The 143812-nt window shown below is 46.8% G+C and overlaps 2 protein-coding genes across 12 annotated transcripts; one reads left to right on the forward strand and one right to left on the reverse strand.

Annotated features, from left to right (window-relative positions):
- Positions 1 to 2116: 2116 nt before the first annotated feature.
- Positions 2117 to 89437, reverse strand: FAM131B (family with sequence similarity 131 member B). 9 transcript variants are annotated; one of them, XM_074934644.1, is made up of 8 exons: positions 88880 to 89437; positions 35352 to 35461; positions 21551 to 21586; positions 12226 to 12320; positions 11134 to 11312; positions 10658 to 10801; positions 8949 to 10157; positions 2117 to 8383 (listed from the first exon to the last, which is right to left on the reverse strand). In XM_074934644.1, the coding sequence occupies exons 1-7, from the start codon at positions 88905 to 88907 to the stop codon at positions 9613 to 9615; spliced, it is 1137 nt and encodes a 378-aa protein (XP_074790745.1). In that variant the 5' UTR covers positions 88908 to 89437; the 3' UTR covers positions 2117 to 8383; positions 8949 to 9612. The 9 variants fall into 9 exon arrangements, with proteins under 9 accessions (XP_074790745.1, XP_074790736.1, XP_074790727.1 ...); XM_074934635.1 differs by having other exon boundaries at positions 11107 to 11304; positions 12227 to 12320; positions 88880 to 89432; XM_074934626.1 differs by having other exon boundaries at positions 2117 to 7456; positions 11107 to 11312; positions 88880 to 89432.
- A 26239-nt stretch (positions 89438 to 115676) lies between these two features.
- On the forward strand, positions 115677 to 142373 carry ZYX (zyxin). Of its 3 annotated transcripts, none has more exons than XM_074934719.1 (10): positions 115677 to 115880; positions 123752 to 124038; positions 134225 to 134406; positions 134896 to 134988; positions 135489 to 136022; positions 136360 to 136504; positions 136609 to 136778; positions 137015 to 137193; positions 137428 to 137548; positions 141880 to 142373. In XM_074934719.1, the coding sequence occupies exons 2-10, from the start codon at positions 123774 to 123776 to the stop codon at positions 141913 to 141915; spliced, it is 1725 nt and encodes a 574-aa protein (XP_074790820.1). In that variant the 5' UTR covers positions 115677 to 115880; positions 123752 to 123773; the 3' UTR covers positions 141916 to 142373. The 3 variants fall into 3 exon arrangements, with proteins under 3 accessions (XP_074790820.1, XP_074790804.1, XP_074790811.1); XM_074934703.1 differs by lacking the exon at positions 141880 to 142373 and adding an exon at positions 137763 to 138588; XM_074934710.1 differs by lacking the exons at positions 115677 to 115880; positions 141880 to 142373 and adding exons at positions 122904 to 123115; positions 137763 to 138588.
- The last annotated feature ends 1439 nt before the right edge of the window (positions 142374 to 143812 follow it).

A 143812-nucleotide genomic window follows, 5' to 3' on the forward strand; every position in this document is an offset into this window, starting at 1 on the left:
AATGGCATGGCTAATGAAATTCACAGACGATAACTTGGGAAGAGCAGTGAATACCAGACAGGACAGAGAATAAGAAAGAGACCTACAGAGAGCAGAGATTGGGACAGAAAATAACAGGATAAGAAAATAATGGGATAAGAAAATAACAGGAAAACACAGCTAACTTGTCTGGGGAAAAGAATCGAAAACATACTCAGTGGGAGGAGAACCCTAGGACAGAGAGATGCTTAAAAAGACCTTGAAAAGCTACAACAGACAGCAAATTAAACATGTGTGTGTAGTGTAACAGGCAGTAAAAAGGCCCATACAGTTTTGGTATATGCAGAGGCATCACTTCAGGGGTCAGGGAAGTGATAGCCCTCTTCTGTGGCTCTGGTGCAAGCACACTTGGAGTATTTGAACTCTGAGCACCACATTTCAAGAACAACTACTGACAAACTGGAGGCAATTCAGAGAAAAGCACCAGAAATGGTTAGAAGGCTAGGGACTCACCGACAAGGAAAGACTAGAGGTGTTAACGATGTATGTTTTGTGAAAGCAACATCTAAGGTAAAGGCGCACAATAGTATAGACATATCTGCAGGGTATTCACACCAAGGAAGAGAGAAATTATATTTGGTGGCAAAGGGGGTACAACTAGGAGTTTTGGGATGAAACTAAGGTAAAAAAACATTTAGAATGGACAGCAGCAAACTCTTGCTGACAGTGAGATGTATTAGGCCATTAGTCTTTCAAGTGTTGGAAGCTACATTGGTTGGCAGATGTAAACCAGACTGGAAAAGCTGCAAGGAGATGGCAGCAATGTTGGCGACTCAATAGGGGCATCTCCCCTCTGAGTCAACATTAAACCACTACTCCAATACACTAGTAGGGACATCATGCAGCTAGAATTGCAGTTTTTTGGATTAGATGTACAGCCAAAGTCTGGATTATTCAAGGTCATTATAGATCTCATCCTGCTTAAACCTTCCCTGTGGTTTCATCTGGCTCTGGATTTTTCTCCATGTCCTGTCCTAACCTGCTGTCTAGCATGTTGTGTACCATCTGCTAGGCTCCATCTCAAAGATGGCAGCATTTCATTAGTGATTGAATGACTCTTATATGTACAGTCTGTAACATGCTTTGAGATGAAAGACTGGAGAAATATCAGCATGAAAATGCGTACCACAGCTAAATGAAAAGAGAAGGGAAGAGGAGGGCAGCAGTGTCAGGCCAGACACTGCTGGGCTCACACAGTGACCTCCATTCTGTGACACAATGGCTGCAGATGAAGTGTCATCTTTTTATTGTGGAGTGCAAAAAGCTCTCTTGCCTGCTCGGCATGAGATACTGCCCCTGTCCTTGTATACGTCTCCAGCATGCTCTGGCTTTACTCCTATCAATGATTTTGTGCCTCCACTCCTGCTAGGATACTGTTTCCTCAGACGCAAGTTCCTTGGATCCTCCCCGCAGAAATAAAACACTTCCACCAGCCAGAATGGCAAGACCACATTCTGTTTAATAATAACTCTATAAGGACTGTACATGCCATTTTGGCCTACATCGTCTCCTTTTTCAGTGGCTGCTGCCACACATAGGTATGGAGGTGTGTAGTGCCATATAGTTTCCTATGTCTGTATGTATAGTTTATATCTATATCTATATCTTTATATATATTTTTTCTCATAAGTCACATTATCAAAACATGCAAAGAATAACCAGCGAAAAAATTTCAGGCAAAGAAGTTTTGGACCGGGAAGACCAAAGGCAAATCAGTTTTGTTTTTGTTTATTTGGGGGTGGCAGGGGTAGGAGGGTTTCAATGACAGACCCCCTTCTCTTCCTGCTCTTTCTTTCCCCATGAAGAGCCATGGCCCTCCACAAAATGCATCCTTGAGGGATGAAAAGAATCTCTATTCAGTCCCACACAAAATCACACACAGGTGGGGAAGAGGGTCTTTACATTGCCCTGCTACAACCCCTCCTTGTCCTGTCCCCTTATGCAATAGCAGTTTCATATGTTGAGAATACAAAATCTTAAGCCCCAAACCTTTGGTTGCTTTTAAACGTGCTTCAAGACTCCACTCCCCATTCTCCCACCCACCCATAGACACCCACCCATACCACCCAGAGATCACTGTACCTCCCACTCCCCAGCCCTTACCCACTCAACCCCAAAAAGAGCTTTTTAAAAAAGTCCTGCTCATTGTAAAATGATTTTTGAGGCTCATTCTGTAGTTTGGAGGATCCCGGGGACCCATTGGTGACTACCCCAATCATGCAAGACACCCACAAAACCAGAGAAGATAAACAGAAATCAACAAACAAAATACATCTGCAAAGCTGTTTCTGCTTTTCACACTGCTCATCTGTGCACCACACAGGAACAGTGGATGGAGGTGGAGTGGATGCCTGTGCTTGCCTGGAATGGACTGGGCACAGCATCTAGGTCAAGAACCTGAATGGGATTTATGACCTCTAGAAAGGGAGCAGGGCAACAAGGGAAAATGCTTCTACTGGTTTTCTATCCCTCCTGCAAAGGGCTCTGGGGTTCAGGTGAACCTGGACTGGATGGCTGTGTTATCCTGGAATTAACTGTCAATGCATGACTTTTCTCCTGGGTGGAGAAGAACTTTGCCTGACAGGATGGACACTAGTTGTACTCTTGGGAGGAGCAGAACCAAGACTAGATTTCTGAAGACACTGAGCATTGACTCAGTGCAAGGTGGAAATGGAGGCTGAATTCCCACCCACCCAGTGATAAGATAGCAACTCTCCCTTCTTAAGAGTACCACTTAGCTTAACCAGGAGACCTTACCATCATTCTAGAACAGGCAGGTTCCTTGTTGACTGCCCTGGGGAGCAACATTCATGACTGAACAGATAACCTGTCAGTCCCTACATTTCCAGGAGAAATCCTATTGTCTGGGTGGAAATATTGTCCAAAACCGGGGCCTGGCCTGGTTACATTGCTTCTGAATCATTGTAATCATCATGATTACATTCGAATCCAGATCTGTCTGTGCTGGGGAAATACAATACACAACCCCAGCTGGTCCATATTACTCTTGTACAGACCTGTTCATATCCATACAAGGGAAGGACAAAAATGTCCAAGAAAGGTCTAACTGGTACACATCACACACAGCTGTACATATCTTGCACTGTCTGTGCTAGGAAGAGCCAGATATATAACAAAGACTCAGATGGTCCCTATGCTCCAATGCAGATCCTGCCATATCTGTGCTGGTAACACAGTGACCATGTGGTCTGTATCACTTCCCAACAAACCTAGAGAGCTGTCTGTGCTGGCAGGGGCCTGTGATCTCCAGCAAGGGGCCAGACATTCTGCATAGTGAGAAACACTGTGCTGGGGAGAGAGACAGAAAGATACTGATCTGGCACAGATGTCTATCACTCTCCTACAGATCCAGCCCTATCCATCTCACCTGGGGAGCGACTGTGATATGAAAGAGGGCCCCATCTGGCTCCATTCATAACTGGCACTGCCTCTGCTGTGCTATCTAATGGGTGCACACCAAATCCATATTCTGCATATTGCTCTGTTTATCCTTCCCTTCCCTGAGTTAAGGCACAGCACATCCCTGTCAGACTACCTCTTCTGTGCTCCAGCTAAACAGAGAATGTTAATTCCCCTCCACTTCTCGCAAGACAGCATTAAATATGCTGATTGCAGATCACTGGTGATTGCTGTATTTGGAAGGCTCTTCTGGTAACAGCAGTTTAAAATGACATTTCCCATTGTTTAGAAATGTCTGAAAATGAGGAAAATCCAAAGTGGGGTGAGATGGAGAAATTTTCCCTCATACCAGCTAGTGTGAGATAGATATTCTGGCTGTTCAGGGGAGACAAAGAAAGAAGTAGGTAACTTCTCGAGTGTGGAGAAATTGCCCTCTTCCTCCTTGTCTTCCAGAGGGGCAAGCTAGATGGCCTATGCATAGGCTTGGAAGGATTAGATTTTTATTGGTAATGGTGAGTAAACGCTGATTTCACTGTACACACACACAAAAACTAATGAAAAAATATTTCCATTGACAATAAATGAAATGTACAGCTAGGCAAGGTAAGAAAAATGCTGCTTGAGAACTTTGAGTTTGATCTAAAGATATTTACTTTGTATATTTTGACATGACATGTTGACAATTTGTGTTTTAACACTTATAAAGCTATATAACTTTTTGAATCTCAACATCTGTCATGAAATAATCATTGTCTGACCCACCCATAATTTCATGCAACTGTGAAAACTGAAATAGATAAAAGTAGAAAAAATGCTTAAAAATAATATTGATATTATCCATCAAAATTATATATTAAAAATCTAATTCTGCCAAGCCTATTTATTCAGTACCAAGCTCTGTAACAGCACTTGAGCTACACCAGATTGGAAGAATCTCTTTCTTATTCTGTGATTAACCCCTCCCCCCAACACACACACCTTTTCAGATTTAGAAAATAGTTTCCTTTCCCCTGGCTGTCCTGCCGGCTCCATAGACAATTTCCATTTGCTGGACACAGTAAGGATGGTCCAGGCTTTAGCCACACATGTGGCCAGTCTATAAATCTCAGGGCCATTCCAACTCTCAAGTCACCTTGGAACTGGCATGAAAACAGGCATGTTCCCTGGCTGCAGAAGCTGTCTCACCCCAGGAGCCCACCACAGTCCCCAGTCCTTCTCACAGACTTGCCCCTGCCCTACAATCACAGGACAGGACTTATCAGTGGTGCTTACCTTTCCCTGTCTGCTCTGAAGTCCCAGCGTAGTCAAAGAAAAGGGGTGGAATTGGCAAGGGTGACTAGCCACTGCCTGAGATCTGTCAGTTCACATGGAAACTGAAGAGCTGCCAGATGGGAATGACTGTCAGTCACTACAAAGTAGGAACAGATTGGAACCAGTCACCTAGGAGTGATAAGATCTGTGGCCCTTCCTTAACTCCCTGAGCCATTTCCCCAGACCTAAGGATGTATCAGAACTGATGCCCTACAGATGAATGGCCCCTTCCCCTTGTCTCATTCACCCAGCCAGTTCCCCCAACCTGAAGCCAAATTGAAAATTGTGCTTTAGAGATGAAAGACCCTATATCTCACTTCATGATTCCCCTGAGCCAGGCACTGGAACTGGTGCCCTAGAGGTAAAGACTCCAAACCCGCGAACAACTTTTAGGTTTAACAACAGTAATGTGAACTGGACAGATGGTGACAGTAGAGGGCACAGGAGTGAGAAAGAGCTCTGTCTGTCTGAGAGTTGATTCAACTACTAGAGTCACCCATATTTAAAGAAACACTTCTCTGTTCAGCAAAGAACAGAAGTCATGACTCCTGCTAAAGACTTAATGGCTTTACGGTGGAAAGCCAACAAAGGCAGGGAGCCCTCTAGCTACACAGCTTCAAGCAATTTCAGAAATATTTCATGAGTGCAGCTCTGTTCACAAGTGACGACTCCAGATCAAACTTACTTGACAAATAAAAAGATATTTGTTTCTATCAGCCCTGCAAACTCAGCCTGGGCTCTGAGAGTCAAGTTGGACTCTTTCCAGATCATCCCCTAGAATAAAGGATCTGCAATTCAAATTGTGCCCCCAATGACACCTGTGGCAACCCCATGGCCTTCAGGAGGTTTGCACAGGTGTGACTAATTAGAACATAGTAAACAATTCTGCAGATGCTGCACAAGAAGGAATAGGTTCCATTACCCTCTTTCTGAGCTAGGCTGGCTCTGCAGAGATAATTTGAATAAAAAGCAAGTCAAAATCTAGGGCCAAGATTTTCAAAAGGGACTAGTAACTTTGCATTCCTCTGTTTTTGGATACTTTCAGTAGACCTGATTTTCAGAAAGTGCCGAAAATCAGGGAGCCTTAAAGCATCTGAAATTGGGCCCCCAAAAACTGATGAATCCAGAACCATGTGTCACTTCTGAAAACCTTAGCAACGTGAGAAGATCTGATTCTGGATACAGGCAGGGTGCAGGCCTGTTGCATAAGGAAAGCCCATTTTTATACAGTCACTTTTTAAGGTAGAATCACATTTTGCAAGAGACTCAAAGTGACCTATCAGTTTGTTATTAATATTGTCCATTTGGGCCTCACTTAGGCAATAGTTGGAGGCCATGGGAATGCTGTGTCCAGTCAGGTTCCTGGCAACGAGAAAGGCATATGTGTTCTTGGATGGTGGGGACACCAGGGGAAAGTGTTGTTGTTTTTTAAAAAGGTAAGATCTTTATTTGCAAAAAAGCAAGATCTTTATGAAAAATCTTATAGAATTTAATAACGTGAAAATAATACGTTTCTGTAGAAATTACTTTAAACACCTGTAGGATTTAATAGACAATGAGATCCCATCTATAAGCTTTTTGAAACTGTGCTATAGAATTCTGTAGCAGAAGTATAATTCTCCAGAGGTCAGAAAACTCTGTGGGAAGGTTTTCACTTGCTATTACATTCTGTGGGATTTTCATAAGGTATATTTATTTTCTTTTTCTTTTTTAGTCTTTGTTTTCCATGTAATGTGTGTCCCTCTGTCACTTCTCTCCTATGGAGAAAATGCACCTCATACATTTGTCACACATCTTACCAAATGCACAACTTGTCTGCATTTAAAAAAATAGACCTAACCAAGATGACCCCCTTGTCCTGGTCCTGTGAATGACAAGGTGGGAGCAGGATACATTTGAAGATACACTGAAATATAATTACTGTAAACATCGGTTGGTCCTGGCTAGGACCTTGGAGGCAGAATGGTTGGGAAAAAATAAGAAGCAGGCTTATCGAACCTTCCCCCCGAAAGAAACACCCCAAAGAAACACACCTTCAGTTTTCCTGCCCATGCACTTTCCCAGTTTCTCTGTTCTTGCTAGTGAGACTTCCCCAATCCATGTCGCAGCCAAACCAAAGCAGTTCAGATAAACTGAGGATAATGAGTCCTCCCAGGATTTTGGGAGGTGCTTTAGCCAACCTTCTCAACCTTGGGAGGTTGGTACCAGAACGTGTAAACATATTTAAGTAGATATTGAAACCTCATCACCCAGGAAAGGAGCAACCTCCCCTGGGAAAGACAGGGAAGCTCCAAAGAAATGGGGACAAAGAGGTGGTAACAAATGCTTTTGTCTCATATCCACCCCCAAGCGTCAGCCTCACATAATCCTCCCAAACACTCCTCCCAGTGGCGTTTCCATTAGAGGTGCAGTGGAGCGGGAAGACAGATCCTCTTGAAATGGAGCTTTGCCAGAGAGATTCAGAAGTTCTCTGTGGAGTTCCCTATAATCCCAATTGCCGGTAGGAAAGGTGTGTGGGCGGAAATACCATCTCCATGTCTAATTCACCCTCCTCTTGACTCCTGGACATGATCCACTTCTGTTTTCCTGTGGCTGTCTCAGCTCCTAGCCTCCTGGATAATATTCCTGCCACATTCTCCTCTCCTGATACGTACTCCTTCCCTGCTACATGGGTTGGGTTCCAAACCTGGATCAGGAGAGGAACATGCCTCACTCTCCCATCCTGCAAGCAGCAATATCAATTCTACCATCAGGGAGGAGAAGACAGAGAGGAGACAAACGTCTGTATTGCAGTTGAAAAGAGTGGCTCTGGCTTGGAGCAAGTGGGGAAGAGATGCCTCCGGGGTAGTGCAGAAAGAGGGCAATCTCCAGCTTGGTTCATTTATCCAGTCCCCCACCCTTAACTCACTCTTTGGTGGGATTTCTTTGTTGGAGGGATGCAATTGCTCACACGTTGCCCACATTTCAGTGAAAACCCAACACTTCTACCATCCCCTGGTGGTCATGTTCTGCTATCTGAACAATGATTGCCCCCACACAATTTTTGTCTCCTGTTTATTCCCTAGCAAGAGCAGAGGGGAAACAATTGGTTAAATACCTATTTAAAGTCCCTTCTCCTTTAGTATGTCTGCAGCAACAAGAAGGGGAATTGCATGGAATCAAAACCCCATCAGTCCATGAATCATAAACTTTGTTAACAAAAATATAGAACCCGTACAAATGGGGAAAATCCCCCAAAACCCAGCCTTCCCCACCCCTGAAAGAGAGATGGGAGGAATGAGAAAAAAGAAAACAGTGCCAAGGAATATTTACATTGTCAAGAAAAAACAGAAAATGTAAAGCAGGAAAGAGAAATGAACAGGAGGGAGAGAAAAGTTTCCCTCCCACCCCCTTTCCTCCATCCACATTTGGCACCACAGAGGGATCGGGGATACTGAGAATGGTATGGCAGTTATGGTCAGTGGTGGCCAGCCCACAGGCCATTCCCTTTGTTAACCACTGTGTTTAGAACCAGTACTCGGCAATATAAACCTGTAGAAAAAGAAACAGCAACAAAAATCCAATATAAACTGGAAAATGGTGATACTGTTTGTTCCTGCTGTTCCTGGCCTCCCTGCAGAGGAAAAGAGGGAAGGATTCAGGCAGCAGCACAGAGGTGGACAAACTCCCAAATCCTCCTGGAAAGTCAGCTTTATGTTACAATGTCTATATAGTAGAAAATGGCAGGTGACCCCCTCCCCGTGCATCTAGTGCCCAACACCACCTGGAAATATCCCCATGCCCGCTCTCCCCCCACCCCCCACCCCCTGCCCTGTTCTCCTGCAGGTCCCAGGCAGACAGACATGTCAGCGGGAGCAAAAGAAAAATGTTTCAAAGAGACCGAAGCACAGCTGTTGCTGTATGGGTTGAGGTCTGTATCCACAGAGCCTCACCATCCGTACCAGAGCACAGCCTGTGTCCACAGAGCCACACCATCCATACCAGCACACACCTGTATCCACAGAGCCTCACCATCCGTATAGAGCACAGCCCGTGTCCACAGAGCCACACCATCCATACCAGAACACATCCTGTACCATAGAGCCTCACCATCCGTACTAGAGCACAGCCCATGTCCACAGAGCCACACCATCCGTACTAGAGCACAACCCTTGTCCACAGAGGTATGCCATCCTTACCAGAGCACATCCCGAATCCACAGAGCCACACCATCCATACCACAGTACAGTCTGTATCCACAGAGCCTTGGTTCTCGTATCAAAGAACTGTACAGTATTTATCCATATAGCTCATCCATCCTATTAGTGCAGTGGCTATATCCATACAGCCTTACCCTGTATATCAGCCACAATCCCTGTATCAGTGCAACCTATATCCGCACAGTCTTGTGCCCTGTTCAAAACAGACTATGTATTCACATATCCCATGGATCAAAGCAGATTGTAGCCCCAAAACAACATCCATTCTGCCAAGATAGATCCTATCCATACAGCCACATCCTTGTATCAAGCCACTGTTTGTATCTTGGAGCCACATCCCAGCATCTGAGCAGTCTGAATCCAGAGCCAAACCCTTGTATCAAAAAGATTTAAAGTCCAGAGTTCCCTGAGCCCGCAGCGTGCTGTCCAGAGCAGTGGGGCCAGGGGATCAGTCCACGATGGTGGGCAAGGAGGGCTCCGCCCCTGTCAAACACCTCCAGTCCTTTACTTCCCTTTTGTTAAAAATTAAACGTCTGAATGAAACGTGTGTCCGCCTGGGAACCTGGGGAGAGGTTTTCCTGTCATTTCATTCCCCCCTCCCCTCTCCCATTTGGTAATGGTGAAAGATTCCTCACTGGCAGCATCAATTGTTTGCTTCCCCCTCCTCCTCATCAAAGGATTGCACCCCAGATGAGGTGACATCTGAGACCTTGCGGCTGAGTGCGGCATGTTCCAGCTCCTCCCGAGGTGACAGTGACTCCAGGTCCCGGCATACAGCATCGTCCTCCTCTGGAGAGGTCTTCTTGTTTAGCAGCGGGGCCTTCTCCAGTAGTGGGTTCCCTTCCTCCTCTGTGTGCACCCCCATGTATGTGCTGGATTCAGCCCCTCCACCATCCCCTGCAGCAGTCTGAGGGGGCCACATGTCAACGAGCCCTGGGTTCTGGAGCAGGGCCTGTGGTTGCTGCTGCTGCATCTGATGCTGCTGGATGAGGCTACTCTGAATCAATGTGCTCTCCTGCAGGTTGGACTGGGTCTCCTCAAAGTTCTGGCCTAGGTAGGAGCCAGTAGCCGGGGAAGCAATGAGGGATTGGTCACTGGTCTCCCAAGCATCAGAGGAGCCCAGGCAATACATGCCCTGAGAAACATAGGAGTGGGGCCAGCTGTCATACTGTGTCTGGGCCATGTGATCTGCAGAAAGAGAAGGGGGAGAGTAAAAGGGGAAAAAAAAGAGTGCAAAGGGAGGAATTGGAGAGAGAGAATGAGAAAGAGAGTGAGACAGAGCAACAGAAACAGGGAGAGACAGAGGGGGGCAGTGGAGATAAGAGAGAGGTGTCAGGGAGGTCAGGAAAAGAGAGGGAGGGCAAGATGGGAGCCATTGGAATGGCAGACAGACAGATCTGCAGAACCTGGGTATACAGGTGATTGATTCCAGCAGATGCTGGCCTCCCCTGCTGTGCCCAGAGGCCTAGGAGAATGGGGTCTGGAGCTTATCTGCTGGGCCCTGACTCTACAGGGAGCTCCACGAGTGGGGAATATTCCTCTCTCTGCCAGATCTCAGTTCAAGAGAAAGGGTAACAGTGACTCCCTCAGAGGATAAAGAAACTAGTAGGGATGGAAAGGAGCCTGGCAGCAAGGATGGGGGAGGGCAGGGACGTCCCAGGACCAGCGGGAAGGGGGGTAGGGCTCACCCTGGTTCTCCATCAGCTCCTGGTAGTTCTCACTGTAGTTGCCTGCTGGGTTCTCCTGGTTGGAGTTGACACTCACATCCTCACCATCCATGGAGGACCAGGCCATGAGAGTGGCCTCAGAGATGGCGAACTGCTCCATCACCCCTACACCAGAGAGAGACAGGGAGAGGCAGTGGAGACATGAGGAGCTCCCCATGTACCCCCACCTCACTGACACCCCTGAAACACTGATCCTTCCTATTCCTGTCTCAATGATATCCCCTGCTCTGACCTGCCCCCCCCCCGCATATCCCCCAGTGAGTCCCTCCTGCCCCCATCTGAGCTGCACCTCCCCACCCGATCTGTGTGCATTCCCCAGCAATTTCCTTCTCTGGATCTCTCAGGCTCCCCTTTCTCTCTCTCTGCTCTCAGACACCCCAGATCCCTGGTGTGGGGGAAGTCAGGACTACCTGCAAGGAATCGGGCCTCCTTCTCACCGTCGCTCAGGTCTGAGTAGGCATCAGCATCCTTGCGCACCGCCTCATGTGTGTGCTGTTGTTGCTGGCTGTTACCTTTGCCCCAGCCTTGCCACTCAATCATGTGAGCTACACGACCCTGTCCCATAGCCGTTGGCTTTGTGACGTGATCCTTCATGCTGCGGGATATCCCTAAGGGGCCAGACATCAGAAAACAAGGAGGGGCTATTACACAGCTCCACGGCTGTTTGTCACTCTATTCACCCTTCCCTGGAAAGGGGCTCCCCCCATCGTCCCCTGGACTCCTTCCCTTAGATGGTGCCCCCTCCCTCCCTTGCTGTGGGGCTCAAAAGGCCTATTAAGCAACTCCAGGAGTTGTAATTGCTCTGTATACCCCTCCCTGATATGGTTTGCCATCATTTCATGGATAGGGTCCCATTATGGGTGCAGTAAGGAAAGGAGGAGAAACCCAGAAGTGAAAGACCCTGGAGAAAGAATTCTTTTTTTTGCCCAGCACAGAGTTCAGTGTTAGGGGAACAGTGGGTACAAGGGGAAAATCCCAGAACTGGATGAACTAGGAGACTGAAAAAGGGTCTCCTCCCAGGGCAGTCTTGAAGGAAAGTAGTTGAAGAGGTCTGAGCCTGGGGGCACAGTGAGAAGAGCCTGAGGGGTATGAGACAAACTTGAAGTTTTAGGAGGCAACAACTGGGATAGGCTTGAGGCTAAGCAGTTGTGGATTAGAGAGGTCTTTAGTTGGGCAGAGCAGTGAGGAGAGGACAAGGATTAAGGGGCAGCAATAAGAATAACAGTGAGGAGAGGCCTCAGATTAGGGGGCAGCAGTTAGGAGAGCAGCAAGTAGAAGAGGCCTCTGGTTACGGGGCAATGGTAAGGAGAAGTCTCAGGTTGAACAGAGAGTGGGAAGACACCAGGGAAACCCTGCTGCTGCCCCACAAACCCAGGTGTCTCCCCACTCTCTGTTCAACCTGAACAAATGGGGAGAGGCCCAAGGTCAAAGGGAGAGGAGCAGTGGCAAATAAACCCAAAACAATGGGGAGAGGCCCCAGGTCAAAGGGAGAGGAGCAGTGGCAAATAAACCCAGGTTTGAGGTTCTCACCAGAGAAAGACGACTTAGCCAGAGCCCCGATTCCATAAGCATTGGAGTTCCGCTTCAGCTTGGGGAGAATGGAGGTTGTGTCTTCCATGGAAAGCTGAAAAGAGAGAGAGCATGAAGGTGTGAAAGAGAGGGAAAGATGAAGGAAAAAGAAAACAAGAGAAGGAGAAGAAGGGGATGGAAATGAGAGATCAGTTGAAGAGTTCGGGAAGGATGGGAAGCAGAAGAAAATGACAAGAGAAGGAATACAAAGAGAAGGGGAAAAGGGGATGCAATATAATTTGCGACAAAGAATCTGCATGACTCCCTTTGCAGGGCTGCATGAGGTAAGAGCAGGGTTGAGGGGGAGGCCCCTCTCTGTGGGGATGTTGCCCTCCCTCCATCTCTCTTTTGATGACTGTGGTGAGTTTTTCTTTATGGTGACTGCTGGTTTGGGGTGCAAGGAGTAGGGGGTTGAGGGTGAGGAGGTGTGATGTTATTGACATGAACTGTGACCGTATAGACCATTGTTGCAACCAAGGTCCTATAGTGGCACCAAATCTTGTACAAAGGAGGTCACATAAGGTGTCCATTAAAAGGTTATGATTTTGCTATCTGTATGCATGTATCATTTTTGTATTTCAAGTTATAAATATTGGCTCTATACTGTCTGTATTTCAAACTTGTGCTATGATTCTGGGTGACACCCCAGACAATTTGGTGTCAGCACTGCCTAGCTTGCTTGATGGCCCATTAAGGACCATCAGGTATACAACTGACCCATTGAGAGAAAGCAGATACACCTTGTAACTCAGCAAGGCATGCAGGGACATACCTATGGACAGAACTCTAAGGTTTTTCCATGCCATGTGCTGGGTGGCTTGTGGTTGGAACAAAGAAAGCACAAGTCACATGGCAAAAGGACTATAAAAGGCATCATCATCATCTCCATTTTGTCTTCAATCCTGCTTCTGACCTCTGGAGGAACTGTGCTTGAAACTGAAGCTCTGAACAAAGGACTGAATGACCCATCCCAGATGTGGATGTACTCCAGAGACTTGATTTGAGCCTGCAGTTTATTCCATCACTGCTACAAGCCTGAACCAAGAACTTTGCCATTATTGTATGTAATTGATTCCATTTAACCAATTTTAGCTCTCATCTATATTTCTTTCTTCTTATGGATAAACCTTTAGATTTTAGATTCTAAAGGATTGGCAACAGCATGATTTGTGGGTAAGATCTGACTTGTATATTGACCTGGGTCTGGGGCTTAGTCCTTTGGGATCGGGAGAATCTTTTTTCTTTTACTGGGGCGTTGGTTTTCATAACCATTCGTCCCCATAACGAATGGCATTGGTGGTGATACTGGGAAACTGGAATGTCGAAGAGAATTGCTTATATGACTTAGGGTTAGCCAGTGGGGTGATACCGAAGTCCTCTCTGTTTGGCTGGTTTGGTGTGCCTTAGATATGGAGAACCACCAGCCTGGGGCTGTGACTGCCCTGCTCTAAGTAATTTGTCCTGAATTGATACTCTCAGTTGTGTCCCGCCAGAGGCCGCGTCGTTACAGGAGGTGACAGCACAACAGGGCAGGAGGCAAGAAGAAGTAATAACAGGGGAAGAATATGCTTTTGGCCATTGTTTTCTCTCACATTTTAAATAATCTGTAATGAAAAAAACAAAATGAAGAAGCATGTGTCAGCGATGATTCGCTCTTTATTCTGTCCATTCACAGCTACAAAAAAAATACACAAACAAACAATAATAATGGCCTCATCCTTGTAACTCCCAGCCATTCCCCTCTCTATACTCAGCCTCAAGTCTAGAGAGAGGGGGACACTAAACCACCACATGAGAGAGGGGTTAATTGGTGTTTGTTTCTCCTAGGAGTGCATTCGTCCCCTTCTTCCTTGAGAATGACAGGGTTTTGAACTCCACATGCTCCTCCACAAGAGCTAGTTTCTCCAGCTAAATCCATCAGGTTCCCTCATATATCCCAGCCAAAATCATCAGACTTTGGGGTTGCTTATAAAATTAGGCACCTATGGGCACCTATGGGCTGATTTTCACAGGAGCTGAGCAACCACTGCTCCCACTCCCAACAATTACAGGTGAAGATATAAGTGAACAGCCCTTCTGAAAATCATAAGAGCATAAGAATGATACTGGGTCAGATTACTGGTCCATCTAGCACAGTATCCTGGCTCTGACAGTGGCTGATGCCATATGTTTCAGAGGGAATTAACAGAACAGGACAATCATCAAGTGATCCATCTGTCGTCCACTTCCAGCATTTGACAGTCAGAGGCTTAGAGTTATAGTTTTTGCCTTCACAACATCCCCTGGCAACGAGTTCCACAGGTTGACTGTGCGTTGTGTGAAGAAGTACTTCCTTTTTGTTTGTCTTAAGCCTGATGCCTATTAATTTCATTGGGTGATCCCTTGTTCTTGTGTTATGTGAAGGGGTAAATAACACTTCCTTATACACTTTCTCCACAGCATTCGTGATTTTATCATCTCTTCTCCAAGTTGAAAAGTTCCAGTTTTTTTAATCCCTTCTCATATGGAATCTGTTCCATATCCCTGATATTTTTTGTTGCCCTTTTGTTTCCATTTCTAATACATCTAATAATCAGGCCCAGAGTGTTTCAAGCTGGCCACCCAAAAATGAAGGCACTCAAAATTAATGGCACTGTTTTGCTGGAAGGTGTTAATAGCTGCTATCAAGCAATTGTTTGATCTAGGGGCAATCACAGAACTTGCTAAGGCTGATGAGTGTGCCAGCTACCCTTCATTCAGGCTAAATGGAAGAAGCAATTAAGTGCCTTTATGGAATAAGATTTCTGGAGACAGTGGAAGCCACCGTCCAGGGCACTAAGCCACATGCAAGGCCAGTCAGAAGCTAAGCAATATGGCCAAGGGATTTCCCTGGAGATTGATCTGGGCCACTGATTAGTTGGAGTTCTGTATGTGTCTGCATGTGTCAAAGGCAGAAAGCAACAAGAAAGCCAGAGAGCAGTTATGAGCATGGCCATGAAAGGAAGCAGAGGGACAGAGCTCCTTGGGACACAGGATTGGCTGAAAAGGCAGGCTTTGGAACTGTGAGCAAGGAAACTGCCTGTTGCTGTTTGTTTCTATTACAATCAGGGAAACAGGACTTTGTACATTCTTTGTAAATAAACAGGTTTGCACCAAAGAAATACCTGACTGTATCATCAATTTCTCCTTCTCACAGAAATAATCCAGCAAGGCCCCAAATATTGGATAACCGCTCAAGAAAGTGGTCAACAGGAATTTTTGAAACAATGATCCTTGGAGTGTAAATAATTGTATACACAGGGAACGCATGCAGGTATTGTTTAGTGCAAGGATTTTATCAGCAGGAATTTGGGATGGTTCCATTACTCACTAGTGACAAAGCCACAAATCATCCAAGTGCCAAAAAAACCTTTTTCCTCCACCACACCACCATAGATTCTGTACATGCCACAGATTTTACAGGAATACTATTTTAGGAACATTTTAAAGAATTTTTACAAAATTTTATTGGGACTCTAATTAGTATATTTCTATCCTTGTATCCAGTCGCCCGGGTTACCTACTGTACAGGGCTCAGATGAAGCCATGGAAACCCCAAATAACGTCTTTATTAAATAGCATTTTGATATATGAACAAATAATGATTTTAAGATCTGATAATTCAGGCACTACCAGTCCTACTTGTTCACTGGAAGCTGGGAATTCCCTTTCAAGTGATACGAAGTTCCTATTTCTAGCTTAGCAGTGACATGAGATTTGAAATGTAAATCTGTCAGTGGCATGGGATTGAGTCTCATCTATCCTGGATCTCAGGCAGGTGCAGTTATGGGGAGAAATTCATATGTGTAGGAAGGAAACAGCTCTGTGCCTGGTTGATTTTGGAAAATGGTGATTGAGTGAGTACAGAGTGCTGGAAGGAGTCCCAAGGGAGTGGGCACAATGAGGGCTGAAAGATAGGGAAGCACAAAAAAATGCGAGCCATCTGATACATGTATTTATCCCCTGGAGACCAGCTCCACGTACTGTACATGGTGAGACACACAGAGTTATTGTTGGTACAGTTCTTCTGGGGCTTGTGGTAGAGATGAGTCTTCATTAAGGACCCGAATGTGCAGAGGAGGTGGCCTGAAGAACAGGGATAAGGTCAAGGAAAGCATTTCACACATAGGGGTGGAGTGGAAAAGGGCAAAGATGGAAGTGGACAAAGGAGGGGAATATGATTTCAAGGCTGATTGTCACTGGTGGAATAGAGGGCAATGTGATAAGACTCAAGGCCATTGTCCATTATCTTTGAAAACTCATGGCGATCGGGGGAGGTCCCGGACGACTGGAAAAAGGCTAATTTAGTGCCCATCTTTAAAAAAGGGAAGAAGGAGGATCTGGGGAACTACAGGCCAGTCAGCCTCACCTCAGTCCCTGGAAAAATCATGGAGCAGGTCCTCAAGGAATCAATTCTGAAGCACTTAGAGGAGAGGAAAGTGATCAGGAACAGTCAGCATGGATCCACCAAGGGCAAGTCATGCCTGACTAATCTAATTGCCTTCTATGACGAGATAACTTGGCTCTGTGGATGAGGGGAAAGCAGTGGACGTGTTATTCCTTGACTTTAGCAAAGCTTTTGACACAGTCTCCCACAGTATTCTCGCCAGGAAGTTAAAGAAGTATGGGCTGGATGAATGGACTATAAGGTGGATAGAAAGCTGGCTAGATCGTCGGGCTCAACGGGTAGTGATCAACGGCTCCATGTCTAGTTGGCAGCTGGTATCAAGAGGAATGCCCCAAGGGTCAGTCCTGGGGCCGGTTTTGTTCAATATCTTCATTAATGATCTGGAGGATGGCGTGGATTGCACCCTCATCGAGTTTTCAGATGACACTAAACTGGGAGGAGAGGTAGATATGCTGGAGGGTAGGGATAGGATACAGAGGGACCTAGACAAATTGGAGGACTGGGCCAAAAGAAATCTGATGAGGTTCAACAAGGACAAGTGCAGAGTCCTGCACTTAGGATGGAAGAATCCCATGCACTGCTACAGACGAGGGACCGAATGGCTCGGCATCAGTTCTGCAGAAAAGGACCTAGGGGTTACAGTGGACTAGAAGCTGGATATGAGTCAACAGTGTGCCTTTGTTGCCAAGAAGGCCAATGGCATTTTGGGCTGTATATGTAGGGGCATTGCCAGCAGATCGAGGTACGTGATTGTTCCCCTCTATTCGACATTGGTGAGGCCTCATCTGGAGTACTGTGTCCAGTTTTGGGCCCCACACTACAAGAAGGATGTGAAAAAATTGGAAAGCGTCCAGCGGAGGGCAACAGAAATGATTAGGGGACTGGAACACATGACTTATGAGGTTAGGCTGTGGGAACTGGGCTTGTTTAGTCTGCGGAAGAGAAGAATGAGGGGGGATTTGATAGCTGCTTTCAACTACCTGAAAGGGGTTTCCAGAGAGGATGGATCTAGACTGTTCTCAGTGGTGGCAGATGACAGAACGAGGAGTAATGGTCTCAAGTTGCAGTGGGGGAGGTTTAGATTGGATATTAGGAAAAACGTTTTCACTAGGAGGGTGGTGAAGCACTGGAATGCGTTACCTAGGGAGGTGGTGGAATCTTCTTCCTTTGAGGTTTTTAAGGTCAGGCTTTACAAAGCCCTGGCTGGGATGATTTAGTTGAGGATTGGACCTGCTTTGAGCAGGGGGTTGGACTAGATGACCTCCTGAGGTCCCTAAGGTCAAAGATTTAGGCCAGAGTAGAGTTGTGTAGGGTGTTGATAAAAAGTGTGGAAGCCAGTGTAGGGATTCAAGGTATGTGCGTGCATGTGTGTGTGCATGAGAGAGAGAGAGAGAGAGAGAGAGAGAGAGAGAGACAGTGTGTTCCTTATCCCCTGACAGTTGTTGCAAAACCTATATCTAGTACCTGGCTTCACTTGTATATTTTTCCCCTTGGGTATCAATTTATTTCAGCTGACCAACAAGAAAACATGTACTGTCTTTTGCATAAAAAAACCCCAAACCCAACTGTGGACAATCATATAAGTATGAACAGACTTGTGAAGAGTAGAGAATAAAATTATGTGATGGATCTGCAAAGCAGGAAACTACAACTCCCATCAGCTCTCTCCACATTGTACATTCCCTTTCCCCTGGCTAGTGGCTACGTATGGGGAAAGGCCCTGAACCAGGAAGTGTCTGGGATCAGTTGACGAGGAGTAGAGGTTGTGGGAAGGGGAGTGGAAGCAGTGGCCACATGGCGGCAGCGTGGAGCTGGAGAGAAGCTAGAGGCAGGAACAGTTGCAGAGCTGTTTGTGGATTGGGCTGTGACTGCCTGGCATCACAGCTGGGTGCAGGGCTGTGCAGAGTTTATGGTGGAGCAGCAGCGGCTGGACAGGGAGCCAGTACAGAGGGGCCCCAGTGAGACACTAACTGAGCCTGTCCTGGAACCATGCAAACTCCTATTTGCGTGAATAGAGACTGGGCTGGAGAGGACATCCTAGGCACTAGGCCTGAAGAGTCCTGACTCTCTATTGGACTGCCCCGTGGACCAAAACAGGAACCACTGTTGCTCCCTTTGAACTGTAACTATTTAATCCTCTGTACCTAGGGTATCTGTAATCTTTCCCCTTCCTGCCAGCCCTAGGAAAATATCTTTTCCCTTAGCCATGTGTCTGAGCGGTTAGTGGGACCCATCAGGGTTAAGCCTACAAGGCCTAGTTGCTGAAGCACTTATAGTGCTTGCCTTGGAGTCGCAGTATACCTGGCACTAGGGTTGCCAGGCATCCAGTTTTCGATTGGAACGCCCCGTCGAAAAGGGACTTTGGCAGCTCCGGTCACCACCACTGACTGGGCCATTAAAAGTCTGGTCGGTGGTGCAACGGGGCTAAGGCAGGCTCCAGGGCTGTCCTTAGGCAATAGCAGCATATGTGGCTGCAAAGGGCATTCGAAAATTTGGGGCATCGCTAGGTCTTAGTGTCCACCCTTCCGCCTCTTCCTATCCCTGTTCTGACCCTTCCTGCAGGTTCGCACCACAGCTGGCTGCTGCAGCCTGGTGAGTCTAGTACTTAAAAGCGAAAAAGCCTTCCAGCCTGCCAGACCTATTAGCACAACACTGAAACTGTTAAAGAGTCACTCAAGTGGTAATGAAGCCATTTAACAGGCATTTGCCAACCTCCAGGTATATACTGTCAGTTTCTGAGTTTACTACAAAAACACCTGTGCATTACTGTTTAAAATTTGCTTTAAAAATATTTCATTAGTGTGTTGCTGAAGATTATAAAATCACATCTCTAAAAAATCCTTGCATAGATTTTTAGGTGCACAATCTGAGTATTCATCTTTAGCTTTAAATGCTTGGATCTTCAGACATATAGTTTTTTAAATAAATCCTTCAAAAGACCACCCTTATCTAAAATACATGTGTGAGCCCGGGCTGCCGTCGGGCATAGGGGCACCAGTTTAATAATACTGCATAGGACACCATAAATCTTAAGGATGACCCTGGCAGGCTCCCTGCCTGCTCTGGCTCTGTGCGGCTCCGGGAAGCGGCCGGCATGAACCTGTGGCCCCTAGGTGCAGGGGCAATCAGGGAAGCTCTGTGCACTGTCCCTGCCCTGAGCGCCACCTCCGCATCTCCCATTGGCCAGAAACTGCAACCAAAGGGATCTGCGGGGGTGGTGCCTGCTGGCATGGAGGTACCTGGCTGCCCCTGTACCAAGGAGCTGGGCTGGACATGCCGGCTGCTTACGGGAGCAGCGCAGAGCCAGGGCAGGCATCCCTGCCTTAGCCCCCCTGCGCCGCTGCCCGGCTGGAGCCCACACACTGAACCCTCTGCCCCAGGTCAGAACCCCCTCCCACACCCCAAACTCCCTCCCTCTCCCTCAGGTTGGAACCCTGTCCCGTACCCTAACTCCCTCCCAGAGCCTGCATCCCAACCCCAGCCCTGAGCCCCCTCCCAGAGCCCACACCCCACGCCTCCTCCCACACCCCAAACCCCTGTCCCAGCCCTGAGCCCATTCCTGCATGCAAACTCCCTCCTGGAGCCCGCACCCCCTCTTGTACCCCATCCCCCTACCCCAGCCCTGAGCCCACTTCCGCACTCAAAACCCCTCGGCTCCAGCCCAGAACCCCCTCCTGCACCCCAAGCCCATCATCTGCACCCTCAGCTGGAGCCATCACCCCCTCCTGCACCCCAACCCTCTGCCCCAGCCCAGTGAAAGTGAGTGGTAGTGGGGGAAAGCGAGCAACAGAGGGAGGGGGGAATGGAGTGAGTGGGGGTGGGGACTTGGAGAAGGGGCGGAGCCTTGGGGAAGGGGCAGGGTAGGGGACAGGGCAAGAGTGTTTAGTTTTGTGCCATTAGAAAGCTGGCAACCCTACCGCACTACTTGCACCTTTAGGGTGTGGGTTACTCCATTTCTGAGCAGTCCCAATAATCACATGACATGAGCCCACATCTCATGAGCTGCCAGTGCTAGAAATACTTTTGGGGGAACCAGTACAAATGGCTTCAGCACCAGGAAACTTTCCCCTGCACTGATATTGCACTAGCGAGCAGAGAAAACAAACACAAATATGGTCATTGCAGGTTAAATATGACCTGCAAAAGGGGGAGAAGTGGGAGCAATGGCTTGTATCTTTTCTCTTTTCCTTACGGTGTATGGAAAAAGCTTTGTTTTTAATCTATGCCTTTGCCTGTTGTTTTTTTCCCTCCCTGTTGACAACAGTGGTCAGTGCTGGATACTCCAGAGAGAAGCATAAAACCCGAAACCTCATTGTATAATGCTGTCCTGTAAGGATACATTTCTTCCTAACCTCTGAAGGTGATATTATGCCCTGATCAAGAGTATTAATAGCCAGATAAGCTACAAATATACCTCAATAATCCAGCCATACCCAGAAACCCCAGGAAAGCACCCAGAATAATCTAGAAGCCTCAGAGACCACACATAGGCACCCAAAGATGGCTAGAGACAGATCAAGATCCAATGGCACCTACAGAGCCCACAGTTATCTCCACTAGCAAAACACCAGAGGACCTGGAGACAACCCAAATCCACCAGCATACAGATACTCCCCAAAATATTACTGCAAGGTCTATCAACAGCCAGACACCCCATAATGATGCCCAGAATTTCAGTGGCACTCCAGGCCCCCAGAGATATCTCCATAATTGTGTTCACTATTCATAGTGACAGAGTTAGACATATTCTGTTAATCCTGGGGTGCCACTCGGTGAAAACTTGAACATCCTCATCAGCTGTGCAAATGCTCCTTTGCTGTCTCTCATTAAAGGAGGAGGGCTTCAGGGTTTATACTCACATTAATACCATCCCAGGAGAAATCTGTCCGGGTTTGCTATGGAAGAAAGAGAACATGTTAATGTAACACATGGGTGTAGAGTGTGGGACCATGTATTTCTCTAGTGGCTGGTCCTAATGATTATAACAGCCTGCTACTTACTCACAGATAAAGGAGTTACTCCTTTAGCTCAGGTGGTATGGGCTTGTGCTTTTGGTTCTGAAGGTCCCTGTTTCATTCCCTCCTGATCACTGTGGTGTCTGTATGTATGCGGCCATGGTTTATGACATAAGGGAGTGGAAATATACAAAGAAACACAGAGGGAAAAAGAGAGAGAGACAGACAATATATAACCCTCTGATAGGAATCCCCTGCATTCACACTGCCTTCCTTCTCTGAACATTGTGCACTGGCAATGTCAGATATTTTCAAAGAGGATGAATTTGTCAGGTCCTTATTTCAGGGCAGTAACAAGTGCATAACCCTCTGTGGGAGCTGCACGGCCCTTGGACTCACTCAAAGGGGAGCTAGAAAACTGGAATATTTCAGACGAAAATGGTTCTATAACAGGGTACAAAACCATTCACTCCTGAAGTGGTTAAATGCATCCACAGAAAACCAATCTTCCTTCTGCAAACCAGTTCCAAGTGTCCCCTTCTGCCACTATAGTGCTAGTTCATTGAGGATCTCCTTGAGTTACTTATCTCCTGTTCATGGCACAACTCCCTAAAACAGGAGCTTCTGGGAGTTACACTCCACAGTTGAAGAAATGCTGAATCAAGATGCAATTCTTATATATTGTTATTTTGTAATGTGTAAAATTGTATGTGCTTTGTAAATTAACATGGCATGGCTATTGAATAAAAAGATCCGTGATCTTTTTTGTTTAATGTGAAAGGTCTTGTGATTGCATGCACTGGACATTACAAAACAGAAAACTCATATGTGTTAAATTACAGAAGCTGCATCATTCAAAGCATGAAATGAATCAGCACAGGAGATACTGCCCAATAATTTAACAGCAGAGATTTAACCGTGAATACCCCCTAAAAAACGTAACAAGAGACTAAAATGCTCTTTGTGTGGAAGAAAAATCTAATAGGCCTAAACTAATAGGCCTAAAACTTTGGTCAAGCTAACTGTGTGTTTAAAGCATAAGAAGAGGGTGAGGAAAATTCTATTAAGAGGCAGATAGCAACAGCTCAGCTTAAAAATGTAACCACAACCGCTAGAAGTTAGAAAAGACCGTTAACCACAAAGGAAGCACCTGTCAATAACAGGTAAAACTTGTTTTGCTATATTCCAAATAAGGCAAAGCTACCGTTAAGCTTGCACTATATGCCAAATAAGGAAAATGCTGTTGAAGGAAATGTGCTTAACAGATTGTGGTTTTCAGCTATATAAGCTCCTGTATTTTCTGTTCACGGCAGAGCAGCTCCGGCTGACTCTCTCTGTATGCGCATACTTAAATAAAGCGGGTCTCAGGCTTGGTTCTGATTCAAGCACAATGTGTGGTTAATTTTTCCACTACAATCTTGGTGCCGTGATTCGGATAGACAGCGACACCCGAGAGCCGGAGGACCGTGAGCTGTTTGCCACCAGACCCCGGGCCCATCAGAAAGGTAAGAGACCTTTTGAAATCTCTATATTGGGTTTCTGGTGGAGGACTGCCCGTAGGCTCTGGGCTTGGGTGAGTTGTACGCTCTATCCGGACTTTTTGCTGCCAGACACGCCTGATGCCCTTGTGGTGGGTTAGAGTCCAATCCAGCTTTGGTTTCCCCAGGAAGAGCCACTGGTTGTGGCTGGGCAGGTCGTGGATAGACCTGGGCAGGTTGTGGATAGACCTGGGTAGGTCGTGGATAGACCTGGGTCCGTGTGCCAGTGTGAAAGTGAAGGTTGGTAGACCGGTGTGAATGTGAGTCACAGGAAGACTCCCAGAGCGCCCTGCAAAGTCAGGTGTCTCTAAAGCAAGCCCTGTGACTCCATCTAGCGGGCATCGTGATAAATGCCCTGACCTCGGCAGTTTCCCTCTGCATGGCATGGCATGACCGGCGAGGGGCCTGTCTTGGTCTAGGAGTGTGTGATCCTATCCCTTCCATCCTTGGACAGTCTGTTTCCGTACCCTCTTTCCTCCCCTGTCTCTAGCTCCTGCCCAGAAGGTGGCTTAACAAGCCACTGACTGGTCTGATCACCTCGCCTGTAGCAACAGAGTATGTGGTGCCAGCCAATGCTCTTTGCTGAAGGCAGGCTGTAAGACAGTCGTGGAGACCCTAAACAAAACCTTCCCTGTGTGAGTGTGATGAGTGATTTGAGGTAAGTACTGGGGGCCGGGAAATCCAAAAAGGATTCCCCTCTCGCCAGGTGAAGTACTGGGGACCAGAGGAGCCAAGAGGATTCCCCTTTCGCTAGGTACAGATGGGGGCCGGTGAGTCAAAAAGGATCACCATCCCGCCAAAAGGCACACCGGCATGTACGCAAATTATAGCCCTTTCACTTGCAAGTTTTTAGAGAAATGGAATTGGTATACCAGGGATGATCCGAAATTACAGTTTCCCTTAGAGGGAAGTTTCGATCTTGACAAGATTGTGCACCTCCGAGGCGCACTTCTTACCAATAATGTCGGACAAGGTCAGTTTGATTCATATTTCGATTGGTATGGGGAAACAGAAAAATGGCGCCGTGAATCTCAAATGAGGAATCTGAAGGACTCACAGGAGAAACTTAAAACACAATTAAAAGAGGCAAAGGAGAAATTAACTCTTTCCCAAACCCCGGCTGGCCAGCAAATACCCCTTTACCCTTCAAGGCCCCTTCAGAAAAACCCTTCGGCCCCATTCACAGATCTTATAGATTTATACTTAGAATGTAGACAGCTGACTGCCCCACATCACCTAGACAGGCAAGTGCAGGTCCGTCCACTCAGGGCAGAACAAATGGAGAGGGCAGTGGACCCCACACACCTCCACCAGACTACAGTCTGGAGGCTGACTCCACTATCCAGGGACCCCTGCTCCAAGCAGTAACACCAATGTCAGCATCTACTTCACACCCTTCCCCTGAGTTGCCCTCATATCCCACAGGGAGACCAACCACTACCCTAGCAGACTCGGTCCAATACAAAGACAAACTACCGGAAAGTTCATCTGGACCGCTGGCAAGGAATACTAGACAACAGAAGTTACAATCCCAGGGGCCCCTCTCCCCGTCATGTAACAGTGTTCCCCTTGCACCAACTCCTAGGCCCAAGTGTTGATAATTCGGGTCAGGCAACCCTGGTGACTGTACACGCCCCTTGGTCTCCCACAGATCTGTATAATTTGATTGAAAAATTTCCTAAAATAAGGGAAGACCCCATCAAATTTCAAGAATAATTAAAAACAGTCATAAGCTGTTACAACCCTAACTGGGCAGATTTAAACTGACTCCTAAGAGGAGTCCTGCCCAGGGAAACATTAAATCACCTCCTACAAGAGGCCCAGTGGCCCAGCGATGACCAAGGCCATAATAGGAACTTAAACACAGACAGGAACAACCTGCTAGATGCAGTTCTCAAAATCTGCCCAAAAAGGCAGATTGGACTAAAATTAGTGCTTGTAAACAAAATAAAGGAGAAAACCCTGCTGATTATATGCAGCGCATTAAGCAGGTTTTCAAGAGATATTCTGGCATAAATAATGCAGAAGAAGATGCTAAACAAGACATAGTGGCCGCTTTTGTCCAAGGACTCAATCCACGATTGGGAGCCCAATTAAAAATTGGTACCATAGATTGGGAAGGAAAAAACCCAGACGAAATTCTAGCAGTTGCCCAGCATTACTACCGTCAGTTAGAAAAGAAAAAGGACGACATTGAAACTAAATTAATGACCCTCCAGATCCAGAATATACTGAAACCCCACAGCAACCACCCGTTAAGGGGAAGAGGAGGGAAACCCAACAGAGATCCCCACTGTCCCCCTACTCAGGGGCAAACCAATGATGCCTGTTACTGTTGCGGACAGGTGGGCCTTTGGAAAAGTAATTGTCCCAATCGCTTTAACTGACCAATCGACCCTGCCCTTGCACTGCAATATTCTTCCACAGTTCCTTTGTGCCCTCAAAACCGTTAGGATAGCCAGGAGATGGGTAACATCATTGCTCCGCTTGTCCCTTTAAACCAAACAGGACCATATGTAAACTGTATAATTAATGGCAGCCCTACCTCTTGCCTGCTAGATACAGGTGCCTTGTGGTCCACCCTCCGCGCGGGTGACTTCCCTTCCCTTCCAGTAACCTCAGAAATAGTAAATGCAGTAGGAGTGAGCAACACTCCTATTCCCCATCCCGTCTCCTCACCTCTGACTGTCTCTATCGGTCCTCTGTCTGAGCACCACGCTTTGCTCCTCAGCCCCTGCTCACCTGTAAACCTTTTGGGAAGAGACTTGCTGTGCAAATTAAATTGTATAATTTATTGTACCCCAGATGGTGTGTATTTGGATTGTTGGATCATATTAAAGAAGTTCTGTATTAAAATCACAAATGAGTTTGATTCCCCATAGTTTAAATTCCAGGGTATTACTAATTAAGAGGTCTCTTGGTTTTTGGTACTGTTTCTCTCCCTCTATGTGTGAAACTTGCAAGCTGCTAATTGTGTTAGTACATTCTCAGACAGAGTCTGTTCTCAAAGCAATTCACACAGAGAGAGACTCAAAGCAATACTCTGTAACAACAGAAACAGCACCCAGAGACTCCCCGCCCTTTTGTTGTATTAACAATTGTGATTAAAAAAGAGATAGAGGATGTTTGTGGATGGATGCTTGGTGTGGATAATAACTGAATGATCAGGGAGGTGCCAGCCTAAGAATCCAGTGTCCGTCGGCTGAAGAAGGCGTCAAGTGGAAATAACCAGAGGACCCCCGGAGGGCAGACTGGAATCCACCCAACAGCCTCAAGAATGGGAGAACCAAAGAACAAGATAACGTCTAGCAGCACGGAGCCATCAGCAATGTGCTATCCGCTGATTGATTCAGCAACAGCATGATGAAGCAATTCCCATAGACTGGCATAGGAAGAAATTCCTATAAAAATGGACTCTAGAAAGTGAGAACTTTGGGGTCTGATTCTGCAAACCAACTTCTAGGAGCATCAGATGAGCATCTGACAAGGCCCTGCTCCCTCCTCATGTCCAGGCCACCTGGCCAGTGGCTTGGCATGAGCAACTCTAAGGCTGGTAACTATGATAACAACCGTGCAGAACCTGTGTGTGTGTGTTTGTATGAATGAATGTGTGAATAAATATGAGATTGAAGGGAATGTTATAGCTATAACTAACTGCTTACTATGATTCTTTCTGTATTCACAATAAATGTGGTATTTTGCCTTTTCCTCTTTAATAAGATCCTACTGGTTTTTATTTTATTGGTATAACAGGATGTCCCTGACCCCCGTCAAAATGAGGTCCTGGCAGTCCTGCAATTGGGTGCTCCAGAGGAGGAGACCGACCCCAGCCCTTCCTTGTTGCGACAGGAATTGCTGGCCAAGGTTCCTCCCTGTTTGTGGGCCGAGCATGCCAACCAGGTAGGGTGCAATCAGGACTGCCCGACTGGTTCAAATTCACCTAGATCCGACAAAACCCCTTCCTAGAGTTCAGCAATACCCTCTTTCAAGGGAGGCCGAAGAGGGAATCCGCCCAGTGATTACCTCCCTAATTTGGCAAGGAGTTATTATTCCTACAGTCAGTAAATGTAACACCCCCATTTTACCTGTAAGGAAACCTGGCAAGCAGACTTGGTGCTTTATCCAGGATCTCCGGGCTGTCAATGCTGCTGTTCTCCCTACCTACCCAGTTGTCCAAAACCCTGCTATTATCCTCTCCTATATTCCTCCCTCTGCTGTTTATTTCACAGTTGTTGACCTCTGCTCGGCTTTCTTCTCTATCCCTGTCCACAGAGATAGTCAATATCTGTTTGCTTTCACCTACCAAGGGTGTCAGTACACTTGGACCAGGTTACCCCAGGGTTACACCGAATCGCCCACCTTGTTCTCGCAGATCCTCAAAAGGGATCTGGATGATATTGAATTCAAAATGGGTTCCACTCTAGTCCAGTATGTAGACGACCTGCTATTGGCATTGCCGTCTTTAGAGGCCTCTAAAACTGATTCCCTTACGCTATTGCAAGCTCTAGCGAGAAGGGTCATAAAGCCTCCAAGTCTAAACTGCAGCTCTGTCTGCCCAAAGTCCACTATTTGGGACATGATATTTCAGCTGGAGAGAGATGATTGTCCTCTGCGCAAATACAAGCCATCCTCCAGGTCCCTAAACCAACCACTAAGAAACAAATGCGCAGCTTCCTAGGTATGGCCGGGTATTGCCGACAGTGGATTCTTGGATATACAGCTATTGTTAGGCCCCTGCAAGAATTAACCCTTGACAAAGTCCCTGAACCCCTTCCTTGGACTCCAAAAGCTGAGGAAGCATTTACTAAGATTAAGGAAGCTCTTACCAGGTCCCCCGCCTTGGGCTTACCTGACTACCAGAAGCTTTTCACCCTCTACTGCCATAAGAAGGAGGGAATAGCCTTGGGGGTCCTTATTCAAACTCATGGTGACAAATGATGCCCCGTAGCATATTATAGCTCCTCTTTGGACCCTGTAGCAGCTGGACTCCGTCCTTGTCTTCGGGCGGTAGCTGCAGCCACTTCCCTTGTGGAGGCTTCTGCTACTCTCGTTTTCGGTTCCCCCTTATGTGTTGCTGTCCCGCATGCTGTGACCACCCTACTTCTAAAAAGCAAAACCCAACCCCTCTCTAACTCCAGACTAAGTATGAAATGCTGCTTTTAAATGCCTCAAATGTAACTCTTACTCGTTGCCCTGTTCTTAACCCCACTTCCCTACTTCCCATGGCAGCTGAGGGAGAACCTCATGACTGTTTAGCCAAGACAGCAGAACTCTCCACTCCTAGAATTGATTTGAAGGATACCCCACTTCATAATCCTGATCTATTATTCTATGTAGATGGGTCCTGCCTCAGAAATTCTGCAGGCCTGCTCGTGGCCGGCTATGCTGTTTGTTCCCAACACAAGCCTGTTGAGGCCCACTACCTTCCGGGAGCACACTCAGCCCAAGTCGCAGAGCTTGTCGCCCTTACCCGTGCTTGTACTTTAGCCAAGGACAAGTCTGTTACCATCTACACCAGGGGTCGGCAAATCTTTGAGAAGTGGTGTGCCGAGTCTTCATTTATTCACTTTAATTTAAGGTTTCGTGTGCCAGTAATACATTTTAATGTTTTTTTAGAAGGTCTCTCTCTATAAGTCTATATATTATATAACTAAACTATTGTCGTATGTAAAGTAAGCAAGGTTTTCAAAATGTTTAAGAAGCTTCATTTAAAATTAAATTAAAATGCTGATCTTACGCCACTGGCCTGCTCAGCCCGCTGCCAGCCTGGGGTTCTGTTCACCTAGGCCGGCAGCGGGGTGAGCGGGGCCGGTGGCCAGGACCCCAGACTGGCAGTGTGCTGAGTGGCTCAGCCCGCTGCCAGTCTGGGGTTCCGTCCGCCGGCTCCTGCCAGCCACGGTCCTGGCTGCTGACCCCGCTCAGCCTGCTGCTGGTCTGGGATCCTGGCCCTGCCCACATAGAGTGGGTACCTTCCTTCTCCCTGATTCTAGCCCATTCTCTTCCTCTCTCTCTGCACTGAGCTGAGGGTGGGAGTGCACTGAGCACAGGGCTGGGAGTGAAGGAGCAGGCTGGGGGGTGGGGTGTAGGGTCTGGCCAGGAGCTAGAATGAGGGAGGGGGCTCAGGGTTGGGGCAGGAGGTTTGGGGGTGGACTGCTTACCTGGGCAGCTCCCATTTGGTGCGAGGGGTGCAGGTGGGAATGTGGGGGGGTGCAAGAGTCAGGACATGGGGTGTGCGGGGGCTGGGGGCATGTGAGGAGGGTGCAGGAGTCAGGGCAGAGGGCTGGGGGCATGTGAGGAGGGTGCAGGAGTCAGGGAAGGGGTGTGGGGGAGCTGGGTATGTGTGGAGGGTGCTGGAGTCAGGGCTGAGTTCGTGGGGGGGTGTGGGCTGGGGTCATGGGGGTGCTCCCAGCCCCCTGCCCTGAGCAGCTCACGGCAGGGGGCTGGAGGGGATATGCCCTGATTCCACCCCCCTTCCCCAAGGCCTCGTCCCCTCCTCTTCTCTGCCTCCTCCCCAGAGCAGGAAGCATGCTGAGGCTCCGCTTCTCCCCCTCCCCGCTCCGCAAGGGCCATCAGCTGATCGGAGGCAGGGAGGGAGAGGAGGAGGGGCAGGAACCCAGCATGCTGGGGGAAGAGGCAGGGGAGGGGGGAGCTTGCCTGCTCTGCAGCAGCAGCCGGCAGGACCAAGCTTCTTCACCCTGCCCCGGGGGGGGGGCAGCGGCGGAGAAGAGCGAGCCGGGGCGGGAAGGAGTTTTAATGGCACGCTGCTGCCTGCCAGGGTCCTGGCCTGGGTTCGGCACCGGGCTGAGCGAGGCCGGTGGCTGGGATTTGGCAGGCAGCAGTGTGCCATTAAAAATCGGCTTGCGTGCCATCTTTGGCATGCGTGTCATAGGTTGCCATCCCCTGATCTACACAGACTCTCGATATGCCTTTGGGGTGGTTCATGATTATGGGCAACTATGGAAACACCAAGGATTTCTCACTTCGGGGGGGGGGGGGGAGCGGGGGCAAAAATTAGTAATGGGCCCTTTGTTGGTGCCCTTCTCTCTGCCCTTCAACTCCCTTCTGCCATTGCCAATGTAAAATGTACTGCTCAAAAACCTTATGATGATGTTACCAGAGGAAATGCACTGGCAGACGCTACTGCCAGACAGGCAGCCCTTTCCGGGTCTCTGGCTCCACTTGATTTTATTTTCCTCAGTTCATAGTCCCCCCCCCATGCCTGCCTCTCTCCAAGATTTATCTCTTATGCAAGATTCGTCCCCAGAACCAGAGAAGGACGGATGGAGGCGGGATGGGTGTACTTTGCAGCCGGATGCCTTGTGGTGCTCCCCTATCTTGTCCGTGTGTCCCATGGATTGGCGCATGTGAGCAAAGGGGGGATGATCGCTTCAGTACTGCGTCATTGGTATGCCCCAAATTTCTCCATTATGGCACAGCAGTACTGCAATTCTTGTCTGATCTGCCTAGCCCACAATAGTGGCAGACCAGTTCAGAAAAAACCCGCTGCACACCCCACTCCGTGGGGACCTTTTGTAAATATGCAAATCCATTTTATCAACATGCTGAAATGTTGTTCTTATGAATATGTTCTTGTTTGTGTCTGTATGTATTGTGGTTGGATAGAGGCCTACCCTTGTGCCAAGGCTGATTCCCTCACCGTAGCAAAAAAATTGTTGAGGGATTTTATTCCTCGGTTTGGTCTACCTCTCTCTATTAACAGTGAACGAGGTACCCATTTCACAGGCCAAATCATGCAACAGATTTGCAGGGCTCTTAACATCACCCAACACTTTCATTGTGCTCATCACCCCCAGAGTGCAGGGGCGGTTGAGCGCAAAAATGGGGAACTAAAGAACAAAATCTCTAAGATCTGTGCCGAAACCAGCCTTAAATGGCTTGATGCCCTACCCCTTGCTCTCATGTATATGAGAAGCACACCTGCATGCAAACATGGCCTATCCCCATATGAAATCCTTAGGGCCAGACCCATGCGTATGCCGGCATCCCCTCCCCCACTCCCTTGTCAATTGGACCTGCAACTGAACGATGATACTGTTATGACATACTGTCAAACGCTAATTCATTGCATTAGGTCTATCCACTCACAGGTCCAAAGTGCCCTGGTGGAACCAGCTGACACACCGTGCCACCCCCTTCAGCCTGGAGATTGGGTTTATATTAAGGTATATCAAAGAAAGACTTCTTTGGAACCCTGTTGGAAGGGCCCCTACCAGATCCTATTGACCACCCATACAGCGGTCAAGTGCAAGGGACTCGTCAACTGGATCCACACCTCCCAAGAAAATAAAGCCACCCTTGAACCCAGACGCTGAGGATTTCCAACCGCCAGACCCAGTTCCTGAAAGCAACGAGAGTGGCCGTGACGACAACCCCACTTCAGGCCCCAAAAGGGAACCTAGGTACTACCTCAAGAAGAGACAGTGATACCTCTAGTGATTTGCCCTTATAGCCAGTTAAGGCTTCAGGCCTGCTGGTAAAGGGGACAACAGAGATCAAAGGCCAAAACAAAGCCTTTAGAAGTCCAGTGGAGAGCCTAGCACCCACTGGCACCCGACTGCCATGACTGACCCCGCGGTCAGAGTAAAGGAATCAGCCATGATGCAAAAATGGCTGATGCCTTCTGTTTGGTTCGTATGTGTAACTATGTTCTTGCTACTATTGCTGAATTTTCATGATACTGTTATGTTTCTTTGGATGCACAAAGCCACCAGCAATTTACCAATAAACAACCCCTCCAAAGAACCGAATAAAGTGCCAGTAACCTCTCCCTTATATGATGCTAAACCATGGACATTCCAAGAAAGGAAAAGGAACATCCGCTCTGCTGAAGCCAAGGTACAAGAATTTCTGACCACAAAAGACAGTAAGAACTGGCCCTGGTGGAAAAGATGGAATGTTGTAAATTGGCAAGGAGGAACCTGTGGGTCCCATTCTTGGGAATGTGGTATTAATTGGGTATTGGGGTTTATTCCACAGGCTGCGCCCTGTGTTTTTGGACAAGTGCCTTCACCTTGCACTGCCCTCCCTAATTGGCTTCCAGACAATGAATATCAAAAACGCCTTGCTACCACAACCACCAAACCCACCATCCCTTCCTCCATTAACCTCACCACTGCCCCCACAACCTACCCAAATGTAGACGATACCATATATTCAAATGAAGCCCAATGGCCAAAACCTTCACATTTAGTGATTTATGGAAATTTTGCTCAGAGAAATTATTTTTCAAGGTTCAGGACCGTTCATATAAGCGAATGATTGAGTGGAGAACAGATGGGGTGGTGGAAATAGAAATATATGATATCACCGCCACTGAGCCCCAAAAGTCGAAAATTGAAATTGATGGGGCCCATCATGGGACAGATATGATGGCCATTCCCGGAGTTTGTAGCCTGATAAATCAAAAAGGCCCTTATTGTTATTTGGTTACCCAACTAGTAAATAATCAAACAAATACCCAAAAAGTTTGCTCCTCTGCTGAAAAAATTTCCTGTACTGAATATGTCCCAATAACTACTAATTTAAACTGCACCATATTGCAGTACACCCCGTCCTACGATATTGATGCTGAGGCCTCTCAAAAGTATATACAGGTGTTCAGCCTTCAAATGTGGTATAATACTTCATCAAAAAGAGATGGGTTGCAGTTTCGATGGACTGTAATTAATGCTACATTAGGGACTGTAAAATTTACACTACCCTTATCTAGTTTTCAGATTACCTGTATATATCCTAATTGTTCAAAAGAAGCTGCCATTCGACAGGCACAGCAACGGACCTGGATTTCCGCTAGAAAAAGGAGGGACTTAGCCGGACACCTATGGGATGGGGCAAATAGCGTAGCTGCAGTCTGGAATATCTATAAAGGTCAGCACCATGAGGAAAAATTGGGACAGCTGGAAAAAGCCATGGGCCTTATTACTGGAGCACAGCTAGCCCAGGTTCAGGCTGGTGTTGGCAAATTACACGTTATCGCTGCCCTTAGTTCAATGACCCAAAAGCTGTTAACAGAAATGGTACTGGGTATCACCAACGCTGGAAAGGTATTGCAGTGGGATCTGGCTTGTTTGGAGGTTCAGGATTTTCTGAATGACCAGCTTATGGCCATTCAAAGGGATCTTGAACATCAGGCATGGCCTACTGCCCTTACAAATACCTCAGGAGTTCCACCTAATCTGTGGCCGTGGAGACATACTTGGAGATTTTCTGAGTGGAAATGCAGACGTTCACAGTGCTCCTTCCAAGCCTACAGGCCAATCAAAGGGATATGGGCTCCCACCTACCGAATCCTGCTGGGTCCGTGGGGAGGATGCATGTGGGACTGGATAATTCATTTGGGAACTTAAACTACCTGGTCTGCCCAGTAGTCAGTGCTCCTGGAGTAACACCCGACATTTGGCTAGGGGTTGGAAGCCAATGGACACTTTGGCCGTTAGAACGCCCTCAACTTCAGTGTGTACGTAAACTAAAACCAGGAGAGGTTGTTACTATTCATGACAACATTTGTTGGGAGGGTATGGGACACAGAATTACCCTGATAGGACACTTACTTTTCCAAGCTAATAATAGCTGTGTGCATGTTGAGACCACCACCTTGAATGACATACATTTTAATCTCATCACAGCCCCAGGCAATCATGTCATTTATTGGCCTGAGGATAAAACTCTACAATTAGCCCTCAGGTTCCAGATACCCTTTAACTGGACTGCTTTAGTACCTGACCGTTTCCAAAATTTGCTTTCAATTTTACCTAAGGTTCAGAAAATTTCCGAATTACAGGGACAAATTCACGTGCTCCAAAATATATATCAAGCTGAAAAAAATGCCTTTTATACTGCCTATAGAATGTCTACTTTTTGTACCAAAACTGATGTATTGTGTTTTGTAACTAAAGCTATTCGACAATCCCAACCACATCATATTATCGCCATGGGAATGTTATTGCTTTTACTGCTGTTTAGCATAGGATTGTGTTATTGTTGTTATAAAAGATGTATTTACCATTGCCTGTCCAGCCCTAAACCTGACAGCCTCGGTGCAAGGAAGCAGGTGGCACTAATGATTATAAATGAAATGTATGACACTGCTTGGGCAAAAGAACATGAGAACGAAAAGGAGGAAATTAACAGGCTGATGGCTATGGAAGTTTAGGCCCAATTAGTGGTGCCAAAAAAAAAAATGGCACCAAAGGGGGGAATGTGGAAGAAAAATCTAATGGGCCTAAACTAATAGGCCTAAAACTTTGGTCAAGCTAACTGTGTGTATAAAGCAAAAGAAGAGGGTGAGGAAAATTCTATTAAGAGGCAGATAGCAACAGCTCAGCTTAAAAATGTAACCACAACCGCTTGAAGTTAGAAAAGACCGTTAACCACAAAGGAAGCACCTGTCAATAACAGGTAAAACTTGTTTTGCTTTTTTCCAAATAAGGCAAAGCTACCGTTGAAGCTTGCACTATTTGCCAAATAAGGAAAATGCTGTTGAAGGAAATATGCTTAACAGATTGTGGTTTTCAATCTGTGGTTATATAAACTCCCGTATTTTCTGTTCATGGCAGAGCAGCTCCGGCTGACTCTCTCTGTATGCGCATACTTAAATAAAGCAGGTCTCAGGCTTGGTTCTGATCCAAACACAATGCGTGGTTAATTTTTCCACTGCATTTGTTTCCCCACAACAGTGTAGATCTGTTCTATGCCAGGGCCTCCCAACGAAGCCGGCACTCAAGCAATTCAGACTGAAAGGGTTTTCAGACTCACCCTGAGCTACTTTTAATGTTCTACTCTAGGAACTGAAAATCAAAGCTTTCACTTCTGAAAATTAACAAGGAGTCCAGTGGCACCTTAAAGACTAACAGATTTATTTGGGCATAAGATTTCATGGGTAAAAAACTCACTTCTTCTACCCACGAAAGCTTATGCCCAAATTAATCTGTTAGTCTTTAAGGTGCCACAGGACTCCTTGTTGTTTTTGTGGATACTAACATGGCTATCCCCTGATACTTCCGAAAATTGATGCCCCAAAGTCTTTAGTGCAAGTAAGACTTTTGTGTCTTTCCCAGCTGAGGTTGGTGACCCCAGACTCTTTATATGTATTCAGTGGGGTTGAGACTTTCTAGTCTTCTCACCCTGAGCATAGGATGGGCACTCACCTCAGTGGAGGGTCGGTGGATGCTGCTCCCATGCAACGAGCTGGTGCTGTCCATATTGATCTGGTCCACATCTTTCAATCCCTTCCAGTCCACTGCAATCACCTCATTCCCTGCGGGGACACAACATCCAGTCAGGATTCCTTGCTTCCATCACTTTAAACAGTGCTATAAGGGGTTTTACATGAGAGTTCAGCAAAGGAAGGAGTGTGTGTCATAGATTCATAAAGCTTAAAGCCATAACAGGCCTTTAGATCATTTAGACTGACCTCTGTATAGAACAGACCATTCAGTTTCATCCACTGATCCCTGTATTGAGCCCAATAACTTGTGTTTGATTAAAGCATATCTTCTAGTCAGGTATTCAGCACTGATATGGGATGGAGAATCCACCGCTGGTAGTTTATTCCAGTGGTTAATCACCCTCACTGTTACAATTTTGTGTCTTATTTCTAATTTGAGTTTGTCTGGCTTCAACTTCCAGTTCTTGTTCTGTCTTTCTCTAGATTAAAGAGCCCTTCAGTACCCAACATTTTCTCCCACATGAAGGTTACTTATCCACCATAATCAAATCACCACTCAGTCTTCTTTTTGATAAGCTCTCTCACTGATAAATCTCTCACTGTAAGGCATTTTCTCCAGCTCTCAAATTTGTGGCTCTTCTCCACAGCCTTTCCAATTCTCCAACATCATTTTAAAAAATGTGGACACCAGAACTGGATATGGTATTCAAGTACTTATCTCAGCAATGCCATGTACAGAGGTAAAACCACCTCTCTACCAGGGTTGGCAATTTCCAGGGAAAAACTAGTTTAGGACAGGGTACATACTAGCTTAAACCTGGGTTAAACTGTGAAAAATAATGGCATCAGTGGCCAGCAAGTTCAGCAAGCACAGAACGAATCTTTTCAAACTTGGAATACATTCATTCAAAACTGAGGAATAGGTGCGGTCTATCCACTACCTCAAAGTTGGTCTTCTGCTACAGGATGCTGTATGGCCAGGTGGACCCAGACTAGTAGTTTGCAACTCTGCATGCTTCTGATTGCTTAATGCTTCAACTCTGCATTATTGTCATTTTCATATAATCAAATGTTTTTGACTTCTGTTTATATAATATGGAAAACTGAAATGAGTCATGACCTGTACAACTTCCTTGAGAAAATTCCGAACCAGAATGTATAGACAGTCCAATGTTCAGTATTATAATTATATATATTAGTATTACACTCACTGCAGGTTTACATTTTATTTGTACAACTCTAAATTAATCTACAAATCTACTGCTTTATGACACCACAACTTGAATATGTAACTAAAACTAAGTAGAATGTAGTGTGCATTAATGAAACCTTTTTAAAAACAGAAAATGCCTTAAACTGGGACTAACTAGTTTTCCCCATGATTTTACCAGGTAAAATGCACTTCTGGTAAATACCATGTCATCTCTACTCCCTACTCCTACTCACTACTTCCCTGTTTATACATCCAAGAATTGCATTAGTCTTTTTTTTCCCGCAGCATTACTGAAAGTTCATGTTCAGTTGCTTGTCCACTGTGATCCCTAAATCCTTTTCAGAGTCTCTACTTTCGAGGATATGGTCCCCCACTCTGCAGGTGTGACCAGCATTCCTTGTTCCTAGATGTATAATTTTGCATTTGGCTGTATTAAAACACACATTGCTTGAATTGGCCCAGTCTACCAAGTGATCCAGATTGCTTTGTATAATTGCCCAGCCCTCATCATTATTTACCACTCTGCTAATCATTGTATCATCTGCAAATTTTATCAGCAATGATTTTATATTTACTTCCAGATCATCAATGATGGGTTCTCATGGGAGACTTCAATCACCCTGATATCTGCTGGGAGAGCAATACAGCGGTGCACAGACAATCCGGGAAGTTTTTGGAAAGTGTAGGGGACAATTTCCTGGTGCAAGTGCTGGAGGAACCAACGAGGGGCAGAGCTCTTCTTGACCTGCTGCTCACAAACCAGGAAGAATTAGTAGGGGAAGCTAAAGTGGATGGGAACCTGGGAGGCAGTGACCATGAGATGGTCAAGTTCAGGATCCTGACACAGGGAAGAAAGGAGAGCAGCAGAATACGGACCCTGGACTTCAGAAAAGCAGACTTGGACTCCCTCAGGGAACTGATGGGCAGGATCCCCTGGGAGAATAACATGAGGGGGAAAGGAGCCCAGGAGAGCTGGCTATATTTTAATGGATCCTTATTGAGGTTACAGGGACAAACCATCCCGATGTGTAGAAAGAATAGTAAATATGGCAGGCGACCAGCTTGGCTTTACAGTGAAATCCTTGCTGATTTAAAACTCAAAAAAGAAGCTTACAAGAAGTGGAAGATTGGACAAATGACCAGGGAAGAATATAAAAATATTGCTCGGGCATGCAGGAGTGAAATCAGGAAGGCCAAATCACACCTGCAGTTGCAGCTAGCAAGAGATGTTAAGAGTAACAAGAAGGATTTCTTCAGGTATGTTAGCAACAAGAAGAAAGTCAAGGAAAGTGTGGGCCCCTTACTGAATGAGGGAGGCAACCTAGTGACAGAGGATGTGGAAAAAGCTAATGTACTCAAGGCTTTTTTTGCCTCTGTCTTCACGAACAAGGTCAGCTCCCAGACTACTGCACTGGGCAGCACAGCATGGGGAGGAGGTGACCAGCCCTCTGTGGGGGGACTGGAAAAAGAAAAGCTGGACGAGCACAAGTCCATGGGGCCGGATGCGCTGCATCCGAGAGTGCTAAAGGACTTGGCGGATGTGATTGTAGAGCCATTGGCCATTATCTTTGAAAACTCATGGCAATCGGGGGAAGTCCCGGATGACTGGAAAAAGGCTAATGTAGTGCCCATCTTTAAAAAAGGGAAGAAGGAGGATTCTGGGAACTACAGGCCAGTCAGCCTCACCTCAGTCCCTGGAAAAATCATGGAGCAGGTCCTCAAGGAATCAATTCTGAAGCACTTAGAGGAGAGGAAAGTGATCAGGAACAGTCAGCATGGATTCACCAAGGGCAAGTCATGCCTGACTAATCCAATTGCCTTCTATAACGAGATAACTGGCTCTGTGGATGAGGGGAAAGCAGTGGACATGTTGTTCCTTGACTTTAGCAAAGCTTTTGACACGGTGTCCCACAGTATTCTTGCCATCAAGTTAAAGAAGTATGGGCTGGATGAAAGGACTATAAGGTGGATAGAAAGTTGGCTAGATCGTCGGGCTTAACGGGTAGTGATCAATGGCTTCATATCTAGTTGGCAGCCGGTATCAAGTGGAGTGCCCTAAGGGTCAGTCCTGGGGCCGGTTTTGTTCAATATCTTCATAAATGATCTGGAGGATGGTGTGGATTGCACCCTCAGCAAGTTTGCAGATGACACTAAACTGGGAGGAGAGGTAGATACACTGGAGGGTAGGGATAGGATACAGAGGATTAGGCCAAAAGAAATCTGATGAGGTTCAACAAGGACAAGTGCAGAGTCCTGCACTTAGGACGGAAGAATCCCATGCACCGCTACAGACTAGGGACAGAATGGCTAGGCAGCAGTTCTGCAGAAAAGGACCTAGGGGTTACAGTGGACGAGAAGCTGGATAGGAGTCAACAGTGTGCCCTTGTTGCCAAGAAGGCCAATGGCATTTTGGGACGTATAAGTAGGAGCATTGCCAGCAGATCGAGGGACGTGATCGTTCCCCTCTTTTCGACATTGGTGAGGCCTCATCTGGAGTACTGTGTCCAGTTGTGGGCCCCACACTACAAGAAGGACGTGGAAAAATTGGAAAGAGTTCAGCGAAGGGTAATAAAAATGATTAGGGGACTGGAACACATGACTTATGAGGAGAGGCTGAGGGAACTGGGATTGTTTAGTCTGCAGAAGAGAAAAATGAGGGGGGATTTGATAGCTGCTTTCCACTACCTGAAATGGGGTTCCAAAGAGGATGGATCTAGACTGTTCTCAGTGGTAGCAGATGATAGAACGAGGAGTAATGGTCTCAAGGTGCAGTGGGGGAGGTTTAGGTTGGATATTAGGAAAAACTTTTTCACTAGGAGGGTGGTGAAACACTGGAATGCGTTACCTAGGGAGGTGGTGATATCTCCTTCCTTAGAAGTTTTTAAGGTCAGGCTTGACAAAGCCCTGGCTGGGATGATTTAGTTGGGGATTGGTCCTGCTTTGAGCAGGGGGTTGGATTAGATGACCTCCTGAGGTCCCTTCCAACCCTGATATTCTATGATTCTATGAAATACAAAATAGAAATATTTATTGAAGACTTCTGCCATTTCTACATCTTTATTAACATTTTTACCATCTCTGCATAGTAATGGATTTATTTTTACGGTTTCGAGGAGTTTGTTGGTTCCTAATGTACTTTAAAAACTCCGTCTTGTTATTCTTAGCCCTGTCAGCCATGGATTTTTCCCTGATGTCTTTATCTTTCCTTACACATTTTCTCCACTTTATAGCTTCTAATTTATACTGATTACTTTCTAATTCCCCTTTTTTCCATTTGTAATATATTGTTCTTTTATTTCTAAATGCTGCCATCACTTCACCACTGAACCCACCTGGGCTTTTAGCCAAAGTTGTCCTCTTCCTTGATTGTGGAATCATGTCTTTTTGGCCAGCTAAAAAAACTCTTCTTAAAAGCTACCAATTTTCAGGCATATTTTTCTGCCTAAATTTTTCCTCACAATCAGTTTTGTTCATGAAGGCAGCAAATGTAATTATATATATCACAATCAAGAAAGATATATATACTGATTGGGACTGTCCTCTATTTTTCATAGGTTCATAGATTCTAAGGCTGGAAGGGACCATTGTGATAATTTAGTCTGACCTCCTGTGTTACACAGGCCATAGAACTTCCTATGATGAGGTGTGTAGCCCACACAGGTGCTGACAGGGTTAATGTGGGCCTAGGAGGTCAATAATGGTACCTGGCTGCACCTGGAAGGGGAGCCAGGCTTAATGGAGCCCACCTAGGCAGGAGCAGGCTGGTTAGTGTAAAGGCAGGAAGTTGACAGCAGTAGAGGGCTGCAGAGAGGGAGTCTGCAGTCACTCTCTGGGAACAGAGAGGTGGTGAGGAGGAAACCCAGGGGAGAGGATCAGTCCTAGGATCCTAGCCCTAAAGGGTCAACCCAGAGAAGTTGCGGGGAAGAAAGGCTGGGTAGGAAGAAGCCCAAGGAAACAGCATCATGGAATGGAACTGGCAGAACTTGGCTGCTGGCTCCAGGGTGGGAACCCACTGTAGAGGGAGGGTTCCCCAGTCAGCCACTGGGAAAGTGGCACAGGACCTGGAGATCTGGAATGGAAGACCATCTAAGACAGTGTATGGTGGGACTTTGTTACTTCAGAAGAGGAGGATTATATAGTGACCTGGACAGATGGCTGAGTCATGAAGATGGAGCATTCTGAATCACAAAGAGAGAAGGGCCACAGTCTGAGCAACCAGCAAAAGGGGGTGCCAGACAGGGCGAGTGCTCATTCCAGATGTACCCAAAAGGAGGTGCACCTGCAGTGAGTGAACTCCTTTACACTTCCCCAGAATAATTCCTAGAGCAGATCTTTTTAAAAAAATCCAATCCTGATTTAAAAACTGTCAGTGATGGAGATCCACCACAACCCTTAGTAAATTGTTCAATGGTTAATTACACTCACTATTAAAAATTTACATCTTATTTCCAGTCTGAATTTGTCTAGCTTCAACTTCCAGCTATTGGCTCTGGTTATACCTTCCTCTGCTTGATTGAGCTCCTTGCCTCTATCACTGTAAGGCAGGTTTTCTAATCCTTTAATCATTCTTGTGGCTCTTCTCTGAACCCTCTCAAATTTACCAACATTCTTTTTGAATTGTGGACACCAGAACTGTACACAGTATTCCAGCAGTGATTGCACCAGTGCCCATTTTGAATGTAATCAGGTCATGATCACTGGTCCCCATGGCAACCACCCACTTCCAGTCCAGTGAGTAATTCATCTTTATCCATCATAATGAGGCCCAAAATAGTTACCTCATGTTGGGTGCAATACCTTTTGTGTTAGACAATTATCTATAACTTACAAAAGTACCCCCTGCTTGTTAGCACATTGATCCCTGTGCATTCGAGATACTGTGCCTCTGACTTATCAATATCTCTAAAACAGGTAAGGGTGTCTTTAATGTAGAGTGTCACTCCTCACCTTTTTCACCTACCCTGTCTTTCCTGAACAGGTTGTTGTTATGTTCATGGCATGCACACAGCAAAGTTAAATAGAAACATAAAATACTCTTGCCAGAGGGTTGCAAAGTAACACTACTTTATTGCTTAACATTCAGAACGATAACACAAAAGAACCACATAACTGAAGAGACAAAGCAGGCTGCTCCCTAAGGCAGAGAGGCACAACTCATCCCAACTTACTGGCTCTTTGCAGTGTTGCCAACTCCACATACCAAGAAGTCACCAGACAAACCCTGAAAAGTCACTAGATGTAGCTATTTAAGCACTCAAAAGGAGTAAAAATGTCACTAAAAAAAAATGTCCAGAGAATTCAACAGAGAATTATATATTAGGGCTGTCAAGCAATTAAAAAAATTAATTGTGATTAATCACGCTATTAAAAAAATAATAGAGTACCATTTATTTGCATATTTTTGGATGTTCTCTACTTTTTCAAATATATTGATTTCAGTTACAGCGCAAAATACAAAGCATACAGTGTTCACTTTATGCTTATTATTATTGCAAGTATTTGCACTGTAAAAAAACAAAAGAAATAGTATTTTTCAATTCACCTCATACAAGTACTGTAGTGCAATATCTTTATCATGAAAATTGAATTTACAAATGTAGTATTATGTACAAAAAAACTTCATTCAAAAATAAAACAATGTAAAACTTTAAAGCCTACAAGTCCATTCAGTCCTACTTCTTGTTCAGCCAGTTGCTCAGACAAACAAGTTTGTTTACATTTGCAGGAGATAATGCTGCCTGCTTCTTGTTTACAATGTCACCAGAAAGTGAGAACAGGAATGGCACTGTTGTAGCCGCGTCACAAAATATTTACATGTCAGATGCGCTAAAGATTCATATGTCCCTTCATGCTTCAACCACCATTCCAGGGGACATGCGTCCATGCTGATGACCGGTTCTGCCTGATAACAATTCAAAGCAGTGTGGACTGACACATGTTCATTTTCATCATCTGAGTCAGATGCCACAAGCAGAAGGTTGATTTTCTTTTTTGGTGGTTCGGGTTCTGTAGTTTCTGCGTAAGAGTGTTGCTCTTTTAAGACTTCTGAAAGCATGCTCCATATCTCTCCCGCTGAGATTTTGTAAGGCACTTCAGATTCTTAAACCTTGGGTCAAGTGCTGTAGCTATCTTTAGAAATCTCATATTGGTACTTTCTTTGTGTTTTGTCACACCTGCAGTGAAAGTATTCTTAAAATGAACAACATGTGCTGGGTCACCATCTGAGAGTGCTATAACATGAAATATATGGCATAATGAGGATAAAACAGAGCAGGACACATACAATTCTCCCCCAAGGAGTTCAGTCACAAATTTAATTAACACATTATTTTTTTAATGAGAGTCATCAATACGAAAGCATGTCTTCTGGAATGGTGGCCAAAGCATGAAGGGGCATATGAGTGTTTAGCATATCTGGCACGTAAATACCTTGCAGTGCCAACTAAAAAAGTGCCATGCAAATGCCTGTTCTCACTTTCAGGTGACACTGTAAATAAGAAGCGGGCAGCATTATCTCCCATAAATGTAAACAAACCTGTTTCTCTTTGTGATTGGCTGAAGAAGAAGTAGGACTGAATAGACTTGGAGGCTCTAAAGTTTTACATTGTGTTGTTTTTGAGTGCAGTTATATAACAAAAAAATTTACATTTTTAAGTTGCACTTTCATGACAAAGAGATTGCACTAGTGTGCTTGTATGAGGTGAACTGAAAAATACTATTTATTTTGTTTATCATTTTTTACAGTGCAAATATTTGTAATAAAAATAATAATATAAATGTACACTTTGTATTCTGTAATTGAAATCAATATATTTGAAAATGTAGGAAAACATCCAAAAATATTTAATAAATTTCAATTGGTATTCTATTGTTTAACAATGTGATTCATTAATCACTGTTAATTTTTGAGGTAATCACATGAATTAACTGCGATTAATCGACAGCCCTAATACACACACACACACACACACACACACGTGTGCCCAGGCAAGTATAGTAACAAAATCGTTCAGAAGCAGCTCAATAGTGTTAATAAAATCCATTCCATGCTCTTCTTACTACATTCTGTTGCACACCAGAAGCAACTACAACAGTACACTGTCATTATCAGGGGGGTGCCCTCTGCTCATTGAGAAGGAAACGGCAGCCCTCTGCTTATTGGGAATGGCGCTTTGTACACTGCAGCTCTTGCCAGCCTGGATTTGAGTCAACAGGTTAGTGAAAGGGAGAGCCCAGAGCCAGGGGGAAGAGGGCATTCGCCTCACCTGACCTCAGTGCTGCAGGGAGCCAAGAAAGTAGATTTAAAAACAAAAATCTGCTAGCCAGACCCCTTCCCCACCCCTGAGTTTGATTTCTGAAAACAGGTGGGCAGCTAACCCCAGGCCAAGGCAGGAGAAGGAGTAAAGGGGAGCCGAAATCAAGCTAGCTCCACGTTTGATCCTGGAGTAAGGGCTTCATCCCTGGAGGCATGATGCCCTTGCCCCATTGGGGCACACGGCCCTGTCTCATCCCACCCCATCTTCCATCTGTGCAGCTCTCCTCACTGGCTAACTTGCCTCTCCCACTCTGCCTACTTCATTAGCCATCTATCTTTGCATCACAAAGAACATATCTGGATAAAACAAGCCCTGGCTAATGTGCAGCTCTCTCCGAAGTGTATCTGGCTTTAGCAAAGTATTTAATTAGCCTCCAGAAACTACTTTTCTTCACCTGCAGATTATAGTAATCTTAGCCCAAGAAGCCCTGGAGTGTGATTCCTTCCAAGGACATGCTCAGTTGAGACATAATGACATTGACTTGGTGTGCAAAAGAATGTAGTAAGAAGAACATGGAATGGATTTTATTAACAGTATTGAGCTGCTTCTGAACGATTTTGTGATTATATATATTGGTGACTTCTTTCTCTGAATGTCACTGTAATTTACAGTGAAAGTCGCTAGATTTGTCACTGGTCACTTTGACACTTATTTTTTCACTAGGGAAACCAAAAAGTCACTAAACCTAATGACAAAGTAGCTACACACTTCCCTACAGGGCCCCATAGCCCACAAGCAGGACCAGGAAAAACCCTGAGCATTTAAAGTGATAGCTTACAATTTCAATTCAGTTTTCAATGCACTACAGTTGTAACTAGGGTGACCAGGTGTCTGGTTTTCAACCAGAACACCCAGCAGAAAAGGGACCCTGGTGGTTCCGGTCAGCACCATGGACTGGGCACATAAAAGTCTGGTCGGCAGTGCGGCGGCACTAAGGCAGGCTAGTCTCTACCTGTCCTGGCTCTGCGCTGCGCCCCGGAAGGGGCCAGCAGGTCTGGCTCCTAGGCGGGGGTGCTACCCAAGCACCAGCTGCGCACTCCCGCTGGCTGGGAACCTGCGGACGAGAGCCTGCCACGCCTCTGATTAGGAGCCAGACCTGCTGGCCACTTCCGGGGCACAGTGCGGAGCCAGGACAGGCAGAAAGCCTGCCTTAGCACCCCCTGCTGAGTTGCTGGCCAGGAGCTACCGGAGGTAAGTCTGTGCCCCAACCCCAAGCTCCAAACCCCTGCCCCAGCCCTGAGCCCCCCCAAACCCATGGCCCCCTCCTGCACCCCAGAGCCTGCAGCCCCAGATGGAGCCCTCACCCCCCTTCACCCCAACTCCTTGTCACAGCCCAGAGCCACCTCCCACACCCTGAACCCCGCTGCCCCACCGCACAGCCTGGAGCCCCCTCCTGCATCCCAAACCCCTCATCTCTGGCCCTACCCCAGAGCCTGCACCCCCAGACAGAGCCCTCACCCCCTCAGGCACCGAACCCCCTGCCCCAGCCTGGAGCCCCCTCACGCACCCTGAACCCCTCATTTCTGGCCCCACCCTGGAGGCCACACTCCCAATTAGAGCCTTCACCTCCTCACGCACCCCAACCCCCTGCCCCAGTCCAGTGAAAGTGAGTGAGGGTGGGGGAGAGCGAGCCACCAAGGGAGGGGGAATATAGTCAGCGGGGGGCAGGGTCTTGGGGAAGGGCCAGTGCAGGGGGCGTGGCCTCGGGGAAGGGCAACCCTAGTTGTAACTAGTGATTTTAATACTTTAATCATGTGAATTGTCCCAGCAGGTTTCAGCAATGCCAATTATATCAAATTTCTTTTAATCAATGAGAGTTTGCATTTCCTCTTGCCTGTTACCCAGACTCTTAGGATTGATGGGAGCCAGGGGTGGCTGGCTGTGACACATAGAGGAGCCTGAGGAAACTCCTCCAGGAGGAAATATGTGACAACGAAGGGAACCAGGGGGCACTCACCGGCTGACATTCACAGTAGAAAAAAATAATTCATTCCTTTTAGAAAGCTAAACTTTACTTAAGCTAAAACTAAAAGGAATCAAATGCCATCTGATGCAGAGCACATGTCATCCAGCAAACCACTGCTCTTCAGGTGGGAGGTAGAGACCCAGTAACTGTGCAGATATTCCATCTCACATTCAAAACATGCTTCCATCCAATAGCGTAATTGGGACCCGTTGTTTTAACAGTGTCCCCAAACCATGTTATTGCCTTGGATAGAGTAGAGCAGAAGCAGATTAGGGCACATGATTAAAAGACAAGTGAGGTTTCAGTATTGTATGATAACATGAACAGGCACGTTAGAGCTTAGACACAGACACATTTCCAAAGAGAAGAGTCAGGATGAGAGTATGATGAGTATAAGGAGGATTCTCTCTTGAGGCAGTGGTCCTCTCTGGTCCAGAATTTCTAACAGAACCTGGGAATTGCTTAGTGTTAACACAGGGTCTCCCTAAATCCTGGCCTGGCAACCACAGTTCACTGAAGGGTCTGCTGGCTACACTACATCTCTCAGTGCGCATATTGATTAAATAAAAACCTCAAAACAAAAAAACAAAAGCCACAGTTCCAAAGTGAAGGGTTCATGTTTAGTCCATCCACCTGGAAACAGTCAGGGCACACCCTGACCGTTGTGTAGGAGCAACACATTGCTCCATCCAAGGACGAGGACCAGATATGAACCCTGGGAAGTTAATTAAAGGACAGTAATCGTGGGAAGCTTCCTTGGCCTGGCCTCAAGGCCTGAGAATTAGGATTGTAGTAGATAGAGGCTGGAAAATAAGAATATTAATCAAAGTCATGTATTCCTTTGTTGTGTCTTTTTGCGGTGGAAGTAGGTAATGCGCAGGGGGGAGAAATATAATAAAAGGGAAGGTGGAAAGCTGACAGGGAGCAGCCCTTTTCAGCTAACCAGCTTGCTTGCTTGGATAAACCTGTGTTCTGTCTCATCATTGAACCGCCACAACTGGCGCCCAAACGTGGGGCCCTCAGCACTCACCTCGCCTGGCAAGGGTTTCAGACGCGTCACTCATCCGCTTCGCGGATCCCGGTGAGTATTTTTCATTGTGGTAAGTATGGGAAGCTCCCTCTCTGCTTTGCAAGTGCAACACCGCAATGAGCTACAGTATCTGCTGCGTAAGGCTCAGCATGACTGCCCCGCTCGAGAACTCACTCTCCTGCTACAGGAGGTGAGTGCCCAGTGCCCGTGGTACCCTGAAGCCGGAACCCTTAAGCTAGCGGACTGGGAGCGGTTGGGCCAGACATTGCACAAAGAGCCTCGGGCGCCCGTGCAGGCTTTACATGCCTGGCACCTCTGCCGCGATGCGATACAGCGTGTTGCCTCGGACAGGCCCTCCCTCGCGAGGCTGGTGATTTCGCCACCGCCGTCGGCTCCTGCAGCCACCCCCCCTCCTACCGATGCAACACAGTGTGTCGCTTCGGAAGAACCCTCTCCCGCACCAACAGAGGGGCTGCCGATTTCGCCACCGCCGTCGGCTCCTGCAGCCATCCCTCTCCCTGCTTTGCTCCCAGTGCCTTTATTACCACCGCCTCCCTTACCTTCCCCGCCAGAGCCGGTCTGTGATTACCATCCCCCCCTGAAACCCCATGCTTCGGGGCCCCCTAGGGGGTCGTCTGCATCTGCTCAGAGGCTTTCGCTGGTGCAACAAATGGTTCACGCAGCGAAGGCTCGCTCAGATCTTACAGCAGAGGAGCTGGCTGAGCTGGTCTCGGTTTGTCCGGTGACCTGGCAGAACGATGGCCAGGGCAACCCGGTTGGAACCTGGGTCAGTTTGCCTTACTCGGTGATTAGAGAGGTAAAGAAAGCAATTCGCGAGTTCGGTCTGACTAGCACGTTTGTGCGTGGTCTCATTGAAGGGCTAGGTAGTGGATACTCCCTGATCCCTGAAGATTGGAAGGCGCTGTTGCGCATGATGCTGTCACCCAGTCAATATGTTATTTGGATTAGTGAGTATCGGCAGGAGGCGGAACGCCAGGCCCAGATTCATAGAGCGGAAGGTATTATTTTTGAGCACTTGGCAGGGGAGGGACCGTTTGCTACCGTTGAGATGCAAACTCAACTCCCTCAGGCCCTCTTCCCCCTTATTTCCACCTGCGCCCAGCATGCTTTCCGGAAGGTCCCGGATTCAGGCAAGCCTACTAAAAGCTTTGTTAGTATCCGTCAGGGTGCATCAGAGTCCTTTCTGGATTTTACCAACAGATTGCAAGAGGCTATCCTCCGACAGGTGGATAACGCTGCGGCAGCTCAGGAGATCCTGTTAAAAATGGCAGTTGAAAATGCAAATGAGGATTGCCGCCGCGCTCTCCAGACGGCGCAAGCCTCTGGCATTTTAGAGCTCTCAGACATGCTACGGGCGTGCCAAAACATCGGAACCCAAGCACATAAAGCTGGAGTTCTGGCTGCCGCCCTAAAAAGAACCGGGAAAGAGGGGAAGCGTTGTTACCGCTGTGGCAAGGAGGGTCACTTCCAGCGGGAGTGCCGCTCATCAAAGGCACCCGCCCGACCCTCAAAAAAGTGCCCCAAGTGTCGGAAGGGCTATCACTGGGCTAATCAGTGTCGTAGCGGGCCGGGAAACCGCGCGGCGGGTCCTCCCCGAACCCAGGGCCAAACGGGGGTGTTTCCCACTCAGACAACCGTTCCTCTGCCTTAAAATCCATAGACTCTATGAGGGCGGCGACTGCTGGAAGTGCAGGGCTTGATTTGATCATGCAGGAGGACACTGATTTTCGGCTGCCAGGGGAGGTCTGCGCCATACCTACCCAGGTGACGGGACCTCTCCCTGCCGGCTTTGTGGGTCTCGTTCTCCCTCGCTCTCATGCTGGGAAACAGGGCTTTTTTGTCATCCCCGGGGTCATTGATGCCGATTACACCGGCATTATTAAGGTTCAGGTGTGGACTCATCTTCCACAGTCGCTCCCGCGTGGACGATCAATTGCACAATTGATTTTAGTCCCCTATCAGGTGCCAGCTGCCGAGGATCGAACTCGGGGCGGAGGCGGCTTTGGATCAACGTTGTCTCACTCGCCGTCTCACAGCACGTCCTCTCCACTTGTTGCTCTGACAATGTCAGTCCGCCCCTCGAAACCTCAGTTAACACTTCTCTTAAATGATGTTCCTTTCACAGGGCTGGTGGACACTGGAGCTGACGTTACGGTGATTCGTGATCCAGAGTGGCCGGTTAGTTGGCCTACGGTTCCTTCTAAAGAGTTGTGGGGGATCGGGGGTAGTAAACCCGGGCGACAGAGTTTGTCTTGGGTCACAGTCTCTAAACCGGGAGGCCGTACCCTTGCTACTATCCGCCCTTTTGTGCTCCCTGTCCACCTCAATATTTGGGGCCGTGATTTACTCGCAAAGCTGGACACCACCCTCGATATTAATATCTGATGGCTCAAAATCCTCCCTCACCCACATTGCCCTCCGCATTGCCCTTGGTATGGCAATCCTTAGAGCCCGTCTGGATTGACCAGTGGCCCCTCCCTCTAGAAAAGCTAAAAGCGCTTCAATCGCTTGTGCAGCAGCATTTGCTGGCACAGCGCTTGGAAAGCTCTACTAGTCCCTGGAACACCCCGGTGTTCGTTATTAAGAAAAAATCTGGTGCATGGCGGCTGTTGCATGACTTAAGGGAAATAAATAAATGCATCCAACCTATGGGCCCCTTGCAATATGGATTACCAAATCCAAATTTAATTCCTCAAACCGATCAGCTCTGTGTGTTAGATTTAAAAGATTGTTTTTTCACCATCCCCCTTTGCCCACAAGATCGCGAAAAATTCGCGTTCACGGTGCCACAATATAATAATCAGCAACCCTCTCAAAGGTATCAGTGGAAGGTCTTACCCCAGGGAATGCAAAATAGTCCAACCTTGTGTCAGCTTTTTGTGGATCGGGCCCTCACCCCTTTTCGTGCCCGGTACCCTACGCTAAAGGTCTACCATTATATGGATGACATTTTGCTTAGTGGTCCCCAGGTCACGGAACAACAGATTGAATCTTTGTCTCAAATCCTCGGCCAAAATGGCCTGTTGGTGGCACCAGAAAAAATCCAACGCTCTTATCCCTACCACTACCTCGGCCATAAGGTTTTACAAACCTATGCTGCTCCGGTTCGTCCGGCACTAACTCTACCTCAACCCCTAACCCTTGTTAAATTACAACAAATTTTGGGTCATTTAAATTGGATTCGGCCCTATTTTCGTCTCCCCACCTCAATGCTGCAGCCGTTGTTCGAGCTCCTACGTGGAGCCCGAGCACCGGGTGCAGTTATTGCCATCACTAAAGAGCACATTGCCTGCATTCGACAAATTAATGCAGCATTAAGTCAGCAGTTTGTGGACAGACCCCCTGAGGTCCGTCCCCTACGGCTGATTCTTCTTGCCACCCCTCATACGCCCACTGCGGCTCTGTTTGTACCCCGTACGAATACAGCCGTCTCTATCATAGAGTGGCTGTACCTCTCCTCCACTCCTCCTCGGAATATTTACCCATATCTAGATGCCCTGTCTGATCTTGTTCGTAAAGCCCGCCACCGTGCAGTGCAACTTACTGGCACTGATTTAGTTGATATTGTGTTCCCCTTGTCCCGTAGTGAATTTGATTCCTTGTGCCACACCTCTTTGGCTTGGCAGGTTGCTCTTTGTGATTATGTGGGAGAAATTTCTTATAATCCCCCAAAAGATCCTCGGTTGGTAATTACACAAAAGGTGCCTCTAATTGTTCATCGTCTTAGCCGCTCTCAACCCATTGTTTCTGCTGTTACTCTTTTTACTGATGGCTCTCCACATCGAGGTGTCATCACCTATCAATCAGGTGACCCCCCTCGTTGGCGTTCTCGTTTTACACTGCCTCAGCGTTCCGCGCAGCGTTCAGAACTGGCTGCTGTTATTTTAGCCTTTCAACTTTTCGCTGATTGTCCCTTTAATTTAATTGTGGACACCCATTATGTTTATCAAGTGATTGATCATTTACCCCTTGCCCTCATTACCCCTCAGGTCGATGCGGACCTCCTTCGCCTATTTTTGTCTTTGCAATATCTTATTTCCACTCGTAATTTCCCTTATTTTGTTGCTCATATTCGCAGTCATACCCCTCTGCCTGGGTCACTCACTGAGGGCAATGCACGCGCTGATCGCGCGTTACGTGGTCAGGTAAATTCCCTCTTTTCTGACCCCATTGAAAGCCATGCCTTTTTCCATCAGTCTGCCTCTGTTTTGGCCCGGCAGTTTCACATTCCTGCTGATCATGCACGTTCCATTGTTCGTTCCTGCCCCCACTGTGCCGCTGCTGCTCCTACTTTTTCTTATGCCGTTAACCCCAGAGGTACCGCAGCAAATCAGCTATGGCAAATGGATGTCACTCATGTGCCACAGTTCCGCCCCTATTCCTTTTTACATGTTTCTGTTGATACTTATTCGGGATTTCTGTGGGCAACCCCACAGCGTGGGGAAGCCACTGCTAAAGTTATTCACCATTTGCTAGCCTGTTTTTCTGTTATGGGTCGCCCAAGCCAAATTAAAATGGATAATGCCCCAGCTTACTGCTCCACAGCCCTCTCCACTTTTTGCGCCCAATGGAACGTCCGTCTTAAACACGGGATCCCTTATAATTCCACGGGCCAAGCCATTGTTGAACGTGCCAATCGCACGCTCAAAACCTTGCTTGATAAACAATTAAAACAAGGGGAGCTGCGTCTCCGAACCTTAGGAGACATTCAACAACAAATGCATATCCTTTTGTTTACTTTAAATAATTTAACGCTGAACGCAGATCAGCAGACCCCCGCGGATCGCCATTTTCACAAATCTGAGGTACTGGAAAGACCGCGTGTCTTTTACCGTCAGCTGCCCGATCCGCAGTGGCTGGGCCCAGTACCTCTAATCACTTGGGGTCGGGGATATGCTGCTGTGTCTCTCCCTGCAGGACCGTTGTGGGTTCCAGCCCGGTGTGTGCGACCGGCACTGAAACAGCATGGCATGGCGCCAGGGGCTGTCGAACCCCATACCGGAGTTTCAGCTGACCTTGGAGGAGAACGTGGTGCCTCCCGGGTCGACAGCGGCGGGACGGAAACGGAAGAGGCGTAGCGTCCCAAGCCAGCCCGTGACATGGGGAGCAGTAAAAGCATTGGTCGCGGCGGCTCAACGAAGACTGGCAGCAAATCAACAGCCAGAGACTCCTGAGACTTTGTTTGTGGCGATTCTCGCCCAAATCACTGCTAATTCTGTGCTGATTGTATGCCTTTTGTGTCTGCTATTTCCTGTAGGGGTTGGCTCGGGAGCGCTTCCCCCGTTACGGGCCCGAATGACATATAACATATGGGATAGATTGGCTTCAATAGCAAATGTTACCCACTTTTGTTTGTCTGATTCTGTAGCAGCCGGAGAATTGTTAGGTACATGCCTTATACCAGTATGTCATCACCCTGAGGAAATAGGGAATAAGACAATGCTCGCTGCTTACGCGAATCTCTCTTCCCAGTACTCTGGCATGGCTAATTGGGGCCCGGCCAACTATACCTTGCCTCACACGGCTATATCCCTCCACACACCGTACCCGGCCGGGGCCAACAATGTCACCTGTGCACGTGTGGTTAACTGCACTAGTACAAAGGTGCCCTTGGGCTGTCGGCAAATTCCTCAACCCCTTTTAAATTGTTCCCACGCCGTGAATGTCTCATACAATTATGGCCATATCATCCTACCATCAGGGTGGTTTTTTACCTGTGGCTCACGCACCTTTAGTTATATTCCTGCAAATTTAAGTGATGGCACCCTTTGCTGTCTTAGTAGAATGACGCTTATATTGCCTTTTGCCAGCCAAAGGCACAGTAAAAGAAGTGTACCCCTTTCAGATAATTGTGTTGCAGATGTTGAGCTTTTTAGTCGCGCTGAGTATACTGCTTTAGCGGCCTCCATTGTTGGGGTCCCCGGGCTTGCCACTTATACAGCCAGAACCTTAAATACCCTGGCGTGCTTTGCAGCGAAGGCAATTAATACAACATCCCAGGCAATTGCCCTACTTAATGCAGAGCAACATGAATTAAGGGATGCAATCTTGGATAACAGAGCAGCCATTGATTTTCTGCTCTTAAAACATCACCTAGGCTGTTCCACGTTTCGGCATATGTGTTGTTTTAATTTAACTGATAATAGTCGTTCCATAGAATCTAGACTGGCCGAGTTGGCCAATCTTACGGCACACATACGTCAAGATGTGGGGTTTGAGGGCTTTTGGAATTGGCTTACAGGTTGGCTGCCATCTCTAGGATGGCTGCGACAACTTTTTGGTTATGCTGTGTTTGTGATCATTGGGCTTATTTTTTGCTGCTGCTGTGTACAATGTATTTCCTCTTTGCTAAGGCTTTGTAGAGATTCGCCCTGGCAAGCTCCCCGAGTTATGTCCTTGTCAGTCTGGGAGTTAAATTGCTTGCAAAAGCAAATTGACGACTACCATGAGATGGCCGAGTATAATTAAACAAAAATCGGGGGAATGAAGGGTTCATGTTTAGTCCATCCACCTGGAAACAGTCAGGGCACACCCTGACCGTTGTGTAGGAGCAACACATTGCTCCATCCAAGGACGAGGACCAGATATGAACCCTGGGAAGTTAATTAAAGGACAGTAATCGTGGGAAGCTTCCTTGGCCTGGCCTCAAGGCCTGAGAATTAGGATTGTAGTAGATAGAGGCTGGAAAATAAGAATATTAATCAAAGTCATGTATTCCTTTGTTGTGTCTTTTTGCGGTGGAAGTAGGTAATGCGCAGGGGGGAGAAATATAATAAAAGGGAAGGTGGAAAGCTGACAGGGAGCAGCCCTTTTCAGCTAACCAGCTTGCTTGCTTGGATAAACCTGTGTTCTGTCTCATCATTGAACCGCCACACCAAAGGAGACAAATCACAGAAACACAAAAAAATTCAAACCCTCCACACCCCAGATTCCCTTCCCTCCCTCTACTCCTCTGGGTTATTTTCTAACAAGAATGCACCTCCCCAAGCAAACACAAACGTTTATTGCAGGGGTTCTCCAGCTGGGGGTTGGGACCCATCAGGGGGTCATGAAGTTATTACATGGGGGATCGCGAGCTGTCAGTCGCCACCGCCAAACCCCACTTTGCCTCCAGCATTTATAATAGTGTTAAATATAAAAAATGTGTTTTTAATTTATAAGCGGTTGTCACACTCAGAGGCTTGCTGTGTGAAAGGGGTCACCAATACAAAAGTTTGAGAGCCACCGCTTTATCGCTATGTAAAGCCTTCCATGTCATCCCAGGCCCCTTCCCAGCTTCCTCCCATTCTTTGCTTCTCCCATCTCAATTGAAGCAAGTACTTTTATATAGCCCTGTGTGGGGTAGGGCAGCCACCTGTCCAGGATTTCCCAGGATCGTACCTTTTTTGAGGTAGCTGCTCTGGGACATCTGCAAAAGGGTGCTCCAGACACTGCCAACTGGCTAGTTTTATGGAATCAGGCTCACCCCAAATGTCCCAGTTTTTTGAACCTCAGAGGTGGTAAACCTAGTGTGGGGTGGAGGGGGAATAACATGGTAAATGGGAGGTTGAGGACCCTATTATTTAATTGGGGCAACAGAGCAGTCTGTTGGAAATCTCCCTATGAGTGGGGAAAGCTGCAGCTTACTACAGAGCAGATTGTGTCCATTAAAGTGTTGCCATCTCTTGCAATTATATTTTAAGTCTCATGAATTTGGTGTTTTCCTTAAATCTTTAGCTCCTGGAGTCCTGAGAACACACAAGAATTTCAGCTTTCGTTTAAAAAAAAGTTTTCTTTTCTCATAGTTGCAAAGAAGGGCTTGAAAATGTGAACCCGAAAGGCTCAAACACCCAAAGAATCAGAATAAATTTCTTATTTATAAAACCTCATGGTTTTTTAAGCCACTTGGGAGCCTAACTTATGCTTTATTTGACAATACTGCTATTAGGCTCTGGTTCTCTTTGAAGGTGGTACAGACTCTACCATGCTCAGAGGAAGCTCTAGGAGGCACAATGTCTCTCAGAGGTCAGTTGTGCAGCACAGGGGAAACATGCCTGTTGTAAAGTTCTTTGGATGCAACAGTGTGCTCCTTTTCAGTGGTTGCCCTGTTTTGTCCATTAGGGGGTACTATCAGGGAGCAGTTGCTGCATTCAAAAGAGTGCAATAACTGCAAACATGCATGGCACCTGCATAAGCGGGTAAAAGAGGGAAAGACTCCATGCACCTTCCTCCATTTGTACAATAGTCATGAACAATCTGGTCCTGTGATGGCAGCAGCTGTAAATGGGAAAGGGCGCAATCAGTCTAGGTAAAGCCTCTGTTCTCACTTCATCAGGATGGCTTCAAATATTCTCCTCTAAGGCTGAAACTTCCTATGTTTTGTCTCAGTCCAAAGGTTAATTTTAATTGTTTTTTTTTTGTTTTTGTTTTTTTAGGTTTGAGCTTAATTCATTTTCAGATCAGACATGTAGGAAACAAGCAAACTTTCTTCACTAGGAAAAAAATGACTTTGCATGCAGAAAAACGTAGAAGTGACTAAACCATAAGATGGTGAGTTGTCCTCCTCGGGGAGGATAATGGCACATTAAAATCTGCTTATATATATAATAGTGAATAATTGAATTTCAATCAGAGTTGGGTTCCTACATACTTTCGGCTCCTTTAAAACTTGTTGCCTTAAAAGCCACACAAGTTACAAGGAATTAAAATTTTGTTTCACAAACAATTTGTACAAAATATTAATGTTAGATTGCTAGGTATCTGCAAAAATTCTTGGAAATCCCAAAAGCTTCTTGAATTTTAATATAATTATTTATCTGCAAATTCACACTAAAAAGTGCCTTATTTATCATTCATCATTCTCCTAATGAAATATTTCAGTCATGCAATCATGGAACAGAAACAATAATATGTAACCAATTGCAAACTAGAAATAGTGAATAGTCAAAGTGAAAAATTCATGAATGACCCACAAGCTGAAAATGATCTGTCCAAATTATTCAGTGAACACTTGGGAAAAATGAACACATTTGAAGGAAATCAGAAACAGTTTGTGAACATTTAAAGAACAGTAATTAAATGCAAAAAATAGGGTTGCCAATTTTGGTTGGACATATTCTTGGAGGTTTCATTACATGACATAATCATAGATTATCTTTAATTCCTGGAGACTCCAGGACAATCCTGGAGGGTTGGCAACCCTAAAATCTGTGTTAACAAACTGTCAATGCTAGGGAGGAAGCGAAGGTAACTTTTGTATCTAAATATGATCAGGCCTGGGAGGTACCCCTCCTGTCCAAAGTCAGGAATAGTTTCAGATTTGCTTTTGTGAGAAACAGTCAAAACAGCATTAAATCATAGACAAAGAGCCAACTTCTGATCTCAATCATTGAACATAATGGGGTTGCACCAAGGTAAATGGGAGGTACATTTATCACATGATGTTGGATAAAGTGAATTTTCTATAAAAAGAAATTAGTGTTTGCCTTACGGTTGTGTTCTTCTAACTTCTTTCCCTTTCCCCCTCAGTCTTCACATTTCCTTCTATATTTTCATGTATCTTTTCTTTCATCTCTTCCACCCTCAGTGTTAATTTTTTAAGTACATGATCTCTAACTTTTCCCTCTAAAACATTCTTCCCCTTCAAAATGTTTTTTTTTTCTGATTTTACCTTTTTTCAGATGTTCTCTCTCTGCCCTCCTTACCCACCTTTATCCCAATCTCTACTAATGATTATCTCTCTAACCCATTGCTCCTTCCAGCACCGGTCTTCTATTCTCTCCCAGAGCACAGGTCTTGCTCAACCTACATATAAAGCTGATGAGAGCGTATTAAAGGGTGAATGGGTGACATAGCTAATTTGAGGGTGTCACCTTCCAAATGTGAGCAAGTTGATTGCCCTGTTAAAATGATGAGCAACCAGAAAATGAAAAGAAAATTGAGTTTTTTGTTTTTGTATAATGTATAAGGAAGGGCTGAAAGGGGTTGTCTTTTTGTTTTTGGGGTTGTTTGTTTTTTGTTGTAGCTGTTGTTCTTTTTAGAGTCTTCTTGGGGGTTTTTTTATAGTAGTTTTTTACATTAGAAATTCCGATCTTCTCTTGGAACACCCTACAGATGACTGGCTAACTAGTAGGATGTAGCATCACAGGAAAGGAAATGAAACCTGAGCAACTGAGATAGGAAAGTATTTTTAGTCAGAATGTTTATTTAAAGCTCTTTTTTGGAGGGAAGGGTGGGTTCTGTTTTTGTTTAACACAAATTTAACTCAAACATCTGCCAACCAGTCTGGTAAAAAGATCTCTTTGTTAACAATTTAACACTACCATCCCTTCAACAACTAAAGGGCAGGAAAGCTTCAATTCAAGTCCTCTGGTCCATCAGATCAGGAAAAGCCAAAGTGGTTATCCCTAGTATTTCTAAGGTAAAGATCAAAGAGATTTAAAAAAAAATCAGACACCATAAAAAAGCAAAACATACAACAAAATAAAAATGGAGGTGGGGCATCACAAACACTTGTTTCCCTTTTGAACCCACTTTTAAAGTAAAAGTTAAAGTTCTCAAAGCAATGTGAACTCACCCACGTTGTGAAAAATGTCATGGAACATCCAAGGGCTAGATTGAATGAATCTATCTAAACCTTCTAAACCTAATCCATAGACACTCAGGTTTTTCATAATCTCAGGTTATGAAAAACCTGAGTGTCTATGGATTAGGTTTAGAAGTGTGAGCAACAAGAGTGATATAGTGGTGGGAGTCTGCTATAGACCACCGGACCAGAGGGATGAGGTGGATGAGGCTTTCTTCCGGCAACTCGCAGAAGCTACTAGATCGCACGCCCTGGTTCTCATGGGTGACTTTAATTTTCCTGATATCTGCTGGGAGAGCAATACAGCGGTGCATAGACAATCCAGGAAGTTTTTGGAAAGCGTAGGGGACAATTTCCTGGTGCAAGTGCTAGAGGAGCCAACTGGGGGGGAGCTTTTCTTGACCTGCTGCTCACAAACCGGGAAGAATTAGTGGGGGAAGCAAAAGTGGATGGGAATCTGGGGGGCAGTGACCATGAGTTGGTCGAGTTCAGGATCCTGACACAGGGAAGAAAGGTTCGCACCAGGATACGGACCCTGGACTTCAGGAAAGCAGACTTCGACTCCCTCAGGGAACGGATGGGTAGGATCCCCTGGGGGACTAACATGAAGGGGAAAGGAGTCCACGAGAGCTGGCTGTATTTCAAGGAATCCCTGTTGAGGTTACAGGGACAAACCATCCCGATGAGTCGAAAGAATAGTAAATATGGCAGGCGACCAGCTTGGCTTAACGGTGAAATCCTAGCGGATCTTAAACATAAAAAAGAAGCTTACAAGAAGTGGAAGGTTGGACATATGACCAGGGATGAGTATAAAAATATTGCTCGGACATGTAGGAATGAAATCAGGAGGGCCAAATCGCACCTGGAGCTGCAGCTAGCAAGAGATGTCAAGAGTAACAAGAAGGGTTTCTTCAGGTATGTTGGCAACAAGAAGAAAGCCAAGGAAAGTGTGGGCCCCTTACTGAATGAGGGAGGCAACCTAGTGACAGAGGATGTGGAAAAAGCTAATGTACTCAATGCTTTTTTTGCCTCTGTCTTCACGAACAAGGTCAGCTCCCAGACTGCTGCGCTGGGCATCACAACATGGGGAGTTAGATGGCCAGCCCCCAGTGGAGAAAGAGGTGGTTAGGGACTATTTAGAAAAGCTGGACGTGCACAAGTCTATGGGGCCGGACGAGTTGCATCCGAGAGTGCTAAAGGACTTGGCGGATGTGATTGCAGAGCCATTGGCCATTATCTTTGAATACTCGTGGTGAACGGGGGAAGTCCCAGATGACTGGAAAAAGGCTAATGTAGTGCCAATCTTTAAAAAAGGGAAGAAGGAGGATCCTGGGAACTACAGGCCAGTCAGCCTCACCTCAGTCCCCGGAAAAATCATGGAGCAGATCCTCAAGGAATCAATCCTGAAGCACTTACACGAGAGGAAAGTGATCAGGAACAGTCAGCATGGATTCACCAAGGGAAGGTCATGCCTGACTAATCTAATCGCCTTCTATGATGAGATTACTGATTCTGTGGATGAAGGGAAAGCAGTGGACGTATTGTTTCTTGACTTTAGCAAAGCTTTTGACACGGTCTCCCACAGTATTCTTGTCAGCAAGTTAAAGAAGTATGGGCTGGATGAATGCACTATAAGGTGGGTAGAAAGTTGGCTAGATTGTCGGGCTCAAGGGGTAGTGATCAATGGCTCCATGTCTAGTTGGCAGCCGGTGTCAAGTGGAGTGCCCCAGGGGTTGGTCCTGGGGCCGGTTTTGTTCAATATCTTCATAAATGATCTGGAGGATGGTGTGGATTGCACTCTTAGCAAATTTGCGGATGATACTAAACTGGGAGGAGTGGTAGATACGCTGGAGGGCAGGGATAGGATACAGAGGGACCTAGACAAATTGGAGGATTGGGCCAAAAGAAACCTGATGAGGTTCAATAAGGATAAGTGCAGGGTCCTGCACTTAGGACGGAAGAACCCAATGCACCGCTACAGACTAGGGACCGAATGGCTAGGCAGCAGTTCTGCGGAAAAGGACCTAGGGGTTACAGTGGACGAGAAGCTGGATATGAGTCAGCAGTGAGCCCTTGTTGCCAAGAAGGCCAATGGCATTTTGGGATGTATAAGTAGGGGCATAGCGAGCAGATCGAGGGACGTGATCGTTCCCCTCTATTCGACATTGGTGAGGCCTCATCTGGAGTACTTTGTCCAGTTTTGGGCCCCACACTACAAGAAGGATGTGGATAAATTGGAGAGAGTCCAGCGAAGGGCAACAAAAATGATTAGGGGTCTGGAACACATGACTTATGAGGAGAGGCTGAGAGAACTGGGATTGTTTAGTCTGCAGAAGAGAAGAATGAGGGGGGATTTGATAGCTGCTTCCAACTACCTGAGAGGTGGTTCCAGAGAGGATGGTTCTAGACTATTCTCAGTGGTAGAAGAGGACAGGACAAGGAGTAATGGTCTCAAGTTGCAGTGGGGGAGGTTTAGGTTGGATATTGGGAAAAACTTTTTCACTAGGAGGGTGGTGAAACACTGGAATGCATTACCTAGGGAGGTGGTAGAATCTCCTTCCTTGGAAGTTTTTAAGGTCAGGCTTGACAAAGTCCTGGCTGGGATGATTTGATTGGGGATTGGTCCTGCTTTGAGCAGGGGGTTGGACTAGATGACCTCCTGAGGTCCCTTCCAACCCTGATATTCTATGATTCTATCTCATTGTGTTCATTTTATATTACTGCCCATTTCTATTTCAGTGGCTCAGGCTGTCACATTCTGTCCCATATGTCCTGCATGTCTTTCAGTTCTCCCAGAGACATACAGGGATTTTCTTAGTGGGTCATTTTTTTCTTTTTCGAGTGACTTTCTTCTATTTCTGTCTCTTTCTTGTACCTTTTGTATTTTGTAGGAAGAGTGTCTTGTTTTAAATTTCTCTTCTGTCATAATGTTTACAAGTCCATTCTCCTTGGGTTTCCAATGGGCCGTATGTTTTCTCAGTTCCTATTTCCAATCTGTAATCACTGATACTGTATTTCATAAGTCTGCCTGTGTTTTGTTCATTTGACTATAATAAGGTCATCTGTACTGGGCCCGCTAACAATCTACTTTGTTGTAATCTTTCAACTGCTCATACAATAGGCCTGATGCTGTCTTTTTTCTTATTTGGTTTAGTGTGCAGTACAATTTTTAAATGTTGTTTTGTCTCTTGGCCCTGATTGTAAATGTCATTGGGAGCTGGAAGTGATGCTACTGTATACAGGTATGGAGTGTGTACCTATCACATTTGTAGGTGTTTTGTGATTAAAGCTGGTCAAATAATACAAGAAGTGATTTGTAAATAAACATAGTGATTTCCCTCCACTGCTACTGGTGGGGTCATATTATTAATTCTTTACAAATAATCTCCTGTTTCTAAAGTGTCCATCATTCCATCAGGGAGCAAAAACACTATAATGTAATTTAGCTGACCAATCACACCCCCTGAATAATGAAGTTCATTTATTTCTCCTCATAAACTATTAGGCAAACAATAAATACAGTCATGGAAGTTCAGATCAGTCGTTGAGTGATTAATGAATAGAAAAAAGTTAAAAAGATAAGATACTCTTGCGGTGACGGAGGAAATGTATGTTGCTTTGACTGCAAAGACACCAGAAACAGAATATTCTCTTTTAAAGAGTAACTAGTGGAGACAATCATCTCAGTGCTACATTTCAGTCATTGTTGGAAACAATCCTGTATTAAAAATGGGCCTGATTTTCCTCTTACTTGTATTGGTAGAACTGCATTTATTTCAGTGGTAATATTCCTGATCAAATATCAGGTCTGTAGCATTTATTTGCAGATCTTCAGATGCAGGTTTACTGGGGTTTGGTCCCATGTGTTATAGTCTTTGGTAAGTACAGGGCCCTGGGTATTTCAAACATATATTAAGTAAAATTGATTGAATGACATTATCTATTCACTTATAATCCTGTACTTCTCTGAAGAGTGAGTGTAAAAATGGCACCTTTGTTCCCTGGTAGTTATTCACTCCTCTGCAGAGGATCAGCACAAGCACTATTTAGTGACTATTTAGGGATTTAGTGAAACTGAAGTAGTACATACACACTTTGTGCTTACCTTCCTAACAGAGATGAATTTCAAGCCCCGTGTCTATTTAGAGTCTTAATTCATGTCTTGAATGACAAAAATAAGTTTTTACTGCTCTTTTCTACATTTTAGCCCTACAGAGATAGCACAGCTCTGAAAGTGCAAGCTAGGTACTTTTCCATTTTGGGCCTCATCAACAGAATTGTTTACCAAATGCCAATCAATGACCCCTGTGCAAACCCACTGAGGAAAAAAGAGACTGAACAGGAGCTACAGAGGCATCAAGTGAAGGCAATGAGGTTGCAGAGGAGTCAACACAGGCCTAATTTGGCCTGCATAACCTTGTTTACTTGTGATGATGTGGGAGGAAGAAAGAGCCCAGCTTGCCAATTAGCGCCCAGGCTGAGTCTGTTGGGCTGGTGGTTGGAGAGTATATCTATGTAAACTGAATAGGGCTTGTTGGAAAATATAATTAATTAACAGTAACAATACATTTCCATTCCAACAACAACATTTACCATTTTCTGTTCACAGATTCTAGATTTTGTTCATGGATTCTAAGGGCAGAAGGGACCATTAGATCATTTAGCCTGACCTCCTGTATAACATTCAGCCTGGCAGCTGAATCAGGAGCATGCAATGGAAATATTGTTGGGGGGGCTGATCTAGGTTTCTGCCCCCAGCACATCATTCTGTGTGCATTTGTGAGGAGGGGCCAGAGGAGGAAGTGGAGGCAAGAGTGGGATCCTCAGGGGCTGGAGAGGCCACTGCAGTGCCCAGGATCAGTCTGAGGATAGAGTGACCAGGTGTCTGGTTTTGGACCGGAACACCCAGTCAGAAAGGGATCCTGCCAGTTCTGGTCAGCACTGCTGACTGGGTCATTGACTGTCCGGTTTGCGGTGGCATATCCGGCTCCTAGCCTTAGGGGTGGCCAGGGAGGGCCACGTGCTGCCCCGCCCGCTGCCTGCAAGGGCAGCTCCCATTGGCTGGGTCAGGGCAGTGGAGGAACTAGCGTGAGCGTGACTCGCGAGCGTTCAGCAGGCAGCTGTTGAGGGGTCGCATGGTGTGCACCTCTTCTGCTACTGCCTGGTCCTCTTCTCACGCTCTTCATGTGGCTGGGCTCGAGCTGCGGCGCGTGCCCTGCAGTGAACCGCGGTCTGTCTGTTGCCCCATCACCAGCACCCACGAGTTTGAGGTATGTATATCCCCATCTCCAAATGCTGGGAATGGGGCTCCACCCCCATCCCCCTCACTGCATCTCTCCCCCGTCCCATGCTGTCCTTCACCCCACACCTTCCCATCCCAGCCCTGTACCCCTTATAGCGTTCTCCCACCCATCCTCTCCACCTTCCAGAGCCACCACCCCCATGTCCCTCACCCCCCCACAGCCCTACACCCCATTTAACTCCATACACTACTGCACTCCCATTATGTCCCTATACACTCCTGTGCCCCCCACATCCTCAAGCACCTGTAGCCTTCTGCCTCCCCCTGCATCCCCATCCACCCCACATACCCCCCACACCCACTCCTCTCTCCTTCACTGCTCCCTCTCATCCCCACCCTGCTCTCGTTCTTGCCCACTTTCCCTCCCCATCCTCTGTCCTCCACCGCCACCCATCTTTTCCCCTCCAGAACACCCTCCTCCTTTCCGGCTGGGTGATTTAGGCAAAAGTGGAATGAAAATTGTGGCACTGGAAAAGTGTATGAAAAAGTGTCTCTGTGTAGGCAAGAGTGTGCATGCATACTTTGTATGTGTTTAAGAGACTGTGTGTCTTTGTGTAGGGAGGTGTGTGTATTGCCGCATGTGTGTATACCTGTATGAATAAAATTTGCATCCTAACTCTTTAACTTCTATTAATTTTGCTGTCTTGCACACAAAAAAATTGATGATGTAAAATATGTGTGTATTCATTTCATAATAAGTTTTTAAAAGAGAAGGGAACTCTAAAAGAAATGTATTATTTCTTAAAAAGTGAATGTCGTTGACTAGTAATTGAAGAAGAGCCAATGTATCATACATTTCTCCCCACCTTTGTTTAGCTACATTATAAACTCTTTGTTGCAGACTCTCTCTTTTTATGTGTAAGTCCAGCACCTACCACCCTGGAGTCCTGATCCTAGTTGGGGTCTCTAAACACTAAACAACAATTGTAATATTAAATAATGTGGAAGTATATGCGTTAGTGCATGCTAGATGTGTACACATGAATACATATGTGTATCTGCATGTAGGTGTGGGAGTCAGTTTCTACAGATTTATTTATATGGGTATCTGGACAGGTGTGCATTTCTGTGGTTGTGCTCTATGGATTTGTATTTGGGCTCAGGAGTGGGCCTTTAATGGACCCAGTGCAGTTGTGATAATGTGTGGTCCTAATTCCACACATAAAATTACAATAACTTTAGTGAACAAAAAAGATGGAGCTGGTTACGAAAAATGGGAAGAGGGGAGGCAAAGAATCATGAAAACCTTTGTGAAATTTAATTTTTTTTTAAATTACCCTTTTTGACTATTTTGCTGCCAGCTCTAGCATCCTGTAACAAATAAAACCTGAACTTAGCATAGTACATCCATCAAAACTATAAATATGCCTGTTAGGACCTAGCAGTGAAAATGAGCACATGAGAGAGGACAGGGGAAAGCAAGCGATGGAGGGAGGGGAGAATGGAGTGAATGGAGGCGGGGCCTTGGGAAGGGGTGGGTCAGGGTCTCAGGGAAGGGGTGGGGCAGTGGGCAGGGCAAGGGTGTTTTCTGGAATTAGAAAGTTGGCAACCCTAGCTGAGGAGCAGGTAAGAAACACACTCCCCACTGCCAAGTCTCACTAGCTCCCATCACTCCCCTTGCAGAGCACCCACCCTGCTCCCCCTCCTATCTCTGAGACCCTGATCCCTCACCTCAACCTGCTGCCCTGATTCTACCCGCTGCCCATTCAGAGCACTTCCACTCCATCCACCCCCCATTCAAAGCGAGCCTCTGCCACCTCTGCTGCATAACACCGGCTATAACACTTCTCCAAAATAAATTCTTCCAACCAGCTATAAAACTGAGCACATTTGATGTTCTTTCACTAAGAAAGGTCAAACACAGTCAGAGCCCAAGAGCAGAGTGCAGATACACACTTTATTGGGAAGCAAAACACGTCTAGTGGACACAATTACTTTTTGAATTTAATCTTTTAATCTGGTGTTGATGAAAGGTGCCAGGGTGACAGTCTGAGACACTAAAGTCCTCCATTGGCCACAAGACAGATATTGGCTCAGCATAGACAGCAGCAGTGAGCTAATCATCATGCTGTCCCTGCGTCGGCTCGGATTAACCACTTGAACGTGTACCCACAGAATCAGGCAGTCTTAAATTCGGGCATCTAGCCCAAGCCATGCCCTGGGCCAGTGTGGCCACACTGCTATTTTTAGTGTGTTAGCTTGAGCAGAGCTAGCATGTTTCTGTTCGTCAGTACTGAGAAGCACCATCCCAGCTGGAATGTAGACATACCCTTTGATGCAACTACAGCTACAGACTTCATCCTTCTCCACTTAAATTAGTAGAAGTTTTGCCATTTAATCTTTCCCGAGAAGCCATCCCGCCTCCCCATACCACCTCCTTCCCAGACATTCAGGCCACAATCTAGGTGTTACCTTCGACTCAGCCCTCTCTGTAGACTAGACCAGTCATCCAAGCTGTGTCTAAATCTTGCCACTACTTTCTACACAACATCGCTAATATCTGACCTTTTCTTTTCGTCCACACAGCTAAACTCTGGTTCAGGCCCCTATCATCTTCCATCTTGACTACTGCAACATTCTCCCATTCTGCCCCTTATCCATGGGAGGCATGACCCATAAACATCCACAAAGCCTCCTTTGTCCATGGTCCTCCTTCAAATTCACCTCTCATGTGATGCCTACAAAACTCTTGACAATGGCCCCGCAGTTAGTGTAACCACTGCTTACTATATTGAATATGACCATTCCCATTGTGACCTGTCTCCTCCCTTTGTTGATCTGTTATATGCTAAGATCATAAGCACATGAGGACAGGGTCTATCTGTATGACATGTGTATATGGCCTAGAACAATGGTGCCTACTTTCCTGACTAGGGCTGCAATACAAACAATCAACAAATAATCATAATGATTACAGTAGGAGTGGAATCACACCCTAAGTGGCCCATTTGTGCCAAACGTGGAGATGGTCTTTGATGAAGATATCATTTCTTACATTCCACATCATGGTAAGCTGTGTCAAAAGCAAACAGATCTGGCATTTTCTAGAGGGTGCTAGGTTCCTGGTCCAAGTTCTGATGGATCATACAAAACTGCAGTAACTAAAACAGCCAGGCACCTGAACCAGCGACAGGCACCCTGATCCTTCCACTTGATATGATTCAAGTTTGTGGTCACCTATGAGCCAGGGACAAGGAATGGGAAGGAGGATGCATTGTCACAAAAGGATGAGTACTACAAACTGGGTGAGGAGACTATGTCCACGATTCTCAAGCCCTCCAAGGTCATTTCTGGCACTCTATCCTTCAGGATAGGTTGTAGATCCTTGATGAAGCATTCTTACAACTACTATACCCACCTGCTGAAGTGAAGAAACAGATTGACAGAGCCAGAAGAGTACCCAGAAGTCACCTACTACAGGACAGGCCTAACAAAGAAAATAACAGAACGCCACTAGCCATCACCTTCAGCCCCCAACTAAAACCTCTCCAATGCATCATCAAGGATCTACAACCTATCCTGAAGGACGACCCCTCACTCTCACAGATCTTGGGAGACAGGCCAGTCCTTGCTTACAGACAGCCCCCCAACCTGAAGCAAATACTCACCAGCAACCACACACCACACAACAGAACCACTAACCCAGGAACCTATCCTTGCAACAAACCCCATTGCCAACTGTGTCCACATATCTATTCAGGGGACACCATCATAGGGCCTAATCACATCAGCCACACTATCAGAGGCTCGTTCACCTGCACATCTACCAATGTGATATATGCCATTATGTGCCAGCAATGCCCCTCTGCCATGTACGTTGGTCAAACTGGACAGTCTCTACGTAAAAGAATAAATGGACACAAATCAGACGTCAAGAATTATAACATTCAAAAACCAGTTGGAGAACACTTCAATCTCTTTGGTCACTCGATTACAGACCTAAAAGTGGCAATTCTTCAACAAAAAAACTTCAGAAACGGACTCTAACGAGAGACTGCTGAATTGGAATTAATTTGCAAACTGGATACAATTCACTTAGGCTTGAATAGAGACTGGGAGTGGATGGGTCATTACACAAAGTAAAACTATTTCCCCATGTTTATTCCCCCACCCCCTACCATTCTTCAGACATTCTTGTCAACTGCTGGAAATGACCCACCTTGATTATCACTACAAAAGGTTCCCGCCCCCCCGCTCTCCTGCTGGTAATAGCTCACCTTAAGTGATCACTCTCCTTACAGTGCGTATGGTAACACCCATTGTTTCATGTTCTCTATGTATATAAATCTCCCCACTGTATTTTCCACTGAATGCATCCGATGAAATGAGCTGTAGCTCACGAAAGCTTATGCTCAAATAAATTTGTTATTCTCTAAGATGCCACAAGTACTCCTTTTCTTTTTGTGAATACAGACTAACATGGCTGCTACTCTGAAACTTAACCAAGATAGCGTATTTTGTTCCATTGCAGGTGCCTCCTCCCTCTGGTCAGGAGACAGCCTGCTCGTTTGTGAGCAACATCTTTCGTCTCCACTGCATGCCTGCAGGATAATGTCTGACTGAGGATCCCAATTTATCTCCTACTTCTGGTGAGAATTTCTATGCTGTCTGAGTATCAATGCCCTAATCTCAGTGGCCTATCACCCAAGCACCAATGGGCAGGCAGAGCAGGTCAGTCAAACCCTTGAGCTACATGGCTTCCTAAATCTATCATCAATATTACTGACTGTCCCTGATCCCTCATGCTGAGTTTGCTTATAGAAACCACCAAGCACACTCCCTTCTTTGCTCACTATGTTTTCTATCTTTGTGCTCATCCAGAAATCCCCTCTGAATCATCAATGCCCACTGCTACCAAACTCACAACTCACATCCAGCAAACTCTCCAAGAACTCCAGAGGCAATTAGAAGTCACCAGGGCAACTTACAAATGGCATGCTGACCTATCCCGCCAGTTGACACCTGGCTTTGGGGTAGAGAGCCAAGAAGAACATGTGCTTCAGCAGATTCTAGACTCTCATTGGGTCCAAGGGAAACTACAATATGTAATTGACTGGAATGGGTACATCCCAGACAAACATTCATGGGAATGTACAGAACACTTCCATGCCCCGGCTCTCCTGCGTGCCTTTCACCATGCTTACCCTTAGAAACCAGACCCCAGGGCCTGGATGGTGCCCTCCAGAGGAGAGTATTGTCTAGAATCAGGACCTGCAGCGGACTTAATCTCCAAGCAGTTTCATCACAACAGCTGGCCTGCAGCAGGTTGCCTGATTCACCATGCCACATGATTGGCTGCAGGGGCAGCAGGCCGGCTCTTAAGCCGGCAGCCGTAGCTCGCTGGCTGCTCAATGCTCATGCTCACCAGTGTGCATGCTCCTGTGTTACCTTGTTTCTGCTGTCTCTGCCTTGCACCCAGCCTTGCCTCTGTATTGTCCTCTCCTTGAGTGCTACCCTGCTCGCTCCAGTTCCTGGCCTCCGGCTTGGCTCTGGTATCCAGTTCCTGACCTCTGGTTTGACCCTTGACTTTGGCTTCTGACTGCTGACTTCAGCTCTGATCCTAGTCCTTGGTTCTTGATGCCTGCTCCAACCACTAGACTAAATCGCCCTCATCCTGGTTGGCTGAAAACAGTGTAAACAGGGTCTGAATGAGCTCTCCCCTGACATCTAGTGATGAGCTGTGGAAGAACACTTCAGGAGCTGACCTCATTTGCATCGGCACACCCACTCTGCCTCGGTGCTCAGCAGGATGGGATTGCTTGTCCAAATGATCACTTTTGGCTTGGGTTGGATCCCCAGTCTCCTTGTTATTGGGGCAGCAGTAATAAAGGGTTGTTATCCTTGGTATGTGCATCAAAGGCAGCAGAACTATGCTTGGCATACCCTGATTGAGGGACTGACCCTCGATGAAACAGCATTCACTAGGCAGGGGACATGGGTTCCAAAGCCCAGTGAGGGGAGAGAGGGTGGGGATGGGTACTTGTACCTGGTGGTGTGGGTACTGCTTAAGGGCTTTAGGTACCATTTGACCCTTCCTCTCTCCACTGTGTAATAAAAGAGATAATTTAGGATCAATTGAGAATCTTCTTACACACCACAGAGCTGAAATCATTGATACGTAGGTCTCAGCATTAGACCTGCTTTGGGACAGTATCTCTGATGCAAGGGACTACCCAGTGTGCACCAGCAGTGAGGATCCCCTACTAAAAGCTGTGATCCCTAAGAGCTGTGTTAAATGGTGGGACCTGAAGACATCCTGGCAAGTGGCCAGCAAGGTGGAGGGCGATGAGGAGCGGTGAGTGAATGCCTGGACAGTGGAGCGAGCATGGTGTCTTCTTACACCCCTCCTCCACCTAGGGTGGGAGGTGAACTCTGCAGATGCACTCTGAACTCTGGGCCTGCACTGATCCAGGACAAGAACTGTGAGTGGGGTGCGGAGATGGGATGGGCATGTTAAAGGGACTTTTGGTTGCTTAACTTAAGAACCTGAGGGAAAAGGACACTGCCCAACCTACTTAGGCAGGGTAGGGTGGGTCTTTTGCTCATGGTTTATGTTTATGAACCCTGTTTGCGGCATTTTCCCAAATTAATGCCCAGTTACTTCCCTCCTTTTATTAAAAGTTTCTTTGCTACACTCAGACTCTGTGCTTGCGAGAGGGGAAGTATTGCCTCTTAGAGGCGCCCAGTGAGTAGTATGTATTTGTTCCAGGTCACTGGGTAGGGGCTCTAACTGGTTTTGTGTTGTATTGTTGAACAGGAACCCCTAGATACTGAACCCGGCCCTTGTTGCTGCCAACTCTGAATGGCAGAAGGGTTACAACTGCACAGATAACTTGAGTTTTACCCCTAACTTGACTCATGTCCACACACAAAAATCGTTGTGCTTTTAACTCAGGCTAGCTGGCCTATCATGGTGGTGAGCTGAATCTTGAGAGATGCTGATGCTCAAGCTAGTGATGCAGTAGAAATGCAACATCTTGAGATACAATTCATCAGTAGCTAATCCAATCACTCTGCTAATCCAGTCACTCCATTCTGCTAATCATATTAGTTTGTACAAACTTTCGAGCCACACAGAGCTCTTCTTCAGAAGAACTCTGTGTGGCTCGAAAGCGTGTCTCTCTCACCAACAGAAGTGAGTCTAATAAAATATATTACCTCACCCACCTTGTCTCTCTAATATCCTGGGACCAACATGGCTATAAATACACGGCATATAACTCCAGTGTTGTTTTGCAGTGTGGTCACTCTCACCCGAGCAAAGCTAGTGTGAGTTCATTCGTTAAGACTCCCCTTTATACTCATTACAGCTGAGGCCAGTCTACACTATGGGGACTATAGCAGCATAGATACAGCACTACAGCTCTGCCAAGATAACCCCATAATGTAGATGCCGCCTACAGTGATGGGAAGGGGTTTTTCCATCGCTGTAGGAACTCCATCTTTCTGAGTGATAGTAACAGAAGCATTCTTCTGTTGACCTAGCTGTGTCAGCATATTTATGTCACTCAGGGACGTCGATTTTTTACATCCCTAAGCACTGTAGCTATGTCAACTTAAATATTAAGTGTAGACTAGACCTGAGTCCTGTCTCTTCTATATCATGGGGGGCACTACATATCTTTCAGGAAATTATGGTCCTACTCAGAGGTGGGCAAAATGTTTCAACCGAAACTTTTTTCTGTGAAAATTATAGTTCAGGCCACACCAAAAAAATTCATGAATTCCTGTCAATTTCACTGAATTGTTTCAATCAAAAAATCAAAATGTTTTGTTTAGACATTTTTGAAACAAAACAATTCAAATTTTTATTCAAAATAAATGTGTGAAATTTTCTTCAATTTTATCAAAACATAATTAAAAAGTGTTATGCTTGAAATATAAATGAAACATTTCAATAATTTTGGAAATTTTTTAGTCTTTTTTTTATTTTGAAAATGAAATTTCTTGTATTCTTCCATTTCCTAAAAAAAAGAAAACTTAAAATCATTTTCAATTCAACCTGAAATCACACACACACACATACTTTATTGTTAGGAATTGGCAGCAAATCAAAAAGTTCATCATTTGCCCAGCTCTAGTCCTGACTAGCAATATGCAGAACTGTCTTCCTTCAATCACTGTACATGCTACTGTCATCTCTGAGCCATTCCATGTCCTCATATAAGGTTGCAAGGTGTCTGTAGCGGGGTGAGCACCAGCTCCAGCCCTGAAGGGGTTGGAAAAGCCCTGCAGAGGGCTGGGGCTGGGGAAGGGAGCAAAATCCTGGCTGATTGGGGGAAGTGGCAGCAGCTGAGGGCCACGCCCCAATCAGGGCCCAGCTGGCTCTAGGAAGGCTTTGAGCCAGAAGTTTCAGTAGAGAGTCTCTGTAGCTTGGAGAGAGAGGGACCTGGCTGAGAAAGTACCTAGACTGGGAGCCGGGGAGCTTGGGCCTACGAAAGCCCCAGGCTGCAGGCCTGGGAAGGCCTGTTAGGTACAGAGGTTGCAGGGGCAGCCACGGGTAGGCAGAGGCAGCAGGTCCAAACCCCCTCGCCTATGATGAATGGCTCATACTGCAGTCGGCCCCGGGAGCGGGGGCTAGTTGGTGACTGGCAGTAGCTTAAGACTGAGGTGAGGTGGGGATAGTGGGTGGGGGTTCCCCTGGGAGGGGGAGACCCAGAACTGTGGGGGTACTGCCAGGGGGCAGCACTCAGTGAAAGGAACACCGGGGTCCTGGGAGGGACATGGGAGCCAGCAGCAAGGCAAGACACTGGCCTGAAGAGGGTGCTTCGGAGGCTGGAATGCTAATTCCCTGAGATGACCAGCAGGAGGCACCGCCGGTGAGTCTGTGTCCGGTTACAGTGTCATAAAATCACATTTCGTTTATATTCTTACTGAGCTGCTCAGTCATGAAGCTACTCAATCACTCTCCCTAGGGAAAGGGAACGTGTCACTCTGGTTAATAACTGGAAAGAACCACTCAGCATGCTTCAGCCAGGATGGCACCTCACCTTCCACCCAGAAGAGACTGGTTATACACCTCAGTCAATGGGAGATTGCATTGTCATTAGTTTTTACAAAACACATCATGCAGAGTAATTAACTACTTCCAAGATCTTACTGAGAAATCTTTACCTGCAACAAGGAGAGTGATCCAACTGGCTCAAGAGAGATTGGCTTTAACATGACTGATCTGACTTCCTAGTGAACTGTCAGGAATCAGGGCCTGCCGCAGAGCCAATCTCTGGACACCCTAACCAGCACAGCTGGCCTGTTTGCTGCCTGATTGGCTACACTGCCAGATTGGTGGGAAGAGTCATCAGACCAGCTGTTAAGCCCAGCAGCAGAAGTTTGGTGGCTGTTCAAAGCATTCACCCACAGCTGTGATAGCTCCTGCCTTCTTCCCAGCCCTGCTCTCACTTGAGCTTATTCCAGGTAACCTAGTTCTGATCCATGGTTCTGACTCCTGGCTTTGACTTCTGCTCTGACCTTGGGCTCCTATTCCTGGTGACTGACTCCTACTCCAACCAGCAGGCCTGACCATCCACATCATGGTCTCTGACATGAAGAAGCTGGAAAATTGATCACCAACAAGTCTGCTTCACAGGAGCGGGAGTCTGGATGAACACACTGAAAAGCTCTGCAGGGAAATGCTCTGCCACATCTAATCAAGGCAACTAACTTCTTTCATTGTCTGTACTATAGATCCAGTACAGGGTTCCTTGTACAATGTGATTATGCAGCTGCATAATAACCTTTTTTTCTTGAAGTTGGTACATAACTGTGCTCCAGAGTCCATGTTTTCATTTTAAAAAACTGAAATCTCTTGCAGCTGGCTGGCAGCAGTCTGGGAGACACTCTGTGGTCCATGTGTGTTGTGTCCTACCATTACAACCAATCCATACAGCATCTGAGTCCGTTATAGCCCCTCCTATGGAACCTGGTACTTTAGCTTAAGTTGGCTTTCTGTTCTGGGTCCCTGATGTCAGCCACGATAGAAGCCATCACACCGGCACAGCCACTGTCCATGAGGTACCAGATCAGTACAGATCTTCAGTTCCTAATGCTGTAAACGTGGCAGCTTTCACAGCCAATAAGTCAATTTTAATCTTTTGTTCAAAGTTTAAAAACAATGTGCTAGTGTTACCAGACTAAGGGCTTTTCTACATAGCAAGTTAGTGTGCAATAAGCTAGGGTGTGAATTTAAAGTGCACTAGCTACTCTGCACTAACTCCCTATTTGGGCATTCTTACTGAGCACTAAGGGTATATCTACACAGGGATAAAAGACCCGCAGCTGGCTCAGGTCAGCTGACTTGGGCTAGGGGCCTTGGGCTGTGGGGCTAAAAATTGCTGTGTAGATGCCCAGGCTCTAGGACCTTCTACCTCACAGGAGTCCAGAGCTTGAACTCCAACCCAGGCCCGAACATCTACAAAACAATTTTTCAGCCTCAAAGCCTGAGTCCCGTGAGCCAGCTGACCCAGGCCAGCCAAGGCTTTTTTATCCCTGTGTAGACATATCCTAAGTGTGCCATCAGGCAGTTTGACTTAGAACACTTCCAAAGAGCATTAAACTAATGTACACAAGGTTACTTTCCACGGTCAGTAAGCGTCTCCACATAGGCAGTTAGTGTAGAGGAGCTGCTGTGCACCGGCTCCTGTTGGCTTTTTCCCCATGTAGACAAGCCCTAATTCACTAAGATGGTCTGGAGAAAGACACTCTGATCATAGAATATCAGGGTTGGAAGGGACCTCAGGAGGTCATCTAGTCCAACGCCCCACTCAAAGCAGGACCAATCCCCAACTAAATCATCCCAGCCAGGGCTTTGTCAAGCCTGACCTTAAAAACCTCTAAGGAAGGAGATTCCATCACCTCCCATTTCCCTAGCTATACCATTCCAGTGCTTCACCACCCTCCTAGTGAAAAAGTTCTTCCTAATATCCAACCTAAACCTCCCCCACTGCAACTTGAGACCATTAGTCCTCGTTCTATCATCTGCTACCACTGAGAACAGTCTAGAGCCATCCTCTTTGGAACCCCATTTCAGGTAGTTGAAAGCAGCTATCAAATCCTCTCTCATTCTTCTTTTCTGCAGACTAGATAATCCCAGTTCCCTCAGCCTCTCCTCATAAATCATGTGCTCCAGCCCCCTAATCATTTTTCTTACCCTTCGCTGAACTCTTTCCAATTTTTCCACATCCTTCTTGTAGTGTGGGGCCCAAAACTGGACACAATACTCCAGATGAGGCCTCACCAATGCTGAATAGAGGGGAACGATCACGTCCCTCGATCTGCTGGCAATGCTCCTACTTATACAGCCCAAAATGCCAGTGGCCTTCTTGGCAACAAGGGCACACTGTTGACTCCTATCCAGCTTCTCGTCCACTGTAACCCCTAGGTCCTTTTCTGCAGAACTGTTGCCTAACCATTCGGTCCCTAGTCTGTAGCGGTGCATGGGATTCTTCTGTCCTAAGTGCAGGACTCTGCACTTGTCCTTGTTGAACCTCACCAGATTTCTTTTGGCCCAATCCTCTAATTTATCTAGGTCCCTCTGTATCCTATCCCTACCTTCCAGCATATCTGCAACTCCTCCCAGTTTAGTGTAATCTGCAAACTTGCTGAGGGTGCAATCCACGCCATCCTCCAGATCATTAATGAAGATATTGAACAAAACCAGCTCTAGGACCGACCCTTGGGGCACTCTACTTGATACCGGCTGCCAACTTGACATGGAGCCATTGATCACTACCTGTTGAGCCCGACAATCTAGCCTGTTTTTATCCACCTTATAGTCCATTCATCCAGCCCATACTCCTTTAACTTGCTGGCAAGAATACTGTGGGAGACCGTATCAAAAGCTTTGCTAAAGTCAAGGAATAGCATGTTCGCTGCTTTCCCCTCATTCACAAAGCCAGTTATCTCATCACAGAAGGCAATTAGATTAGTCAGGTATGACTTGCCATTGGTGAATCCATGCTGACTGTTCCTGATCACTTTGCTCTCCTCAAAGTGCTTCAGAATTGATTCCTTGAGGACCTGCTCCATGATTTTTCCAGGGACTGAGGTGAGGCTGACTGGCCTGTAGTTCCTCAGATCCTCCTCCTTCCCTTTTTTAAAGATAGGCACTACATTAGCCTTTTTCCAGTCATCCGGGACCTCACCCAATCGTCATGAGTTTTCAAAGATAATGGCCAATGGCTCTGCAATCACATCTGCCAACTCCTTTAGCACCCTCGGATGCAGCGCCGAAATTCAGATTAATTAAAAAGAGCAAGAGCTCCAACAGGACAATATTTTTTGTTCTGTGTCTATACAGTGCCTAGCACAATAGGATCTTGGTCCATGACTGGGGCGCCTGGGCAATACCACAGTACACATAAATATTATCACCATTATGTCTACTTGGCTGCAGAGCCTGAAAGAAAGAGAGAGACTCTCTAAATGACCAAATAGTGGATGCCATTATATCTGCAAAATCTCTGACAAACAAACAGAAGTTGTCCTCAGTATAGTGGCTGATACCCTCACAGCACCAAGGAATTCAAAAAGCAGGGAAGAGAGGTAGCTTAGTTAGCTCAGAGGTACCTGGCTACTGAGGCAGATGGCCCACCAAGGGGATTTTCAAAGAAGGTCTTTCCTGAGAGTAATAAATTGGGGCAAGGGGATATAACTAGGAGTCGTGAAATGAAATTCAATAAAGGAATATTTCAGGCTGCATATCAGCAAATATTTGCTAATGGTGAGATCTAATAGACCGTGGAATATTCTCCACGAGGGAGATTGTAAACCTCCTAAGACAGGAACCAGGGTGGATAAAAATCAATGATTTAAAAAATAAAATAAAAAAAAATCTGATTTTTTTTAAAATTTAAATTGGATTTTGATAAAATAGTTTTAGTGAAGACACACTGTAGCTCAAAGATTCCTCATCATGGAATAGGGATTATAAATTCTAATTCTATAGTATGAGACAATATATTCATGTAATGTTTAAGAAAAGGTTTGTAAATGAGTTCCAATAGTTCATGGATTAGGGACCCAAATTTATGGGATTCCAGGGGCTTCTGTATAGATTATTTAGGTTAACCTTTCTATCTACCCAATGGGACTCAGTGCTCAGTCTAGAAGATACCATCAGAGATGCTGAGTTTTGCAGTTCTCAAACTGGATTTGTGTCTCCAGAGATAACATGCTTGTTAACAGCAAAAATGTTTTTAAATAAATAAATATCGAGGTGAGAAATAACAGACCGCAATCCTACTGTCCCTCTGCAAATTTGTGTACACAGAGTCAATCCCTTACCTCTCTCTAAAAGTGCAAAGTTTCAAAAAAAAAATCAGTGAATAGAAGATTGTTGAGGGGGGAATAAATCTGGACAAGGAGCAGAAGCTTGGAGATAAATGTGAGAAGGGAGGGACAGGCAGTAGAAACAAAAGTGAAACTGTTTGAGCAGCATATTCCAGAAGTCTTGAGGTCTTTGAGTGTAGCCTTCATTGATTTGAGATCTGTTATACCATTCTCTCACTAGAAGGGAAAACCTATAATGGCAGCAGGCCCTAAAAGAGACCCAGTTTGGGAATATTTTAATGAAGTTCCTCTACCTGTGGGTAAGACAGGCATATGTGCAAAATGCAAACAGTGCAACAAAGAAATGCAAGAATGAAACAACATCATGAGAAATGTTCCTTCTCAGGAGGAAGCTGTGTTGAAGATGATGAAAGGAACATGTCTGAACATACAGGATCTTAAGGTTGGTAAACTTTTTTATTTCATATTTCTTTCTTAAGGACTGCCTGTCTTCCTTCTGGACTATTCTTGAATTCTCATGTTTCAGCAAAAAATATAGTTATTCTATGGTAGGGGTTCCCAAACTTGGTTCTTGGCTTGTTCAGGGTAAGTCCCTGGCAGGCTGTGAGACGCTTTGTTTATCTGAGCGTCCGCAGGTATGGCGTTCGCAGCTCCCAGTGGCCGCGGTTTGCCGTTTCTGGCCAATGGGAGCTGCAGGAAGTGGTGGCCCAGCCCGCGCTGGTTCCCGCAGCTCCCATTGGCTGGGAACGGCAAACCACAGCCACTGGGAGCAGCGAGTGGCTGTACCTGCAGATGCTCAGGTAAACAAAGCATCTCGCAGCCTGCCAGGGGCTTACCCTGAACAAGCCTGGAACCAAGTTTGGGAACCCCTGCTCTATGGTACTATCATTTTAGATGCAGTTGTGATAAAAAAATAAATAGTTGAAATAGGCAGATCATCCTTTTACAATTTCACCTTTAAAGTAGTACTGAGTGTCAGTGAATGCAATGAGTAATACTAAATGAGCAGTATGGTAATAATAATTAAATAACTGCATTGATTTCTTTTGTTTAGGAAAATCCATCCTCAACATATAGGATTCTGAAGACTATCCACCTTCAAGATCACTATCATTTTCTATAGTTTCAGAGTTATCTGCCAATGATAGTGTTTCAGTCACACCATGTATGTCACATAGTCACAGTATATCACCTGTAGTAAAAAAAATAAATAAAAATAAACAAATAAAAAATCTCCATCATCCAGAGACAACCATAGATAAATTTGTGATAAGAACCAGCAGATTACAAAAAGAGGTAATTGATGAAAAAATTGCCTGGTTTGTTTATGCAACAAACTCTCCTTTCCGTATCATTGAGAACTCACACTTCATTAACATGGTTCAGTCATTAAGACCAGGATAGAGTCCACCCAACAGAGCAGATGTTGCAGGCAAATTGCTGGATAAAGTGTATGAAAGAGAAATTGAACAGTGTGCAAAAGGTCTAGAGGGCAAAATTATTAACCTGAGTCTTGATGGATGGAGCAATGTCCACAATGATCCTGTTGTATGTGCTTGTGTGACAACAGAAGAAGGGAATGTCTTCCTTACAGAAATAATTGATACATCAGGAAATGTACACAAAGCAGAATACTTATAAGAAGTAGCAGTAAAAGCTATAACAAACTGTGGGGGGAAAAAAATTCAAATGTCTATTACGCAGTTTGGTCACAGACAATACACAGCTTGCAAATGTATCCCAAGATGAGAAGAAATTATTTAGAAGAGAGTCCCAAGCTAATAACATATGGTTGCAGTGCTCATTTGATGCACCTCCTAGTCAAAGACTTCAGTGTTCCATAAATAAAGGCTAATGTTGTTGAAATTGCTAAATTCTTCTGTAACAACCACTTTGCAGCAGCAGCTCTGGAAAAAAACAGTGGGAGGAGCCAAGCTAACTCTCCCACAAGACGTGTGATGGAACTCAGCAGTGGACTGTTTTGAGCACTATATCAAGAACTGGCGTAATCTGATGACAGTTTGTGAACAAAATCATGAAAAAATAGATGGCACTGTCACAGCCAAAGTTCTCAACACTGGGCTTAAGAGAAATGTTGACCACATTCTGAATATCCTGAAGCCTATTTCTGGAGCCTTGAACAAAATGCAGGGAAATAGCTGTTCTATTGCTGACACTGTTGAAATTTGGAAGGAACTGAGTGAGATCTTAAAAAGAGAAATATGTGAGGACAGAGTTACATTACAAGCATTAAAAAAACAAATGGGACAAGCACTATCCCCAGCTCATTTTCTTGCAAATATTCGCAATACTCCGTACCAGGGTCAAACCTTAACTGCTGAAGAAGAGGAGTTGGCTATGACATGGCCATCCAGCAATCATCCCTCCATAACGCCAACTATAATAAACTTCAGAGCTAAGGGTGAACCATTCAAGAAATATATGTTTGCTGCTGATGTTTTAAAGAAAGTCACACCAGTGAACTGGTGGAAGCCATTTAAGCACTTGGATTCAGAGACTGTTGAAGTGATCATCTCACTCTTAACAGCAGTAGCTTCTTCTGCCGGTGTAGAAAGAATATTTTCTTCCTTTTGGACTAATTCATTCCAAACTGAGAAATCATGGTTTTTCTTTTTCAAATTATGAACAAACAGGAAAATGAAGGTGAAGACAACTGAGTTAGCTGCAGAAGCCAATATTTTAAGTTTCTCATATTGACCTGGCTGACATAGTCTGTCTAATTTTTTTTTAAAAAATTTCATTTAACTATTTTAGTTAAAAATAATTTTAATAAAAACAAACCTGATTTTAAAAAACTTGAATGTTTAACTAAATTTAAAAAATCATGTTTGTTTTGTTATGTGATACAGCATGGCCAGAAGGCATCAGGATAGTGATATAGGAGAGATATGTAAGTCCCAGGATGAGGAGAAGCCTTATTCCCTGTAGAGGGAAAAAAGGTTTCTATAGATTAATTAAAAGCACCTGAAGCCAATTAGAGCACCTGAAGCTAGTCACCTGATAAAACCCCCCTGCTTCAATCAGCCAGGGAAAGGAGTTGGAGCAGAGTGCAGTTTGGAGGAGTTGGAGTAGAGGAGAGTTTGGAGAAGTGCCGTGGCTGGCTAGAAGACCAAGACCCTAGGTAAAGAGACACCCAGCTTGTGCAGAGAGAGAGAGAGAGGGCAGGAAGCCCCACAAGCTGAAGAGCAGGAGAGGGAAGTAGCACAGGGGAAGAAAGCACTAGTTCAAGTGGCTTACCACTATCCCTAGGGCCCCTGGGCTGGGACACGGAGTAGAGGGTGGACCCGGGTCCCTCCCTCTCCACTACCCTTCTCTAGGTTACTAGTGGGACAGTAAATATCCTAGTTCAGGGGCAGGAAACTGTGCCCGAACCCCCCCACCCCCAAGAAGAGGAAGTGCGGGACCCATCATAATTGTACCGGCAATTTGCCACATGTGGTGTTAGGAGTGGGATCTCCACGCTGGGGACTTAAACCAGGGTTAACCAAAACCATCCTGTCCCCAAGATGGACGACGTGGTCAAGGCTCTAATACAAGCCACTATGGCCCAGCAGGAGGCTACCCAAATCCAAGCAACTGCCCAACTGGAGGCGACTCGGGTGCAGCAGGAGATTAATCGGCTGTTGATGAATCAGGCTGCCCAGGACCGAGCTCTGCTACAGGAGCTGGCAAACCAGATGAAGGCCCTTATGGAGCAGAACCACAATTGTGGTGGAACCTGGACTGTACGGGCCAGCCACTGCCTACAGAAAATGACATGGGAGGATGATGTAGAGGCATACCTCCTGGCATTTGAGAGAACAGCCCTGCGGGAGGCCTGGCCCTGAGATCAGTGGTCTGGTATCCTCTCCCTGTTCCTGTGTGGAGAGGCCCAGAAGGTCTACTACGATATGGCTGCAGAGACTGCGGAGGATTACCCCCAGCTGAAGGGAGAGACCCTGGCCAGATCCAGAGTAACCACGGCACTGCGAGCCCAGAGGCTTCATGAATGGCAGTATACAGAGGACAAGACACCCCAATCGCAATTGTTTGACCTGATCCACCTGACCCGGAAATGGCTGCGCCCTGAGGCCCTCAGCTCTGAGAAGATGATGGAACTCCTGGTACTGGACCGGTATATCAGGGGGCCTTTGGGCTTGGGTTGGCCAGAATGACCCCTCTACCTATGATGAGTTGGTCTCCCTTGTGGAAAGACAGCTGGCAGCCTGTGAACTGTTCCAGACCCCAGGGGGTAAGACACGGCAAACCAGGAAGACAGCCCCAAACCCAAGGCCCTGGATTGTTGAGAACTACAGAAGAACCATAACTGGGAGGAAAGACACTGAGGAAGGGCCCGAGGCCAAGAAGGGACCTGGGGGTTTGGGAAGAGAGGGCTGGGGGGGCCAACCAAATAGCCCCAGGCAGAGGGCGGCAACCGGGATAAGGGGTCAGTGTTACGAGTGTGGGGAATTGGGGCATATAGCAGCCCAATGCCCCAACATGGAAGAGCCTATGCAGTGCAATCTGGGGGATCCTGGGGAACAATGTGGCCTAATCAGCCGGGTAGAGGTCACAATGACCTCACATGGGTATACAAGGTCAGTAAAGATGAATGGTATTGTGACCATAGCATTAGTAGATCTGGGAGTGCTGTCACGCTGGTCTTGGGGAAGTTGGTGGGGCAAGACAAACTAACCCGGGCCAAAACCACAGGGGTAAGGTGCGTTCATGGCACCGTACATTTCTACCCCACAATCCCAGTACGGATTGAGATCCAGGGAAACACTACCAGGGTAACTGCAGGACTGGTCCATAGGCTCCCCTACCCGGTCTTAATTGGTAGAGACTTCCCTGGGTTTGAGAGCTTACTCCCCACAGTAGAGCCAGGGGAGGGTAGCAACCCCTGGGCTGAGACGGAGGCACCTACAGATAGCCTCACCCCAATTTTTGCCGAATTTGCCCAGAGCTATTTTCATCCCCCGGGAAACCCTGAAAGTCTAGGCGGAAAAAGAGGGCAGATAAAAGGCTAGGGACCAGGATTCTAGCAGAGAACCAGAAAGCCTCCCTTGTTGGTAAGCGAACCCCTTCAGGAGGCCAGGAGACAATTCAGGCCAGTGAGGACTCAGAGGCGGTTCCTAGCCTAAGTAGGGGCAACCTAAGGGGCGAAGAAGAAATAGGTCCCATGGAGTTAGGTCAAAGCGGTACCGCACATGAGAATTTCGGGCAGGACCGAGCCAATGACCCACTATATGCAAATGTGAGGGAGGAGGTAGTGGAAGTAAATGGCGTACCCGTGGAAGGAAAGACCAAAGGCCCAAGGCCGTATTATGTGATCAAATGTGATCTGTTGTACCTAATAGTGCAAATTCGAGGGGAAGAAGTAGAGCAGCTCTTAGTCCCATGGAAACACACAAGGGCAGTACTAGAGTTAGCTCACAGTCATTTATTTGGGGGACATTTAGGAGTAGACAAGACACTTGATAGAGTCCTAAGAAGATTTTATTGGCCAGGAATACATGCGGAGGTCCAATGCTATTGTACCTCCTGCCCAGAATACCAGTTGCATAGCCCCCGACCTCACTTGCAGGCCCCATTAGTACCTTTGACTATTATTGAAGTCCCTTTCGAAAGGATAGCCATAGACCTAGTGGGCCCACTGGAAAGATCAGCACGGGGCCACCGAAATGTATTAGTCATCCTTGACTACGCCACACGGTATCCAGAAGCCATTCCTTTAAGAAACCCCACATCCAAGGCAATAGCAAAAGAACTACTTCAGATTTTTGCCAGAGTGGGCATCCCTAAGGAGATCCTGACTGACCAAGGAACCCCTTTCATGTCGAAATTAATGAAGGACTTATGTACCCTGCTCCGCATCCATGCCATATGGACCTCAGTCTACCATGCACAAACAGATGGACTGGTAGAGCGGTTTAACCGCACCCTTCATGGTATGATCCGGAAGGTGGTAGCACAGGACAGAAAAGACTGGGATACCCTTCTACCATACCTAATGTTTGTAATACGGGAAGTCCCGGTTTCTCTCCCTTTGAGCTACTGTACGGACATCACCCATGCGGAATATTAGATATCGCCAAGGAGGACTGGGAAGAACCCAACCCAGGAAAGAATGTCATTGAGCATGTGACACAGATGAAAGAGCGAATAGCTCAAGTAACCCCTGTAGTACAAGAACATTTGGAAAAAGCACAAGAGACCCAGCGGACATATAACTGCCGGGCGAAAGTACGGAAATTTCAGCCGGGAGAACGGGTGATGGTGCTAGTGCCGACAGCAGAAAGCAAACTCCTGGCCAGCTGGCATGAGCCGTATGAGATAGTGGAAGCCATTGGGGAAGTGGACTATAAGGTCAGACAACCAGACTGCCAAAGACCGGAGCAGATCTACCACGTAAACTTACTGAAGCCCTGGCCTGACCGAGACACATGCCTGGTCATTCGGAGAGCTCCACCTCAGATGGACGACCCACAGGAGCAGGTGAGGATATCTCACAAGTTAGTCCCAGAACAACGAACAGAGGTCATTGATATGATCCAACAGAACCAAGATGTGTTCTGTACACAGCCGGGCTGTACAACACTGATCCAACATCATATTGTCAACAGGCCCAGAATAAGGGTGACGATAAGACTACCAGATACTGGAAGCTAAAAGAGAGGAAATTAGGACAGAAGTGAAGAAGATGTTGGAACTTGGGGTTATTGAAGAATCCCACAGCCAGTGGTCCAGCCCTGTCGTCCTAGTACCCAAGCCTGACGGCACCCTGAGATTTTGCAACGACTTCCGGAAGTTGAATGAAGTATCCCAATTCGATGCCTATCCGATACCACGTGTCGACGAGCTAGTTGATCAGTTAGGCAAGGCCTGAAACCTAACCACTCTGGACCTGACCAAAGGATATTGGCAAATTCTCCTGGCCAAGAACGCCAAGGAGAAGACTGCTTTCTCTACACCTGATGGCCTGTTCCAATACACTGTCCTTCCTTTCGGACTCCATGGGGCCCCTGCAACATTCTAACGAGTTACGGATAAATTGCTGCGACCCCATGCCAGGTATGCCGCCGCCTATTTAGACGATATAGTCATCCATAGCCCTGACTGGGAAATGCACCTAGGGAAAGTAGAAGCGGTACTAGACACCCTGTGGAAGGCCGGCCTCGCTGCCAACCCTCTCAAGTGCGTGATAGGACTAGCTTAGGCGAGATACCTCGGGTATGTAGTAGGGAGAGGCTTGGTAAAACCCCAATGGAACAAAGTGGAGGCAATACAAGATTGGCCTCGGCCAGTCCGTAAAAGACAGGTCAGAGCGTTTCTCGGGTTAGTAGGGTACTATTGGAGATTCATCCCTCTTTTCGCCACAAGAGCAGGGCCATTGATGGACCTGATAAAGGCTCGGCGCCCCGAGATAGTAAAATGGTCTGATGCAGCAGAAGGAGCATTCGCAGATTTAAGGACAGCCCTTTGCTGCCATCCAGTACTCATAGCCCCAGGCTTCAAGAAAGAATTTGTCCTACAAACAGATGCCTCAGAAGTAGGGCTAGGAGCTGTCCTTTTGCAGATGGTAGGGGAGGAGGAACACCCAAACCTGTACCTCAGCCAGAAGCTCCTCCCCAGGGAACAAAAGTATGCTGTTGTTGAAAACGAATGTCTGGTGATAAAATGGGCCATGGAAATGCTCCGCTACTACCTACTGGGGCAGCGATTTACCCTGATGGCAGACCATGCCCCGCTCCACTGGATGCACAGAAACAAGAAGAATGAAGAGTGACTAGATGGTTCCTATCTCTGTAACTCTTTCATTTCCGAGTATAGCATAGGGCTGGAAGCCAACACGGCAATGCAGATGGCTTGTCACGAAAGCATTGCCTCTCATCCCAAGTAGCCCAACCCCATGGTGTTGAGAGGCGGGGAGGATATGTGATACAGCATGGCCAGAAGGCATCAGGATAGTGATATAGGAGAGATATGTAAGTCCCAGGATGAGGAGAAGCCTTATTCACTGTAGAGGGAAGAAAGGTTTCTATAGATTAATTAAAAGCACCTGAAGCTAGTCATCTGATAAACCCCCCTGCTTCAATCAGCCAGGGAAAGGAGTTGGAGCAGAGTGGTTTTGAGTTGGAGAGGAGAGCAGTTTGAAGGAGTTGGAGCAGAGTGCCGTTTGGAGGAGTTGGAGTAGAGGAGAGTTTGGGGAAGTGCCGTGGCTGGCTAGAAGACCAAGACCCTAGGTAAAGAGACACCCCGCTTGTGCAGAGAGAGAGGGCAGGAAGCCCCACAAGCTGAAGAGCAGGAGAGGGAAGTAGCACAGGGGAAGGAAGCACTAGTTCAAGTGGTTTACCACTATCCCTAGGGCCCCTGGGTTGGGACCTGGAATAGAAGCGGGCCCGGGTCCCTCCCTGTGCACTACTCTTCTCTGGGTTACTAGTGGGACAGTAAATACCCTAGTTCAGGAGCAGGAAACTGCGCCCTGAACCCCCCCACCCCCACCCCGAAGAAGAGGAAGCGCGGGACCCATCATAATTGTACCGGCAATTTGCCACAGTTAAAATATTATATGTTCGAAGGAAAAAAAATCCAGAATACATAATGTTGTTGTTTTAGTTAAATAATTTAAATGTCTGTCTGGTGATGTTCTCCTCCTAATACAGCATGGCAAGAAAATCTTCCAAATACTAATGATGAACCTGTTGAATTGGAGATAGTTCACTTCCCAATGACTTCATAAATATCTGCTTCAGTTACCTTTGGTAAATGAAATAACCAAACAATCATTCATTTTCTGATATAGCTGTAAAACTAATCTGAAAAGTTTTCAAAATAAATCACTTTTAAAATGTATAGTGTGTACCTTCTAAAAATGAAACTTACATCTCTGGGTTGTGAAGAATATGTATAAAGGTTATAACAATCAACAAGAATGCACTTTTATGTAGAAATCCATGATTAAATTGAGTCTTCCTGACTAGTGATTTAACTGATGATTTAAATCAAATTGATTTAAATCAAATCCACCCTGACAGGAACTGTTTTTTTTATTCAGGATTTGTACAGCACCTAGCACAAGGGGGCTCCTGATCCATGACTAAGGCTCTTAGGTGCTATGGTAATATGAATAAGAAATAATTAGGTGGGAGAAACCACTTAGATTGCTTAAAATTGGAATGGACAAAGCCCTGGAGCAATCCTAAGGAAAAATCCAGCAGTGGTGTATGAGGGACTAGATGTGATTTACTAGGTCTTTTCTATCACTAACTGCCATAATCCAAAATCCTGAGTTGAAAACTATTCCGATTCAGAGATACAACCAGTACAGTATCATTGCTCCCTCTTCTAGCCCCACAACCACTTGATCTGAGTGATGGAACATGTAGACCCCATATTAAATCAATTCTGCAAGAAACAGGGCAGCAAGATTCATAGATTCCAAGGCCAGAAGGGACCACTGAGATCATCTAGTCTGACCTCTGGTATAACATAGGTCATAGAACTTCCCTGAAAAAAAGAGGAGATCTTTTAGACAAACAATCCAATCCTGATTTAAAAATTCTAAGTGATGGAGAACCCACCATCACTCTTGTTAAATTGTACCACTTGATAATTGCTCTCACTTTTAAAAATGTATACCTTTTTTTCCAGTCTGAATATTTCTAGTTTCAACTTCCAACCACTGGATCATGTTATATCTTTCTATACTAGATTGAAGAGCCGATTGTCAAATATTTATTCCGCATATATATACTTGTAGATGGTAATCAATTCATCCCTTAACCTTCCCTTTGTTAAGCTAAATAGATTGAGCTCCTTGAGTCTGTCACTTGAAGGGATGTTGTCCAATCCTTTAATCATTCTCGTGGCTCTTCTCTGAACCCTCTACAATTTATCAACATTTTTCCTGAATTGTGGACACCAGAACTGGACACAATAGTCCAGCAACAGTCACTTCAGTGCCAAGTACAGAGGAAATACAACATCTCTACTCCTACTTGAGATTCCCCTGTTTATGCACTCCAGGATTGCATTAGCTCTTTTGACCATAGAGTAGCATTGAGAATGTATGTTTAGCTGATTATCCAACAGGACCCCCAAATCATTTTCAGAGTCAATGCTTCCCAAATTAGAGTCCTGAAACTATGGTCAACATATTTTGTTCCTCAATGTATACATTTACATTTAGCCATATCAAAATGCATATTGTTTGCTTGCAGGCAGCGTACCAAGTGAGCTAGTACCACTTCCCCAATTTTTGTGTCATCTGCAAACTTTTTCTGTGACGGTTTTCTGTTTTCTTCCAGGTCATTGATAAAAATGTTAAATAGCGTAGAACTGAGAACTATTCCCAGTGGGACCTCACTAGAAACACACACACACACACCACACACAATGATGATTCCTTGTTCACATTTGAGTCCTAACAGTTAGCCAGCTTTTAATCCATTTAATGTATGCCATGCTAATTTTATATAGTTCTAGTTTTTTTATCATGTCATGAGCTAAGTTCACAACCATGTCTTGGAGCTCAGAGGCCTATACCTGTCTGACCTGGTATTTAAAGGCATTAATTTCCTACACAGGCCATCTTCACAGTCCTGAGGAAGCCTCATAATGGGAGCCTATAAGATTGGATAACACAGATTCTCCACTCCCAGCAGAATTCCTCCAGACAAACTTCCCCACTTTTCCCACCACCTCTGTGCAGTCTTTAGCTCCCTGACCCAGCATTCCAGAGAGATATGGTCACTGATGAGCCAGAGCTGGGAACAGTGGGCACAGGTGGTAGGCATCAGACACAATTACTAGGCAGATCTCTCTCTCTCTCTCTCTCTCTCTCTCTCACGCACATACACACACACACGCACACACACACACACACGGTTCTACAGCTCCCAAAACACAGGTCTCTATCATATGAACTAAAAGCAAATTCCTTCAGCTAACTCTGTTAGTAGATCTCTTATTTTCTTTGTGGGCCCAGCAACTATGGGACAATGCCCCTCATACATATACAAAGCCAGTTTATTACAACAGGTCTAACAACACCTTGGGATGTTATGGACCATATTTTTAAAAGTTATGGTATAGGTGCACTTGCACATGCAAATTGCAATTAGTTATCATCAACAGGTGGCCAGATGGACATTTAGTCACCTAAACGACCATGTCCACACATTGTTACTTGCAAATGCAGGTGACCAGTTACACAGACTTTTTGCAATGCAGAATTCAGGCCTCCAGTCATAAAAACATAGTCCTATGTTTAAAAAAAAAAAAGTGTGGGTAAAGATGAGCAGCTCAGTACCGTTCTAGCCAACTGGGAGTGGGTGTCACTGAAAATGTTTGTTATTTTCTGACCGGGGGGCAAAATGGGGGGGTGGAAGGGGATCAAATATGTTTAGTTCAGAGACCACACTGATATGGCAACATGGCAGGATAGATAAATAATGTCCTTGGCACAGTGCTCACTCAGCCTGGGGGGAAGAGGGGTAGGGAGGGCAGTGTGGCTGACTTGCTACAGGGAAAGGGTCCAGGTGCCATCATGCTGGGTAAGAAGTATCCTAGAAAGTGTTTGGTGTTCTCTGATGTTGTGAGGTATTAGAGAGGAGAGTACCTTCTTGGTGGATGTGGTGGGAGAGGACGGGTGGATGTGGGGTAGAAACCTTTCTGTCATGGTGTACGCTTGTTACTCTGAGGGTACATTGGTGACACAGTGAGAAGATGTTCCCAGGAGTGTTCTCTTGATGTGTAGAGGGAGGGTGAGGTGCTCAGCAGCAGGGGAAAACTGGGTTTCTCGTCCTCCGATCAGGCACAGGTGTCACAGGATAGGAACACATCTTTTGAAAAGTCTTCCCTGGGTTTGCTTTTGGGGGAAGTGGTTCAATGACCCCCACAGCCCTAGTTGATTGGTTCTGGTCTCAGGGGGTTGTACAGGGTTTGTGTAGTTTGGGAAAGGTCTTGGGGTGGGAGATACTGGTGAGCTGGATGAGGTGGGTGTGTAACATATACCCCTTGGGGGGTGTTGTGTGAGAGTGTGGGCTGCAGAGGTAGATGGGTGGATAGTGTCCCCGGGGACCTGTGAGAGACAAGGTGCGTGAGGTCATATCTGTTAATAGACCCCCTTCTGTTGGTGAAAGAGACCAGCGTTTGAGCTGCACAGAGCTCTTCTTCAGGTCGTGTGAGGATGTTATTCTGAGGCGTTGTGCCTAAGCGTGCGTTTAGTGGGGGAGGGGGGGTCCCTTGGCAGGATGGGGGTTGTCACAGAGGCTACGAAGTGGGTGCACAGCAGAAGGGGGTGCCTTGGTATGCCTCTTGTGCGGTGGGAGGGACTCTCTGGGTGTTGTTATTCTCCGATGAGGCGTGGGTAGCAGAGAGGCGGGGGGGGGGGGAAGATGTGCAGCTCTCACTGCAGTGATATGGATAGTCCGATCATAACAATACCCCCCCCAGTAGGAGGAGAAGGTGCGGCTGGCCCCTAATCCAGGTCTCCCTCCTCTCAGGAGCATACCCGCACCTCGGGATCCCCTGAGCCGCACCGCGGGGGCTCGCCCCGCAGCAGGGAAAGCACGGCAAAGAACAGCAAAGAACAGGGAGCTGTAAAGCACCGTGCACACCCAATGGCGTTGAGAGACTGGGGGCAGGGATAGAGGGAGAGAGAGACCGGAGGAGAAAAGTCCTTTACCTGTCCATCCCCCTTCAGCCACAGAAGGATCGCTACATGCAAAGGGAAGGGCAGCCGGAGAGCTGAACAGCAGCAGCTCCTTGGAGCCTCCTTCCCCCCACCCTCCCCGGCTTCTTACCTACAGTCCTGGATCCTATGCAGCCCATCACTCTAGCAGGTCCCCGCGGAGGAGGCAGCAGCCGCAGCAGGGAGGAGGAGGGAAGTGGGCGAAGGTGTCGGAGGAGAGGATGGGGTGGGGGAGCTCCAGTTATGGTGAATGTCCAGTGTGGCCCAGCCTGTGCCGGCGGAGGGGCATGGTCCGGGGTGAGGGCGCCTTACCCGCCCCGGACAGACAGCCCGGAGAAGAGGCAGGGAGGGAGGCAGGAGATGCTCCGGGCCAGGCTCTCCGACCAAGATGCTCTAACCAGCCACACCTCGCCTGCCACAGCGCTGCCTCCTCTCCCTCTGCGTCCCTGTCTCTTTCCCTCGCTCCTCTCTCCCCCCTCGCTCGCTCTTCCAGGCTTGGATGCTACAAGGATCTTCAGAGGAGGAGGCGCAGGAGGAGGGCTGAGATTGGGTAAACAGCTCAGGTCCCGAGCGCGGGGCTACCATTGGCTGAGCCCGCGCCGCGGCTGCAGGAGGCAGGGAAGAGGGAGCAAGGAGCCCGCACGATGCTGGACGCGCCGTCCGCACACACCCACCCGCTGGCAGCCGGGCTGGAGAGGCTGCCTGGCCCTGGGACCGGGGGAGGGCGGGAAGCAGGCGAGGAGGTGATAAGCGCTGGAAGGAGAAATTCGCGTTCCCATCAGAAGACAAAGGGAGCAATGGAGAGGGAGAGCTCCCAGGGACGGGGCCATTTTGAGGCTGGCAGAGAGGGACAGACGGACAGAGGCAGGGAGGGGAGCAGGGCAGCTGGCCGGAGAGGCCAAGACGTCACGCATTAGGAGTAAATGTGGAGCGAGCAGTTACACTGAGAACATCCTGACAAGCTCAGTTCACATGGGGCTAAGAGGCGGTGGAGGAAGGGGAGAGAGGCAAAGGCCAGGGAGAGATACGGAGCAGGGGGAAAGGAAAAGAGAGAGGCACTGAAGAACAAGTGACACAGGGCGGGGCAAGTGGCCGGAGGTCAGAACCTGGACAATGCAGTCCCCTCCATACACACATAGTCACAAACAGCACACCAAGGGGAAGAGGGGGGCAGAGAAACGATTGCTGGGAGGCGGCCCAAGCTGCCGCACCGCCCGCCCCCTGTGGGAGGGAGGGAGATGCTGTTTGTCACACGCTTCCATCTGTCCAGAGCATCCCATCTCCAAAGCTCATTTGCTAATCTAGCTGCAGCACTGAGAGGGCTGGGCCCAGCCAACGCCGAGAGCTGCACTGCACAGCCGTGGTATGAATCACCAACGGGGGCAGGGAGAGAGACGGGGAGAGTGTGCAAGGGAGAGAGGAGGAAAGAGATGAGGTGAGAAGGCAGCAAAATGTGTGTGTGGGGGGGAGGGGGGGACAGAACAGGTGAGAAGGTCAGGGGAGACAGTGAAGAGGAAGGAGGAGGGCTGGAGAGAAAACTGAGAAAGAGGACAACCAGAGGAAAGGGATGGCCAAGGAGGAAGGAAAGAGGACGATCACTCCGGGTGACTGAAGGAGGATGGAGACTGGAGAGAGAGAGAATCAGAGAGCAGGGACAGGCAAGTGGATGGCATGGCAGTTGTCAGGAAACTGTCTCAGTAACTATACTTCTAAACTGGATCCAGTTAAAAGGAAAGACCCTCTGGTGGCCAGAGGTGGCAGCAGCAGCTGGATCCCATGGGGTGGGTCTGGCTCACTCACAGGTATTGGCTCTGAATTGAGCTACAGGTCCAGAAGCAGTTATTTCACGCAGAGAAAGGACAATCCCAAGTATCCCGGCCCTGCACTGCACTGCCTCACACACTGTACAGCCCACACATCCCCCTGATGCTCATGAACCAGGAGACAGCTTGCAACATTGGGCTCTTGCAGTGTGGTTTTACTCTAAAAAGAGACTAAAATATTGGTTGTTTTATGCTCACAGACCTGTCCCCTGTGTTATCCAGGGTCCTAGCTGCTGGTCTTGAGTTACAGCTTTACTATATTCTACATCTATTAGTTTAGCAGAGCCAATACTGCTCAGAGGCAGGAACCTGGTTCTTCTTATGCATCAAGAGAATTGTTTACCAAGTTCTTCTAATCAGTTACTACTGTGTAGGCCTTTTGAAGACAAATGGAGCTGCATAGTAGTCACTGAGAAATGAATTTGGCCTGTAGAACCATTATTACCAGTCACAGTGGGTTAGAGGGAAAGGTCCCAACTTGACTCTCAGATCCCCGGCTGAGCCTGCAGGACTGGAGCACTCCCTCCTTCCCCAACCATTTTTTTTTAGACAGAATACATGTGAACCTGAACATCAAATCTGGCCTCCTTGAGGAGTTTCCTTGCATACTCCTTGAAACAGCATTTGTGCCTTACCTTAGTCATGGTAGAGGTGTTGCAGGCACAGCTAAGGTTGAATTTCAGTTTTACACTCTCTTCTCTGAGCCCATTTCTCCTTTCAGACTTCTCATGCTCTCTAATCTCAAACTCTTTGTGGTTTATGTCTTCACACCTCAAATCTGACCCCTTTTCTCTCCCTGACTGGTGTCTTCTCTAGTTTTCTCTTCAAGTGATTTTAGAGCATGGGCTGATGAGGCCATTGAACCCTTTGCTCCATCTTCTTATTCTCCATCCTTGCCTCCCTCAGTCTTAGTTTATCATCTCACCCAACCCAACTCATGGCCATATTCTTGTTCTCATCATAAGCAACTTTCTCTTTCCCCTTTCATATTCCATCTGCAGTATAACTTGTACCAGTCTCTCCTTGGTTATGACAAAGCCTCTATCCTTCAACCTTCAGAGGATTATTTTCCTGCCTCATCACTATCTCAAATGTCTTGATATTATCAGGCCTTTCCATCTTTATCTGTAATAATGATCTCTCATTTCCTTCACTTCCAACAGTTCCTTGTTTTGTTATATACAACCCTGTCTTGTCCACTTCCCTTAACCTAATTAACTTCATCACAGAATCCATACTCTTCTCTTTACCTGTAGTTCTTCCTGATGGTCCATAACCAATTAGTCTCTCACATACATAAATTTAAGTTTTAAAAATCATCTCTGTAGTTATGAAAAGTTCTGGAGATCTCATCATATTCTCAGGGTTTCTCAAACTGTGGATTGGGCCCTATAGGTGGAGCATGGTGAGTCTTTAGGTACCTCATGATATGTAACTGATTAAAATTTTAAAATGTGGAAACTTTCCATTTTTCTAATAAATTGAAAACTAACAGATAATTCAACAGGACAGAAAATGGTTTCCAATATCAAGCAAGGATTTACCAACAGTTATACGCAGTGGCATCAGAAATACAACACTTAATCTAGTTGCATCTCAGACAGTAGCATGATAACTGCTAGTAAATACCGACTTAAAATGGCTACCACTATATCTCTTGTTTTCTGGAAGACAAAGGCCAACCATAATTGCATAATGACTTTGTAAAAGAAAGAGGGATCCCTGATTGTCAAGCTGATAGTCAAAATAAATGCGGAACATGGCCACATGAACACCATTAGGACTCTGCTAGGTTTATAACCACGACTTCTACTGCTACACTCCCAGCACCATATCTAATTTTCATTGTGTGCTTTTTCCTTCTGCTTTTTTCTCATCTGAAAATCCTACGACTTTCTAACCTGATAAATCTAGACTTGCCCTGTTTTGTTTTGTTCCAGAAGAAAAATAAACCAGGGAAATTAATATATAAGAACTTCAGTTAATATTATGTTAAGGACTATGAATTTAAATAAGCCCTCAACATTCAGGAAATACCAAAGTGAAGATTCAGCCAATAACCTTAAATCTTCACCCCTCTACAAATGCAATACAATTTTTTATTAGATGATCATGTTATAGTTCTCAAATAATACATTATACCATAGTTTTTTCTACAGCTTTAGATACATTGGTAAGAGCTTTTTCATGTTTGAATATTTACATTAATTTAGAGACTTTTTATATGATCAATTTTCTCAATCATCACAGAAGTTAGAGATGGAAAAAGCAAAATAGCTCATCAAATTCATCACACTATTAAAGCAGGATTAGAGAAATTTACAGACTGACAGATGTACTTTTTGCTTTGTAAACAAATACAATCAGAAAAGTTACTTGTTTTAGTAACTCACAAACTGGTTCTCAGTAAATTCATTTATAATGTAGTAACTTCGTGTATTTTAAAATATTTTTTGTATTATATCTTTTAAGCCGTATAGTTATTTGCATTCATCATACAACCTATCCTCAAACTTTCTTAATATCGTTAAAGTATTATTTGTAGGGCTTATTGAATATTTTTCTTCAAACCTGTTTTTCAACAAAAATTGGGGTTTTGATTAAAAAAAATTTCATGAAAAGAAAGTGCTTTCTATGGAAAATTTCAAGTTTTCATCAAAAAATGTTCAATCAAAAATTTAAAAATTTTTTAAGTTGAACTCTGCAGATAATTTCACCATTTTTTTCTTCATTTTCATCAAACCTGTCTAAGAAAAAAAATACACTTTCTGACCAACTCGAAATATTTGCTTTAAGTATTGGAAATACTCTTTAAAACCACTCTGAAGCTGTTTTTTCACATAAGCATGTATACACAAAATATATATTTGTACACAACTGATCTGAAAGTTAAACTGAAATATCTTGACAAGTATAAGAGTGCTCAGATACTACAATGATGGGAGGATACAAATACATAAAGAGACAGGAATACAGATACTGTACATAGATTTATAGATAGATACTGCAGAGTGAAGGATTGATGGGGCCCAATTCTCCGTTCTACTGCAGCATAATAAAGGAAATGTATAGTGGGAAGAACTGTCCCTTGGGGAATATCCTCTGTGTTGGGGGGTTCCTTGCTTGATGTAGAACTCTATGTCATCCTCTTCCCAGACCATGATGTAGGAGGTGTGCTGGGTGTGTGAGGGAAATCATAGAATATCAGGGTTGGAAGGGATCTCAGGAGGTCATCTAGTCCAACCCCCTGCTCAAAGCAGGACCAATCCCCAAATAAATCATCCCAGCCAGGGCTTTGTCAAGCCTGACCTTAAAAATATCTAAGGAAGGAGATTCCACCACCTCCCTAGGTAACGCATTCGAGTGTTTCACCACCCTCCTAGTGAAAAAGTTTTTCCTAATATCCAACCTAAACCTCCCCCACTGCAACTTGAGACCATTACTCCTTGTTCTGTCATCAGCTACCACTGAGAACAGACTAGATCCATCCTCTTTGGAACCCCCTTTCAGGTAGTTGAAAGCAGCTATCAAATCCCCCTCATTCTTCTCTTCCACAGACTAAACAATCCCAGTTCCCTCAGCCTCTCCTCATAACTCATGTGTTCCAGTCCCCTAATAATTTTTGTTGCCCTCCGCTGGACTCTCCAATTTTTCCACATCCTTCTTGTAGTGTGGGGCCCAAAACTGGACACAGTACTCCAGATGAGGCCTCACCAATGTCGAATAGAGGGGAACGATCACGTCTCTTGATCTGCTGGCAATGCCCCTACGTATACATCCCAAAATGCCATTGGCCTTCTTGGCAACAAGGGCACACTGTTGACTCATATCCAGCTGGAGCGTGCTGAATTCTGGCTATCCTTGTTGCCACTGCCCAAAGGGGGCTTTTGCAGCAGAGTGTGAATTAGAACAGCTTCAGGTCTGCTCTAATTTATATACCAGCAGGGTCAGGAATGCAGGAAATGAAAAGGTAGCATAAAGCCCCCTTGTCTCCTCCACTATTCCTGTACCTATCTGAGGAACACAGCAACAGGGAACTGGGCTCAGAAGCTGTAGTTAGATAGCATTATACCACAGGTAAATACTGCAAACTGATAAAGTTTAAAAAAAACCAAAACAATCAGACATGTTTCACATGATGTACATTTTTCAAACCACTGTTGAATCATATCTATTAAACTGTATTCTTCCAAATGTTCCCTCAATCTATTCATAAATATCACCTCAAGATCTTTTCCTAATATAGATGTTAGATGTACAGGGCTGTAATTTTTCAGCCTCCTTCCTAGAGCCTATCCTTGTAACAAACGGAGCTATAGTCACTGTTTCCCAGCAACCTGATACCTATATACATTTATGTAATTAATTCATTTATTTAAATGTATACCAATTATATCACAATAATTAAAGAGCTCCAGTCCTCTGCCCTCGGTGCCCTTAATGACCACTTAAAAATACAAACATAAACCCAGCAGCATGATCTCCCACTCTCAGCTAAAAATATCCAGCCAGAAAGATAATTTACAATGTCATTATAATACCCACCCAAATCCTTGGCTTGGATGCCAGCCTCTCACAGCCTTCACTAGAACCCCTGCCCAAAAGCCCACAAAAAGACTTGCTAAGAAATAATTAAAAGGAGTACTTGTGGCACCTTAGAGCCACAAGTACTCCCTTTCTTTTTAGAGTAGCAGCCGTGTTAGTCTGTATCCGCAAAAAGAAAAGGAAAGGAGTACTAGTGGCACCTTAGAGACTAACCAATTTATTTGAGCATAAGCTTTCGTGAGCTAAGTGAGCTGTAACTCACGAAAGCTTATGCTCAAATAAATTGGTTAGTCTCTAAGGTGCCACTAGTACTCCTTTCCTTTTCTTTTTGCGGATACAGACTAACACGGCTGCTACTCTGAAACCTAAGAAATAATTGTTCACCTCTTTGCTCCTTGATCTCCTCTGCATTACTACCTGCTGCTTTGTCCACTTTAATTTTATCTAAATTCTTATGGCCAGATCACCTCCTCCCATGGAAAAACCTACAGGAGGAAGGTCTCCTTGCAGAGTTTCCTGAGAGGCATATATTCAGGTTTGGGAGACTTACAGAGGGCTGGGAGTTGAGGCCTCCTAACCCCATGCAGGAAAAAGAGCCTCCAGATCTGTGGAGCTAGGAACTAATTCTTCAAGGACTGTTGCTCCTCTGTGCAGTTCTGGTGGCCTTCTGCCATTGACAGTATAGCTTCTTCAGTAAGTGTCTGAGTCCCCTATGATTGCTACAGCAGTCATGGAGGAGACACCACAGGAGTTAATGATACATCAAGCAGCATTAGCACCTGATAGGTTTTTCCTGTGGACTTGAAAGGAGATGGTACTGCAGAATGCCTAATGCCTGTTCTCTACTCTTTCCTGTCTGGAGCGCCTTCTGTGCAGAGGTTACACAGAGAACCTTTTGTGGGGACCCAAGGAATAGAGGAAAGTACCCTTAATGTAATATTGTACCTTCTTCTGCTTTGTAATGGGGATTCCCTCCCATGTTAAGTTCCCTCTGCTCAGGTAAGGAACAGGGTCTGTTTTAGGCTTGCTCAACACATTTTCAGTAATCTCAGTCTCTTCCAATTTGACCTCATTGGAACCCACAAACCTATCGGCCACAGGATACATTGTTAATTCTTGATTTCTCCCACATCCCATTAATAACACCACTGCTTCTCTCCCTTTTAGTCCTCTACTATTATACGTGAACTGCAAAGCATTACCTATAAATTTGTCCAAGTGTTTCCATTATAAGTGCGAGGAGGCAGATTTAATTATAGCATTTCCTCTCTTTTGAGTACTTCACTTGTCTAAGATACTATTTTCATTTGGACTATTTAAAGGATCTCCAGTTTTTATCTCAATACCTTTATCTATGTATGCTTCATTTCCCATTTGTTCTGGTACCCTTTTCATTCCCTCTGTCTTCTTCATAACCCTCTGTAGCTGTATTGCAATCTTGAGCTCCCTCTAATTTTTAGATCTCACTTTTTACTCACAATTAATATTAACAGTATATCTTTCACTCACACTGGCTTTAAAATTTGATGTTTAGTTTAATATAGTAATACACACTCCCTTTGAACCAGCTCTGTGACTTCTGTAACCTTTAGCTAATTGTTGCTTGCAGTATTTCTTTTCTAAGAAACATTGTCAATATTTCTCTCTTCATTTGATCAAACTGGCCATTTACTAGGGTGACCATATGTCCCGTTTTGGCTGGGACAGTCCCTTTTTTAAGCCATCCCAACTTTTTTTTCCAAAAGGAGGCATTTGTCCCGTTTACTCTTGCTGACTTGATCAGTTGACAAGAGGAAACAGGACAAATGTCCACTTTTGTCAAAAAAGTGGGGTGCAGTGCAGATGGTGCAGGCAGAAATGCCAGCCCCCCACAGGTTGGAGGCAGGGCTGGGGGGCGGGAGGGAAAGCAGGGTTCCAGCATGCAGGGCTCCCGCAGGGTTCCAGCGACCAGACAATAGCCTCCTGAGGGGGCCCTGCAGGGTCCCAGCGACCAGGCAACAGCTTGACATGGGGTGGGATGCGGGGGGGTAGAGTTCCAGAAACCGGCAACAGCAAGTTGGCGGAGCCCGCAGGAAAGCGTTTAGGGTTGTCCCATTTTCTCTTTGGGAAATATGGTCACCCTACTATTTACTTATATTTGTATCCAAAACATCTCCAATAGTTAAAATTTGGACCTTATTAAATGGAAATCACTATTTCCAAAACTATCCTTTATAGGCACTTTATTTACCATTTCTTCAACATTCACTAACATCTCTAGATATCAGAGACAGTATAGGTGCAGTGGTTCCCAAACTTGTTCCGTTGCTTGTGCATGGAAAGCCCCTGGCCGCGGTTTGCTGCTCCAGGCCAATGGGAGCCACGATCGGCTGAACCTGCGGATGCAGCAGTTAAACAAACTGGCTCGGCCCGCCAGGGGCTTTCCCTGCACAAGTGGCAGAACAACTTTGGGAACCACTGGTCTAGTGCATAAGGCAATGAGATCAGTTTTGTACTTGATTCTGCCATAGACGTCTCATGTAATCTTAGGCAAGTCCCCTAGACTAAAATTTTCAAAACTAGCCACTAATTTGGGGTGCTTCAATTTTTGGGTGTCCAATTTCGGGCACTTTGGGCCTGATTATGAGAGATGCTGATCACTCACAGCTCCTATTTATTTTAGCTGGAGTTCTGAGTTCTCATAAGTCCTGAAAATCAGGCCCTAGGTGTCCCAAATTGGGCACCCAAAAATGGAAGCACCCAAAATTAGTGGACAATAATGAAAATACGGTCTTAATCTTTCTATGGTTCAGCTTCCCACCTACATGATAGGAATAATGATACTTGCCATTTTTGTAAAACCCTTTGAGGTCTACAGATGATCACTAAGAATTATTATTATTAACTCTTATTTAGTTTCAAGTGCTTTTTTGCCATTCCTGTGACTGTACCCAATTTTTAACTTTTTGTAACTATTAGTAAACGGTTTTGTCAGAGATGACAAGCATGAAAATTATTATTTTTTTATTTACTATAGTTGAGAACTAATGGTTTACTAATGCCACAAAACCTCGCAGCTCAGTAATATTGGATGAGAACGCTAAAGCACCATTATTTGCCCTTTAACTTGGAGACTCCTTCTGCCTCAACTATGTTGTGATGGGTTGGACCCCCCCTTCTGGGGTGCCACTTGATACGCTGGGATCCCACTGAGCCCGCCTGTTCCACCAGCCTCACCCTGTTCCTCTGTGCCAGGCCCTCAAGCCTTCTCCAGCACACACACACTGGTAGGGACACACTCAGCTGCAAATGGACACAGTGACACTGAGATCAGCTCTGTGTGGAAGGATTCAGCTTGGGGATTGCCCAGCACTGAAGTGCACACCTCCTTTGGGATGCAAATCCAAAATTATATTGTCTTTCGCTATATAGAGATTTATATAGCGTAAGCTCATAAATTCGCCCCTTCCCTCAAAGTGGAGGAAGATATAACTGGGGGAGGGGCAAAGAGCTGTGCATAATTTGCACAAACTGGGTTTTAGAAAACAAAACAAGTTTAACAACTACAAAAGGTAAATTTTAAGTGACTATAAGAGATAGCAAACAGAACAAAACAGATTGCCGAGCAAATAAAACAAAACGTGCAATTCCTCATTAGCACTACAAAAAGTGATTTTCCCTCTGTTGATATTCACCCCTTCTTGTCCACTGTTGGGAATGGGCCACATCCACCTTAACTGAATTGTCCTTATTAGCACTGACCCCCCACTTGGTAAGGCAACTCCCATCTTTTCATATGCTGTGTAATTATATCTGCTTACTGTATTTTTCACTCCACGCATCTGATGAAGTGGGTTATAGCCCACGAAAGCTTATGCCCAAATAAATTTGTTTAGTCTCTAAGGTGCCACAAGGATGCCTCATTGTTTTTGCTGATACAGACTAAACACAGCTACCCCTCTGAAACCTGTCAACCTTTCCAATGATACCTCATATGACCCATCTTGCATAAAACATATGTTAGTTATGCCATATTCATATTATAAAAATATTTTTATGAAGAATATGAGGTGCAGCATCACATATATGTCCTAAGAAAAGGACACCACCCTGAAAACATGAGTGCTTTGTTTTTTTTATTCTCAGTTGCATAGTCTTGAAGTTTATAGAGCTTTCTGGTTAGAGGAATGCATTGCTGAGAGGTCCCCTTAGCTATAATACTGACCTGATAACATTTTGATCCTTGCAATATCTGATCCATAATGCAATGAAAAAACACCGTGGCACTAGTCATACCATAGGGTAATCAGTTATAGTGGAATAATATTTTCAATAAACTAAGGCCAAAAAATTGTTTAGGTTTCAGTATCCAGAGCCAATTTTGATGAAATTCTTCCCTCCTGCCATCACTGAATTAGAAATCCAGAGTCTTAGGAACAGGACATTATACTACCTCAAAGCAAGGATGTCACTTTATAACCCCAGCAAATTTTCCACTACTGTAGATGCAAGGCCTACTCGCTATGAGTCTGAGAGAAGATTGTGCAGTCAAGGCCTGATCCAACTCCCACTGAAGTCTATGCAAAGACTTCCATGGACTTCAGTGGCAGTTGGATAAGTGCCTCATTTTCTAGTTCCTTGGCTTCTGAATCCCAGTATCTCTCAGTGGACATAGCACTGGTCTAATTTTATAGAGTTTAGGAATGGGCTTTCTCTGAAACATACAGGTTTGATTCATTTCCTTTAACCAAACCCATTTCCAATTTAAATATGGAGTATATTTCACATACAACTGTCAGGCTCAAGCTATCTGGTTAACTGTTCACAACTCTTAACATAGCTTCTCACCCTAACTTCAGCTCAACAGAGCAGAACCTTTGTTATTTGATATTGAGAGTGTTACAGTTTCCACCTCATCCTGATGTTTCACTTCCATTAACTTTCCCACAGTTTTTCTAGTTATTGTGTTTTCAGAACAACATTGCTGTGTTATAACTTAGTTTTTCAAAAATAACACTAAAAGAAAAGGAGTACTTGTGGCACCTTAGAGACTAACCAATTTATTTGAGCATGAGCTTTCGTGAGCTACAGCTCACTTCATCGGTTGCATACTGTGGAAACTGCAGAAGACATTATACACACAGAGACCATGAAACAATACCTCCTCCCACCCCACTCTCCTGCTGGTAATAGCTTATCTAAAGTGATCATCAAGTTGGGCCATTTCCAGCACAAATCCAGGTTTTCTCACCCTCCGCCCCCCACACACAAACTCACTCTCCTGCTGGTAATAGCCCATCCAAAGTGACCACTCTCCTCACAATGTGTATGAAAATCAAGGTGGGCCATTTCCAGCACTTTTTTGGGAAAAGGGGGGGGGGGGGATGAGAAAACCTGTATTTGTGCTGGAAATGGCCCACCTTGATTTTCATACACATTGTAAAGAGAGTGGTCACTTTGGATGGGCTATTACCAGCAGGAGAGTGAGTTTGTGTGTGTGGGGGCAGAGGGTGAGAAAACCTGGATTTGTGCTGGAAATGGCCCAACTTGATGATCACTTTAGATAAGCTATTACCAGCAGGAGAGTGGGGTGGGAGGAGGTATTGTTTCATGGTCTCTGTGTGTATAATGTCTTCTGCAGTTTCCACAGTATGCATCCGATGAAGTGAGCTGTAGCTCACGAAAGCTCATGCTCAAATAAATTGGTTAGTCTCTAAGGTGCCACAAGTACTCCTTTTCTTTTTGCGAATACAGACTAACACGGCTGTTACTCTGAAAAATAACACTATAGCTCTTCCAGAATCTATGTCCATTCTGATCTTCACCCTCTGCCACAGAGGATTGCCAGATATGATTAGTGCTGTATTTGTTACACAGAGTCTTATATCAACTGTCATTTCAACAGTTCCCATTTCAAGATTTTGGGTGTATGGAGGATTAGCAGAAAGTAATCCACCATCTGGAACTGTGGTTAGATAGGTTGTCTATTAACATTTCTGAAATACATTTGTAACATACTGGCCTAGTTTGTGTGATCATACCTCTTTCTAGTGGCTGGCTGGCAGTGACTATAACATCCAGCTACTTAGCTACAGCTAACAGATGTATTGTGTTAGCACAAGTGGTGAGAGTTTGTGCATTTGGTGCTGAACACCTAGAGTTCATTCCCCAGAGATGACCACAGTGTTTGTCTGCCTGGTCTCAGGGGTGACTGCTGTGATGGCAGTCACATTTTGTCTTTTGTATTCATACATTCCCACTTTGGATGCTGCCAACACTGGAATTCTTTAAATCTGCATCTCTCTGCAATAAATGTCTGATCCTCAAACAGGAAACAAACAGAAGCTAGTTTTACTAAGTGTTCACTTTTGAGGCTTTGCACATGACAACCTGTTATTCCCTGTGAATGGAATTGTTAAAAGTGATCTGCCAATAAAAAAAAAAAAAAAGAATAAAATAAAAAAAAGCTTTTTTATTTTTTTTGCTTCTCTCTCATGTATAAAAAAGTGAGAACATTTTCCTCCTAAATAATTTGTTTTTCAGATTGTTTTTTATTTTAGGAATATCAAGGCTTGTTTTCCTTCCTGTGATGCTCTATACCTCGGAGGGAATACCCAGCACCCCCATGTTAATCTTTATAAAATGATTGTGTGGTATCCAATGTAAAGTTTGTCATGTTGGGTGTCTTCGGAAGGCTTATGATGCACTGAGCATGGTTATTACAGTGATGTTATAGTGATGTTACAGGTTATAATTTCATGTATATAGTTATGAGGCTGAAAATGTATCCTCATGGCTTAAAACAAGCCCAGACAAAAACTCTCCAGAAGCAGAGGGGCAATTCACACCTCATCAGGGTGTGGATGGGACAAACCCAGCCCAGCCTCACAGGAACAAAGGTCATTGGCTTAGGCAGCAACAAAAGAATCTGTTAGACTCTGGAGGGAGTCACTCCCCTTCCTTTGGTCAGTTTGGAACTGCGATGAGGTAATGCTCACCTGACTCTGAAGGGGGGGCGGCAAAGCCAAGAGGGAAGAAAGGACATGATAAAAGGGAGAGACATTTGCCATGCGCTCTCTCTCTCTCTTCCACCTACATCTACAGACACCACACCAAGCGACTGAAGCGCTGATCAAAGGGTTTCAGAGTAATAGCCGTGTTAGTCTGTATTTGCAAAAAGAAAAGGAGTACCTGTGGCACCTTAGAGACTAACCAATTTATTTGAGCATAAGCTTTCGTGAGCTACAGCTCACTTCATCGGATCAAAGGGGAGAGCCTGGCTGAAGAGCAACCAGCCAGCCTGTGGTGAGAAGCATCTACGTTTGTAAGGGCATTGAAAGTGTTAAGATCAGCTTAGAATGAGTTCTGCTTTTATTTCATTTGACCAAATCTGACTTGTTATGCTTTGATTTATAATCTATCTTTCATAATTAATAAATTTGTTTGTTTATTCTACCTGAAGCACTGTGTTTGGTTTGAAGTGTGTCGGAGACTCCCCTTGGGATAACAAGCCTGGTACATATCAATTTCTTTGTTAAACTGATGAACTCATATAAGCTTGCAGCGTCCAGTGGGCATAACTGGACACTGCAAGATGGAGGTTCCTAGGATTGTGTCTGGGACCGGAGATATTGGCTAGTGTCATTAGGTTGCAAGTAACTGGGAGCAGCTTACATGCCAGAGGCTGTGCGTGAACAGCCCAGGAGTGGGGGTTCTCACAGCAGAGCAAGGTAAGGCTGGCTCTCAGAGTCGAGGATTGGAGTGATCTAGCAGATCACCGCTCCAGATAACACCAGAGGGGAATGTCACACTTCCTTTGTTGGAGAACTCATTGGAGTCATCAGAGATGAGGACTGGAAGCTTCTTCAGTCCTTAATTGAAGGATTGCAGGTGTTGAATCTTTAACAAGGTGAGCTTTTCTCCAACATGTTTCTCAGACATTTGAGTTAAATGAATGTTAATAAAACCATACCAAAATGATTAAAATGAAGTCCAAATAAAAATTGATTCAGTTTTTTTCCTTTTATTTTCTTTCAGAGATTTATCGAGTCCTCTTCCTCATCTAAAATGCATGTGTCATAAATATAAAGGAAGGGTAAACCCCTTTAAAATCCCTCCTGGCCAGAGGAAAAATCCTCTCACCTGTAAAGGGTTAAGAAGCTAAAGGTAACCTCGCTGGCACCTGACCAAAATGAACAATGAGGAGACAAGATACTTTCAAAAGCTGGGAGGAGGGAGAGAAACAAAGGGTCTGGGTCTGTCTGTATGCATGCTGCTTTTGCCAGGGACAGAACAGGAATGGAGTCTTAGAACTTTTAGTAAGTAATCTAGCTAGGTATGTGTTAGATTATGATTTCTTTAAATGGCTGAGAAAAGAACTGTGCTGAATAGAATGACTATCCCTGTCTGTGTGTCTTTTTTGTAACTTAAGGTTTTGCCTAGAGGGATTCTCTATGTTTTGAATCTAATTACCCTGTAAGGTATCTACCATCCTGATTTTACAGAGGTGATTCCTTTACTTCTATTAAAAATCTTCTTGTAAGAAAACTGAATGCTTTTTCATTGTTCTCAGATCCAAGGGTTTGGGTCTGTGGTCACCTATGCAAATTTGGTGAGGATTTTTACTAAACCTTCCCCAGGAAGTGGGGTGCAAGGGTTGGGAGGATTTTGGGGGGAAAGACGTGTCCAAACTACGTTTCCCAGTAAACCCAGTTAAAGTTTGGTGGTGGCAGTGGAAATTCCAAGGGCAAAGGGTAAAATTAATTTGTACCTTGGGGAAGTTTTAACCTAAGCTGGTAAAAGTAAGCTTAGGAGGTTTTCATGCAGGTCCCCACATCTGTACCCTAGAGTTCAGAGTGGGGGAGGAACCTTGACAGCATGCAATTTCATCTTTATTGTCAAATTGTTATATTTGAGTAACAATATTAAGGAGACCAGAAGTGAATTTGAAATATAGCAATGGAGTTTAATTAAAGAGATTAATTTAAGTGAGTTTCGGTAAAACTGCTCAAATCTAAAGAGCGAATTCCAGTTCCCGGCATCTCAGGCGAAGAAACTCTGCCCACCCAAAAGGGGAACAGCCATAGAAGGGAGTTGCAGTGGGTGTTGTTTGCTTCTGGAGTACTCACATCTGGCAGAGGGATGGCATCCAGGTTTGTTTTCAGATTACAAAACCACAGGCTTTAAAATCACTTAGGTGGCAGGTGTGACTCAGACTCACAGCCTTATCATTCCTGTGAACTCTGCTCTGTCATTTCCGGGTTTCCTATACCCACCTGCTAAACACTTCTCAATTTCTTATCAGCTTTAGTTGTGACAAGTTACTACAAAAAGATCTAAGTGCCTGCTTTCATTCCTCCCATTCCTGATCTATTTGACGCTGCCAGACAAAGTACATTTCTGTTCAGTCAGAGAGGAATATGCCACATGATGGTGAGAGAATTGAAAGTACTAGAGGTGTGTGAAATGAAACAGAACAGGACCAGGCTTCTGCAGTGAAATTATACTGCAAGGGTGTATTATACTAGTAGCTGATAGACTGGCTGTCACAGAGGTGTAATTCATAAAATCATGTGTGTAAAAAAACTGAAAATGGCTGATGTGACAAAGCTCTGTCCTTGTCTCCTTAGGTCCCGCATTTCCTGGTGGATTTTGCTAGCCTCAGAGGCTCACTGTGACCCTCCACGTAACCCTTCTCTCTCTAGAGACAAGGGTCACAGTCTACTGAGCCATTTTCATCATAAGCCAGCGAGGGAGGTGAGGAGAAGCTAATCTCCCTTGCACAGTCTCTGTTGTCTCCCAGTCTCAGTGATTAATCGGGGGGGGGGGGAGCAAAGGGGGGAGCCCAGGCCCACCCTCTACTCCAGGCACTAGCCCAGGGACCCTAATAATGTCAGTTATCGTAGCTGACCTTTTAGAAACATGACACATACAACTCCCTGGGCTACTTCACCACAGCAGCCCCCACTTCCTCAAGGTCCACTTCACCCTTACCTCAGGGCTTCCTTCCTTGCACCTGATATGGCATGTACTGCTCAGTCTCTCCAACAGCACAACTTCCTCCCATAGCTCCTGACACCCACGCCCACCTGAATAACTGGGAGGCTTTTAACTAGTTTCAGCCAGCCCCTGATTGGCTTCAGGTGTCCCAATCAATCTAGCGTTCTCCCTGCCTTCTGGAAAGTTCTTAATTGGCCCCAGATGTCTTAATTGACCTGGAGCAGCTGCCATTTAACTTATCCCGGTACCAGGGATTTGTTTAGCCTGGAGCTAATATATGTATCTCCCACTACTTTTCTATAGCCAGCTGGCCTTGACCCATCACCCTGAGAACTTAAAAATTGGACAGTAACTGACCGAGAATCCCAGTGATGATGGAACCTGGTGATATTGTAAACAAAAGATCTCTCAACCATGCTTGGAGCTGTTTCCATCACGTCACAGGAACTCAACAGCCCATTCTAGGCTTCCAAGTGATGTTTCAGGTTATCGTTTGTACTGGGTGTATGGTGTACGTGGTTGGGTTGTGTGGGGAGAGTTGTGCAGGTGGCAAGTAAGGAGTGTGTGCTTTGGTGTGAGGCAAAATGTGTGTTTGAGGTTATTGCGTGCACAGGCTGTGTTGTTGTGTGGTTGGTTTTGAAGAACTGTGGCAGTTGATCAAAGTAATCCACCATCTGTGTAGTCTCCTTCATACAACTAATGAATCTGTTGCATGGAAATTGGCTGGAGAGTAAGTGTGCTGATTGATTGAATTACATCTTATGCCACACAATGATGTAGAGAGACAAGGTGAGTTAGATAATATCTTTTATTGGACCAACTTCTATTGGTGAGAGAGAGAAGCTTTTGAACCACACAGAGCACTTCTTCAGTTCTGGGAAACTAACTCAAAGGCCAAGTCTACACTACAGACCCATATTGGTATAACTACGTCACTCAGGGGTGTGAAAAATCCACACCAGTGAGACGTAGTTATACTGACCTAACCCCCCATGTAGACAGTGCTATGTCGACGAGACAGCTTCTCTCACCGACATAGCTACTGCCTCTTGGGGAAGTGGATTAACTACGCCAATGGGAGAATCTCTCCCATCGGCATAGTAGCGTCTTCACTAAAGCGCTACAGCGGCACAGCTGTACTGGTGCAGCTGTGTCCCTGTAAGGCTACCTCTACAGTAGAAACTTCAAGCGCTTTGAAGTGTGAGTGTGGTCACGCTCAAGCGCTGGGAGAGAGCTCTCCCAGCACTCCTTGTAATCCACCTCCATGAGGGGAATAGCTCCCAGCGCTCTGAGCCTGTCCACACTAGTGCTTTAAAGAGCTCAAACTTGCTGTGCTCAGTGGGGTGATTTTTCACACCCCTGAGCTAGCAAGTTAGAGTGCTATAAAATGTAAGTGTAGACAAGCCCTTATCAGTGAAGACAAGCCTAAAGTGTCACTGCTAAAATACAAGGTTTGAACAGATTGTTTAGCATAAGTCGTTAACACATATTTCAAGGGACCATTCACAGTGAAGTGACCCATTAACACCCCTCCAGTCAAAGAGAGGAAATGAAGGCAGGGAGGGGAAACAACTGGGAGAGGGTTGTTTTTAGGTTACAGGTTGTTGTAATAAGCCATAAATCTAGTGTCTCTATTCAATTCATGATTGTTAGTGTGTAGCATCTGAAAAAGTGTTTTTTACCCACGAAAGCTTATGCCCAAATAAATCTGTTAGTCTTTAAGGTGCCACCAGACTCCTTGTTGTTTTAGTGTCTAGCAAAGTTATGATTTTATGATCCCAGGCTCATCTTTTAAAAGTGTTGTGCAGTTTTCCTTTGAGGATGAGGACTGAGAGGTCGGAAGTGATCGGTTTGTGAAAAGTGTTCACCCACAGGTGATCTGATGCTTTTGTCTTTTATAGTTTTCCTGTGTGAGTGCACCCGATGAAGTGAGCTGTAGCTCACGAAAGCTCATGCTCAAATAAATTGGTTAGTCTCTAAGGTGCCACAAGTACTCCTTTTCTTTTTTCATTCAAGGGCACAGTGATTCTTTCACCCACATAATTGCTAATGGAACATTTAGTGCACTGGACGAGTAGAGCCCTGCAAATCCGTGGATATCTGTGTTGTATCTGCGTAGGGCTCTGTGGGCCAGCAGATCGAGGGACGTGATCATTCCCCTCTATTCAACATTGGTGAGGCCTCATCTGGAGTACTGTGTCCAGTTTTGGGCCCCACACTACAAGAAGGATGTGGAAAAATTGGAGAGAGTCCAGCGGAGGGCAACAAAAATGATTAGGGGGCTGGAACACATGACTTATGAGGAGAGGCTGAGAGAACTGGGATTGTTTAGTCTGCGGAAGAGAAGAATGAAGGGGGATTTGATAGCTGCTTTCAACTACCTGAAAGGGGGTTCCAAAAAGGATGGATCTAGACTGTTCTCAGTGGTGGCTGATGACAGAACAAGGAGTAATAGTCTCAAGTTGCAGTGGGGGAGGTTTAGGTTGGATATTAGGAAAAACTTTTTCACTAGAAGGGTGGTGAAACACTGGAATGGATTACCTAGGGAGTTGGTGGAATCTCCTTCCTTTGAGGTTTTTAAGGTCAGGCTTGACAAAGCCCTGGCTGGGATGATTTATTTGGGGATTGGTCCTGCTTTGAGCAGGGGGTTGGACTAGATGACCTCCTGAGGTCCCTTCCAACCCTGATATTCTATGATTTTATGATTAGGTACACCACATGTTGTGACAGGCATGTGTAGGACCCATGGATCTTGAAAGGTGTGTTGTGGCAGGTGTTGATTGCTGTAGCAGTGGAGATATGTCTACAGATTTTGTATCTATTGTTCTGGCAGGGTCTGGTGCTGCTGTGAGTTGGTGTGTCCTGGTCTGTGGGGAGAATGTATACCTTCAAATCAGCGGCACTGCTATGGGTACCCACATGGCCCCACAGTATGCCAACAATTTTTATGGCTGACTTAGAACAATGCTTCCACAGCTGTCTTCCTCTAATGCCCCTACTCTACTTGCGCTACATTGATGACATCTGCATCATCTGGACCCATGGAAAAGAAGCCCTTGAGGAATTCCACCATGATTTCAACAATTTCCATCCCACCATCAACCTCAGCCTGGAGCAGTCCACACAAGAGATCCACTTCCTGGACACTGCGGTGCTAATAAGCGATGGTCACATTAACACCACCCTATACCGGAAACCTACTGACCGCTATTCCTACCTACATGCCTCCAGCTTTCATCCAGACCACACCACACAATCCATTGTCTACAGCCAAGCTCTACGATACAACCGCATTTGCTCCAACCCCTCAGACAGAGACAAACACTTACAAGATCTCTATCAAGCATTCTTACAACTACAATACCCACCTGCTGAAGAGAAGAAACAGATTGACAGAGCCAGAAGAGTACCCAGAAGTTACCTACTACAGGACAGGCCCAACAAAGAAAATAACAAATCGCCACTAGCCATCACCTTCAGCCCCCAACTAAAACTTCTCCAATGCATCATCAAGGATCTACAACCTATCCTGAAGGACGACCCATCACTCTCACAGATCTTGGGAGACAGGCCAGTCCTTGCTTACAGACAGTCCCCCAACCTGAAGCAAATACTCACCAGCAACCACACACCACACAACAGAACCACTAACCCAGGAACCTATCCTTGCAACAAAGCCCGTTGCCAACTGTGTCCACATATCTATCCAGGGGACACCATCATAGGGCCTAATCACATCAGTCACACTATCAGAGGCTCATTCACCTGCACATCTACCAATGTGATCTATGCCATCATGTACCAGCAATGCCCCTCTGCCATGTACATTGGTCAAACTGGACAGTCTCTATGTAAAAGAATAAATAGACACAAATCAGACGTCAAGAATTATAACATTCAAAAACCAGTTGGAGAACACTTCAATCTCTTTGGTCACCTGATTACAAATCTAAAAGTGGAAATTCTTCTTCAACAAAAAAACTTCAAAAACAGACTCTAACGAAAGACTGCTGAATTGGAATTAATTTGCAAACTGGACACAATTAACTTAGGCTTGAATAAAGACTGGGAGTGGATGTGTCATTACACAAAGTAAAACTATTTCCCCTTGTTTATCTTCCCCCCCCCACCCCCCCGTACTGTTCCCAACAGGTTCTTGTCAACTGCTGGAAATGGCCCACCTTGATTATCACTACAAAAGGTCGTCCGTCCATCCCCCCGCTCTCCTGCTGGTAATAGCTCACCTTACCTGATCACTCTCGTTACAGTGTGTATGGTAACACCCATTGTTTCATGTTCTCTGTGTACATAAATCTCCCCACTGTATTTTCCACTGAATGCATCCGATGAAGTGAGCTATAGCTCACGAAAGCTTATGCTCAAATAAATTCGTTACTCTCTAAGGTGCCACAAGTACTCCTTTTCTTTTTGCTGGTCTGTGGGGAGCTTGCTTCTGATGATGACCTTGGAGAAGCTGCGGGGTTGTTTGAAAGTCAGAAGATGGGGTTCAGGAAAAATTGTTTTCAGGATGGGGTCCCCATCAAGTATGGGTTGTAGCTGTTTGATGATACCCTGCAGGGGTTCCAGTGTGAGGTGGTAGTTGACAACTAGGGGTGTGCAATCAGGAGGTGGGTATTTCTGTATTAAAGCATGTTCTCTTGAGGGTATTTGGGTGGCTCATTCCATCATGCTATCTTCTCTGGTAGATGCTCTGGGGAGAAAGTCTGGGATATACACCTACTCAAATTCAAAACTGCCTTCACCAAACAATGACAGTCCACCAGAGACGTCGATCACATCATAGGTGCTGACTTTTATTTTTCCCTGGGGGTGCCCCACCCCTACTCCGTCCCTTCCCCCAAGGCCCTGCCCTCACTCTGCTCCCTCCCCCTAGACCAGAGGTCAGCAAACTATGGCCCGCGGGCCACGTCCGGCCCAAGGGACCGTCCTGCCCGGCCCTTTAACTCCTGGCTGGGGAGGCAAGCCCCTGGCCCCTCCCCTACTGTCCCCCCTTCCCAGCACCCTCAGCTCGCCGTGCCACCAGTGCTCTGAGCGGTGTGGCTGCGACCTCCTGCCGGGCAGTGCGGCGGCGTGGCTGGCTCTGGCTGGGTGGCATGGCTGCCAGTCCTGGTGCTCTGAGTGGCATGGTAAGGGGGTGGGGAGCGGGGGGGTTGGATAAGGGGCAGAGGGTCCCAGGGGGCAGTCAGGGGACAGGAAGTGGTTGGATAGGCATGGGAGTGCTGGGGGGTGGGGGGCCTGTCAGGGGGCAGGGGTGTGGATAGGGGTCGGGGCAATCAGGGAGCAAGGGGGTTGGTTAGGGGTGGTGGGTCCCAGGAGGGGGCGGTCAGGGGACAAGGAGCAGGGGGGTTGGATGGGCCGGGAGTTCTGAGGGGAGCAGTCGGGGACAGGAATTGGGAGGGGGCAGATAGGGGGCGGGGGCCAGGTTGTTTGGTCCTGTAGGGTCTTCCCTACCCAGCCCTCCATACAGTTTCAGAACCCCGACGTGGCCCTCAGGCCAAAAAACTTGCCCACCCCTCCCTAGACCCTACCCTTGCTCCACCTCTTCCTGCCCCTGCTCCACCCCTTCCCCAAGCCCTGACCCCGCCTGCTGCTTGCTGCTCTCCACCCTCCCCCAAGCCTCTCCCTGAGCCACCAAACAGCTGTTTGGCAGTCCCACAGATCAGCTGTTTGGCAGTGCCACCAAACAGCTGTGGCTCGTGGGTGCTGAGCACCATTTTTTTTCCATGGTTGCTCCATGGGGGTCGGCGCCTATGGATCACATCATGGGATGGGTCACACAAATGCCACAAGATAACCTGTTTCAGGGGCATAGGAACAGGGGGGCCAAGGGATCATGGCCCTTCCCCTTTTGAAAGTGAACAGGCCTGGCCCGTCCACTTTTTGCCATTGGCCCAGCCTCCTGTCCTTTCTCTTCCCCCCGAGGTCCTACCCCAAGCCAGGCCCAAAGCTTGAGCCTGGCCAGGGTTATTGCGGCCCGGGGAGCCCAGGCAGCTGTGGGGAGCCACAGACTCTCCAACTGCCCAGGACGGGGGGGCCTCTGAGCAGCCCCTGGCCTGTGTCCCCACCGCCGTGCCCCCCGCACAGGGCAGGTAGAGGTCTGCGACTCCCCACAGCTGCCCGGGGGCTGTACCATGGCCCAGTTGTGGCTCTTCGGCCCCTGAAATCCCATCCCAGGCCAGGACAGAAGCCAGAGTTGAGCTGGGGTAAGAGCCATGTGGGTAGTTGTGGGGAGCTGCAGACCCTCCACCTGCCCTGGGCAGGGGGCAGGGACACAGGCCAGGGACTGCTTTCAGGTCCCCCTGTCTCGAGCAGATGGAGGGTCCACGGTTCCCTGACCCAACTCTGGCTTGACTGGGAGGCGGGGCCTTGGGGGGGAAGAGGAGGGGCAAGGGCGGGGCCACAGAGGGGGTGTGATCTCATACCTGCTCCACTTTTAGGAAGAATCCGTTGCCCTGACCTGCTTCAATACAGAAATAAAACCCCCTCCCTAGTTGTCACCTACACATGCCTATCACAACATCTCATGTACCTCATTTAGTGCACTAAATGCTCTAATAGCAACTATGGGTGAAACCAGACAATCACTATACTCTTGGATAAAAGGAGGACTTGTGGCACCTTAGAGACTAACAAATTTATTTGAGCATAAGCTTTCGTGAGCTACAGCTCACTTCATCGGATGCAACTCTTGGGTGAACTCACCCAGGAAAATGAAAAGACTATAACACCAGATCGCCTGTGGATAAACATTTTTCACAAAGCGATCACCCTGTATCTGACTTATCAGTCCTCAGCCTCAAATGAAACCTGGCTAACACTTTCAAAAGATGAAAGGAGCCTAAATTCATAACTTTGCTAGACACTAAAAATCATGGACTGAATAGAGCAGAAGTGGGCAAACTACGGCCCGCCAGCCACATCCGGCCCGCAGGAACATCCGGCCCGGCCCTGAGCTCCCCAGCCCCTCCCCTGCTGTTCCTCCTCCCTGCAGGCATGCTGCCACGCGGCGCAATGCTCTGGGCAGCAGGGCTGCAGAGCCCGGCCTGACCTGGTGCTCTGTGCTGCGCGGCTGCCTGTCCTGGTGCAGCCACACTGTCAGCCACCGGTGCTCCAGGCAGCGCGGTAAGGGGGCAGGGAGCTGGGGGGGTTGGATAGAGGGCAGGGGAGCTTGGGGGGTGATCGGGGCATGGATAGGGGTCGGGGTGGTCAGAGGGCAGGGAACAGGGGGGTTGAATGGTGGCAGGGGTCCTGGGGGGGGCAGTCAGGAAGGAGAGGAGGGGTTGGATGGGACGGCGGGGGGCGGTCATGGGACAGGGAGCAGGGGGGATGGATGGAGCAGGGGTCCCGGGGGGGCAGTCAGGAAGGAGAGGGGGGTTGAATGGGGTGGTAGGGGGCAGTTAGGGGTGGGGGGCAGTTAGGGGTGAGAGGTCCGGGAGTGGTCAGGGAGAAGGGGTGGTTGGATGGGACAGGGGTCCCGGGGGGGCAGTCAGGAAGGGGGGGGGGTTGGATGGGGCAGCAGGGGGCAGTAGGGGTGGGAGGTCCGGGGGCTGTCAGGGGACCAAGAGCAGGGGAGGTGGATGGGGCAGGGGTCCCCGGGGGGCCTTCAGGGAACAGGGGGCGTTGGATAGGGCAGGAGTCCTGGGGGGGGCCGTCTGGGGGCGAGAAGCAGGGGGGGGTTGGATAGGGGGTGGGGCCGGGACATGCCTGGCTGGTTGGGGAGGCACAGCCTCCCCTAACCAGGCCTCCATACAATTTGAGAAACCCGATGCGGCCCTCAGGCCAAAAAGTTTGCCCACCCCTCAAATAGAGACACCGGATTTATGGCTTATTACAACAATCTGTAACCCACTAACCCTCCTCCCTCTTCTTTTCCTCCCTGTGACTGTAGGGATGTTAACGGGCCACTTCACTGTGAATGGTCCCTTGAAATATGTGTTAACTACTTATTCTAAATAATCTGTTCAAACCTTGTATTTAGCTGTGACATTTTGAGTTACTGTAGTTTCTCAGACCTGAAGAAGAGCTCCGCGTAAGATCAAAAGCTTGTCTCTCTTACCAACAGAAGCTGATCCAATAAAAGATATGACCTCAAATCCACCTTGTCTCTTTAATATCCTGGGACCAACATGGCTACAACAACACTGCATGCAACACTGGTGTAGGACATTCAATATTGCATAGATACATGCCTTACTGTAATGTACACTGCACGATTATAATTCTTAAGGACAAAATGGCTGAGAATTTAAAAATAAGATTGTAACAGACTGAAAAACCCAGTGATGATTGAAATTGGTGGTATTCTGAACAAAGTGAGATCTCGACCACACCTGTAGCTGCTTCTATAACTTCACGTGGACTCAACAGATGTTTTAGGCTCCAGATCAATATTCCTGGAAGCTTTTATTATATAGATTATTCATATTCCAGTAGTGCCTTGAGAACCAAATGAGATTATGGCCCCATTGTGCTAAGCATGGTACATAGTACAAGGCAGTCCTGGCCTTGAGGAGCTGAGTCTAAGCAGATGAGACAGACAAAGGGTGGAAGACTAAACAAATGTAAAGTAACATGCTCAAAATAGGTCACCAGCAAAGCCAGTAATAGAACTCATATCTCCTGAGTCTTAGTCCAGTGCCCTAATGCACTAGATCACACCGTCACCACCACACTGGGTTCTATGCTCTTGCAGCCAGAGCAGTTTGGGCTGGAACTCTGTTATCATAGCTAGCTCATATATGCTAAAAATCACATGGTGCATGAACTGTGTCTGGGGACAACCAGATTGTAAACGGGTCTCCTGACATGTCTGCACTTGTAGTATCACAATAACAATACTCAGCACTTGTATAAGAGATAATCAGTATAGTTAGTCCCATTTCACCAACAGGAAAATTGAGGCACAGAGAAATGCAGTGACTTGCTCAGGCTACACAATAGTGGAGGTGTCATGTTTCACATGACATGTACAATTAAGGGTTTGTCTGTGTTAGAGTTTTTAGACACTCTTGTAGCTACACCAACATAGCTGCATCAGTACAAATCCCTAGTTCACTTTGTACCAGTGTAAACTGGGATTTGAACTGGTGCCTTTTACCCCAGACAAGCTGCACCAATGAAAGTCCCATGCACCACTAGGGGTTTGCACTGTGGCAGCTACATCAGTGTAATAGGTGGATAAATACCCCAGTGTAGATATGTCCTAAATCCTCTGAGCACTGCAAAGAGTAAGTAACCTCTGGAAATTTGGCAACAGTAGGGCAGAAAGCCCAATATCATGGCCAGATTCCAAGGTGAAAGTATGGTGATTACATAAAGAACAGGAATTCCCCCTTGGCTCCCTACTTGGAAGAAATAGGTTTAGGGAGGCTGCCCTGCAAAAAGAAGGGCTCAGGGAAAGAGAACACCAAAGATAGGAAATTTCTATTTTAAACTCCTTGGTGCAGGGACCAGATCTTCTTCTGTGTGAGGTACAGTATTAAGCACGGTATCCATGCTCAGATTAAAAACAAAACCTAATAGGTAATACTGGAATGGATTTGGGAATAATGTGGATCCTGCAGATCAGTACGTACAATTTGCAAAGCACAAAACTGGAATAGCCAGAGGATTGCATCATGGCTATGTTAGGAGTGAGGGGCATCAGTAGAACTGCGTGGCCTGTGAGAGCATGTCGCCAGGGAGCTAAGTGGTCTGTTTGGGTGCTGGGGTTTGGGATAAAGTCCTGTCCAGTACTGAGTAAATGAGGAATTACATTACTTGCAGTATTGTGGTTTGGTTGTTTTTTTAAAAAAACAGTGCCTGTAGGATTGGGAAAGTCTGAGTCAGATTCTCTTGCAGCTGGTTGCTGTGGGGAGGGGGTGGGGAAGAGACTGAGAGGGACCCTGACTCACCAGAACTGCCAAGTTTCTCCTTACATGTAGGGTTTAGTGGAAATGAAGTCACTGGTGGGTGAGGGAAAAGGGGGGGTCACTGGGTGAAGGAATGGGGTGGGGGTTGACGCAGGGAAAACACCAACTGCTGAAAAAGAAGGAGGCAGACCCCATTCTGGAGCAAGAGATAAAACACAAGCCAGCAGGGGGAAGCCTAAACTGAGGGGCTTTGACTGAGCTGGGGGGAAGAAGACAGGAGTGGATTGCAAGGGGCTGGGAAGCAGGATTAAGAGGCCTGGCAAATCTCGGGGGGAAGAGAAAATCCAGGAATAGAAAGAAAGCAGAAAGGGTATGAAATATGGGCCTTCCATAAGCAGCAATAGGAGAGAAAACTAACACCTCCACCCCTTGAAAACACAGAGGGAAAGGGGGAAGGGTAATGAGATGCTGATTTTAAGAGTGGGAGAGTTGCTGTTTCCCCCCCAACAGCCCTGTCTAGTGAATTCATCCTCCCCCTGTTACCTCATTGCCACATTCCCTACTGAGTGAGCTCAGCTGTTCGCATAGCCTCTCTCCTTTTATGGTCAAACAGCTTCGCTTGGGCGAGGCCTTTTTGCTAGATGTTAGGGAAGTCCTTAGGCCTAGTAACTCCACCTAGAGCCACTCCTCTTCCTCCCCCCTCCCCTTTTTGGCAGACATGAAACTGAAGCAAGTCCAGAGTGGTGCGCAGGGGGCAGAGAGAGCAGGACGGGGAGGAAGGAGTGAAGCTGGGCTTGCGTTCCAGCAGTACCAGAGACTTTACCAGCAGCAGCAGCAGCAGCAAACTTTTAGTCCAAGGGACGCCACCCTTCTCTTCCTGAACTTCTCCCCAAAGGTGAGTCCTCTCCGCTTGGAAAAGAGCTTGTCCTGGGGGAAGCTCTTGCCTCTTAGTTTAACTTTATGCTCAGAAACTAAATGCATGTTTGTTGATCAGGGAACCCCACCCCCCAATTTCCTACCACACCCACTGGGGATGAGAGGCTGAACTTGCTGTTGTGTTTTGTGGTTTATGCTGGTTGCACAGCTTGGGACCGTATTTAGCGTTAAATTTATGGGTTTGACGTGTCTGTGTCACCGACTTATTTTCCGTGGGAGCCTCAAATTTTTGAAAGCCTGACAAACTACTTGCCAACTTTTAGTTGGGTACGTTCCTCCCCTCCCCATCAAAATGAAATACCTTCCAAGTCGCCTCCTTTCCTTTGTAAAGGTTTAGCAATGGGGGTGGGGAGAAGGGGCTCTGCTGGCTGGTTTGAGTTGAGACATTCTTCTAGTGTGTGTGAGACCCGCTCTAGAGCCTTTCCCAGATGTGTTTAGGTGGGGAAAGAACCCGTAACACTTTCGGGAACTGCTTCATTTCTCCTTTGCCTTCCTGGGCGGGGATCTGAAGATCCTTGTGCCTGCAAATTTGTGACTGCCTGGAGTTTGAAATATGTTTGCCTGTTCCTTTCCTGCTGTGCAGAGAGGAAGACCGGGGGGCGGTATTTAGTTATGTGTTTGTTACAGATTCACTCCAGGCCTGGCTTGTAGCTTTGAAAGTTCCCCTTTCCCCGGTCCGATTCCTGACTACAATTTACATGCAGGGTTTAGTGACTGGAATGAATTTACTGGTGGGGGAAGGGAAGTGGGGGTCACTGGGCAAAAGAATGGGGGTGGTGGTTAGCAGGGAAACACCATCTGCTTGGAAAATAAATGACTTCGTTGCTGGGGCTTTGTAACTTTTTTTTTTTTTTTTGCCAACCAAGCAAACTTTGCAGGATTAACCAGAGTTTGAAGGGGTGGAAATGCATGTGGCTCTTTGTTTAATTAAAAACAAAATCCTTCAGTTTTTGGGGTTTTTGTAAATCGGCTTGATTCTTTCACTTCATATTTTTAATAGCACATCCCCTTTCTCCACTTTCCATTTGGAGGAGGCGTGTGACTCTGTGGGTGCAGTTGCCAGAGTTACTGGATTGCGGCAATTCTAAAACATTACCCCTCCTCCCACCCAATACTCCCTGCTTGGTCTGAATTGATATCCTCCATAGTAGGGGTTCTCAAACTTCATTGCACTGTGACCCCCTTCTGACATCAAAAATTACTACACGACCCCAGGAGGGGGAAACTGTAGCTTGAGCCCACCTGAGTTTCAAAACCCAAGGGCTTCAGCCCCAGGCATGGGACTTATAACCTGAGCCCTACCACCCAGGGCTAAAGCCCTCAGGCTGCAGCTGCAGCCCTGTGTGGTTGGGCTTGGGCTTTGGCCCGGGCCACAGCAAGTCTAAGCCAGCCCTGGCGACCCCATAAAAACGGGGTCATGAACCGCTGCTTCATAGGGAAGGAGTAATTTTGGAGGACGTTAGGGTGGGTCTCTCTTTCCATGTTCCCTTCCCTACTTGAGAGTGGGATGCACTGGAGACTGGCCCATGGAGGCAGAAGCCTAAGACAGAGTTGGTTAGTTTCCCTTTGGTGGGTCACTGAATAGGTATGGTTTAGGTCAGGGGTCTACAGCACTTGCATAGAAAACAGAGCAGTCTGTGATGCACTGGTTACATGAAAGCAATCCATTTTAAGGCAACTATGGCCAGTGAAAGGATCTAAATCTCAATTTCTGCCCCTAATCAGTAGACAGGTCATACATAGCCCTTGCTTGAGGCTTTGGTGTCATTAGCCTCTACGGCTACATGGATCTATGGCTACATCTTCTCATTGATGTAGATGTCAAGAAATATCTTTCTTTGGGGGAGGTCTGATAACTAATTTAGGCTCAGGCTTGCCTAGTGACACACCCTCAGTACTTTTTTTTTTTTGTATGTTTGAATAATAGGACCCTGTTAATGCACATTTCATAATCGGGGAGCTGCAGGTCAGGATTGATGGATACCAGTAGAACTGTGGGGGAACCATAACATGGATAGGGGGAGGAGAGGTAGGTCAGTCTAGAGGCATGTTGGGGAAGCTTCAGTCCCTGGCATCTCCGTTTTCCCTTCCCTCTAGGCTATAGGGTGGCTGGTGGACAAACAGAAGATATGCCTTCATGCCACTTTTTAAGCAGAACTTGAGACAGACGGGGCAGCTGTAGGAGGGAGGCTGATGTGAGGAGAGAGAGGCTTTGGGCTAGAGAGAGTATATGGGGAAAAGGACTGTTCTGGGGTCAGGGAGATGGGAACAGCTGCTGGTAATGAAACTAAGGTATCTGCATGAAGCAGCAGATGTCCCACAATCATCTCTATAGAGACCAGCCCCATTATAGAGTATGATCATGAGGTGACTAGGATGTCATCTTCAAGTGCCGACAAGGGGAGAGGATTTTTCATGTCAGAGGACACTTTAAACTAGCCCGTAAAGGCATAACAAGACCCAGTGGCTGGTAACTAACCATTGGAACAGTTTACCAGAGTACATGGTGTATTCACCATCACTTGGCGTCTTTAAATGAAGACTGGATATCTTTCAAAATGATATGCCTTAGCTCAAGCAGAAATTAGTTAGAAGCAGAATCACTGGGTGAGAGTCTATGGTCTGTTATGCGGAAGGTCCCAATAATGATGGTGTCATAAATATAAAGGGAAGGGTAAACATCTTTAAATCCCTCTTGGCCAAAGGAAAAACCCTTTCACCTGTAAAGGGTTAAGAAGCTAAGATAACCTCGCTGGCACCTGACCAAAATTACCAATGAGGAGACAAGATACTTTCAAAGCTGGTGGTGGGGGGGAACAAAGGGTTAGCTCTGTCTGTGTGTTGCTTTTGCCGGGACCAGAGCAGGAATGCAGGTCAGAACTCCTGTAAAAAGTCAGTAAGCAATCTAGTTAGATATGTGTTAGATTCTGTTTTGTTTAAATGGCTGATAAAATAAGTTGTGCTGAATGGAATGTATATTAAGGTTTTGCCTAGAGGGATTCCAGACTGCTGCGCTGGGCATCACAGAATGGGGAAGAGATGGCCAGCCCTCTGTGGAGATAGAGGTGGTTAGGGACTATTTAGAAAAGCTGGACGTGCACAAGTCCATGGGGCCGGACGAGTTACATCCGAGAGTGCTGAAGGAATTGGCGGCTGTGATTGCAGAGCCCTTGGACATTATCTTTGAAAACTCGTGGCGAATGGGGGAAGTCCCGGATGACTGGAAAAAGGCTAATGTAGTGCCAATCTTTAAAAAAGGGAAGAAGGAGGATCCTGGGAACTACAGGCCAGTCAGCCTCACCTCAGTCCCTGGAAAAATCATGGAGCAGGTCCTCAAAGAATCAATCCTGAAGCACTTACATGAGAGGAAAGTGATCAGGAACAGTCAGCATGGATTCACCAAGGGAAGGTCATGCCTGACTAATCTAATCGCCTTCTATGATGAGATTACTGGTTCTGTGGATGAAGGGAAAGCAGTGGATGTATTGTTTCTTGACTTTAGCAAAGCTTTTGACACGGTCTCCCACAGTATTCTTGTCAGCAAGTTAAGGACGTATGGGCTAGATGAATGCACTATAAGGTGGGTAGAAAGCTGGCTAGATTGTCGGGCTCAACGGGTAGTGATCAATGGCTCCATGTCTAGTTGGCAGCCGGTGTCAAGTGGAGTGCCCCAGGGGTCGGTCCCGGGGCCGGTTTTGTTCAATATCTTCATAAATGATCTGGAGGATGGTGTGGATTGCACTCTCAGCAAATTTGCAGATGATACTAAACTGGGAGGAGTGGTAGATACGCTGGAGGGGAGGGATAGGATACAGAAGGACCTAGACAAATTGGAGGATTGGGCCAAAAGAAATCTGATGAGGTTCAATAAGGATAAGTGCAGGGTCCTGCACTTAGGATGGAAGAATCCAATGCACCGCTACAGACTAGGGACCGAATGGCTAGGCAGCAGTTCTAGGTCCTTTTCCGCAGGGGTGACAGTGGACGAGAAGCTGGATATGAGTCAACAGTGTGCCCTTGTTGCCAAGAAGGCCAATGGCATTTTGGGATGTATAAGTAGGGGCATAGCGAGCAGATCGAGGGATGTGATCGTTCCCCTCTATTCGACACTGGTGAGGCCTCATCTGGAGTACTGTGTCCAGTTTTGGGCCCCACACTACAAGAAGGATGTGGATAAATTGGAGAGAGTCCAGCGAAGGGCAACAAAAATGATTAGGGGTCTAGAGCACATGACTTATGAAGAGAGGCTGAGGGAGCTGGGATTGTTTAGTCTGCAGAAGAGAAGAATGAGGGGGGATTTGATAGCTGCTTTCAACTACCTGAAAGGGGGTTCCAAAGAGGATGGCTCTAGACTGTTCTCAATGGTAGCAGATGACAGAACGAGGAGTAATGGTCTCAAGTTGCAATGGGGGAGGTTTAGATTGGATATTAGGAAAAACTTTTTCACTAAGAGGGTGGTGAAACACTGGAATGCGTTACCTAGGGAGGTGGTAGAATCTCCTTCCTTAGAGGTTTTTAAGGTCAGGCTTGACAAAGCCCTGGCTGGGATGATTTAACTGGGAATTGGTCCTGCTTCGAGCAGGGGGTTGGACTAGATGACCTTCTGGGGTCCCTTCCAACCCTGATATTCTATGATTCTATGATTCTCTGTGTTTTGAATCTGATTACCCTGTAAGGTATTTACCATCCCGATTTTACAGAGGTGATTCTTCGATTAAAATTCTTCTTTTAAGAACCTGGTTGTTTTTTCATTGTTCTTAAGATCCAAGGGTTTAGGTCTGTGCTCACTTATGCAAATTGGCGAGGATTTTTATCAAGCCTTCCCCAGGAAAGGGGGTTTAGAGTTTGGGAGGATTTTGGGGGGAAAGACGTTTCCAAGTAGGCTCTTTCCCTGTTAGACGCTTGGTGGTGGCAGCAATAAGGTCCAGGGTCAAAAGGTAAAATAGTTTGTACCTTGGGGAAGTTTTAACCTAAGCTGGTAAAAATAAGCTTAGAGGGTTTTTCATGCAGGTCCGCACATCTGTACCCTAGAGTTCAGAGGGGGGAAGGAACCTTGACAGATGGTAAGGCTCCTTCTGGGCTTAACATTTGATGATCTACTCCCCAGCACCCTTATGGATGGTTGATATGCCCAGTGCCTGACCTTGGGAGAAATAAGGTCTTGTCGTTTCAGACACTTAGGGCTTGTCTACATTGGCACTTTACAGCACTGCAGCTTTCTCGCTCGGGGTAGTGCTTTAACATGGCTTTTACATTGCCAGTATAGATTTGCCCTTAGTCAATGCTGATGATTCTTCTTCCCTCCCTGACCCTCAGCTGGATGTAAGTATGATATAGGGGGTGGGGGGGAGAGGGAGGGCTGGTGAGGATTGGTTCCAATATAACAACTAACTCAAATACAGTATCTGAGATCTCAGAGTACCCCACAACTTGGAGAACTTGTATGGGTGAGTGGCCCATGTATATCTCCTCAGTGATAGCAGCACTGTGGAATAGCTGCAGGAGTCCTGTTGTTACAGCAGCCCATCATCATCCGTGCTGACTGTGCAGCAGCAGGCACTGTAGAAGAATGTTGTTCAAAACAAACTAAGTCCAAATGCTGGCATACTTGCCTCTCTACCATTGGGAGCATTATTGTGTGCGGTCAGCATGATAAACTTAGTGCCTCTCTGGCCTGGATACCAGCATGGGGAGAAGTCTTAGACATCTGGGCTCTTATCAGGAGATTGTCAATAGCTCCTGGCTGTTGTGAGTTTGGAAACATCCTGAGGGCAACATGAGTGGTGGTTTGGGGGGTGGGGGGAGAGGATGGCGAGTGTTTCAGGGAGTTTCAAGTTCGCCACATACAAGCCTTAGAGAACTTGCTTTTCAGGACATGGCTGGGCTCTGCTTCTGGGAGTGGAAATATGCAGCTTGCTGTACTCTAGCTAGACCAGGGATTCTCAAACTAGGGGTCGGGACCCTTCAGGGGGTTGCGAGGTATCAACCTTGCTGGGAACCCTGCTTTGCCTCTGGCATTTATAATGGTGTTAAATATATAAAAGTATTTTTAATTTATAAGGGGGGGGGGGTTGCACTTGGAAGCTTGCTATGTGAAAGGGGTCACTAATACAAAAGTTCGAGAACCACTGAGCTAGACCCTAGGAAGACACCATTGGTAGGATGGAGCTGTGAGCATATTCTGTGGCAAACAGGAAAGTGCTGCTTGCTGTGCTATGCTGCACCCCGAGGCCAGGCCATGGATGGGCTGGCTTTAGGGCAGCATCTATACCAGAGGTGGGCAAACTATGGCCCGTGGAACCCTTCTGCCTGGCCCCTGAGCTCCTGGCCCGGGAGGCTAGTCCCCGGCCCCTCCCCTGCTGTTCCCCCTCCCCTGCAGCCTCAGTGCGCCAAGCCGCTGGCACAATGCTCTGGGCGGCCGGGCAGCGCAGTTGCAGAGCCATGGCCTGACCCGGTGCTCTGGGTGGCGTGGCTGTAGTGCCGCAAGCCACTGGCCTCCAGGTAGCATGGTAACGGGGGAGTGGGGGTTGGATAGAGGGCAGGGGAGTTTGGGGGGGGGGGGGGGATAGGGGTTGGGGCGGTCAAGGGCAGGGAACAGGGGGGTTGGATGGGGCAGAGATTCTGGGAGCAGTCAGGAATGGGGGGGGGTTGGATGGGGCAGTCAGGGGTGGGGTGTCCAGGGGTGGTCAGGGGACAGGGAGCAGGGGGGTTTGATGGGGCAGGAGTCCTGGGGGAGCCGTTGGAGTGGGGGGGGGGTCTGATTGGAGGCAGGGGCCAAGCCATGCCTGGCTGTTTTGGGGGAGACAGCCTCCCCTAACCGGCCCTCTATACAATTTTGGAAACCCAATGTGGCCCTCAGGCTAAAAAGTTTGCTCGCCCCTGCCCTATACAGCAGGGGCTGGGAGGGAGTGACTCTAGGAATGTGTTAGTGAGGCTGGCTGGATCCAGGAGCTGCTTCCTGCAGGAAGGGGCGGGGGCAGGGCAGACAGCCGTTGCGGCCACTGAGGATGCTGTAGGAGCTTTTGCTTATTGCTACAATGACAGGAAGGGACAGCAAGACAGAAATGACAGCAAGACAAAGGGCTTGGCTGGGGAATGTGTGACCTTATGGAATCGCCCAGGCTTCCCTTTGTTCTGCTTGTGCTGCAGCTGTCAGAGCTTCCCCACTGACCAGAGAGGGCTGGGGGTCTACAGGTAAAAGGATGGGGGTGGGGTTGTGAGGAGAGGATTGGGAGAGGTGGACAGACAGAGTTGGCAGGGATGCAGTGGTGACACACCCTCTTGAAACCCCAAGCTTATGGGTGGTGGTGTGATGTGAGAGATGCTAAAGCTGCCTCTTGGGGGGGGTGGGTGTGTGTGTGTGTGTGTGTGGGGGGGGGCGCTCTGGTCTGAGGTGTGGGGATCTGAGCCATCTGCAGAAGGCTGGCTTCTCCAGCAGTTCTCTTCTGCATTGATCCCAGCTTTGTCCTTCTCTCAGTTTATTATTACTGCCTTGCTCCCCCCACCCCTCCATGTTTGTTAATCCCATTCAGCAAAGGGCTGAAGGTGGAGAGAGTTTATTGGTGCTTTGGCCAGTTGTTCCTCCCCTGCATCCCAGGGAGAAGCACTTGTTAAGGGTTTGCCTCCGGGTTAGACAGTATTTCTTACTTCAAAACATATTTGTCTCCCAGTCCTGGGGGCACCCAAGCTCTACTCATGTCCCTCAAATCTCACTCAGGTGCACCCACCCTCCAATTCTGTTTCCTGCTGTGCCTTTCTCCAGATTTGTTTTCCCTTGCAGGGTCATGTCTGATCTCATGTCTGTGTCTCCTCTATCCTCCTGGCCCCCAGGTGCTGAGCAGCCAGCAGCAAGATGGCATCATCTGGTAGCCCGGGGACTCGCATGACTTCCACAGTCAGCATCAATATTTCCACCCCAACGTTCTACAACCCGCAGAAGAAGTTTGCACCAGTGGTTGCCCCTAAGCCCAAAATGAACCCGTTCAAGGCTGGGGGTGCTGTACCTGGGAGTGCCTCAGATCTGCCACTGCCCCAGCCTTCTGGGGCTGGTGCCCAATGTGCTCGGATAGGGAAAGTGGGGGAGATCCCACCAGCTGCAGCACCTTTGCTTGCTGAAGGTATGTGATATCCATAACTTATTACTTGCCCCATTTGTGGGAGCTTATGTGCACTTCTGTGTTCTCAGTGCATATGGTCTGTGCCTGGTCTAAACAATGAATAAGCAGCTTGCTACAAAGAATAGATGGGTGCTCACACTGGGAGGGTGGCAGGACTCCAGAGCGAGCTACAAAGGGGTGTGTGTGTTTTGGGGGGGGGGGGGAACAGGAGGAAACTATTCTGATCACTTTGATCTAGGCATGCATAGCATCTTCCTCCCCAAGAGGAAAGGGGGCGGGGGGGGGTGCGCGGAGAGATTCCAGTCTCTCACCAGAGTCTACAGGAATACCATAAATATCAGTGTAGGGGGCAGTTATATTGCAGGGAAGAATCCCCCAGCTTGGCTAACTGTGGGATGGCTCACACTGTCTTCCATATCTGTGATTCATCCCTCACCTCACTCTGTAGCTTGTCTCAGATTGTGAAAGCTCTTCCCCTTTGGTCTCACTCACTTCCTGCCATTTCACCATTGTGCATACCCTGCCTGAGTGGGTGGAGTAGTTGCAGGGACAGATGGGAGCTGCCATAAACAGGAAGTGAGACATAGCGGTTTGCCTCCCTGGGTTTTGTTTTCTCTTGTGGTGTGTGTGGTTTGTTTTTTTTTTTGTTTTTCTTTTCTGGGCAGGGTTCTGGTGCAAATATAGCTTTTACTTTAGCTTTTGATCCCTGTTGGGACCCTTTTCACTCCTCTAAGGCCACCTGGTGATTTAGCCCCCATTCTAGACCTGGCCAGCGGAAGCCACTAGGAGTATCATTACTACCCACATTCTCCTTCTTGACATCCCTGTATATCACCACAGTGTCACTGGGTTTGTCTCGACTAGGATAGGTGGTGTGATATTAGCCACCATCTTCTAAAAGGTAGTGTAGACAAGATAATGCCAACTTTAATGTCCGCTAGCTGGCCAAGTTAGTCTAGCAGGCAGCCTAGCTGATGTTCTAACACCATCTTTAATTCCTGGTTAAGACACACAGCCACAGAGGAGATAGGTGGTAATGGGAAAACTTGCTGTGCCCCCCCCACCCCCCCTCCATTTTTTGGCAGTGTATCTGCATTGACTTCAGTGCTGTTCCCGACCATACTCCACTGGTAAAATGAGAGCAGGATTAGGCCCCCCACTAGCTTTTATTTGGTAGTCAGAATGAGGAACTGAGATGAGGAACTTTTTCTCTTGCCCTCTGAGTTTCTTCTGTTAATTTGCCCTACTGAAATGCTCAGTCCCTGTTCCTGAATTCAGCCCTCTGTGGCTTCGGTATCTCTTCAGGTATATGCAAGTTGTGGGCTGAGTGTGCTGCAGCCAGCTCAGAATGTCTGTGGAGATGATGGCTTGCAGTGTGTGGTCTGTCATTGCAGTAAAAGACACTGCCTACACTGGGAAACATTAGGTTGGTAGCAGCCTATCCTGTGGCTGTTCTTCATCCAGCTTTAGGAAGCTGTGGTGTTGTCCAGTTGTGAATACTAAGTAGGAGTAGAATGGGGCAGTTGCTTGATGGGAGGATAAGAAAATTGGGATGTGCTTTCTTCCTTCTGAGTAAGTAGTGATCCCAATGCCCCACGGTGGTGCTTTGCTGCATGGAGGTGACTGGATAGATGGTGGTTGAGCTGTTGTCTATATCAGATGCTACTTCACTGGGTTATGTTCCTGATGCAGTATTATAGCCCTGGGCTCGGGCTGTGGGGAGGGAAGAACTTGAACAGAATATTGTATTTTTTTTTTTTAAAGGGTGGTACATGCTGGGAAACTCAAGGTTACATTTTTAAAGTGGACCTGCAGAGAGTGGTGAAAAATGAGCTTTGTACCCTTTGTTACTTTATAGGGGATAAAGGAGGCCTGAAATGCTTTCCCTCGGGGAGGGAAAAATGGAAGGTTTTTTTGTTGGTTTTTTTCTCTCTCTCTCCCTCCCTCCCTCCCTCCCCGCTTATTTCTTTTGTCTGGGAATTCAGGCCCTGTCTAGCTTGGGAGACTCTGGTGACTAGAGAACTAGTGAAAATTGTGACACTAAACAGCAAAACCTGAGCAGGAAGGGGAATTTTAATTGGACTGGTTAAAACTTTTTTAAAAACACTAACTTCAGTGAAGACGGGTGCTCACTATATATATATATATATATATATATATATACACACTTTTCTCTGCTGTGGAGTCATATTTCAGTGTGTTCAAAATTCTGCACAAACATGAAGATTGGATAGACTTGAATCCTTAGTACTGCTTTGTGAGGTAGCTGTTCTCCCCATTTTACTGAGGAGGAAACTGATGCTGAAAGGTGAAATGACTTTCATAATAGGCAATGTGGCTTTATTTATTAATCTCAGAACTGGGAGTTCAGAGACCTTTGTGTTCCCACTTCTGCCATGGGCACACTTGGACAAGGCACTGCTTCAGACCCTTTTTCCCCAGCTGGGAAACAGGGATATCCACTCCATGGGCTGTGAAACTCCCTTTTTCTGGAGTCTGGCTGTTTGTAAATCACATACTGAGTCCTTGGAAAGGAGCTGTATAAATCCAAAGCTGCCTTGTTAGGGCCCACCTATTGTGACAAGGCTGGGACTAGATCTTGTGTATTGCTGGCTTCCGGCTTTCTGTTTGGCCACTAGATGTCTGTGTTCCTGTCCAAACAATATGGCTGCTCGAAAATGGCAGGGTGATTATAAAACACCCAATACTCTCCAGACCTTAAGAAGAGTCTGGAGAGGATTGGGCTCCACCTAATGAAGAGGGAAGAGCATCTTCGCAAGCAGGCTGGCTAACCTAGTGAGGAGGGCTTTAAACTAGGTTCACCAGGGGAAGGAGACCAAAGCCCTGAGGGAAGTGGGATACCAGGAGGAAGCATGAGCAGGAGCACGCATGAGGGGAGGGCTCCTGCCTCATGCTAAGAAAGCAGGACAAACAGCAAGTTATCTCAAGTGCCTATACACAAATGCAAGAAGCCTGGGAAACAAGCAGGGAGAACTGGAAGTCCTGGCAGAGTCAAGGAATTATGATGTGATTGGAATAACAGACTTGGTGGGATAACTCACGTGACTGGAGTACTGTGATGGATGGATATAAACTGTTCAGGAAGGAGAGGCAGGGCAGAAAAGGTGGGGGAGTTGCATTGTATGTAAGAGAGCAGTCTGACTGCTCAGAGCTCTGGTATGAAACTGCAGAAAAACCTGAGTGTGTCTGGATTAAGTTTAGAAGTGTGAGCAACAAGGGTGATGTTGTGGTGGGAGTCTGCTATAGACCACCAAGCCAGGGGGATGAGCTGGACGAGGCTTTCTTATGGCATCTAACAGAAGTTACTAGATCACAGGCCCTGGTTCTCATGGGAGACTTCAATCACCCTGATATCTGCTGGGAGAGCAATACAGCGGTGCACAGACAATCCAGGAAGTTTTTGGAAAGTGTAGGGGACAATTTCCTGGTGCAAGTGCTGGAGGAACCAAGTAGGGGCATAGCTCTTCTTGACCTGTTGCTCACAAACCAGGAAGAATTAGTAGGGGAAGCTAAAGTGGATGGGAACCTGGGAGGCAGTGACCATGAGATGGTCGAGTTCAGGATCCTGGAGAAAGGAGAGCAGCATAATACAGATCCTGGACTTCAGAAAAGCAGACTCTGACTCCCTCAGGGAACTGATGGGCAGGATCCCCTGGGAGAATAACATGAGGGGGAAAGGAGTCCAGGAGAGCTGGCTGTATTTTAAAGAATCCTTATTGAGGTTACAGGGACAAACCATCCCGATGTGTAGAAAGAATAGTAAATATGGCAGGCGATGAGCTTGGCTTAACGGTGAAATCCTTGCTGATCTTGAACACAAAAAAGAAGCTTACAAGAAGTGGAAGATTGGACAAATGACCAGCGCGGAGTATACAAATATTGCTCAGGCATGCAGGAGTGAAATCAGGAAGGCCAAATGACACTTGGAGTTGCAGCTAGCAAGAGATGTGAAGGGTAACAAGAAGGGTTTTTACAGGTATGTTAGCAGCAAGAAGAAAGTCAAGGAAAGTGTGGGCCCCTTACTGAATGAGGGAGGCAACCTAGTGACAGAGGATGTGGAAAAAGCTAATGTACTCAATGCTTTTTTTGCCTGTCTTCACGAACAAGGTCAGCTCCCAGACTGCTGCACTGGGCAGCACAGCATGGGGAGGAGGTGACCAGCCCTCTGTGAAGAGAAAAGTGGTTTGGGATGATTTAGAAAAGCTTGATGAGCACAAGTCCATGGGACCGGATGCTCTGCATCTGAGGGTGCTAAAGGAGTTGGCGGATGTGATTGCAGAGCCATTGGCCATTATCTTTGAAAAGTCATGGCAATCGGGGGAAGTCCCGGATGACTGGAAAAAGGCTAATAGAGTGCCTATCTTGAAAAAAGGAAGGAGGAGGATCTGGGGAGCTACAGGCCAGTCAGCCTCACCTCAGTCCCTGGAAAAATCATGGAGCAGGTCCTCAAGGGATCAATTCTGAAGCACTTGAAGGAGAGGAAAGTGATCAGGAACACTCAGCATGGATTCGCCAAGGACAGGTTAGTCAGGAATGACTTAATTGCCTTCTATGATGAGATAACTGGCTCTGTGGATGAGGAGAAAGCAGTGAATGTGCTATTCCTTGACTTTAGGAAAGCTTTTGACACAATCTCCCACAGTATTCTTGCCATCAAGTTAAAGAAGTATGGGCTGGATGAATGGACTAAAGGTGGCTAGAAAGCTGGCTAGATCGTCGGGCTCAATGGGTAGTGATCAATGGCTCCATGTCTAGTTGGCAGCCGGTATCAAGCGGAGTGCCCCAAGGGTCGGTCCTGGGATCTGTTTTGTTCAATATCTTCATTTAATTGTCTGGAAGATGGCCTGGATTGCACCCTCAGCAAGTTTTCAGATGACACTAAACTGGGAGGAGTGGTAGATATGCTGGAGGGTAGGGATAGGATACAGAGGGACCTAGACAAATTAGAGGATTGGGCCAAAAGAAATCTGAGGTTCAACAAGGACAAGTGCAGTGTTCTGAATTTAAGACGGAAGAATCCCATGCACTGCTACAGACTAGGGACCGAATGGCTCGGCATCAGTTCTGCAGAAAAGGACCTAGGGGTTACAGTGGACGAGAAGCTGGATAGGAGTCAGTGTGCCCTTGTTGCCAAGAAGGCCAATGGCATTTTGGGATGTATAAGTAGGAGCATTGCCAGCAGATCGAGGGACGTGATCGTTCCCCTCTTTTCGACATTGGTGAGGCCTCATCTGGAGTACTGTGTCCAGTTGTGGGCCCCACACTACAAGAAGGATGTGGAAAAATTGGAAAGAGTTCAATGAAGGGTAACAAAAATGATTAGGGGACTGGAACACATGACTTATGAGGAGAGGCTGAGGGAACTGGGATTGTTTAGTCTGCAGAAGAGAAGAATGAGGGGGGATTTGATAGCTGCTTTCCACTACCTGAAATGGGGTTCCAAAGAGGATGGATCTAGACTGTTCTCAATGGTAGCAGATGACAGAATGGGGAGTAATGGTCTCAAGTTGCAGTGGGGGAGGTTTAGGTTGGACATTAGGAAAAACGTTTTCACTAGGAGGGTGGTGAAGCACTGGAATGGGTTACCTAGCGAGGTGGTGGAATCTCCTTCCTTAGAGGTTTTCAAGGTCAGGCTTGACAAAGCCCTGGCTGGGATGATTCAGTTGGGGAATGGCCCTTCTTTGAGCAGGGGGTTGGACTAAATGACCTCCTGAGGTCCCTTCCAATCCTGATATTCTAGGAAGCTTTTTTCCTGTAACTTCCCTATCTATAAATTTCCTCTCTGATTCACTCAAAAACTTGCAACAAAAGTCTAAGGGCAAGAGGCCAAAGACAGATTTCATGCAGATTGGTTTTGTGAATTTTGAAGCTTAATTGTGGAGAGACACTGCCTTTGTGTTATGGAGAGAGAGTAAAGAGAAAATACCATGTTAATGTGGAAACTAAATACAAAATCAAGTAATGCAGTGCTAACTGTATCAACTTCTGTGGCCTGTTTTTATAGAGGAGGTCAGACTAGATGATTTGATGGTCTCTTCTGGCCTTAAAGTCTATGAAACTCAGCCATGCTGCACAGACAGACTCAACTAGTAGTACACAAAAAACACTAGTAGTATAATGTTAAATGGGAAGAGAAAATGCTACTTCTATGCAACATGGCAAGTAAATATTGCTATAAGAATTCTCTCATATCTACTATTTAGGATTAAGATCAAGCTAGTGTAGGTGCAGTAACTAACCATTAATCCTCTATGAATAATGGTATGAAGCCATTTTGGTGGCTAATTCATAATCTGTCCTGGTACTGCACCTACCATCCTGGCAGATCTTGGTTCCATTTTGCAAACTGCTTTGTGGTGTCTGAGCAACTATTTTCTTTTTGCATTCAATCTTCCAGCATTATCTTTCCTTCTCCAGTTGAAACAGCTAAATGGACTTTGCTTGAACTTTCCGTTCAGTTGCGGGGGCGGTGTGTGCACGCATGCAGAAACCAAGGTTTGAAAATTCCATTTGCTGGTGGCAAGTAGGAAGCTTTCCCTGAGTTGGGGGTCAAATTGCAGGTTCGGGGTGAAGGTGGTGGTACTTTCTCATGCTCTAGCTACAAAAACAAGCTCTGCCCACTTGAGGAGAAAATGAGATGGTTCTAGCAATAGACTATGCAGATGTTCAGAATATGATCACGTGTTCCACTGGGCTTTCTGTACCTGGCTCCTTCCATGAGCTCTTCTGGGTGCATTGGGTCCCGCTCCTTGAACAGGGAGTGGAAAAAACAAGTGGTATCTACCAACTTGTGGTGCCAAAGTGAGCATGTCACTCAGAGTAGATCCTTTCGTTTTTTACATACATTGAGCAGTGAAAGAGCTAACAGTGACAGTTAACTTCAATACCGATTGATACTTTAACAGATGCTTAGATCAGGATTGGCCAACCTGAGGCTGAAAAGGAGCCAGAATTTTGGCAATGTTCGTTGCCAAAGAGCCACAGTAATACATCAGCAGCCCCTGATCAGCACCTCCCCGCACCTCCTGATTAACTGTTTCATGGCAAGCAGGAGCCTCTGGGATGGTGGAGGGGAGAAGCAAGGGCACTGTAGATTCAGGGGTGGAGTGGGGGCAAGGGTCTGTGGCAGAGCCAGGCTTTGAGCAGTGAGCATCCCCCGGCACATTGGAAAGTTGGTGCCTGTAGCTCCAGCCCTGGAGTCTGTGCTTATACAAGGAGCCGCATGTGGTTCCGGAGCCACAGGTTGGCCACCCCTGGCTTAGGTGAATGGGCAGTGCCCACATCCCTGAGTTCTTGTTTTGGGCTCTCTGCAAACTCAAGCAGACCATGCTGCTATGGTTATGCTTGTATCACATTTTCATGGTTTTCTTTGCAACCATAACAGTTAAACTTATATATATATATTTTTTTTTAAATGAAGGTAGAAATTTGGAGAATGAGAGCAGCTTGAGAGGAAGTCTGCATAACACCAAATTCACGAAAAGAGAAAAGGAGTACTTGTGGCACCTTAGAGACTAACAAATTTATTTGAGCATAAGCTTTCGTGAGCTACAGCTCACTTCATCGGATGCATTCAGTGGAAAATACACTGAATTTCCACTGAATGCATCCGATGAAGTGAGCTGTAGCTCATGAAAGCTTATGCTCAAATGTTAGTCTCTAAGGTGCCACAAGGACTCCTTGTCTTTTTGCAAATACAGACTAACACGGCTGCTACTCTGAAACCAAATTCACGGTGCACCTTGGCTAAAAGGAAATCTTAAGAAAAGGTGTATCCTATCCCTTGTAGTTTTGAAGAGAACCTCTCAAATGTGATCCAGCATATTGCTGATGGTTGAGTCTAACTTCCCCAAGCAGCAGCAGGTCAAAACCAACGAGGCTAGACAGTTTCACTTCTGCTGCTCCTGCTCAGAGTTCTGTATCCAGCAGTGGAATGGACAATAATCAGGTCAATTTCATGCTGCTAGTCAGGGGTAACTATAAGCAGCAATAGACACACTGGATTTCGGGTTAGGGATATAGTAGTGGATGCCTTCCCTTTCCTAGCAGGAGCCAAAAGCCTTTGTAGCTTTGGGTTGAGGGGAGAAGAGAATGCAAAGAGAGTTCTCCTCTCTTGTAGAAGGTGGGGAGGAGAAGAGGGTACAGGTTTATCTGAGCTCTGCTGGCTAGAGGACATCTGCCTCATAAGAACCTCAACAACTGGAGGGGAATGGAGTTTTTTACCAGAGCATGATCCCTGGACTTATGGGTCCCTTCCTCTTTCTTCTCTACCTCTGTCAAGAAGGTGTCTGGTAAGTTTCTCAAGGCCTTGTGGAGACCAGGCATGAAAAACTTTAACCCCAAAGTCAATGTTTCTTTCAGCTACCAGAAAAAATAGCGGCTTCCAACAGCACCCTAGTGTCTGGTTTGTGTGATGGGCCAGATAGAGAGCCACTGCATTAGGCTATCTTTCCAGACTACTGTACTCCTTTCAGGAGTCTGATTTGTCTTGTGTACCCCCAAGTTTTACCTCACTTAAACTGCCTGCTTAACAAAATGACACAAATATAAGTCATAGCACACTACTACTGAAAAATTGCTTGCTTTCTAATTTTTACCATATGATTAGAAAATCAACTGGAATATAAATATTATGCTGAAGTGTAAGTACATAGTATATAGAGCAGTATAAACAACTCTTATGAAATTTTAGTTTGTACTGACTTTGCTATTGCTTTTTATGTAGCCTGTTGTAAAACTAGGCAAATATCTAGAGGAGTTGATGTACTCCCTGGAAGACTTCTGCATACACCCCGGGGTACATGTAGCTAGGGTTGAGAACCACTGGTCTAATGCACCAGTTCCCAAACCTGTCATCCATGTGTACTTGCTGGCAGATTATATGGTCATATCTGCTTGGACTTGATCTATATAGTCTTCTAGGCTCTTCATTGCAAAAAGCCTGGGTGCCTGAAAAGGTACTGGAAAATGAGGAATAGGCACTCTAACCTTCTGTCCTAATGGAAGCTGCTATGTAGGAGTAGGAGAGGAAATGGGAAGCCACCTGCTAGTGGGAGAGGATCAGGCACTGGAGAAGCATGTGCAGGAGAATGAGGAGAGAGGACAAAATGGCTGGGAAGGGAGATATTTAAATAAGGGCAAACATGCGTGGTGATATATGCACACCCCTTCCCCTGCCAGGGTGGATAGTGGGTGTGTGGACACTGCGGTTACTGTCTACCTGACTGTCTCATACCTCACCACACAGAGGTCCAAGAGCCAGAGTGAAAGCAGCAGCCCTTGGGTTCAGGGCCGCATGGCCAAGCAGCCATTATCCAAGGGGCTGCTACCAGGGGTGTGGCAGCCCAGGCAGGGGGGCCTGGGCCCACCCAACTCCACCAGACCCCAACCCAGGGCCCTATCAGTGGCAGAGTGGCCCACCACTGGGTCAGCGGGGAATCCCAACGAAACATGCTGACCTCACACAGGTGAGGATATCACTTGCTCACCCTCCCTGAGTCACTTCCTGCCATGCTTTCTGAAGCTGTAGTCCATAGGCTATCAGGGTCTTTGGGCCCTTCAGCACAGGTAAATCCCTGGGGCTTCATTGGCCACAGATATCCAGTCTGGTTCTTGAGATCTCTAGCTTCTGCAGGCAAGGGCTGTGATGGCTTCCCAGCTGGAGACTCCACCAAGGTCCTCCCTCTCCGGCAGTCAGTCCAGACTGGGCTGCTCCCTTTTATACTGGCATAGCACTTGGAGCATGCCCAGTATGGTCTGAGGGGGAAGGACTTCCTCTGCCCATAGTGTGGTGTTACCCCACACTGGGCCGGAAGGGATTATGCACACCCCATCACAGTGTGCAGGAGATCAGACTGGATGATCAGTTTGTCCCTTCTGACCTTAGTCTGCATCTAAAATACATTAAATGCTATGGTAACTCTCCAAGGTGCACAATTGCTGTGTTTGTGTCTTTTATGCACTGGCAAATGTGTTGAGGAATAGTCTGTGTGATGCCAAGTTTGTGAGGGTTGTGGTCCCTGTGGGATGGGAGTTAGAGACCCCATAGTTTCACAGTTCTTGTGTCTCTGGTCTGACAAGCTCTCGGATCTTCTGTCTGAGTGTTGCTGGAGAAGCATGGTCAAAACCTGTCCCTTTTTTTTCTCTTCCTTGTTCTTACCTGCAGAACTTCCACTGCCACCTCCACCCCCTCCAGGAGAGGAGACAGTCATCTCCCCAACCAGTGCTTTCCCCCCGCCCCCACCGCCATTCGAAGAGCCCTTCCCCCCAGCCCCAGAAGAGGTTTTTCCTTCTCCCCCTCCCCCCATGGCTGACAAGGGGCTTGTGACTGGGGTACCTGCCCCACAGGTAAGTATAGCCATGGCTAGTCTGGGGTTCTTTTCTTAGGTGGGCCACTCTAGTTCCCTCTGTTCTGAACACATACAGGCACTTGGCAGGGCTGTGTGGCCTTGAGTCAACATTTCTGCACGCACACCTCAGCACTGGGAAGATGCTGGGAGCAGAGAAGCTCTCTCACTTCAGGCACCTCCTCAGTGTTTTCAGAGTGCTTTGTTCCTGGGGAGGTCACTACTGTGGCACCATCTGTCTGGGCCTGCATTCCGTACTGCCCACAGTGCTCCCACAGCATGCACCTAACCCCCACTGTCACCTCCAGCTTGCCTCTCAACCAAAATGAGTTGTAGGATTATGCTGTGATCCAAGACTCGCAGCATTCTATTGCAGCAGAGGACTGTGGGGTTGGATAGGGATGCCCCCAGGTTTGCAGCTGTTCCTGATAGGGGTGAGTCACGTAACATGTCCTATTGCTCCTTCCTCCCCCATTGGTTGATGACACAGGTGCGTGGGAAGATGAATAGCATTGATCTGGAGATTGACTCACTGTCCTCAATGCTGGATGACATGGAGAAGAATGACCCCTTCAAATCCCGGGTGAGCTGCCCTCTAGGGTACATTGCACTCTCTGGATGGATCATGTTGAAGGGAAGGGGTGGCAGGCTGGTTTCACTAGGGGTGAGGTGGGGTCAGAGGGGATGGCTGAATGGGGATATTGTGGGGGAAGGGGGAGCTGGAACCGTTCCTGAAGTAGGAAACGGATAGATAAACCATCGGGAGAGGGAGCATAGCTGGAAGGGGGAAAACAGTCCTGCAACTGAGATGTCAGGGACGTTTAGTGGATTGAAGGGGTAGCCAGGTAGATGAGGTGGGGTGTGGAGTCAGGGAGAAGAAAGAAGGGCAGCTCTAGCCTTCCCTCAGTCTGTGGGAGTGGATGAGCTCAGTGTGTATCTGAGGTTGGGGATTGCCTCAAGCAGTGATGCAGACTCTCCAAGGACCTTATACTGAAGTGCATTAACACTCCCTGCAAAGCATGGTGGATAATCACTTCATAATACTGATTGGCTGTCTGTTCTCCCTATCTCTTCTCCTTGCAGGTGTCTCCAGGATCCACAGCTCCCCTGGAAACACCACCTGCCCCGAAAGGCCATGTAGAAATCATGGCTGTGCCTAAAGATCCCCTAGCTCCTGCTTCTTTCCCCACTAAGTTCACTCCAAAACCCAGTGGAGGCTTTATGCCAAAACCATCTGAAGTGGATGTGGTCCCTGCACCAGCACCTTGGGCAGCCCCACTGCAATGTAGAGACCCCCCAGCAACGCAGTCCAGAGCACCAGCCCCATCTGTGCCCCTTCTTCCCTCAGGCCAGCCTGCCCCTAAATTTACTCCATCCCCGGTTGCCAGCTCCCCCAGATTTGGATCCAAACCAGCTGCCAGTGCTTCTGGGGTCCCCACAAACTCCATGAGATTTACTGCCCCACCCCCTGCTCAGACCCGATTCACAGCCCCTTCAGCTATGGGCTTGGCCCCAAGGCCCCAGCCTCCCAGTTTCACCTATGCCCAGCAGCGGGAGAGACCTCAGGTGCAGGAGAAGCCACGTCCCACAGGACAGCCTGCTGCCCCACAGGACATGGTAAGGAGCAGAGCCATGCTTCAGATAGCTTGTGACAGGGAGTGTGTCGGGGAGGGGGGGAAACAGCGTTCCCTCCAATGTGAGGAAAGTTAGTACTCCTATCTGAGAGGGATCAGCTAAGGAAGAGCCTTCACTGTATCTTATTTGAGGGGAGGGGGCAGGCAGTAGGTGGAGAAGGGTATTCCCCAGAGATACCAGGGAAGGGGGCAGGCATTGCAGGGTGCTCCTGAGAGATACTGTGCCAGTGGGGAAGGGGGTGCAAACATGGAGGGAGGGAGGCTCCTGTCCCCCAGTAAATGTTCTCTGGCACTGAATGTCTTCCTCTGTCTTTCTGCAGCACAGGGCTCCTGTGGGGACTGGTTCAGAGTCCCCCAGGGGAAATGCCTCACTGACCATGAAAGAGGTGGAGGAGCTGGAGATGCTGACCCAGAAACTCATGAAGGATATGGAGCACCCGCCCCATGCAGAAGCCTCCAATTCTGGTGGGTGCTGGCAAGTGAGGTCCCCCCATGGAGAAGCTGGGTATTACAGTCTGGGTTGTGGTGGCTATCCCCCTTCTCTAACCCTCTCCTCCCTCCTGTGGCAGAGCTGTGCGGCCTCTGCCGGAGGCCCTTGTCCCGAACTCAGCCAGCTGTACGTGCTCTTGACCATCTCTTCCATGTGGAGTGTTTCACCTGCTTCAAGTGTGAGAAGCAGCTGCAGGGGCAGCAGTTCTACAATGTGGACGAGAAGCCCTTCTGTGAGGACTGCTATGCTGTGAGTGATGAAGGGGCCCAGGGTGTTGGGGCATTGCTGTGCTGGAAGGGGAATGGGCATGGGGTTGCTGCTGTGCTCTCAGTGGGCACAGGGCCCTGTGTGGTTGGCCTGCCCCAGTCTCCCCTCCCTCAATTGCCTGAAGGAAGGCTGCCCCTCCTGCCCAGTGTGCCACCCTGGGGATACTGTTGGGTTGGGCTGCTCTTGTCTCTGGTTCACTTGCTCTTTCCTCTCCCTAGGGTACCCTGGAGAAGTGCAGTGTCTGCAAACAAACCATCACAGACCGGATGCTGAAAGCCACAGGCAACTCATACCATCCCCAGTGCTTCACCTGTGTGGTGTGCCAGACCCCACTCGAGGGAGCCTCTTTCATTGTGGACCAGGCCAATCAGCCCCACTGTGTGGATGACTATCACAGGTAGGCAGGAGTCCTCTGGCCAGAGGAGGAGCCAGCCCCATAGGTAGGTAGTCTCCCAAGAGGGGGGAGCCACTCTCTCTTCTCCTCCCCCCGCCCCCCCCCCCCCCACTCATCCTTGCTGCAGGGAGGCCCTCTTCCATACCAGGCTGCCTCTCCGCTCTCCTGCACTGTTTGACTGGATCCCCATTGGGAAGGCTGCTGTTGTCAGTGTCTCCTCTCCTCTGTGTGCTGCAGGAAGTATGCCCCCCGCTGCTCAGTCTGTGCCGAGCCCATCATGCCAGAGCCCGGAAAGGATGAGACCGTGCGTGTGGTGGCCTTGGAGAAGAACTTCCATATGAAGTGCTATAAGTGCGAGGTAACCAGCCGCTCTTCCAAATCTCCCTCCGTTTCCCTTATGTCCATTTCCTGTCCATGTCTCACTATGGCATTGTCCTGTTCTCAAGCCTGTCAACCCTCCCACGGGAGTCCCCCATGTGCATCTGTCTCTTCTTCTCCTCCCCCCCGCCCCTCCAATCTCATTCACATTAGTGTTAGTTGTCACTGAACTTCCTTCATCTTTTCCCCCCCAGGACTGTGAGAGGCCCTTGTCTATTGAGGCAGATGAGAATGGCTGCTTCCCTCTGGATGGTCACGTATTGTGTATGAAGTGTCACACCACTCGTGCCAAAGCTGCGTGCTGAGGGGCTTGAAGTGGGGTGGGCCCCTGATACCTCTCCTCCCTTATACCAATGGCCTGCATTCCCCTGCTCTCAATGGTCCAATCCCTTTGCCCCACAGGGCACATTCCTACCTACAGATACCCTGGCAGCAGTCCTTCCTTCACACAGGGATCACCACCCCTAATCCCCCCCTCCATGCCAGGATCCCCTTCTGCAATGCCCGCTTTTCCTGGCCACAGTGCATTCCAGACCAGGGAGTATGGGAGATTGCTCTAGAATGGAGATTTAAATAGTCTGGCCTCTCCAGCCCTATGCTTTCTCACTCCTTCAGCTCCACCTGGTAGAGCTAGGCAGAACTACCTAGTGGTTGTGTCTGAGGTAAAGGTATCTTTGCTTCACGGAGCAGTACACGTATTTGGCATTGTGAGGTGAAGTGCCTTTCTCTTCAGCGCTCCTTTCTCTGCTGTCTCCCTCTCATGCCCATGCTCCTAGATGTGGGTATTTATGAGAAGAGTGGAGACCGAGCTTGGTGGGCAGCCTTGCTCCCTGGGCTGGAAAGAGTTAATCTAGGTTAGGGGTGACCAACCTGAGCTGGAGAAAGAGAGCCAGAATTTACCAATGTACACTGCCAAAGAGCCACAGTAATATGTCAGCAGCTCCCCATGAGCTCCCTCACCGCCCACCCACCGGTAGTCCCACGAATCAGCACCTCTCCTCCTCCTGCTCCCCCCCACCCACCCAAAATCAGTTGTTTTGTGGCATGTGGGAGGAGCGAGGGCATAGGCTCAGGGGAGGGGGTGGGAAGGGGTGGAGTTGGGGTAAGGCCTGGGGCAGAGCCAGGGGTTGAGCAGTGAGCACACCCCACCACATTGGGAAGATGGCGCCTGTAGCTCCAGCCCTGGAGTCGGTGCCTATATGAGGAGCCGCGTATTAACTTCTGAAGAGCCGCATGTGATTCCGGAGCCACAGGTTGGCCACCCCTGTGCTAGGTTATAGCTTTCCTGCCTCTGTCAGATCTCACCAGCTGGCTGATCCTGTCTAACATTTTTCCCTGCCAGATAAACCGGTCAGCCTGGGGAGGGGCCTCTCGCTGGGTTTGGGACCCTCTTCCTCCCCTCCTCTCCCAAAAGGTGTCTACTCCATTTCCTTTCATTCAGTGTCTTCCTTGGTGCTTGGCCCAGTTGCTTGGCATAGCAAACGATCCAAAGGATTTGTGTGTTTACAAAGGACTCTTAGAGCTCATTGTGGGGGCTGCCAGTGCCCAGTAGGGAATGGCCCCAGGGTGTGGTATGAGGATTCACTGCCAGCACAAGGTGGGAGGGATGTCTCCCCAGGTACCAATAGGGGTTGCTCACTGTTACTGGGAAGGCTGCAGTGAGATTGCGATGTCCTTGTTGGCTCTGCCTGTCACTAGGGTGATCCCCTCTCTCTGGGCTGGAATCTGTCTCTGACTGAACTGGTATTTTGGATACTGTACTTTCCAGCCACTGTGCGCATCTAATAAAGTGTTTTTGGTTTTTTTAATTGAAATCTCCTCCTTGGTCTGTTAATCCAACCTTGTGCACGAGAATCGCCATGTTCCACCACCATACAGCCATGAGATAGCATTGCTGTCCCAGCAATGGTCCAGTCACTTCCCCATTCCACACCTGAACCCCAAGGTTATGGATTCTGCCTTTGCATTGGCAATGAAAAGGGCTGGGTTTCCCCCACCCTCTGTCATTCGCTTCCTCTTCACACTGTGTAAGCTGAAGAGCTCAAACTCTCTCTGCAAATCTGGCCCTTAGATCAAAGGTATTTAGGCACATATTGATGGAGATAAGCAGGTGTTTTATCTGCTTAGGTACCTAACTCCTGTTGAAGCATCTCTAGGAGCCTTAGTACCTTTCAAAAATCTGACTCTAAAACCCTCCATACTTTTGATTAGGTTAATTGTTTTTGTTCTCTGGACTGTCTCTAGAATTGAATGGTGCCCAACCCTGAATGCATGTCCTTCTTTGGAAGTACAGTAGCATCTCTGGGCTCATTCACAATGCTCCTGTTGTATCCTCTGCATTTTGACACCTAAATCTTTTTGTAGATCTAGCCCCACATGACACACATCTTCAATTCCCCACTCAACTACTGCCTAATCCTCTAGGCACCTAAACTTCCTCTACTAAAGTTCCTTAGGTGCCAAGCTTCTGCTAGTGAGCATGTTCAAAGCCTCCTCAGTTGAGGTGCCTAGGTACTTATCTCACACTTAAGCACCAGTGGGATCCTCAGGTGGGGAAACACCTACTTATCTTGCCTGTGGGGCCTGATCCATTCAGAGTTCTCCAAGCATACCAAATGCCACATAAAATGGCAGGAGGGGAGAGTAGGTGTGGTGCCCCCTGTAACTCTTAGCCCACTGGTTAGAGCTCTCAGCTGGGATGTGGGAGACCCAGGTTCAATTCCCCTCTGCCTGATGTGGAGAATGGATTTGAATTTGGGTCTTCCCCCCCCCCCCCGCCCCCCCCCCAGCAAAAGAATGCCCTAACCACTGGTGTATGGAGTCCTCCTCTCTCAGAACAGCTCAAACAAGGGAATGAGAAGCATATATGATGGGATAATATGATTTTGGCAATTAATTGATCTTTAAATATTCATGGTAAATAGGCCCGATGGGGTGGTATCTGAGTTACCCAGGAAAGAATTCTCTCTAGTATCTGGCTGGTGAATCTTGCCAATATGCTCAGGGTTCAGCTGATCGCCATATTTGGGGTCGGGAAGGAATTTTCCTCCACGGCAGATTGGAAGAGGTCCTGGAGGTTTTTTTGCCTTCCTCTGTAGCATGGGGCACGGGTCACTTGCTGGAGGATTCTCTGCTCCTTGAAGTCTTTAAACCATGATTTGAGGAATTCCATAGCTCAGACATAGGTGAGAGGTTTATCACAGGAGTGTGTGGCATTCTGTGGCCTGCACTGTGCAGGAGGTCAGAGTAGATGATCATAATGGTCCCTTCTGACCTTAATATCTATGCCCCAGAATACTCCATAGACCAATGTCTAGGGCACTTGCATGGGAATGGGAATGGGGGTGGGGTGGGGACTCAAGTTCCAGTTTCTTCTCCACATGAGGCAGAGAGGGCAATTGAGCCTGGGTGAGTGCTCTAACCACTGGGGCAAAAATTATAAAGGGGGAGGAACAGTGCCACCATCTCCCTGCTTGTCTGTTTTTTTTAAAAAAAACCAAAACGCACTACTTGCCTGGCTTGGGTGCCTAGCCCCAGAAGAGGGGTTCGTGGCTGTGAATCCTGAGCAGAGATAGGCACCTGACCTCCTGTTAGCTCTGTCTAGTGTCTCTGTGGCACTCACAGGAGTGAAAAGCAGGAAGAACTTTAGACACTACAGTGTGTAGCTGGGACTCTGCTACACATGGTGTAGCAGTATAGAATGAGGAGGGGCCAGTTTCTCATAGAACCACATTTTGTCTCCCTCTCACTTGCAACATTTTATGTGTTTAACCAGTACAGTATGTAGGTTGCCTTACCTTTACAATTGGAAATGCATACCATGAGTATGATGATTAAATTTTTGAGGCTTGAAAGTCAAACTATTAATTCAATTTTCTATTTTAGAGACAGGCAACAGTTGCCTCTCTCCAACGATCACTTGCAAACTGAGACGCGACTGACCACTGAGGCATCCCACTAGCAGCTTAGTGGTCACATGAATGCTTGATGCTTCTAGCAAGCAAGTGGTTGTGTATCTCATTCATAGGCCTTTCTAGCTTGAATAAGGATCAGGTGGCAATAATACTTGTTGCTTTACACACAAGTTCTTACATTCATTCCATCACTTCACAACCATCTACTGCTAGCGACACCTCGGTGAGCTAGATGTATAAATGCTCTCTATTTGACTGTCACTGTTGTCAGAAAACCCAGTAGCTCTTAGAGCTTGTCTACACTACCAAGTTTTGTTGACAAAACTTATGTTGACGCCCAAAAGTCGACAAAACAAAAAATTGCCAAAGTGTTCACACTTGCTCCCTCTGTCGACAGATCACGTCCACACTTGGGACACCATCAACAGCGTGAGCAAAGCACCATGGGTATGTATCCTACAGTGCAGTGTTGTGGGAAGGAAGAGCTGATCGCTGTGCATCTTGGGATTCTCTGAGTTCTCCTACGGCCCCCTCAGCTACCGAGAGCAGCATCACGAGTAGCTCTGTGAACTCTGTTATTGAGGAATGGCAAAGCAGCACGGCAGTCTGTCCCACTCCCCCTGCAGCAGCAGTCTGTCTGCTGCTGTGTTCCTAGTGCCGGGCAGAACAGGAGTATGCCAATGATTTGCTCTTTGTTCCCCAAAGGGAGCAGCGCACACATACTTCCAGGAGCTTTGAAAGGGGCCGGGTGCATGCCTGCAGGGCAGCAGAGATCAAAACACTGAGCAGAGCAATCAGGGCAGGCATTGTGGGACACTGGCAGAAGCCAGTTTTGTTGACAAAACAATCAGCAGTGTCTACACTGGCTTTGTCAACAATAAAGGGAGGGGAGAAAACAAAAAGTCTCATAGGGATGGAAGTTTTTAGTTGCCAAAACTGGGCCTGGGTGTTTTTCGTGATGAAAGTCCCATTGTAGTGTGTACGCTCTTGCTGTTTTGTCACCAAAAGGCAATTTTTGGTGACAAAACTTGCCAGTGTAGACAAGCTCTTATTTTGCCTGCACATATGTGTAATCTTTTCTGCCTGATACTTATTTACAGCTGAGTTAATGCTTCTAGAGCAGTGATAGGTGCTCTTGATTTTTGGTGCTGAAGGCTTCCGGTTTGTGTGCTGAGCACTGTGGGGTGTGTATGCATTACATATGCATTTTACAAGTACCTCCTGTTATAATCCCATAATGTTAGTCCTATTGCTTGCTGTCTAAGTTGAGAGATCATATGCACAATGGGACATGCTTTTCCAACTTCAATGCAATTGAAAGCTCAGCATCGCCTTAACCTATCTACGTATATAGAATGTAACCTATTGCTTGTAATAAACTCATTGTTCCTGGTGGCAGGAAACAAGGGTGAGAGAGTTAAAAGCAACAGTGCCAACTTGAAACTCATGTTTTCCTCTGAATGCTTCATTTCTATTCTAAATAACCCCCAAGATCAGTAGAATAGATGCACTCCATGCATCTAATGAAGTGGGTTCTAGCCCACGAAAGTTTATGCCCAAATAAATTTATTAGTCTCTAAGGTGCCACAAGGACTCCTGGTTGTTTTTGCTGATACAGACTAACATGGCTACCACTCTGAAACCTAGAATAGAAGTGAAAGAGATTAGAGAACTATTCTCCTTGTTTGTTTACAATGTGTATTTGATAACATTGTCTAGCCATTTTTCCTGTTTTGTTGATAGTTGGTTGCCCTTCCTGTATGATCCACTAGCATGATATCACTCAAATATTGCTCTGGGGAAGCTTCAGCCTATTCCCCAGGTTCTGCACAAGGGTATTTTACTTGTAACAGGTACAGCAAAGGGGTAGCTGGTAAATATATTGGGTGTGTGTGTGGAAGGGACAGGAGAGGTAGATTCCAAGTTGCTCTTGAACTGATCTAAAAGTTCCTTCCACACCTAAGCTGGGCACCAGAAAACCATCACTGCCTGAATGTTTTGAAATTTGTCACCTTAAATTTAACTTTCAGGTTTACAGGGTCTTGCTGGGATAGATATACTAGCAAAGCAATTGTCATGTAGACAAGGCCTTAGTTCCAGTGGCTGAGGCCTTAAAGGCCAAAGAATCTGCAGTCTGTGTGTATGTGGCTATTGCTTGTCACATATACATCCCATGATCATAAAATTTGCCATAGAACCATAGGGTTAGAAGGGACCGCAAGGGTAATCTAATCTAGTCCCCTGCCAAGATGCAGGATTTATTGTGTCTAGACCATCCAAGACAGATGGCTCTCCAGCCTCCTTTTGAAAACCTCCAGTGAAGAAGCTTT

Source organism: Natator depressus, chromosome 1 (assembly GCF_965152275.1).
Source record: "Natator depressus isolate rNatDep1 chromosome 1, rNatDep2.hap1, whole genome shotgun sequence".
Classification (NCBI taxonomy): domain Eukaryota; kingdom Metazoa; phylum Chordata; order Testudines; family Cheloniidae; genus Natator; species Natator depressus.

What these genes read in the sequence shown, in the direction of transcription:
- FAM131B (XM_074934626.1), bottom strand. Translation starts at nt 88,907, where the DNA reads ATGGGCTGCATAGGATCCAGGACTGTAG. An exon ending in CATAGGATCCAGGACTGTAG is followed by an intron (nt 35,462 to 88,879) that starts GTAAGAAGCCGG and finishes GTGTCCCCGCAG; the next exon opens with GGAATGAGGTGATTGCAGTG. An exon ending in GGAGCTGATGGAGAACCAGG is followed by an intron (nt 10,158 to 10,657) that starts GTGAGCCCTACC and finishes CTCTTTCTGCAG; the next exon opens with ATCACATGGCCCAGACACAG.
- ZYX (XM_074934703.1), top strand. Translation starts at nt 123,774, where the DNA reads ATGGCATCATCTGGTAGCCCGGGGACTCGCATGACTTCCACAGTCAGC. An exon ending in AGCACCTTTGCTTGCTGAAG is followed by an intron (nt 124,039 to 134,224) that starts GTATGTGATATC and finishes TCTTACCTGCAG; the next exon opens with AACTTCCACTGCCACCTCCA. An exon ending in TCTGTGAGGACTGCTATGCT is followed by an intron (nt 136,779 to 137,014) that starts GTGAGTGATGAA and finishes TCCTCTCCCTAG; the next exon opens with GGTACCCTGGAGAAGTGCAG.